Source organism: Miniopterus natalensis, chromosome 8 (genome assembly GCF_054644295.1).
Source record: "Miniopterus natalensis isolate mMinNat1 chromosome 8, mMinNat1.hap1, whole genome shotgun sequence".
Classification (NCBI taxonomy): Eukaryota; Metazoa; Chordata; class Mammalia; order Chiroptera; family Miniopteridae; genus Miniopterus; species Miniopterus natalensis.
In genome coordinates, this window is record NC_142088.1 from 749774 (window position 1) to 880803 (window position 131030).

The 131030-nt window shown below is 63.0% G+C and overlaps 5 protein-coding genes across 6 annotated transcripts; 2 read left to right on the forward strand and 3 right to left on the reverse strand.

Annotated features, from left to right (window-relative positions):
- Positions 1 to 1702: 1702 nt before the first annotated feature.
- RNPEPL1 (arginyl aminopeptidase like 1) lies at positions 1703 to 10574 on the reverse strand. Its single transcript, XM_016203617.2, has 11 exons — positions 10047 to 10574; positions 7006 to 7146; positions 6359 to 6510; positions 5774 to 5890; positions 5359 to 5594; positions 4982 to 5095; positions 4639 to 4751; positions 4445 to 4553; positions 3349 to 3579; positions 3134 to 3276; positions 1703 to 2681 (listed from the first exon to the last, which is right to left on the reverse strand). Exons 1-11 carry the CDS (start codon positions 10572 to 10574, stop codon positions 2394 to 2396), a joined length of 2172 nt encoding a protein of 723 aa, XP_016059103.2. The 3' UTR covers positions 1703 to 2393.
- Positions 10575 to 14352: 3778 nt separating this feature from the next.
- On the reverse strand, positions 14353 to 15628 carry DUSP28 (dual specificity phosphatase 28). Of its 2 annotated transcripts, XR_015714907.1 has the most exons (3): positions 15236 to 15628; positions 14866 to 15039; positions 14353 to 14439 (listed from the first exon to the last, which is right to left on the reverse strand). XR_015714907.1 is itself a non-coding variant. In XM_087819472.1 (2 exons), the coding sequence occupies exons 1-2, from the start codon at positions 15626 to 15628 to the stop codon at positions 14920 to 14922; spliced, it is 513 nt and encodes a 170-aa protein (XP_087675598.1). In that variant the 3' UTR covers positions 14839 to 14919. The 2 variants fall into 2 exon arrangements, 1 of the variants encoding a protein (XP_087675598.1); XM_087819472.1 differs by lacking the exon at positions 14353 to 14439 and having other exon boundaries at positions 14839 to 15039.
- A 2678-nt stretch (positions 15629 to 18306) lies between these two features.
- Positions 18307 to 30102, forward strand: ANKMY1 (ankyrin repeat and MYND domain containing 1). The gene is made up of 8 exons (XM_087819470.1): positions 18307 to 18386; positions 18828 to 18975; positions 20168 to 20354; positions 22011 to 22154; positions 25773 to 26245; positions 27816 to 28032; positions 28331 to 28495; positions 29695 to 30102. The coding sequence occupies exons 2-8, from the start codon at positions 18845 to 18847 to the stop codon at positions 30100 to 30102; spliced, it is 1725 nt and encodes a 574-aa protein (XP_087675596.1). The 5' UTR covers positions 18307 to 18386; positions 18828 to 18844.
- Positions 30103 to 30643: 541 nt separating this feature from the next.
- On the forward strand, positions 30644 to 46712 carry LOC107530039 (ankyrin repeat and MYND domain-containing protein 1). Its single transcript, XM_016203636.2, has 10 exons — positions 30644 to 30826; positions 31954 to 32094; positions 32512 to 32652; positions 34078 to 34185; positions 34632 to 34763; positions 35415 to 35528; positions 35828 to 35993; positions 39119 to 39197; positions 39731 to 39891; positions 46248 to 46712. The coding sequence occupies exons 1-10, from the start codon at positions 30728 to 30730 to the stop codon at positions 46370 to 46372; spliced, it is 1266 nt and encodes a 421-aa protein (XP_016059122.2). The 5' UTR covers positions 30644 to 30727; the 3' UTR covers positions 46373 to 46712.
- A 562-nt stretch (positions 46713 to 47274) lies between these two features.
- GPC1 (glypican 1) lies at positions 47275 to 71191 on the reverse strand. Its single transcript, XM_087819471.1, has 9 exons — positions 71011 to 71191; positions 53563 to 53721; positions 52360 to 52751; positions 51433 to 51598; positions 50625 to 50755; positions 50421 to 50540; positions 50190 to 50323; positions 49660 to 49835; positions 47275 to 49311 (listed from the first exon to the last, which is right to left on the reverse strand). The coding sequence occupies exons 1-9, from the start codon at positions 71174 to 71176 to the stop codon at positions 49076 to 49078; spliced, it is 1680 nt and encodes a 559-aa protein (XP_087675597.1). The 5' UTR covers positions 71177 to 71191; the 3' UTR covers positions 47275 to 49075.
- Positions 71192 to 131030: the final 59839 nt, after the last annotated feature.

A 131030-nucleotide genomic window follows, 5' to 3' on the forward strand; every position in this document is an offset into this window, starting at 1 on the left:
AACACAAGTGGTGGGGGTGGCTATATGAGGCCAGTGTGAACAGAGGGGTGCATGGTCCCCACACATCTGATCACCAGTGTGAGCCCCTTGTTTATCTGTGGTAAGGTGCCTGGACTGTTCAAGATGTGCTGTCCTCCCTCAGCATGGCTCCCTGAGGATCCAGTGCCGGGAAACCGCCCCCACCCACCCCCTGCCGCCCCCAGCTGCTGGCCTGCCGTGGACAAGTAGCACGAGAGAGAAATAAAGCTTGTGGTTTGAGATGTCGGTATCTCTGAGTTGTCCGTGGCTGGAGCGTACACACCTTAGCCTACGTGGGATAGGTAGCAACCCCTTGGAGGCCCTGCTACGCTAACAGGACGCGGGATGCGTGCCACTAGCCTGGGGGCTGGCTGGAGCCAGTCACTGCAAGAGGGATGTCAGTAAGCTATTAGCAGCCCTGGAACGTTTGGGAAAACTGGGCTGTGATGACTCACGAGGCCGGTGCCGTCCTAAATAACTTGGTCTGGTGACAAGGTTGGGAAACCTTAGCAGCACGTGCTGGTCATAGGCTGTGTTGGGCAAGACACTTCTAGGAAGAGATGGGCAGGAATGTATTCCAGGTCTGCAAGCTGGGAGGAAAGGGATCGGGAAAAGCCCAGGAATGCAGGGATGCCCGGGCCGAGAGCACCCTGCTGCCCCAGAGGGCAGATCACACCCCAGGACAGACTGTGGCAAGGACAACATCAAGGACGTGGCGTGGTCACCTCTGTTACTGCTGCTCAGAGCTGCTTCTGAGCTCTCCAAGGTCGGTGAAGCCTGGCAGGGTGGCGCTGGGCAGGCAGGGTGGAGACCTTCTCAACAGGCGCTGACCAGGAGGGCTGCGGGCCCATGGAGCCGGAACCTAGCGTGTTGAGATGTCTTTGTGAGAGTTGAACTGCCAAAGACACCCAGAGCCGGGCCTGGACGTTTGGGACTGGAGACTTGCACACAGCCCGGCAGGGAAGAGGCCACCATTTCCGGTCGTGCCGCATCCTGGCTCTCGTGAAGACAGCAGCTCTGTGCCTGGGTCTGGCCAGCGGGCTGAGGAACATGTCACTTTGGACCAGACCATGTAGTCTAGGCACGAGACCTGTCACCAGACGGCACTGCTGCTCTGCTGGCCTGAGCCCAGCCACCGCCGTGGGAACTCAGTGACTGCATCACAGCCACAGCCCACACGTCTCAGGTGACACCTGAGTCCCCGACCTCAATCACTCCTCTGAGCCTCACCTGTACAGTAGCCTCTGCAGGACCTGCGCTAGTGGCAGTCACAGCCCCTCCGTCTCGATCCTCTGAGACCAAACGCCCTGCCACTCACCTCTTCCTTCACTAGTTTGGGTTGGGGGACCACCCTGAGAAAGGCTCAAGGGGTGGTGACAAGTGGCCTCCTTTGCTTTGGTATCTGAGGAACCAACGGGGGCCCCAGAGGCCTGGCCGAAGAGCTGGGAAGGGAGGGGTCAGCCTGCTGCTGGTCCTCAGACCCTGGAGGCTTCGGGGCAGAGCCGGGATGGCCAGGAGTGGCGGAGCACTGAGGAAGACCGTTGGCCCCGTCCAGCACACACCTGCCTCTGGCCAGGGGCCTGTGTGTCTGAAGATGGGCTGTGACCAGCTGCTGGCCCCACCTCCGAGCAGCCAGGCGGGTGTGGAGGTCAAAGGTCAGGATGAACGTGCTAGGAGGCAGGTCGTTTTCAGAGTGGAGGTTTAATGGACAACCATGGTGACCCCGTCACAGCGGTCTCCTGGACGGCCCAGTCTGAGCGTGGGGTCCCCAGGCCTCTCCCAGCATGGTGGGCCTAAGAAGAGCACCGGCACCACCCGCTACCTTCCCCTCGGGCCTGGCTGCACCAGCACAGCAGCCACAGGACAGATGTCCTGTCCCGCGTCCCCCGGGGCCCGGGACCTGTGTTCCCTGAGGGGCTAAGGCTGTCCAGGGGCCCTTCCCCAGGGATGTCTGTTCTCTCCTCGGTGTCCCCTGCCCCCACGAGGGCACGTCGGCATCCTCTCCCTCTGCCAGGGGCCAACCGAGGCTGCTCACCCCAGGGGCGGGGCGCTGGGCTCTGCGGGAGGCACATTGTGGGGACAGCACAGACCAGGCCTCCGGGCAGACGTAAGGCACGGTGTGGCAGTTACCCCAGGGGCAGTGCCCGGAGGTCAGTGTTGAGACAGGAGGACGTGGCACGCTGGCCGCTCTGGGGCCTACAGTGCAAGAGAGGTGGGGGACCAGGTCCACGGGCCTCGGGTGGCCATGAGGAGGTCCCCGGGAGCGGCCACAGGAGGGTGTGTGGGCCCAGGCAGAGCTCGTAGCCGGAGCTGACGCGCAGTCATGGCAGGCCTGGGCCACAGAAGGCACAATCGTGGTGTCTGGGAGGTCAGAGCTAGGCGGACACGTTGACGTCCCTGAGAGAGATGGCGCTGCCTGGGGCCTCGTCCCCGAGCAGCAGGGCGGGCGTGTCTGTGTCCACCTCAGAGTCTGCTCCGGCACCGCCCTGCTCCATGCTGGGCTCCGTGCCGGGGCCCAGGCCCTGGGTCAGAATCTGCTGAATGGTCCTGCGCAAGTTGGGGTGCAGCCGGCCCTGCGTCTGGTAGAAGACCTCCAGGGCAAAAGACTTGAGGGCGCCAGTGCAGAGGTCCTCATACAGCGGGATGGTGTACATGCGGGACATCTGGGGGAGCACGAGGGTCACACTGGCTGCTCTGCCCCTCCCACCAGCCCACTCTCAGGGGCAAAGGCCGCTGCAGGCCTTCTGCAGAGGCCCCATCTCCAGGGCACCAGGCTGAGAGCACTGATGGGACAGGGTGGAGAGGCCCCTGTAGGCCTGGAACCTTTAGGCCTCTGAGAAGCTCAGATGTCCCTGGTGCCCAGGCCATGACCCCGAATGCCCACAGGCCAGGGCCAAGTGGGCTGAGACCTCCAGACTCTGCTCCCAGCTCCTCCCCTGTGGACATGGCCTCCAGAGGATGGGTGGGGCCTGGGCTCCTCCCACATGGTTCCTGCCTCCACTGCCAACCCAGAGGCCAATTTCCCTCACCCCATTGTCTGGGATGCCCAGCCTAACTAGAGGGTCAGGTGAGGAGGTGGGGGTGGGAAGGGCGGGCCCCGTGCAGGTGACCACACCTGGCTCTCGAGGAAGCGCCGGACCCGGTGGAGGTCGGGGTAGTAGTCATTTCGGACCACAATCTGCAGCCAGCGGATGCGGATCTCGGCATTCATGGAGTCCAGCAGGGAGGAGTAGCACTTGGACAGGCTGGTCACCACCTCTGTGGGGCCAAGGACAGGTTAAGGCCAGCCGGCACATCCCTCCCAGCCACCCTGGCAGCCACGGGACCCACCCTGGGGCAGTGGGGACCCATCCAGAAGCCGGTCCAGGAAGAGTGCCGTCTGGAAGGTCCTCCACTTGGAGATGTCGATGGCGCTGGCCGAGGCGGCTGCCTGGTCCAGGGGCTCCGCGGTCCACAGCTGGAAGAGGGCCTCCACGGGCCGGGTCAGGCTGGATCCCTGAGACAGGTCCGGCTCGGCCAGGGGCGGGCCAGTGGCATTGAGCCAGCGCTCGAACTCCAGCCCTGCAGGAAGGTGCGATCCAGGGATCCCCACTGGGCTGGGAAAGGCTGCCCGAGGCTTGCCCAGGAGACTTCAGACCACGAGGGTATCCCTGGGCATGACTATCCCAGGGCAGGGATAGTTCAGGGAGGTTAGGGTCAGCTCTAGCACCTGCCATTTCAAGCCACTGAGTGGCTTCTGTCAGGGGAACAGGGAGGCCAGAGGCTCAAGTTGATGAGTGAGGGAGCCCCAGCCCCCCCACTTCTCCTGGGTACAAGACAATCAGGCACTTAAAACCCAACTCCGGCGCTGAGGGGCAGGGGTCTGCACCACACCGGTACAGGGACATTCCTGCTCTGAAGCCCTAGAGCTGGCAGCTGAGGAGGAGACTCTACCCAACCCCCACCTCCAAAACCCTTGGTGCACTTAACAAACTTTCCAAAACAGGGTTACCACTCCCAGTCTCTCCTTTAGCCCCTAAGCCCTCAGGCCCCCAGGGTGTCGCACAAGCAGGCCAGCGGACTTCAGCCAGCTGTGAGGCAAACCTTCCCCCACCCTGCCAACCCTGCCCCAGGCCCTTTGCACACACAGTTTCCATGATCCCCTTCCTGAGGCTGCCTAAATAGGTCAGTTTGGCCCAAGTGCCACCTCTTCCTGGAAGCCCCCTGGGCCCCACCAGGCTGAGAAGCACACCCTCCCCTATGTTTTCATGGCCTCCCGGCCTGAGGCTCACACTGTCCAGCAAGGATGTCTGAAGGAAGGACGGATGAACCTGTGGGACTTCCTCCGGGCAGAGGTGGCATCCTGTGCAGGTAAGGCCCTCCATCCCCCCCCCCCATCCCAGTGCTACCCTGGTGGGCTGACCCGGGCATGCAGCAGGTGACTGACCTGCCCGGCAGTCCACACTCTGCTCCTTCAGCTCAGGGAAGAAACTCAGAAAGGAGTCCAGCAGATCCTGGGCCACCACGCTGGTGAACTTGTACTTCTCCACGTAGGCCTGTGAGAGCGGGATGGAGCTCAGCAGGCCTGGGGGCTGGGCAGGGACAGGAGGGGCAGGGTCTGTCCAGGGTGGGGCTGCTCACTCGAAGGAAGTCGTCGAAGCGCTGGGGGTCCCCACAGAGCTGGGACAGGTAGTAGACGAAGCAGTAGCCCTTCTCATAGGTGAACAGGTTCATCAGGTGGCTCGGGTTCACCCCTGAAACAACATTGGCTCTGGGTGGTGACCCCCTGCCTGAGGAGCCTGGGGGAGACTGAGGCCCACCCACCGCGGTCACGGTGCTCAGGAAGCCTTCCTGGGGCTGGGGGCACCTGGCCCGGCCTTTGCAGGGATGCAGCCATGGCGGAGGTGGAGGACTCACGGGGCGGGCGAGGAGGTCGTGGGGCGACATCTGCAAGCCGGGAGCAGGGCTTGGGGGGAGTGGATACCTGGCTCCAACTTGACCTGCAGCTTGCTGACTGGGCTGTCCTCTCCGAGGAGCTTCATCTGCCTGTGCAGGGCATCCAGGCGGAAGGCCGTCTCCAGGCAGGTGAAGGCAGCACCTGGACGGTCGCGGAGGAGAGGGGACAGGCCTGAGCACCAGGGCAGGAACCAGGCTGTCCCTGCCCTGAGCCCATGAAACTCACCCAGGACACCTCCCTGGACCCACCACGGCAGGGGGCCTGCGCCCTGGAGGTGGGCTGGCCGTCAGCCCCTCCCCAGTGCCCGGGTTGGCCCTCGTGGTGCCAGCTGGCGGAGTCTAGAGCAGCGCCCGCCTCCTGTCCCCTGCCCCCTGCCCCCTGCCCCAGGCCATCACAGGCAGTACCGTAGGTCTCCGTGGTGATGCGGCGCTGGGCATACGTGGCCAGGCCTTCGCTCAGCCACATCTCCTCCCACGTGGCATTGGTGACGGCGTTGCCAAACCAGCTGTGGGCCACTTCGTGGATGACATCGATGACCAGGAACTCGTCACACTCCAGGATGGAGGAGATGACGAAGGTGAGGCAGGGGTTCTCCATGGCCACGATGGGGAAGGAGGGGGGAAGGAAGACGATGTCGTACCTGCTCCGGGGGGAGAGCGGGCCAGTGACCACGAGACGGCCGGGGGCCTGGGTGGGGAGCGTCACTTCCTCCCCAGAGGTCGGACAAGGCCCTCCCCCTGCCCCGTTTCTCCTCAGATGGGGACTTGCCCTCTGGCCCCTCTGCGGCCTGCCAGGGCTCCCGGGTGCTCCAGGACATACCTGCCCCACATGTATGGCCCGTACAGCCGCTCGGCCGCGCTCAGCCACTGCTCCACAGCGCCCGACAGCTTGCTGGTGGCCATGGGCAGGAGGCACGGCTCGGCCCACACTCGGCTCCTGCCACAGTGCGGAGAGGGTGGGCCGAGGCTCACCCTGCCCTGTTCACCCCACCAGGCCCTCCCTCTGCTTCGGGGCTCAAGTACCACCCAGGCCTTGTCCAGCCTGGCTGAAGGCCAGCCGGCCCTGCCCCTGCCCTCACTCAATGGCCACCAGCCACCACGCAGGCCTTCTGTGGCAGCGCCAAGCGCAATGCTGAGGGGCCACTTGGTTCCTTTGTCTCTGAGGAAAAGGAGCTTCTGTGGGCTTAAGTGGGGTGCTGAGTGGTCAGGAGCCAGGGCTGCCAGGTCTGGGGGCATGTGGGGAGAGAGGATCCTGGCAGGGATGGTCCCAGGTCATGGCCATGAGGTGGGGGCCACAGTGTGGTGTCTGATGGAGGCACACCCAGCCCGTGGCAGCATCGCCCCAAGGCCAGGGCCCTGGGTAGCAGCAGCGGCAGATGCAGGAAGCAAGACGCGGAGGCTCTACCTGGGCCCGATGTCCGCTGGCTGCAGGTCCCCGGCCACCAAGGCCACAAGGTAGGCGGGCACGGGGTGCTCCATGTGGAAGTGGTAGACCCCCTCCTCCTCCACGTAGGTGCTCTGGGTGGCACTCATCAGCACCTGTACCCCCGATGGGGCCTGCACATGGGAGGCCCCACCCATCAGGGCACATCGGGCACCCCAAGTCCCCAATGGAAAACCTTACAACCCGGGTCTGAAAAACCCATATTCATGTAGGAACCCCACATTCCCCAAACAAGGCACCCCACAACTGAGGTTAGGGAGCCCTGTGTCCTTGATGGAGAACCCCATGCCCCGTCAGGGCACCACAAACTGGGCCAGGGTGTCAGGAAGGCTGTCACCCCCATCAGAGAACCCCCACGCTAAGCTCCCCGTCTGCAAATCTCTTGCCCCCTGGGCAGGGGCTGTGACCCTCAGGCTAAGAGTCCTGGCCCCACCATGGGACAGGCAACTCCATCCGAGCCCCCTTCTCACCCGGGGACCAGGACCCCGACTGTCAAGCAGCCCTCCCCCTGCAGGGCAGCCCTTCCCCTCGGTGAGGAGGGTGGGCTCCTGGGACAACGATCCCGCCCGGGCTGGGGGAGTGAGGAGAGCTAGGTGGGTGGCGCTGACCTTGACCACGGCTGAGTAGGTGCACTTGACAGCAGGTGTGTCGAAGCAGGGGAAGAAGGAGCGGTTGCAGACGGAGTGGCCCTGGGTGAAGACGAAGGGCTTGGTGCTGCCATAGGTCAGCTCAGGGTCCAGCCACCAGATCTGCAGGCAGACGGCAGGCGGGTCATCAGCAGACACCCCCCCTCTGCCACAGCAGGCAGAGCCTTTCATGGGGGCAGCTGCTGGTTGGCTCCCTTCCCCAGTGAGGTCAGGGCACCCCGAGGGGGCCTGTGGGGACACCAGGACACGCCTGAGCTGGACAAGTCTCCTTGAGAAGGCAAGGCCTTGGGAAATGGGCCCGGACTGCTGTCCTGCTCAGGCTTCTAGGCCCAGAGCTCCTGGGGGCCTGCAGCTAGAGAGGGAGGACAGGGGACCGGGAGGCGGTGGCCTTACCAGGCTCACCGAGGGCCAGCAGCCACTCCTGGTCACCGCCGCTGACCCAGAGGGTGGCCTGCACTACGTCACCTGCGCCAGCCCTCCCTCCAGGCAGTGGGACTTGCATCCTGGAGCCAGCCTCCAAAGGGAAACCGAGGCACAATCAGAACACCTGAGTCCAAATTCTCACAGGCCGACCAGCAACAAATCTGGTCTCGGCCTGGAAAGGGAGTCAGGGATGCGGAAACGTGGGGAACCAGAGATTCCTGATGACCCCCACATGAGCGAGCGCCCTGAGCTGGGGGTCACCTCTGGGAATGGAGCCAGCCTCACCAGGAGGGACCCCACGGGAAGATGGGCTCCAGATAGGGGGACAGTGGGCAGTGAGCCAAGGACAGGCTGTCGAAGAGGATGGGCTGGACAGAAGTGGCCATGGGAGGGTCACTGGTGCTATGCCTGGAGCACTGTGGACAGACCCCACAGCGGCCACCAGCATCCAGTTGTCCACCCCTGTGAGGGGCTGTTTCCCCTGCAGACCTGGCCAGACCCCTGCCAGTGCTCGCAGACATCTTCAAAGCTCACGCTAGCTGCTGCGTCTCTGTCCCCTCACCACGGGGAGCCTGCAGCAGTGTCTGGCTGACCCCCCATGGCTGCCCCACAGGTTCAGGGGGCCTCTCTTGGGAACCTATTAAAAAATGCACACTCCTGGGCCCAGCCCCAGAAGATCCCCAGCTGCGACCCCGGAGTTTGCCTTAAGGAGATGCCCTGCAGTGGGCCATGCTGCAGGCAGCCCTCTGCTCACCCTGGAGACAGGCCCCCAGGGCCCCCCAAACTCTCTTCAACCCCACCACCACAGCCTCTCACAGACCCTCCACTCCCCTGTGGCCCTCCTCAGGCTCTACCCAGCTCAGGCCTCCTGTTCCCACTGCCCACATCCACCCCTTAGCCCAGCCGGTGCTGCTCACTCCTCAGGCTCACAGAGACCAATGGGGTCCACAGTCCTCCCTGACAGTCAGGGGCTGGGGCAGACCCCCAGGCAGCAGGACCCCACCCCAGAGGGGGCCACAAACTCCTAGGGTGCCCAGAGCCAGGGAGCTGACGGGCTGGAGAAGAAGAGCGCCCAAGGGCTCCACACACCACAGGGCAGGAAGAGAGCTGCTCTTGGTGGTGGGTGGGGTTCAGGAACGGGTGTAACAGGCATGGACCCCAGAGTCTGCAGCGCCCCAAACTGCCTCCCAGGGAGCTGCATCGTGTCACAGGGACAAGCTTAGGGATTCAGGCCCTGAGCCCGTGGCATTCACACGTGATGGTGGGCACTGAGGACAGACACCAACACTCCGCCCCGGCAAGTAGACCAGCTCGTGGGCCAGGTGTCCTGTGCTCCAGCCCACAGCCCCAGAGGTGCACAGACTGTGGGGACCATGCTGTCCCTGCGGGCCCGAGCACCCAAGGGCCCCACAGCAAGCCATAGAAAGCCCAGGGACAACAGTCACCCTTGCTGGCCTGGCCCCATCCCCAACGGGCTGTAGAGGGCCCTGGTCCCACCACTCAGCCGGCCACCGTCTGGGTGAATCAGACACATGGGCTCTAAGTTCACACGTCAAGGCCAGGGAGGAGCACGGCCCTCCAGGTCTCACTGCTGTGCTGGGAGGCACGTCTGTCTGAGTCCCAGGCTACCTGAGCAGACAGCAGGGCCGTCTGCCACCCGTGGCCAGCATCCCTGACGGAGCTCAGAGAAGAGGCGGCAGGGCCTACTAAGTGCTCCTGGGAATCATGCAGGAAGCCCAAAGGTATGTGTCTGGTCCAGGCCCTTCCTGTCCAGATGTCACCGTGGTGGCTGCTGGCCTGATGCCTCGACACCACCTGTCCCTCACCGTGTCCGTCTGCAGATCATGGGCAGCGATAGACGGGACCTCCTGGGGCCTTCCAGAGCTGTGTGCATGGTGTGTGCGTGTATGCGTGTAGGGGGGTGGTATCACATGTGTGCTGTCCACATGGGAGCCCGGGGCCATGTAGCTTTTCTGGCAGAGCCTCTGGGGCAGTGGGAGCTCCGTGCCCAAAGTCCTGCAGAGCTTCCGTGTGTCTGCTGGGGACACAGGGCTGCTCAGCCACAGTGTCCCGACAGGCCTTGCCCAGGAAGCCCAACGCCTTAGAGCCAACCTGGCTCTCAGCCTCCTGCTCCATCGGGTCTGCCCCTCATGCCACCTCCAAAGAACAGACCTTGGAAAGCCCGGGTCACACGGAGGCCCTCCCACGTCTGCCACCCCTGGTCGGCTCCTCAGTGCCAGGCTCAGCAGATTCCTGGCTGGGCAAGTACCTACCAGAAGCTGCCCTGTACCTAGGCAGGGCCTGTCCCCACACACCTGAAAGGAGAGGCCTCCCTTCCGGGCACGCTGTTCCCTGTCCCCACCACCCACCGGGCCAGTACGCGGGCTCTCACTCTGTCCAAGGCTTCCGAGGGCTCCCCAGGCACCAGCTGGGGATCAGTGGGGCACCTGGTGAGGGAGCACCAGGTGAGAGGCCAGTGCGGCCCGGCCTCACGTCGGTTCCCTGCCCTGGCAGAGCGCGAGCCGCCGCCCGAGACCACCCGCGACCAGCCCCCGCCCGGGCGCGCCCCGCGGACTCACGGCAGGGGCGTCGGTGGAGGTGTAGCGCAGGACGACCTGGAAGGGCTGGTGCGCCGGCAGCTCGGGCGGCAGCGTGACGGTCAGCGAGGAGCCGTAGTCGGTGAACGGGTCCACCCTGAAGGCCAGCGGGCAGCAGGCGGGCTCGGCGCCGGGCGCCGCGGGGAAGGCGGGCAGCGGGGGCGGGGCCGGGGGCGCGGGCGCGGGCGCGGGGGCGGCGAAGGCGAAGGCGCAGGGCGGCTCGGCGGCGGGGGCGCGGCGGAAGGCGGCCGAGTGCAGGCGCAGGGCCGGGTGCGCGTCGAGCACGAGCGCGCGGGGCGCGGGCCGCAGCGCGCACAGCTCGAGCACCAGGCAGCCGGCCAGCTCGCGCGCCTCGGGCCGCAGCTCCAGGCCCAGCTGCAGGTGGCGGAGGCGGAAGAGCTGCGCGCTGGAGGCCGAGGCCACGTCCAGGGCGGGCGGCGGCGCGGGCGGCGGGCGGGCGGGCGCGGCCTCGGCGCCGGGCGCCTTGCGGCAGCAGCACTGCGCCGCCATGCCGCCGCGCTAGGTGAAATCCATGGGCGCCTCCGCCCGGGCCGCGGGGAGCCGGCGAGGGTGCCGGGCGGCGGCGGGGCGCGGGCACAACAGGAAGTCGCGCCGGGAGCCGCCCGGCCCGGCCCCGCGCCGTGCGCCGCCCCGCTCCGGCTCCGCTCGGCCGCCGCCGGGGGCGCTGTGCGCGGGGCCCGGGGGCCGGGGCGCGGTGCGCGGGGAACCTGGGGCCGGGGGCGCTGTGCGCGGGGGCCGGGGGCGCTGTGCGCGGGGAACCTGGGGCCGGGGGCGCTGTGCGCGGGGGCCGGGGGCGCTGTGCGCGGGGAACCTGGGGCCGGGGGCGCTGTGCGCGGGGGACCTGGGGGCCGGGCGCTGTGCGCGGGGGTCCGGGGGCCGGGGGATCTGTGCGCGGGGAACCTGGGGCCGGGGCGCTGTGCGCGGGGAACCTGGGGCCGGGGGATCTGTGCGCGGGGAACCTGGGGTCGGGGGATCTGTGCGCGGGGCCCGGGGGCCGGGGCGCTGTGCGCGGGGAACCTGGGGGCCGGGGCGCGGGGCCCGGGGGCCGGGGGCGCTGTGCGCGGGGCCCCGGGGCCGGGGGATCTGTGCGCGGGGAACCTGGGGCCGGGGGCGCTGTGCGCTGGGCCCGGGGGCCGGGGGCTCTGAGTAGAGGACCGGTGGTCCGGGGCGCTGTGCGCGGGGGACCAGGTGGCCGGGGCGCAGAGCGGTGGACCGGGAGGCCGGGGCGCTGTGGGGAGGGACGAGACGTGGACCTGGGAGTGGGAGGCGCTGTGCACAGGTGGCCGTGGGCGCTGTGCGCGGAGCTGGTGCGCTGTGCCCGGGGCTGAACGGGGCGTGCGGGGCCGTGCGTGGGGCCAGGGCTCTGTACGCAGATGCCCGGCGCTGTGCACGGGGTTGGGGGTGGAATAGCGAGCCGGGAGCTGGGGACCTGGGGGCACTGTCGCCAGGGTGTGGCAGGCAGCGAGGTGGCCTCCGGGCCCTGTGCGCCTCCTACCTGGCCCACTCCCGGGAGACCCCAGGAGGCGCCGCGCCCTCGGGGACTTTGCCGGCCAGGTTCCTGGGGCAGGGTTGCCTCTGTGAAGCTAAGTGTAGCGTCTGGAACTCAACGTTACGCGTCCTTTGGTGGTAACACTGATCTGAGGCAGTGTTCTTATATTCCCCCGACCCGCTCCCGGGTGAGACTAGTGGCCCTGCGTGGGCCATGTGGGGTAGGGTGGAGCTCAGGAGCCTTGAGGCTGTGCTGCCCTTCAGGTGGCCACTAGCCTTGTAAGTTCAGCGCCTCAGTGGCCCCGGCTGTTCCCGGGCTCCGCGTGTGTGCAGCGTGGCTAGAGGAACCACACTGGAGCGGGTGTTCCATCATGGGGAAAGCTCTGCTGCTCATAGTCCCCAGGGCCCTGGAGGCCGGACTGTGTAGGAGGCGAGTGCTGGGGCTGTAAGGGGACCTGGCCTGCCGGCCCCCACCCCACCTGCCCAGTCCTGCGCAGGGACCTGGGCTCAGACCAGGCAGGACGCCCAATGAGAGGGTGTCAGGTGGACCTCGAAGCCATGGAATGAAAGGGACCACCAAGATGTTACCGTCAGCCCTGCGCACAAACTCAGGGCCTTAGGGAGAAGGGGCTTTTTGGCCTGGAGAGCACCAAGGAACCCTGCACACCTCTCTCTCCTGCTCGATGGCCCTGTGGCAAGGTGTGGGGCTGGGCTAAGACACTGCCCTTGACCTCAGTGTCATCCCTGAATAGTGTTGAATCTTCTGGACTCAGTTTCCCCACCGGTAACCGTGCAATCCTGCCTGCCCTCCTCCCCAGTGGGCGGGAAGGACAGCTGAGGGAAGATGTGTGTTCACTGATGCAGAGCACATACACTGAGGTGGGTCCCCGTGTGCCATCTTATCTGGGGGTCACAGCTTCTCTCTTGGGGCCCCCACCCCAAACTGACTAGGAGCTCATTATTCCTGCAGTCATCTGGAGGAGGGGTCAGTCCTGAGCCAAAGACTCAGTAGGGAGAGGACTGGGGTTTGATCAGTCCTTGCTGCCCACTATGGGCCAGCGCCTGCCTAGGTGACAGTGGTCCCGTGGTACCAGGGCAGTGTCTTAGATGGCACTCCAGTTGACCAGCTTCTCTGAGCTTCACACCCAGGTCAGTGAGGCTGGGGCAAGATCATCGGGACTGCACCTGGGCACATGCACTAGTCTGTCCAATCACCCTCAGGCAGGTCTGTCAGCTACCTGAGCCTTGAGGGTAAGTTAGCATCAGGGACTTCTTGCCCTCCTGGTCCCCTGAACTTGGGGGGGACGGGGCTGGGTCTCATCCCTTCTCTCCTGGCGGGCCCTGGACATATCCCTGCAACCAGTTCTGCACATAGGAGAGGTGGAGTGGAGGCAGCCTTACTGGTCCAGAGACACTGTTACCTCCTCTGCCCTCGGGGGGCGGGGGTGTGTGCCTTTCACCCCACATTTATGTAAGGGGCCAACACAAGCCAGTCTTGAAGGAGCAAAGAGACCTATTTTTAAATATTAACACCAGTCCACCAAAGCACCTTGTGAACTGTGAAGCCCACAGGAGTTGTCTCCACTCTACCCTGTCCCTGTCCTGCTGACAAAGGTCTGGGGTGGCTGCAATGTAATTCCCTCCCCCTCTCCAACCTAACCAGGGGAGGCATCAGGAGTGTCCTGTGCCACAGCATGCTCCTCTGATCCCCACTGAGCAGCAGCACAACCCCACTGCACCCTGAAAGTCAGGATCAGTCACCACCCAGCAGAGCAACCCTGATTTGCCTGATGCCTCTGATGTGAGGCCAACATCCAGGAGAGCATGGGATGCCCCCAGGTGTAAGCATCCTACCTGGGAATGAAGACCTCTAACCCAGCAGAGCCCAAAGCTGTGGGAACGGGACGCTCACTTTGTGAGGCACGAGGGGTCATTAAAGAGGCCTCCCCCTCCCCAACCCTCTTGCTCTTGAACCTGACTGGAGCAGTGCCGTCCTTTGGTCCCTGGCTCAGATCCAGCTCCACTCGATGTCACCAGTCAGTAGCCCCCATCCCTGAGAGGTGCAGCTGCAGTCATAGCCCGACTCCTACCACCTTAGCAGTGCGCTTGGGAAACAGCGGAGGTGGGCAGCTCAGTGCAGGCCTCTCCATGAAGTGCAGTGTGCATGAGAGGCCCCTGTGTAGAAATGACTACCAGGCACTTTTTCTTAAAGTTTGAGCCCAATTAGTACCTTCTAAAATTTGAGCTCTTAGTATCTTCTTTCTCAGGGCTTACAATGTGAATATCAGGTACTATAGTTCCTGGTTAATATATAGAAACATATAATAACAGTAACAAGTAAAATAACCATAGTTGGTGTAATTTCCTTTTACTACTACTCATTTCGCGTCCCGTCCCGTCCCGTCCCGTCCCGTCCCCCCCCCCCCCCCCCCCCCCGCCCCGCCCCGCCCTCAGCCGGCTCCTCCCTGGTACTGGTCTCTCCGGGTGGGGTGGCCTGAGCCTTCATCCTGCAGGCACCCCCAGTGGCCCGGCCTGCATTTTCATGTGGTGTCGCAATGGAGCTGTTTTGCACTGAATAGCTTCCTTCTTCACCACACCCGAAATTGGGGGTTCCTGTTGGCACTGAATTGGCACCGATTACTGCTTGACAACATGTATTACTCAACTTTTCCTTTTCTCTTCCCCACCATCTCATTTAAGAAGGGTTGATGGGGATAAATTTCCGAGTATTGTCCTCAGGCCTCAGGATGTCCAGGTGAGGTGCAAGTGAAGCAGGAGAGGAATGTGCACCCAGATGCGCACGTGTCTGGTGCACCGTTGGTGTGAAGGTGGCTGCAGGAGGTCAGGCCGCGGCTCCGGGCTGTTGCTGAAACGGGGAGGTAAGCAAGGAAAGGTGGGTAAGCTGGGCGGCTGGTCACAGCTTTGCACCCTCACCTGCACTGCGCAGCAGCTACAAGTCTGGAAACCATGGGCCCACCCCCGTGGATTCCGTGCTGTGTTCAGAGAGCGGAGATGCGATCAGTGTGAGGCTGGGGAAAAGCCACTATGGCTTGAGCCCCGGGCAGGCACCGGAGTTTGCCAACGGCCCCAGGCGTCCTCTCAGAGTGGCCCATGTCACACTGGCCAGCAGCCGGCATCAGGGTGGCGGTGTCTGTGACCCCCAAACCTCCCCATCTTCCGACCTTGGCTCCTGGCCTTGATTTCCCTAGAATGTCTTTCTGCCTAAAGTTCAAATGGTTCCGATCTTCCCGACGAAGCCCTGTCGAGTAAACTGGGGCTGCGGATGGAGTACCTCCTCCCAGGCAACGCCGCGCCCAGTTTGGGGGCTGGGCTGACCAACCGGGGCTCACAGTCCGGAGGGCTCCGGGGTCAGGCAGGACCTGGACTGCAAGGCCTCCTCGTACTTCTGGAGCTGAGACCAGAAGCCAGGGTTGGGCTCGGCCACGGGGCGGGCGCTCTTCACGGTCTGCAAACGTGGGGATTCGGTTTCACGGGCGCAGCGCTCGCGCCGAAGTCCCCAACTGCCCACCCCCGGGAGCGCCCGGGCCCCGCCCCGCCCGGCCCCGGCCACCCCGAGCGCCCCGCCCCTGGCAAGGCCCCGCCCCCGGAAGACCCGCCTCCGAGAGCGGCCCCGCCCCGCGCCGCCGGAAGGGCCGCCCCACCTGGAAGGCCTGCGCCAGGCTGAGGCCGCGGTGCCGCATGAGGTAGGCGGTGCACACGGCGGCCGAGCGGCTGCGGCCGTTCTTGCAGAAGACGAGGCAGGCGCCGCCGGCGCGCACCGCGGCCTCCATGGCGGCGCAGGTGGGCTCCAGGTGCGCCAGCAGGTCCTCGGCCGGGTCGTCGAGCACGGGCACGCGCAGCTCGGCCACGCCGGGCGCGCGCGGGCCGGGCTGCTGGCGCGAGACGTTCACGCAGAGGGTGACGCCCGCGCGCGCCAGCAGCTCCGACGCCGCCGCGGCGCGCGCGCTCCCGAGGAAGAGCGCGGGGGCCACGTGCGCGAACGGCGGCGGGGCGGCCTCGGCGCCCCCGGGGCGTCCGGCTCGTCCCGAGTCCATGGCCGGCGCTCGGGCGCCCCGCCCCGCGGTCTATTTCGGGAGGTCTGGCGGCCGGCCGGGCTCGCGGCGTCCCGGAGGCCGCCGGGCCGTGGGCAGCATCTTGGCTGTGCCCGCGCGGGGCCCGCCCACACGCCCCAGGCCGCCGCCTCATTGGTCAGGCCCTGCGGGACCCCTCCTCTGATTGGCTACAGGTGAGGCGGTGGCTGTTAGTGGGCGGGGCCTGGCGGCCGACCTGCGAGGCGGGGCTGCTGGCGCCGCAGATGTTGGTCCCTGCGACCCGCGGAGTTTACTGGACGCGGACGGCGGCGCGGGGCGGGGGGCTCAGCGGGGCTCGGGGAGGGGCGCCCCGAGCTGGCTGCCGTGTAAAGCAGCTTGGCGCCCTGTCCAGTAGCCTCGATATCGTCCTGTTGGTAAACCGCCTGGTCTCGTGCGTTCTTAGTAGCTCCTGCCTGTAGCTGCACTGCCAGCCGAGGCGCCCTTTCGTTTAACTTTATGCCTATTCTGTTACCTGCCTAATAAACTGCCCCTTGTCATTTCTGCATTTTATTTTTCTCTCGTTGTAAAACGCGGTTTACACAAATAAAGCTACTTACCATTAACTTTTCATCATTTTCTTTCCAGGCCAGTATTTTTGTTTTTATTTCCCTTAGTAATTTTTGGGACACCCGTGTAACTTTAAACAGTGGATGTCATGTAGTGCGCGCACAGACGCCTCTGCAGTGGGGTTATCTGGTGACCAGTGCCTTTCATGGACCGGTGTCGTGGAAAGGAACGGCCGTGCAGCCTTGCATAGTATGTTTGTTTAGTTGCAAATCCAGTTTTATTCGACTAGTAATAAATTTTTCTGATTCATCTCCATTGTTTACCTAAGATTTGCAACCCATTCTACCAGAGATTATTCTCCTGTGCCTCCCACCCCCCCACACACATCTCCAACCCCCCCACCCCCCTCCCCCCACCCCGTCATCCCTCCACCTCCACACCTAGTACTGGGTGAGTCTGACAAAAGGAGCCTGTACAGTTTCTCCGGGTGATCTTGACTCTCTCGGTTCAGCTGCAGCCACCAGGCATTGGTAACGCAGGTCTGTGCTCTAACCTGGGCTCCCTCATGAGCTAAGGACTCAAATACCGGTTTGCAGCCAGGTCCTGACATCTACCAAGTTCCTTCCAAAATCCATTTCCTTCTGCCCTAAGGACAGACTGACTTTCTTGGGATGGAGAGGCAATGAAATTCCAATTTTCTCAAGTTCTTTAGGATCCAACCCAATAGATTTGCTGTCCCCCAGCTCCAGAAGTGGGCTGGTGACCCCCAGCCCATCAGGGAAGCTGATCTCCCAGCACTGCTGCAGCAAAGGGCCTGGGCTCTCCGGAAGCAAGGAGAGGAGGGGAGAGGTCTCCGTTCCCTCCTTAGCCCCTAGGGGAAGGCCGCCTGGGGTGAAAGCCACAGGAGAAACTGTCCTTGGTGACATTGTTCAGCCACTGAGTCACCCCAAACCTGCAGACCTTCCTGTTCTGGGCTGTGGTCTCCTGAGCCAGCAAACCCCCCTGTTGTTGGGGAGTTTTCTGACCCAGGGCCTCCTGCCTGAACTTCCCACTCCTTCCCCCCACTGGGCTGATGCTGGGGTGACCAGTCTCCCTCTCAGCCCACCTCTCACCCTGAAGGCTGCCTTGGGTGTGGGTGGCCCCTCCTGGGCCTGGCTCCCTCCAGCTGCAGTTTGGGAAGCTGGGCAGAGGCAAAACGAGCTGCCTGTGAAACTGGTTTGTGAAAAGGGAAAGTCAACTAAAACTTGAAAATATCCTACGAACCTGTTGGCCATCTCACTTGCGGGTTGAGTGGCAAAGTCCTCACCCCTGGTGCCTGCTGGTGACCTTGCTTGGAAACGGGGCCTTTGCAGATGCAGGGAAGTCACCCTGGATGTGACCAAGGGACCAGCGTCCTCACAGGAGGGGACCTGGAGACCCAGACACGGAGGAAAGAACACCTGGCGCTGGTCCGCGCCGCCCAGTGTGGGCTCTGTTACAGCAGCTTTAGGGACTGACATCGCCGGGCAGACACTAAACAGTCGTTGAAAAGACCCCAAAAACTACCTCTGGCAAATCTGACAATTTGGTGAGCCTGGGAAACAATTCCAAATACCGAAGTGGGGCCCGAAAAGAAGAGGCTTTCTGGGGCCTCTGGCCCATCCGTCCAGGCGGCTGCCCCTCTCCCGGTGGCCGAGCCGCCGCCCGTTCCCCGACCGCGCCGCGCGCCCCGCAGGCTCCCGTTCCCGCGGGGGAGCCTCAGGCTCCTGGGGCTCCCGTCCCGCGGGCGCTGGGAGCCTTTCGCGCCGTCTCCCCGGGGTGCCCGAGGCGCGGAGGCTGACCGCCGTCCTCTGCCGCGCGTGCGGACCGGTGTCGCGGTGGAGGCCGCCCGCCGGGTCCCGCGCGCTCGGGGGCTCAGCCGGGAGGTGCGGGGGCGCCGGGGCGGGGCACCAGGCGGGGACAGGGCGGAGCGCGGGGGCGCGGCTGGGGGGTCCCCGGAGGTCACAGAGGGGGGCCCCGCCCTGGAGTCCGGGGCGTGTCCGGGGCGTGTCCTGGCGAGGCCGGCGCGGGATTGGCCGGGGCCGCCGTCTCCAGGGAAACCCGACGCGCAGGCGCCGGCGCGGGGTCCGCGGAGACCGGCGAGCGGGGTGCGCTGCGGCTGAACCGCGGTCGCTGCGAGCTCTCGGAGCCTGAGCCTCGGGGCGCCGTCGGGGTCCCGGGGAAGCCGCGAGTCGCGGTGAGCCGAAGCGTGCGTTGGGGGGCCTGCGAGCTCCACGGAGGCGGCGGGGGGGGCCTGTGCGTGGGTCCCACGCCCCTTGGGGTGGAGCGGAGAGATTAGGGACCCGACGTGGGTGATGGGCTGAGTGAAGGGCTGGGTGGGGGCCGTGCCCGCGAGGAGCCCCGGGAATGGGGGAGCCCTGACTGCGCCCCCCTCGGGCAATTAGCCGGAGCTGGACTGACCCGGCCACCTGGCTCTAGCCTCTGGTCGTGGGAGGGTGGCCCCGACGGCACTCCCGGTGGTTCACACCCGCGGAGCTCTGGCGAAGGCTTCCCCGGGCTCCAGCAGGAGCGGGGAGGCCCCGGTCTGGGTCTGGGGGGGGGGCTCCCGGCCGCGGGGCTGTGGCCCGCGGGGCCCCCCCGGCCCTGAGCTAACGCGCGTCTCCGGCTCTGCCTGCAGGTCCCAGGACGCTAGACATGGAGGGCGGGGGCTCCTCAGACTTACCTGTCCGAGTCCCAGACGACGACCAGCCGGAGGGGCGGGGCAGCGAGCCGGCGGCCTCCGAGGACCCAGGGACCCTGGAGAGCTCCACGCTGCTCCCCAAAAGGTGCGGGGCCTCCCGCGGGGGTCTGACTCTGACCCCGACCGCCGGGCTTAGCTGGGATCCAGCCTTGGGACAGGCGTTAAGACATCGCTAGAAGGTATATTATCCCTGGAAACACTAGTTCCTGGAGAGAGAAACCTCAACATTGTATCAACAGCCCCGAGGGAAGTTGCCACAATGGGTGACTGAGCCCGGCCTGGTCACCTTGGATTAGGGTCCACATAGAGTCATATTGTAAGGTTCTGGAGGGGTAGGACCCCAACATACGAATTTTGGGGCATGGGGGCCCAATTCAACCCAAAACCACAAGTAAGCAAAAAAAAAAATATATATATATATATATATATACACAAAGCATATCTGAGGCCCAGATTTCATCACTGTTGCATGTGGGTGTCTGTCCTTGACTCCTTCCTACGGACGTGCAACAATATGGAACAGAGACCCTCGAGTCTGTAGCAGTTGGGACCCTCTTTGTTGGGCAGGGGATTTAGGCCTCTGTGGCTCACTCGCGGCTGGCATTTGAGGGCCATCTGATGGCGGGGGCCCGGAGTCTGAGTGTTCACACGCTGTGTGCCCAGGTGCAGCGTTCCCTGGAGAGGCCTTGAGAGGGGGAGGGGCGAGGCTGTGTGTGCTGGGCAAGGCTGGGCCCACGTTTGAGTCAGGACTGAACTTTTAGATGGCGGGAGCAGGAAACAGGCGAGCCCACCCCAGCACACGTCCTCTGCCCCTGCCAGGCGTCCACCCACCCCTGCGTCCCTCCTTCCTCCTACGCGTCCCTTACTGCCCTTCCAGCTGCTCTCGGGTCATCTCTCCCCCCGAAGCTCCCCCTCCTTGTTTAGCCTGGTCACCGACCGCGAGTGTCTGCCCAGCTCTGGGTGGGCGCTGCTGCTCCCGAGGGAAGACCCTGCAGGGGGCACTCAGCCGGGTGGTGGAGAGAAGGCTCATCCAACGGACAGCTGGTGCAGGGCAGCTGTCAGCCCGCTGCCCCTGGGGCACCCCCTTTACCTTGCTGGACAGCCCTGCTGCGCTTCCCACTGCCTGTTTCCCTTTCTGGACCACGAGGACATGGACGGCCTCTGCCCCGGGGCTGTTGGGAGGGGCGGTGCTGTGCGGTGGGGTTCTTGGCACTTGGTCACTCTTGAGAGCTCCGGCCAGCTTGGTTCTTTCCTCTCGCTGCCCTTCACACCCCCAGGAAGGGTCTGGAGGCCCCTGAGGAGGAGGAGGAGTCCCAGGGCCCCCTGAGGGAGCAGGACCTGAAGGAGGCCTACATCCAGCTGGTCCATGGCGTGCAGGAGTGGCAGGACGGCTGCGTCTACCAGGGGCATTTCGGGCTGGACATGAAGCTGGGGTATGGAGAATTCTCGTGGCCTACGGGCGAGGTAACTGGCTCCCGGTGCTTCCTCCCCTCCTCCCCCGGGGCTCGGCCACCAGGGCCCATCTCTCTCCTGAGGGGGGTGCGACGTGAACTCGCAGGTCCAGCAACGGGAGGGTGGCCAGGCTAACGTCCTTCCTGCCTGAGAGATGCCTGGAACGTGCCCCGAGCTCTGCGGAGCCTCCAGACCTGTGACCAGGACGGAGGCAGGCGGGCAGGGAACTGAACCGGTGCTGAGCTTCTGCCCAGGCGTGGGGTCCCCAGGACGTTCCTGGCTGGAGCGCTGACTCTTGTCAGATTTGTTTCTTAGCCCTCGGCTGGTTTTTCTTTTACCTGACATCATGGTGCCCGGGGAGGGACTGCGGCCTCGCGGTGATCGCAGGCTTGGGTGCATCCACCTGTCCTCCCACGGCCAGGTTCCGCCTGTGAAGGGACAGCAGGGGCCTGGTCTGGCTTGGGGACTGGTCCTGTGGCCAAACCCAAACCAAGGCGGGGGCTGGGGATCAGGAGTCCTCTGGCTGGTCAGGCATGGTCACATGTGCGGGGCCGGGGGTAGGGTCAGTCCAGGGAAAACAGGTGGGGAGCCATCTCAATTGCCAGAGGAAAGAGAAGGCACAGGAGTGTCCCCTCCATGTGGAGCACGGACAGGCGACCGGGTGCTGTCCAGACGCCTCTGGTGCCGAAGGCGGCACCTGACACACCGGGCGGCCCAGCCTGGCCATCGGACATCGCCTTCTCCCTTCCTCCCAGGGCCCCGGGGAGGCGCAGTCTCCGACAGCCCCACCCCTAACAGACCGGGGCCCACAGCCAGGGCCTCAATATCGGGGAGTTTTTTGGTTAATTCTCACTTGAGGATGTTTTTTCCATTGCTTTTCAGAGAGAGTGGAAGGGAGGGGAGGGAGAGGTAGAGAGACACACCGGTTGGCTCCAAAGAAAAAGCACCTTGCAAAGTACCAGCTCTTTTTTTTTTTTTTAATTGATTTTTAAAGAGAGAGGGAGGGAGAGCGATAGTGAGACAGAAACATCAACGAGAGAGAAACGCCCCCCACTGGGGGTCAAGCCCGAAACCTGGGCAGGTGCCCTGACTGGGAGTCTAACCGGTGACCTCGTGGTTCCTGCTCGAGGTGTTTTAAATCAGAGCCACACCCGTGTTCCTAGCCAGAGCCCACAGCCCTCCCCCCAGGGCCACACAGGTGACCTGGAGGCTGGCAGCGCCCCCCATGCCCTGGGCCAGCCTGCTGTCCGTGAACCTGAGTGGGGGTGGGACAGGATAAGAGCGGAGCCCAGGCCAGAGCTGCGGAGGGGGACAGGTTCTGCCCAAACCCAGGGTGGGCGCTGACCCCATTGTGGCCTTTCCCTTCCTGACTCAGGGTGTCCGGGCAGTTCCAAGACCTCCCCCAACGCCCCCACCTGAGACAGGCAGGAGGGAGGGTGGCCCTAGGGGGTGTCTGACCGCTTGGCACCCCCTCTGCATGATTTGGGTGCCGAGCTCTGTCACGTTGGCCACCCAGACTCGAAGGGGACCCTGTGGCCAGGCACCCCACGAGTGGTCAGCCCTGACGGTGCCCATTCATGGTGGCTCAGCCCAGAGGGGCCCTGTGAGGTTCTGGGCGGTGGGGGGCAGCGTCTCAGACACGCCCGTCACAGAGCTCTCTGCCCACAGTCCTACCACGGGCAGTTTTATCGGGACCACCGCCACGGCTTCGGCACCTACCAGTGGCCCGATGGCTCCCGTTTCACGGGCATGTTTTATCTCAGCTTCCGAGAAGGCTACGGCACCCTGTATATGAAGACAAAGCTCTTCCAGGTGAGGGGGGGGCCCCGTGGGTGCCGGTGAAGGGGGGGCTCCCGTTCAGGTTTCAGAATAATGAATTGATTTCCTAACACCCTCCCGTGGCGGCCGACCATGGTTCATTTTTTTTTTTAGTATCTTTGTAAACTCATGGGTTTTAACACAGTTGATGTATTTCATGTCTTGCCGCTGTTATTGCTACCTGACACTCAGGTTGTCCTGCCTTCGGTCAGGTAGAGCCTCTGCGGTTTAGCTCTTTTGATTTTGAAACAGCTCTAGCAGGTTCCGGCCATTCTCTCGTCTTCCAGGCCCCTTCATGCGCCCGCCCTGACCAGAATCCGCTGTCTGCCTGGGGAGCCTGGTCTCTAGTGGGACAGTGTTTAAGCACCGGGCTGGGTGCTCGTTGCTGCCTTGTTGGGTGGTTGTTATTTTTAGGGCTTTTCAGTAGCAGATCTAGAAATACATTTCTTTTTTTAAAATATGTTCTTATTGATTTTAGGGAGAGAGAGAGAGAAACATCGATGGGCTGCCTCCCGCAGGCCCCCCGCTGGGGATCGAGCCCGCAACCCGGGCGTGCGCCCTGACCAGGAATCAAACGCGCGACCTCTTGGTGCGCAGGACTCTCAACTCGCTGAGCCGCACCGGCTGGGCTGGAAATACATCCCTTGATAAGCAAAGACGTCACCTGTTCCTCTGATTTCTCTCTCCAGCCCCGGTGCGGGAGGGCAGGGCTTCCACTCACAGCGATACCTCTGTGTCCGCCTACTTTTCTCTTAGTCCTAACGATCTCGGTTTCTGTTAACGAAATTACTCATTTGCTTTGTCTCATACTTTATGTGTAATAGTTTCACAATAGCAACTCAGCATCGTTACCACCATCATGGTTTCCGAACACAGTTCAGGACTCCCTGGCCAACCGTCCCGTCCCACCAGGGATCTGGGGTCAAATCACAGGAAACGGCTCCTCTCTCGGGCCAACTGGATATAGAGCCACAGCCCCTTGTGCAATTTTTCTTTCATGGTTTAAGAGTCTATCCATAAAATCTAGCTCTCATTTAGTTTTCTACTTATGTACAAATTGGATATTTTCCTAGTCAAGTGTAGGATCCACCCAGAGGAGTCCCCTTCCACCCGTTTCTCTAACATCCTGAGCCCTCCCTTGTCATTGCTGATGTCTTATAGTTTTATCTTCGCATCTACAGACGTTGAGCAGATGTGCACACACATTCCTCCCACCTCCCTGGGGCAGCGCACTCTCCTTCATTCCCTGCGGTCTCTGGGGACGGAGGCGGCAGGGCCCCCAGACAGCACCGCGGCCGCGGCCTGCGCTCAGGCCCTGCCGTGTTTGCCGGGAAGCTTTCCTAGGACTGAAGTTGTTTGCTCAAAAGCGAATACTGTGGACCCTGAGAAAGAAGATACCTATTAAGAAGGGCTCCTGGTAGCTAACTGGGCTCGAATAAAAAACAAACAAACAAACAAAAACCCCACACGAACAAATAAACAAAAACGAGGCTTAGCAGCCGTTTCTGCACAGGGGCCTCTCACGCAAACCGCTTCAGGGGAAGTCCTGCGCCGAACCACCTGCCTGCGCTGCTGCTGCCCCCGGAGCGGCCTGGTACCCGAGCTCCTGGAGCCCGTGTCAGCCAGCGGCGTCCAGGCTCCCCCATCGACCCCTCAGCCTCTTCACCAAGCAGCCAGAGCAGCCCCGTTCTGACCACTCAAGAAAGTGCCTCTGGACCGATCAACCTGCAAGGATCTGGAGTCCTCACTGCGGGAGGTCAGGCCCGGCGGGGAGGGGCGGGGACTTCGGTCTGTGCCATCGGCTGCCCTCTGGCTCCGGCGGCACACTTTCCCTTCCCGCCTAAGCGAGCGTCTCCCTGGCTGGGCCGAAACAGGGAAGGGGGAGAAATCTCGCTGGCGCAGAGCCCGCAGCTGGGCTGAATCACACTTGAGCTGCTCTGCACGGAATAAAGCTTCCTTTCTCACCGCACCCCAAATTGAAGATTTCTGTTGGCCCCGAACTGGTGCCAGTGACCATCGGTTGACAACACACACCCCAAAAACTGAAAATTAAAATCCTTCAGCAGGTTGCATCTGCGGACACACCTCTTAATTTAACCGTCGGGTGATTAGCGGCATTGTGAGCTGTGCGGCCACATTTGTGACTATAGCTCTGATGACAGGTTATTTCTTCATAAAAACCCCCAGACCTGGAGCCCCTGGATCAGGGGTGCTGCGCCTCGGACTCTGCGTGGATCTGCAGCCACTGCCCCCCTCGCCCCCTTTCCTTGCCCTGCGTCCAGTCTTTCCTCCGAGGGCATCGCTCTTGCGGAGACACCTGCACAGTGACCCTCCAGGTCCCCTGCTGCGCCAGCCGCCTCACCTGCCTCCGCACCCCGTCTTCCCTCCCGCCCCCCCTGGCCCCTTTCACAGACTCCAGCTCGGACTGTGTCCCGGTGCCACGGATGCTTCTAGAAACGCCCTGGCCCCTGCCCCAACCCCTGTGTGTGAAGAAGTCACCCTCAGACTGTGTGGTCCTTCCTGCCATTCCTGCCACCTGTTGTAGACTGGGGTCACCTTATGGGCAGGCCGGGCGTCACGCAGCCTTATATCTGGGGCGCCCAGCCCCGGGCCTGCCGTCGGAGCTGCTCAGATGGGCCTGAACAGGTGGAGATCTGACACAGGAGCCACGGATTATCCCGGATGAGGGCACCCTCGGAGTGACACGTGTGTCCCACTGTTCAGGCCCAGGTGGCTTCCTCTGCCCTCCGACGACCTCCAGGCGTCCTTCAGCGCCATCGCAGGAAAGAGCAGGTCCCTGGGGGCTGGGCCTTTCTTTGTGCTCCCTGCAGGGAGCTCTGGCCTCAGGTTCCCTTGTCCGGGGGCTTCGTTGTCCCTCTTTGTTTCTCTTTGGTTCCTCCTGGCTCTTCCGTCTCCGCACCTGGTGGGAGCATCCAGAAGGGCCCTGGAATTGCCGCGGTTTCCCAGGTTCAGGGGCGGCACCGATCGGCTCCTCCACAGTCACACCTGCTGGTCCGTCTGACCCGGGGCCTGGCGCCTCTGCCCACGTACTGCTGGGGAACCCAGCTGGGTCCCCGGTGTTAGCGCTGCAGGGGGTTCCCTGAAATGAGCCCCTCTTGGTACCCCACACACTCTTCCACCTTGAGACCCCGGGTCGCGTCTGCACCTTCTCGGGAAGGCCACCCCTGCCCCCCTGGTCCTCCAGGGAAGGGTCCGTGTCTACATGTTCGCTTTGGTCCCTGTACCTGGGACATACGAAGCCTCAATTAATATGTGCTGAGGGAACAAGGACATTTCTTCTTTGGATGTTAAGCAACTGGTGGCAGCCCGGCCGGCATGGCTCAGCGCTTGAGCACTGACCTAGGATCCAGGAGATGGCAGTTCGGTTCCCGGTCAGGGCACATGCCCGGGCTGCGGGCTCAATACCAAGTCAGGGGGTTGCAGGAGGCAGCCGGTCAATGACGACTCTCTCATCACTGATGGTTCCCTCTCCCTCTCCTTCTCCGTTCTTCTCTCTGAAATCAATAAAGATATATTTTTAAAAAAGAAAAAAGACACTGGTGGCAGAGCCCAAAGCCCTGCTGAGTCCCCTGCCCCGGTCTTGTTTCACAGGGGCTGTACAAAGCCGACGAGCGGTTCGGGCCGGGCGTTGAGACCTACCCCGACGGCTGCCAGGACGTGGGGCTGTGGTTCCGGGAGCACCTGGTCAAGCTGTGCACAGAGATACCCAGCGGCTTCTCCATGCGCAGCTACCCGGAGTTCGCGGGCTTCCTCAGGCACTGCCCCGCCCGAGTCAGCCTCTCCGAGGAGGAGACCATGCAGTGGGACCTGCAGGAGGAGCGGGACCCGTTTTTCTATGACTACAAGCGCTTCCTGCTGAACGACGACCTGATTCTGCCTCCGGACCTGTACATCTACTCCACCGACAACACCCACATGCCCATCACCCGCTCTTTCCGCAGGGACCTGGACTCCCGGCTCTTCCTGCACGACATCCCTCCATTTGTTGAGGACGGAGAACCCTGGTTCATCAAAAACGAGACCCCTTTGATGGTCAAAATCCAGAAGCAAGCTTACAAGTTCAGGTAATCGGGACCGCTGTTCTCCCCTGATGGCTGGGAGCCCCGCTCCTGCTGCCCCGGTGGCCCTGGCACCCGGGGTATTTGCCAGGTTGATGGAGGGAGAGCTGGTGCCAGGGCTCGTGGGCTGGGACACGCCCGCGTGTGGGAGAGCTGTGGGGGCCTGGGGACCTGCCGGCCTGCTCCGGGGAAGGAGTGGTCAGGAGGCTGCTTGGTGAGAGTGGAGCCAGGGCCTGGAACGGGGTATGGAATAGGGTAAACTGAGCCCACTGAGCTGAGCCCCATCCTGGCGCTGGGACCTTGAGTGAGTTTCCTCTGTGTAGGTCGGAGCCAGTGCCCCAGACCTGTGCAGGGTCCTGTCTGTGATTAGAGGTCAAGACCCTGTGCAAGGTCCACAGAAAGAGAAGGGACTGTTGTTACCATGATGTCTTCACATGGATCTAGCCAGAGAGCCAAGGGTGGGGGAGCAGGGGAGAGTGGGCTGGGGGCTGGCCAGGCCTCTGGCTTCTCCAGCTATGGCCAGGAGAAGACGGAGCTGCTCTGCTGGTCTCCCGAAACACCTGCACCCCACAGTCCTGGAATAGTTAGCAGGACCGAAGGGAAACTGATTTCTTAAGTAAAAAATTTAAGAATATTTTAATCTCTTTCTTAAACTTTGTCTTCAGATATCTCTAACTTTTTTAGAATGCGTGTTTGTGAGCACAAGTGGCTACTTATGCATCCATCCGCTCGTCCATCCACCCACCTACTCATCCATCCACATATCCATCCATGCACTCATCCGTCAATCTGTCCATCCACCCATCCTTCCTTACATCCATCCATCCATCCATTCATCTATCATCCATCCATCCATCATCCATCCATCCATCATCCATCCATCCCTCCATCCATCCATCCATCCATCCATCATCCATCCCTCCATCCATCCATCATCCATCCATCCATCCATCCATCCATCCATCCATCCATCCATCTCCATCCACTTACCCACCCATTGATTCACTGATGCATCCATCCGTCCATCATGCAAACATCAGCTCACCCATTGTCGTTGGTGCCTGTTGGGTACAGAAGCTCCCATAAAATCACAGGTCCTTGACAGGCTTTGGTGTGTGTGTGGTGAATGGGCCATGGGACTTGCATGTTCTCTACTCAGATAGGAAAGTGGAAGAGCAGAGGTGGGATGTGGTTGCTTGGTGCCAAGTGCCAGACCCATGTGTGTGTGCCCGGCCCCTGGCCCGACCGGGGCCCCTGCTGTGAGAGCCCCCCTTCCCCAACGCACCCAGAGGGACCAGATGAATTAGGAGCCCGAGGGGGACTCGCAGACATGGCTGCCCAGGACAGACACTTAGCCCGAGTGTCCTCACCGGCGGGCAGCAAGTTCCACCGCTGTGCCATGTCCACGCTGACCACAGCTGGCCCGTGGTGCAGCCCCAGGGCTGAGGGGGAGGGGAGGAAGGCGGGTTGGGCAGTTTGGAGCAGAGGAAGGAGGAGGGAAAGTGTGCGGGGCCAGGCCCAGGGCGGCCCGCTGGGTGGCAGGTGCTGGGTCCCCTGAAGCTCCCGGCGTTGCCAGGAACAGGAAGGAGCACTCCAGCTGGAACATGGGCGCCATCCTGGAGGGGGACCGGAGCGGCTTCGCCTGCCGTGGGCCCAGGGAGCGGCTTGCCAGGGAGATGATCTTGAAGGCCGAGGAAGGGAACTACGACTGGATTTTCGGGATCCTGAGGGACAACCTTGCTAGTCCCGACGTGGCCGATGCGCGGGGCTACACCGTGCTCGCCGCGGCTGCAGTGAGTGCCCCCCCCGGCTGTGTCTGCTGCAGGGTCTCCTGCAGGAGTCCCCCCAGTCCCTGAAGGGGACGTGTGGAGTCCAGTAGAGAAGGGTGAGGGCCCGCTGACCTTCACGTGCCCTGGTCGCACGTTTGACGTCCCTTTGCCGACCCCGAGAGAGCGCCGGTGTCGCTGTCTCCGAGCTCAGGCCGGCGAGGGCCCTCGCTCCAGGAAGACATGTTCCGCGTGAGCATGGGGTGCCCTTCTCGCCCGGCGGGGGGAGCCTGCTGTCCTCGTGAGACTGGCCTTCTCCCTCCAGGTTCACTGTCACACCAACATCGTCAACCTGCTGCTGGACAACGGGGCCGACGTGAACAAGTGCTCGGACGAGGGCCTGACGCCCCTCAGCATGTGCTTCCTTGTCTACTACTCGACCAGGTCCTTCAAGGCCAACATCGCAGAGAGGACGGTGCTCGAGCCCCAGGTCAGCCCCTGCTCCGCGCCGGGCTCAGTGTCCACCTGCCCCCAGCCCCCCGCCCCCCACCGTCCGTTCCTCCATCTCTCAGCTGCCCACCAGCCTCCCCTCCTCGCAGGGACTAGGCTCAGACCCGGTGAAACGACAGCAGGAGGCAGAGGTGGAGCCGGCCACTCGCTCGGGTGCTCTGGGCTTGCTGCCAGGGCTCCAGGGGACACGTGTCCTCACGGGCCACGGGCCCAGCAGCTGGGGCCCCAGACCCCTCGTGGTGTTCCTGTTGCGAGTGTGCTGCCTGGATGTCCCTGGATAAGCGCTGGTTTAAACCCTGCTTCGTTTTTTACTTTTTTATTTGAATTTATTTTTGTTAATCTTCGCCGAGGATTTTTTTTCCATTGATTTTTTGGAGAGAGTGGAAGGAAAGGCAGGAAGGGGGGAGAGAGAAACATCGAGGTGAGAGAGACACATCGGTTGCCTCCCACGCGCCCGACCGGAGCCGGGGATCAAACCTGTGACCGCTGGGCATGGAGGCCGACGCTCTAACCGCTGAGTCACTGGCCGGGGCCGAGCCCTGCTTCCGGTTGTTGTGGGTGACGGTATCTCCTGGCGGAAGTTGCTCACCGTAATAATGACCAACTCTCAAGGTCAAGGGTGGTCTCGTGGACACAGGTCATTCTTGTTCTCGCACCAGGTCCCCTTCAGTGGCAGCCTCTGGGACGGAGGGGGCTGCTTGGTCCCCAAGCCTCTCCACACCCGGGGGGGCGGCTCAGGGGAGTCAGTGGGGGAAGGAGCCGGGGGGGACGCCCCTGACCCTCAGTGGACACTTCAGTGTGTAGCCAGTGGGGAGACTCCTTATGGTCTTAGTCTGGTGTCTTCCCACTTACGCCTGCCCAGTGCTGGACGGGTCTCGCCCTGAGTGCTGTGACCACGCGTGGCCGTGGCTGCCGCGTGGCTCAGGCCTCCACGGTGCCTCCAAGGTGTTGGCTGCCCCCGTGCAGGTTTTCGGGAAGGCACGTGGGCACGGCTGTGCCAGCGCTGTGAGCCCAGGTCCCGTGAGGGCCGCTCTCAGCCATGGGCACAGATCCTTGCCAATTAAGGTGTTTAATGGGGTTGCCACTGTAATCTTTTTCCTACTAATGACATATATATATATTAAATATATATATATATAAAAATAAAATATATATATATATATATATATATTTTTTTAGTTTTTTTCAAAGGAAGTTCCAAAACTCACAGTCACTCAGAGCCACTCCGCACTCCGCAACGCAGCCTCCACGTACTCTGACCCGTTGGCACCCACGCCAGGCAGCCAGGAGTCCGTTGGCCAGAGGGGCAGCCCCCAGAAGTGGGCGTCCACATCGCCCAGGGGCAGCGTCAGCGAGGTGGACCGGGGGCTGGGTGACACCCTGGAGAGCCTGGACCAGTGCTCGCTGTACACTGCTAGCGAGACCAACTTCGAGTCCAACCTGTGCGTACAGAACTTCCCCTTTGAGCTGTCGCGGGACATGCTGGAGAGGAGCGCCCAGGCCTATAGCATGCTCCAGGTGTCCTCCGGGGACACGGGCTCTGACAAAGGGACCATGAGGCAGATGGCGCTGTCCATGATCGAGTAGGTGGCCGGCGTGAGGGGCTGGGCCAGGGTCACGTTCAGGGCGGGCCGCAGGCTCAACGTCCCTTCCCTGCTCCCCTGGGAGGGGTATTTCTCGCGCCTGTGCCTTATCTTTAAGGGGTCTCAAGGGGACCTCCTCCGGTGGCTTGGTGCTGGGGGACACGCAGGAGAGAGTCCACAGGAGTGTGTCCCAGACTGGCACACGGGCGGTGGGCACCATGCAGGGGCCCCCACACGTGGACACACCCACACAGGCCCACACGCACCCACTCAGTCTGGACGAGTGGTTCTCGAATTGCGTCCTCCGGGGTGTCTCAGACCCTGCCGGGGAATCTGCGAGGTTGAAGTGATTCTCCTGATAACCCTAAATCGCACGTGGTAGTCGTGTGACTTGCGCAACAGTCCTGTGACGGTCACGTCACATTGCTTCACCTGCACCCTGCGCACGAGAGGACGCCAGCCTCCCGGGAGCTGCACTCGCTGACACCGTGGCAGGGACTGGTTATTGCGTCCTGCGCCTCCTCCAGCCTGTGACACGTCACGCTGATCCTTCCAGACACAGAAACAGGTGGCTGACCATCCACCGCCTGCTGCACCGAGGCGCTGACCCCAACCTGTGCCGCGTGCCCATGCAGGTCCTGTTCTTCCCTGTGAAGGCCGGGGACGTGGACGGGGTGAAGCTGCTGCTCGAGAACGGTGCCAGGACAGACATCCAGTTCCCCCCCGAGGTAGGGCCCAAAAGGTAGGACGCCCGAGGTAGGGCCCTGAGGTCGGCCCCCCGAGTAGGGCCCCGAGCCAGAGCCACGGGTGTGGGGAGCAAGGCAGGGGGCAGACTGCAGCCGGCCACTCGGTGTGAGGTCAGAGCGCTGGGTTTTGACCCTCACTGGTACCCCGTTTTCCTGCTCTGGCTGCGCGGGCACCCTGCCCGCCTGCAGTCACTCAGGCCCTTATTTGTGTTTAGAGTGTAGATGGTACAGACAGGCTGGTGTTACTCAGCCGTTACTCTCAGGGGCAGGTGGGTCTCACCTTATGGGCCCCCTGGCCAGGCCGTTTCTTTCCTTCTCTCCTGAGAGTAAGGTAAAGTGATCAGGAGAACAGAGTCCACATGGGGCCCAGGACAGTTCGTCATAATTTTTTAAGTTCACTAATTGGATTCCACCTTTGAAACTGGCTAAGGTTGCAGCCTTTAAACTTGGCACAGACATACTCATTCATCCACCCACCCACCCACCATCCACCCACCTATCCATCCACCCACCCACCCATCCATCTATCCACCCATCCACCCACCCACCATCCACCCATCCACCCACCTGTCCATCCATCAACCCACCTATCCACCCATCCATCCACCCACCCATCTACCCACTCACCCAGTCACCCATCCATCCATCCATCCATCCGTCTACCCACCCATCCATCCCCAATCAAGAATTGGATATTTACATTCATCTTTCAAATGGAAGTTTTGCTTCATTAAAACACTTGAGTAGGCAGTATTACTGGCACCTGGAAGAGTAAGGACTGGCATCAGGAGCTACAGGCACCTGAAAAAGGGCCTGCCAGGGAGGACAGGCTTTTCCTGGAGGGAGGCAGGGACAGTCAGTCTAAAATGAAACCGGCACCAGGGCCTGCACCCTTGTCTGTGGCCCGGGCAGATGGAGCATTTTATGAATTGGAATGGACATGTCCGCGGTCCCTTGTTGTCCTGAGTGTCACACGGGGCTGGTGAGAAAGCACTGCTGTGCATGGGACTTTGGGACCGGCATGGGCTCCCGCCCTGGACAGGCCCCAGCACCGAGGGGAGTCTCTCACCCGGGAGCAGTGCCTCACCCCTCCTGCGTTTCCTCCGCAGCTGGGGGCCCTGACCCCCCTCCACATTGCAGCTGCCCTTCCCGGGGAGGAGGGAGTCAAGATCACGGAGCTGTTGCTCCACGCGATCACAGACGTGGACGCCAGGGCGACCGACCAGGACGATGTCTACAAAGCGAGCAAGGTGGGCTGCCTGCCACCCAGGAGGGGGGCGGTGGGGCCCAGGGCCCTCTGCTGACAGTGCTGTCCATTTAGTTCCAAATTTCACTTTCATTTCACTTGTCCTGACAAGATTGGTGGATGCTCTGTGGTCCCCAAACCAGCCTGGCTCTGCAGCAGTGTGCACACCGCTCACCCGAGTGACAGCGCCAGGGGAGGGCTTGGGGTGCACGTGCAGGATGCGTTGGAGAGGGTTTCTCGGGGTGCTGCCTCAGACCTGCAGTCCAGAGAGGTGGGCAGCCGGCTCCTCTGAGTGAGCATCTGTGTGTGAGCTCGCACCTGCAGAGGGCTCGTAGCCCCGCCTGGTCGGGCAGGTGGCAGGTCTCTGGGCACTTAGGGGAAAGGCTCAGGGCCAGGGCCTGAGCCCTCTGTCTGCCCACAGCTGGACCTGCTGCCTTCAAGCATGAAGCTCAACAACGAGACAGGCCCGCCGAGCATCTACTACAGCACATGCACGTCCGTCCCTGATGAGGGAGGCAGGACCCCTCTGCATGTGGCCTGTGAGCGGGAGGACAACCACAGGGTGAGCGGGGCCTTTGCGGGGCAGGTGGGAGCTGTGTGCATGTGTGTGTGCACACGTGTGTGCCCTGGGTGTGCACATGTGCATGTGTTTACATGAATGTGCACATGCATGTTCTGTGCTTGTGTACATGCACCTGCATGCACATAAGCATGTCTGTGTGAGTTGTACTATATGTGTCACAATGTGTGTACATGTGTGCACGTGTGTGCAAGTGCGTGGGTGTGTGCTTGGGAGGTGCATGTGCGAGTGTGTGTCTGTGTGTGTTGGGCAGGGCAGTGAGCCAGCAGCGATGGTGGGGGACGAGCTGCACTGAGGGGATCGACCTTGGGACGGCCCCCGGCCACCCTGCCTGAGCGGTTTTCAGAACGGGGTGGGTCACATCCACAGTGAGATGGGATACACTAGGTCAAAGCACAGCAGAGTGTCAGCAGGCCCTGCCCGTGACTTGTGTGTTGAAGCGCTGTGTGAGAGCACGTTTAAGGGACACGCGTCCACGCACACGCCTGCACACACGTGGGTCACGGTGTGGCTTCGCTTTCCCTGTGTGGGGCCTGCTCAAACATGTGGGCGTGGCCGGCCTGGGACGCCTGGGCTGGAACTGGCCTGTATACCTCAGTCGCCCTCTGACTCAGTTCCCCGGCGGGCTTGGGTCCTGCAGAGCCCAGGTGGTGGCCCCTCTGGCCCTGCAGCACCGCCTCCCGTGGGCCGTGGGATTAATTCCTCAGAAGAGGAAACCAAGTGGCAGAGGTGGGCCTGGGGGACCTGGGGGGCCAGGCCCGGGCTTTGCACACAGTGCTTTTCAACCCACACACCTGTGTCCTCTGTGCTGACTTGGGGTTTGGAAACGCTTTGGGGAAGCAAAATTAGGGGACAATAGAGGCAACATCATCATTAGGTCGAGGTCAGGCGGCTGGGGCAAAATACCAGGCCTGAGAGGCGGGGGCTGCAGCAGTCCAGCCATCACGTCTGCGTTCCAGTGGGGAGGAGGAGGGAGATTGGGGTTCCCCAGGGGGAAGGGCAGGAGGGTGCAATGACTCTCCCCATGCAAAACGTCTCCTTTCAGCGCTGGGCTCCTCCCCCCCGCTGTGTCCTGGTAGACCCTGAGCCCCAGCTACACCTGCTCCCGCCTGCTGTGACGGCCTTAGGGTCCTGACTCTCTCCTTCCTTGGAAAACAAGTTCTAAATCAATTCACCCATCACTCGTCCTTCCTGTTTTTCATTGGAAATAACAGATGGTTAGAAAACATCTTTGTTTGAGGATCCACCCACCCACCAGTCACCTGCCTAGAATTCAGACTCTGAGCTGGGCAAGGTGCTGGGTGGAGGAAACAGTTGGTTTCGGGACGTCTGGGTTAAGGATCCGAGCCAGGTCCTTCCGGGCCCGGGGCCTCTTTCACCTGCTGGCCTCTGCCTTTCCCCACCCAGTGCGCCAGGGACATCGTCCAGCTCCTCCTGTCCCACAGGGCGAACACCAGCCTGCTGTGGAGCGGCCACTCCCCGCTCTCCCTGTCCATCGCCAGCGGGAATGACCTGGTGAGCACGTTCTTACTCCTGGCTTTCCGGGTGGCACCTGAGCTGGCAGCTGGGGACACTACAGGGAACAATGGACCTGTGGCCCACTCCTGTCTGACCAGGCGGTCAGAGAGGCCCAGGTGCCCCAGGCAGAGGCAGACTGGTCCCAGGGGTGAGGGGCTGACAGGCCGAGCACTGGCCCATGTGGCCCAGCAGTGCCCCTGGGATGGCCAACAAGACTGGACAGTGTGCCAACAGAGTGCTGGCGGGGTGCCCGGGTGGAAGGAATGGCAGCCACCCCTCAAGGAGCCACCCTGTGCCCACCCCCAGCTGGCCCTGGAGCCTATGGGTGGGAGCCGTGGAGAGCGCCCGGGGTGGCCTCAGTGAGTCTAGCTGTGGCCTCGCTCCCAGACTCCCTGCAGCGGAGGGAGGGGCCTGGTGGTGCTGACAGGCCTGTCTGTGTCCAGGTTGTAAAGGAGCTGCTGTCCCATGGCGCTGACCCCAACCTGCTCCTGACCAAGGGCTTGGGCAGTGCCCTGTGTGTGGCCTGTGACATCTTCTACGAGCACTGGAGGAGCATGGACAGGAGGCTGGCCCTGGTGAGGCAGTGGGCGTGGGGGGTGGGCACACTGTCCAGTGGCACGGGGTCCTGAGCCTGAACGTGTGGGACCCCGGGTCTGGCCTCCTTCCCGGCAGGCGGGGCCTCACGGGGTCGTGCTCTGTGCCCTCCAAGCCTCGGTGCTCTAACGACTTGAGGATGGATGAGAGATTCTTGCCCTTGAAGGTTATAGATCTAAACTATGTGCAGAAGGCCCCTGGATTTCCTCGGGAAAGCTGTGGGCCGTGGTTTTGGTCTGGCTGCGGGATTCTAGATTTTTCTGTGTTGAGTGGGCATCAGCCAAGGATCCTAATCAAGGGAGTCAGGAGTGGCCTGGCCTGACTCCCCACAACAGCTGATGCAGTGACACCCCAACTTCTTGTCCGTGAGGTGGCGCATCTATCTTGTTGGTTTCTCTCTGTGCCCCTGGGAAAGGGGCCTCCCTGGGGAACGTAGGTGGCAGCCTGTCTGGGCAGTGCCTGCTCCCCTGCTGGGAGCCACAACCCTGGGCTGTCCTCCTGCCGGCCAGTGAGGTTGGCCAAAGGGCCTGGAAGCCGTGGGTGCCATTGGGGGCCTGGACACCCCAGTTCCAGATCCTGCCTCCTGGTGGCTGGAGGTCTACAAGCGCGTGACGGAGCCCCGTTCTCCGCAGATCGACCAGCTCATCAATTACGGGGCTGACATGCTGGCCCCAGTGACGCTCACGCAGGGGGACAAGGTGGCCGTGGGCACCGTCGTAGACTACGGGTATTTCAAGTTCTACCAGGTACGGCTTTGAGTCTCCTGCCGGTGACGGGGTGGAGCTGGGGCCTTTCGGGTCTCTTGGGCAAAGCTGGGCCAAAGGTCCCTCATGCCCCCCACCAAAGCGAGTCCCGGCCTTCGGGAAGAGAAGGCCCGGCCCCCGGGCGTGTCGTGGGCGCGTCACGGGCGCGGCTGCCTGGGCCTGGCTGTTGGGGTGCTCTCCCCGTTCATCCTCACAATGAGCGCCGAGGGCGGAGGTGTGCCCCCCCCGTGTGTGTCACCCCGGGGGGGCCGGTGCCCACGGTGACTGGCGCTGTGCCGCAGGACCGGAAGATCGCCCACTGCCCCTTCCACACGCTGATGCCGGCGGAGCGGGAGATCTTCCTGGCCCGGAAGCGGCTCCTGGAATACGTGGGCTTCCAGCTGCGCCGCGCCGTCCTGGCCAAGGAGGGCCAGTGGGACCCGAAGCTGCTGTACCTGAGCAAGAGAGGTGGGTGGCCGCGGGCACAGCCGGGGGAAGGGCTGGGCCAGGACGGGCCATGAGGGAGGCCTGTCCCGCCGCCGCCAGGGTTTTAACGGGTGAGGACAGCCGTCTTTCAGCAGCTGGTGCTGGGACAGCCCGTTATCCAAACACAAAGGAATGGAGTTTACCCCTCACGTCGCCTGTAAAAATTAGTTCAGTATGGATGAGCTTAAAGTATAAAACTCTTAGGAGAAAACTTCAGGGGTAAGTCTTCACATCCTAGGATTTGGCGATGGCTTCCTAGATGCGACACCAAAAATGAAAGAAAAAATAGATAAACTGGACGTCATTGAAATTAACACCTTTTTTTGCTTCAAGGACACTGCCAGGAAAATGAAAAAACAGCCTATGGGAGAATGTATAGGGTGCCCAAAAAATGTGCGCACAGTGTAGGCACAGTAATGATAAAGGCGGTGTTTATTAAGATACGTTTCACTTTCAAGGCTGAGCTATCAGTGTGCATACATTTTTCAGGGACACCCTGTAGTTGTCAATCCTACATTGCATAAGGAACTTGTATGTAGAATAACCTGTTACAATTCGATAATTGAATTCAATAATTGAATTAAAAAGCGGACAGAAAATGTGAATAGAAATTTGTCTGAGGGTGGAGAGAGGGTCCAGCGACCCCCAGATCGAGACTGAACAACAAGGCCAGCAGCTGCGTGGAATGCAAGTATCCTGGAGGGTCGAGTCCCTTCCAGGGACGGGATCGAGCCGAGGGGACGCCACAGTCCGCAGGCTGACCTCCGCGGCCGACAGCTGTCACAGTCAGTGCGGCCACACAGCTAAGGTGCTCATCGCTGAGCAGACGTGGGGACGGGCCCGAGATGCAGCTGCTTCCAGCTGACGCCAGCACCTCCGTGGACGTTTTCCCGGCGGCTGCGCTGCTCCAGGCGACGCTGACGGAAACCTCCGTGGCTGCGCAGTGCAAGCGCCCGGAGCACAGCTCCTCCGTGACCGCGAGGCCGCGCAGCGCTGGCTGAGCGTTAGGTCGGAGTTCACAGCAGGAAGACGCAGACAGAAAAGAAACCAGGCACAGAGATGGAGTTAGTCTTACTTACACCGGCCTCTACCTGGCTGTCTCTGAAGAGGCGTATAAATGGCCAACGAGCCCGTGGAAAGAGGCGCATGATTGGTCGTCAGGGAAGAACCAGTGAGGTGTCACCTCAGTGTGACGCTGTGATCAAAATGCAACAAGTGGCCCGGCCGGCGTGGCTCAGCGGTTGACATCGCCCCAGGTACCAGGAGATCGGGGTTCGATTCCCGGTCAGGGCACGTGCCCGGGTTGCGGGCTGGATCCCCAGTGGGGGGCCCGCAGGAGGCAGCCGATCAATGACTCTCATCACTGATGTTTCTCTCTCTCCCTCTCCCTTCCTCTCTCTGAAATCAATGAAAATAGTATGAAAATGTAACAAGTATAGAAGCAGGCGGAGAAGGCAGAGCCTCCCGCCCGCTGCTGGGGAGGGATGGCAGCCGTCGGCGGTTCCTCACATGCCAACCAGGGTCGCCACGTGATCCGGCAATTCCGCTCCCGTCCGCGTGCCCAAGAGAAATGACATGTCCCCCCAGCACCGTACACGGATGTCTGCGGCAGAGGCAAGTCGTGGCCGATGCGCACACGGAGTATTTCCACCCTCAGAGAGGAGTGAAGCCCTGACACTCACCACAGCGTGGATGGACCGTGAAACCCTGACGCTCAGAGAAAGCCGGTCACAGGGACCACGTATCTATGAAACGTCCAGAACGGGCAAAGCTGCAGACCAAGTGGAGAGGGGTCACCGGGGGCTGGGGGCCAGGGGTCAGGGGGTGGCGGCTGTCAGGACGGGGTGTCAGGACGTGGCGACTGTCAGGCCGGGGGTCAGGGCGTGGCGGCTGTCAGGGCCGGGGGTGACGGGGTGGCGGCTGTAAGGGCCGGGGGTCAGGACGTGGCGACTGTCAGGCTGGGGGTCAGAGCATGGTGGCTGTTGAGTTGGTCCGTTTTGGGGGGTGGGGATGCTCTGGAATTGATTGTGATGACGGTCGACACCCGCAAATGCACTAAAAGCCGCTGGACCGTGCACTTTATAGGGACTTAGGTGGGGGGTGAGCCACAGCTTCAGGACCCCTTGTATGTTCTTTTATTTTTAAATCCTCACCTGAGGATATTTTTTCATTGATTTTTCAACAGAGTGGGAGGGGGAGACGGGGCGGGGACATCGATTCGAGAGAGACACATCGATTGGTTGCCACCCAACTGGGGCTGGGGATCGAACCCCCAACCCTTCAGTCCCTGAGCCACACTGTACAGGGCCCTTGCGCGTTCTCTACGGTCACCTGTCCCAGAAGCATCCCTGGTGCCACACGGCCGTCCCAACGTTGCCCGGACGACAGGTGCCCTGTCAGCTGGCTTCCCGGGCCCGGGTCCTCCTCGCCACAGCGGCTCGAGCGGCGGCCTGTGTGCTGGTGGGGGGGGGGCGGGGGGGGCGGAAGGAGGGCTCCCACCTTCCTGCTCTCCTGGCCAGCAGGTGTTTCCTTGTGGGGTTCCTGTGTCTGAAGGGGTGGCGGGGAAGCAGGGGTTAGGTGGCCTTTCTGGGGGGATAAGGTGTGTCTAAGGCGAGGACAGTGAAGGGACACGGTGGACACTGTGGGTACTGTGGGGGACTCACTGCCCTCTGGTCACCCAGCCCACGTTGCACCCTCCCACAGTGGCTGGAGAGCAGAGCTGGGGTCCCCCTTCCAGAGGGGGCTTCACGCTGGGTGAGGCCAGAGAAACCTGGTGCTGCCCCAGAGCCTTTGATTGGCGTGACGAGGGGGCCACTGCGCTGGTGGACGGTGTAGGGGAACGGTGCCCTGGGGGCTGCAGAAGGCTGGGCAGGATGCAGGAGCAGAGGGAAGCCCCCCGGGGGCCATGGGCGGCCTGACCCCTCCAGGCCAGGCCCCACTCTGCCTCCTGGGACCCATCGCGGGATGTCAAGGGCCTGGGGTCCCCACCTGCCTCCCTGGAGTTCCAGGGTGGGCTCCCTGCAGGCAGCCCGGTGCGCCCTCCGCCCGTGGACACCCCAGCGCCACCAGGAGGGCGCACGGAGTCTGACGCGGGTCTCTGGGAACAGCACAGCTGATGCCCTGCCACAGGCTGAAGCAGAAGGGCCCCAGCCCATTCCGGGTGCAGCACTTGGAGGAGCTGGAGCAGTAAGTAGCTGGCAGGGCCCCACTTGCCGTGGGCACGGGCCAGGATGGGAGTGGCAGTGGGGGCTTCGGGGCACATTCGAGGAGCCGGGTGCTCTGTGTCTGGAGGGCAGCTGGGTGGTAGGCATGTGGCAGGTAGGTCGGCGGGGCTGCCCACCTGGTGGACAGTCGGGTTGATGAGGGGCAGGCGGGGCTGCCCACCTGGGTTCACTTTCCTGTTGAGGCAGAGGGGGAAGGTGTGTGCCCGCCGGGAGCTGCTCTTCCCACAAGACACAGAAACCCTCCCTGCCCGTGAGGTGGGTGGCACATGAGGGTCCCACTGGTCCCACTGCCCAGCCTTGTTAGAGCCCCCGGGGGGCGCCCTGGACACGGTGTTTATTTTCTGTTCTGACCGGCCTGGGCTGGACATCCCTGGATGGGACTTCAGGTCTCCATCCACACGCAGAAGACACAGGGAAGGTCGAGGAGCCCGGGTCGGCGGCACCGGGTGGGGGGGGAGGGCAGGCACTGCCTGATGGCCACGTGGCCCCTGGCAGGATTCCCTTCTTCAAGTTCTGCTCCCAGTGTGGCCGCTCGGTCGGGGTGCGCCTGCTGCCCTGCAGCCGCTGCTACGGGATCCTGACCTGCAGCAAGAGCTGCAAGACCAGAGCCTGGATGGACTTCCACGGCAGGGACTGCAGCACCCTGATGGCCCTCGGTGAGTCCCAGTGCCGCCGGCTGCTTCCAGAGCACAGGCCCTGGCCCGCGGGGTGGCCGGTGAGGGTCCCCAGCATCCCTGAGATCTCTGCAGGCAAAGCTAGTCTCCAGAGTCCCCAGACGGGCCTGTGCGCAGACAGGGAGGCTCTGAGCCAGCCTGGCCTTTCCCCGCTCACGGCGGATGCCATCCATGCCCGTGTGCCCAGGGCTGCGAGGCTCCCGCTTTGAAGAGCAATCAGCCGTGTATGTCACGTGTGAGCACAGAGCACAGCGGTGCCTGGGTCCGCACCCCAGGGCGCTCAGCCCAGGGCTGCTGTGGGGGAGCCGGCACCCGGAGCTGAAGCGCCGTTCCAGGTGGCGAGGCCAGGAGGGGGTGTGGGCTCGGGCGGGGCCTGCGCTCCTGCACCTGCCTGCGCCCCGCCTCCTTGGGGGTGCCCAGGCCCCTCACGGTCCTCCTCTCTGCCAGTTTCCAATCCAGGGACCCACCTGGAAGAGAGCCCGAGGGTGGAAGGATCTCAGTAGAGGAGTGTTCTCCGTGCCAGAGCCGGAGTCTCACCTGCGGGCACCTGCACCCGGGGCCACCTGGGCTGCCTGCGGCCCTAATGCGGGAAGTCTGCACCCGAGCGAGGGCTGTGGTGGCGTCTCCCTCCTGACCTCACAATAAAGTGGTCCCCGGGGCGTGTTTTTAACCCTGTCTGTGCTGCTCAGCCGTACACAGGCCAGCCCAGGGCTCCCGAGGGCGTCACCCGTCTCACCTCCGCGCGGACCTGGCGGCCTTCAGGCAGATGCGGGTCGGTGGGGCACAGGCTGGTGCTGGCAGGTGCTCCCCGGAGCCCGCGCCTCCGCGCTCCATCCCGGGCGGGTGTCTCCTGTTCCTCCCCAAGGCACCCGGGCATTGTCCGCGTGTGCCAGGCGTGTTAGGGGGTGACAGTGGGAGTGAAATCACCATGACCGAGGTGGAGCAGGGACGGGATGTGCCTGTGTGAGCCAGGATCATGGCATGAGGAGGGTGGGCCGTGGTTGGCGGGCTTGCTTTTGTGGGCGGGCGGGCGAGAGAGGGCAGCGGGAGTGAGGGCGGCCTGCCAGGGGCGGCAGGGGCCTTGCGGCTGAGAGCAGAGTGGTGGGGGCAGGTGGGACGGCTGGGCAAGGGGCAAAGGAGCCTGTGTGGGGACCCCGCCAGGCCGACCCCTTGCTGGTCCCAGCTGTCCTGCCTGCAGCTGTGGTTTTGCCTGGTTCCCTGGGTCTCTTGTCAAAGTCGGGGCTCCCCGTTGGGAACTTTGCTGGGGGCTGCTGGTGATGCTCCGGTAAGGGGGTGAGGAAGCCTCCTGGGAGAGGGGACAAGGCCCTGTAATGTGACCTTGGGCAGCCCCGTAATGTGACCTTGGGCAGCCCCGTAATGTGACCTTGGGCAGCCCTGTAATGTGACCGTGGCTGAGTGGCTCCTGGCTGGGGAGGGCCTTCCTGGTGAGGGGCTGGGTGAGCTCCAAGAAGGGGTGGGTGGCTCCCGCTACGTCCGCCAGCTCGTGAATTCTCGTTGTGCTAGTGAGCAGAGGCTGCTGCCGGAAGGCGCTCCCGTGTCCTGGGGCTGTTTGGGGGCGTCCCAGGAGCCCACGCCTTTGCCCTCCGCCCCAGGCTCCATCCCATGCAGGAGGAAGGAAAGATAAATGGCATTTACCCCGATACCTGGAACTTCCCACGGCTGACGCTGCTGTGTGTCCGCACAGACGCGCACATGCACCCACCCACGCTTGTGCGCACAGATACACGAGCACGCACACGTGTGCACCTGAAGGTGGAAGCGTAGTCTGTAGGCTTTAAGCCAGGGGTGGGGAACGTCCAGCCCGCGGGCTCTGTGTGGCTGCGAAATCACTGGGTCCGGCCCTGCCACGGCAAGCGCAGGCGGGCCTCGAAATTCAGTAAACCTCAGAGCTGCTCTCACAGCTAATCTTTAAGTTGATATTTTCCTGTGGCTCGCGAGTGATTTTATAAATATCCAAATGGCCCTTGGCAGAAACAAGGTCCCCCACCCCTGCTCCAAACTAAGCCTTGGGCACCTTTCTTTGCTATTAACTTTCCTGCAACGTGACTGTCCCTGGGGGCAATTTAGTTTTTGTGCAGCAGGGAGTGGTTGTCACCCTTTAAAAAGACAGTGTGACGACAGTGACAACCACCCTGACCCCCACGCAAGGACATGTGTCCCGAGCGTGTTCCTTCAGGGTCTCATCCCACGCACACGCACACACACGCATGCACGCACACACACGCACGCACACACACACATGCACGCGCACACGCGCACACACACCCATGCACACCCATGCACACTCACATGCACACGCACTCGCACACACGCACACATGCACACGCACACACACGCATGCACACACACACACGCAGTTCCTCAGCCCCGTGTGCACGCAGGTTTCTCGCCCCCACTTTCAATTAGAACAGTGGCCATTCTGTGGCCCCGACCTGCCCTCCCCACGCCGCCCACCTTCGGTCGCCTCACGTGCTTCTGCCCAGCGTTGCCAACGGTGTTTCCGTCGTGTTCATTCACCCGCGTGCCACGCTCGCCTTGGCCTGGGTTCCCCTTTGGCAGAGGTTAAACGCTCAGGTTTCAGGGGTCCCCCCCCCCATTTCACGGGCTCTCTGGGGGGGTCAGAGAACAAGGACATTTTCTGGGCCCCTGAGGGACCGGTGGACGCGTGCGGGCCCTCCCCCCACGCGGACTGAGTCAGTTTCCCGAGCCCGTGGGTCCGCGCCGCGTGGCTCTTCCTGACTCGCTGAGCCCCCGAAGCCCAGCACCCTCCCCAGTCCTCAGGCCTGGCACCTTCTCCCCCTCTGCTTGTTGCCTGAGGCTCTCTGATCCGTCCTGACCTCTGGGGCCTGGCTTGCTGGGAGCTGACCGCGGAAGCCGCCCCCACACGAGACCACCCGGGATGCACGCCTGGGGTTTCCGGTGTTCCCGCTTGGCCTGTGCTTGTGGAAGCGGCCTGGGGTTAACGTTTGTGTGAGGTGTGGGCACCGCCCAGCCGGGGCTGCTCTCAAGGTCCGGGTGGCGCAGGCCGCGCTCCTCTGGTTAACCGGCACCCGTGGGACCCATCTCCATAGCCTGTCCCCGTGAAGCGCACCTGCTGCCGTCCACAGTCGGACGGACGGTGCCTCGTCGGACCCGCCCCTCGTTCGTTTGGTTAGGGGACACGAGTTTCTAGTGGTGTTTCCCGGGTCGCGGTGCAGCGTCGCGCTGGGGTCCGGCGGTTTCCCTCCTGGAGGTTCGCTGTCCGCTGCTCTTGCCTCCCCACCTCACATCCGGTCCCTCGGGGAGTCCGCGCGGCCCCTCGTAAACCGGCCACTTCCAGAGCCCCTGCCGCCCCCTCCCCACCCTCCACTCTGTCCTGCGGCCACCCGGGCGCAGGGCTGCAGAGCCCAGCCCGCATTCCCCGTGTCCACCTGCAGACGTCCCGTCCAGGTCCTTGCTGCGCCCGCCCGCCTCCCCCACCCGTCACTCGATGCCCCTTGTGCCCGTACCTGCCTGGCGTGGAGGCTCCCTCCTCCCGCGCCCAGACGGAGGCCCCCGCTTGCTCTCCCCTCTGGGCACCCTTGTGCAGATGGGGTGTCCCAGCCCCTACGTTCGTGGCTCTTCCTTCGTCCCGCCGTGGCGCACTGGCTGGCGCTGTGCGGAGTCAGGTGACCACGACAGCAGGCTACCTTGTGGCTTTTGGGGAACGCTCGCCGCGACCCCCCTCTCAGAGGACACGGGGCACCCCGCCTTCCGATCGTTCCGGTGAAGTCACTCATCGGGCGTAAACCTTTAGCTTCCTCGCCCGGACTGTGCTCTGTCCTGTTCTCCTGTCTGCTCCGTCGGCGGGGAGGCTCCGTGTGTTTTCGCTCAAGGGGTGGCGCCCACACCTGTCTGGCCCACGGCCTCGTGCCCCTGGAAGGCTGGCTGGGCACAGGCCACACCCCCGCGCCATCCTCACCGCCGCTCTCCCCCAAACTTCCTGCTCCTCGAGGAACTGGGTCGCCCGTCTCCAGCATGTGTGGGAACTGACCGCTTGTCTCCACGCCCTCGGTGGTTCCCGTGGCGCCTTGTGGGCCTGCTCTGTGCCACGCTCTGGGCCAGCTGGCCCAGCCCCTCGAGGCCTGCACGGAAGAGTGGGGTGGGGTGGGGTGGGGTGGGTGGAAGGCAGGACTGCGGAGGTGTAGGGTTTTGCAGGGGGTCAGGCAGTGACTTCAGTGGAAGCTGGGGCTGCGGGGCTCAGGTGAGATGGGAGGCGGGTGGGGAGGGCAGGGTGGGAGATGGAGGGATCAGTCTGGAGGCCGCCCCTCCCTGCATCCCATGCTTGAGGGGTGGCCAGGTGAGGTCAGGGGGGAGCCTTGGGCAGAGAGGCCCAGGAAGCTGGGAGGGGAGGGAGAGGGTCAGCCGGGAGGAGGCCTGGGGAGCGGGAGAGGGCGTCGGTGTTGGGCTGGAATGTTGGTGATGGAGACAAATGGCCTGGAATTTGCCCGTATCAGGGTTCCGCCCAGAAGCCAGAGTTCTGTGCTCTCTGGAGGGCCGGGTGGTGAGGGTGGCCAGTTGGGTCCCAGGAAGTAGGCAGAAACCGTGGGGCAGGAGCTGAGGGTCTCCTTCCACGGAGCCGTGGGAGCCGAGCACCTGCCACCCGCCCCCTGCCCCGCCATGCTTCCGCTGGCCACGCTGTAGGCCGGCTGCGAGCCAGGCCCCCACCTCCGCAGGCCGAGGCCCTGGCTTAGCTTCCCCTTGTTTTGGGGGGGACAGCCAACACACAGGCTTCAGGCTCTACAAAACCAGGGTCCCATCTGGGGCAATACGGAAATTATAAAAACCAGCAAAATAACAGGACGACCCCTGAGCTCTCACCACCCTGGTGGACAGATGTCCACACCAACTGTCCGGCCTGGTGCTGGACAGACACAGTGGAACCACCCCCATCTCTCCCGTGGTTTTGCTCAGCTCGTCGGTGGTTCTGTTTCCCGCTGGACGGCCCCACACCCAACGTCCGAGTCTCCCATTTCCTTGGTGACAGGCGAGGCCGAGCGCTTCTCATCCGCTCCTCAGCCGCTGGCAGGCTCCTGTCTGTGACTCACCTGTGCGTGTGGCGTCTGCCCGTTTTTTCTATTGAACTTTTGGTCAACAGTAAGAGCTGCTTGTGTGTGGTGTGGCCGGCCAGGTCTCTGGTCTTCCTCAGGCTTGAATGCCAAGGTGCCGTGGTGACCCGTCGTGGTCACGTCCTTGTGGCCTGTGGCTCTGTGTCCCGAGGAAGTGGCTCCATCTGCCCATCACAGGTGCTCCGTCTTCCCCACGTTTTGAAGCGTCAGTTTCCACGTTTCGGTCCGTCTTTCATTGGAAGTGTGTTTTTAGTTGTAGTGTGCGGTAGGGACCCCGTTTCCTCCTTTCCCATGCGGATTGCCAGCAGCCTGGCCCCGTGTGAGTGCTCTCTCCCCCGCCCCAGGCCCTGGAGACGCCATTTCCACCGTGTCAGCCAGCGCGGCCCTGTCACCTGGGGTAGGGTTCAGGCTGCCACCCTGTCCTCTCCGGCCGGGGAGGGCTCAGTCCCACCTCCAGGTTCTGGCTGTCCCTGCGTATTCTGAGATCTTACTGGCTCGTTTCTCTGCCTCCCCAGGTCGGGTATGGAAATGGGTTTATGCTGGAAGCCAGGGGAGGGGAGGGTTGCTGTTCCTAGTTTCAGGCCACACAGAGGAGGTGGGGATGTTTAGCTTCTCCGAGGTTTCGCTTTGGGCCTGGGCCTGGGGGAGGGGACGAGGGCTGATGGGTCTCTGGGGACCTCATCCTGCGTTGCCCATCACCTGCCCTGGGCCCCACCTCCATCTCTGGTGGTCTTGACATGCCACCTGCCATCTGTCTTGGGTTCCCAACAGACAGACCGACCCCTGTTCTTGCCCTCCCATTACTCACAGGGACGGAGGATTGGGGGAATCGGCCCTCCGTCCCGGACAAGAGCTAGCGCTCTGACTGTAACATCAGTGCTGGACAGAGGCTGTCTCCAGGAGGAGGGATGTGGTCGCCTGGAGGAGCGGAGCATGCGTTGCTATGTGTGTGTGCATGTCTGTGTGCACCCACGGGTGCGTCTGGGTGTGTGCACAACTGCACAAGCACCGGCCCGTGCTGGCTGCTGCTGCTGGCTGCCCGCCCGTGTGGGTCGTCAGTACCTCTGTGGCCTCCCGGACTCCTGGGAGGAATGATGGGGACTGACGGGGGCAGGGCCTGGGAGCTCAGGGATGGTCCAGGACCTGGCCCGGTGGACAGGACCGAGACCTCCAAGGTGGGCTGTCCTGTGCCAAACACCCGCCTCACCTGTGCCCTCCCTTCCCCAACAGGGCGTCTGTATCTGCCCATGTTCAAGCAGCAGCCCCAGAAGCCCCCGAAGTCCGTGGACAAGTGCCAGAAGCCTAGGTGTCCGCGGTACCAGAAGAAAATGTGCTCCAGCTACAGCCAGGAATGAGCAGTGACCGCCAGCTGCCCGAGGCTGAGTGGGCCCCAGGCTGCCCCAGTGCCCAGGGAGGGAAGGAGCTGGGCACCAGGCACCCTGGGCTCTAAAAGGGGTGAGGCAGGCCGGAGGTGACTGCTCTGCAAGTATCCAGAGGCCCCACTGCACCCAGGCCAGCAGGAGCTGCAGTGCCTGGGGGACCCGTCTGTCCTGCGGGGGGCCCTGCCCCTCACACCCAGGGGGCCCGGCTCTTGGCTGGGCCCTCGGCACTCCAGGCCCCGAGAAGAGGCTTTGCTGAGTGTCTACCAGGCTGCTGGTGTGGGCCGTGGTGCCCAAATAAAGGGATCCCACAGCGGTTCCTGCGTCTGTGTCAGCTTCCAGCCTCCGGCCAAGGGGCCAGGCCTTGCATACAGCAGCACCCAAGGGGATGGGGGGTGAGGACAGGGCTGGCAGCTTTGTCCCAAGACCGTGCAGGACTCCGCTTGGAGTGGCAGGGTGGCTGGGGCAGGGGTCTCTCTGGTGAGAGATATGAAACATAGTGGGGCTCCAGGGCTGGACTGGACCATCAGAACATGCCACCAGGCCTGGCCTCAAGACAACACTGGTCCCCCAGCTCCGGCCTCCTGGGCATCTGAGGCTCCTTGGCAGGAACTGGAACCTTCCCAGGCATGTGGGAGGGCGTGTGGGTCCAGAGCAGGGGGGCCCAGCCTTTTCCTTCTCCAGGGCACTGAGTCCTCCTGAGGTGGGACAAGCACATGCAGACCCTGCCCCCTGCAGCCTTGGGGCCCCAGTGCTGGGTGCAGTCCCCCTGCCCCCACCCAACACCTCCCAGCAGCCCCTGAGCTGCGCCCTGCTGTGCACAGCCCACGGGACAGGCTCGCTGCCCGGCTGTGCAGGGACGGATCACAGCAGCCACACGAGGTCTCCAGCCTTTTATTCATACAAGGACACAAGAACACACATCACCTGCTGACACCTTCCAGAGACCCACGTGGGGTGGGGATGGAACACAGACCCCGTTGGGCCATCCCCAGGCAGCACAAGTGCGCTGTCCCGGCTCGCTGGTCGCCACCCAAGACCTCAAGTCCAGCTGGCCCTCGCCCACAGGGAAGGAGGCCCCAGGCCCAGCCCCCATCCGACACTCAGGGTTAACATGGGGTGGGCGTGCCTGTGGGACTGGGCTGCCTGGTGGACCACAGGCTGGGGGCCTGGACCCAACACACGAGGACAGTGCCAGGGGTCCTGACCAGCAGCCAGAGGCCTCCCCAACCCCGAGGGAAAGCAAAGCGATGCTAAGCAGCTTGTTTGGGGCCCCAGTGCTGCCTAGGACGGCCGTCCCTGCCCACACTGGCTCCACATCCCCCGGACCCTCCGGCCTCCCTTCTCCTTGCTTGAGCCCCTCCCTGGCACAGTGCCAGCCCCCTCCCCAGGGCTGGCAGCAGCCAGGGCCCAGGAAGGAGGGCCCCCAGGCCCGCATGAGCAGGGGTGCACCCAGATCCTCGGCCCACAGGTTGTCCTTCAAAAGCTATTTGTGAGGAGCTGAGAAAGCAGCTCCCAGTGAATGATGGATGCATCTGTACATGTCTGCACATCTGGAAAAGCCCTTTACTGTCACAGCTCCCCAGGCTCCCTGCAGCTGGTGGGGTCCAGGCAGGGACCCGGGTGTCCCCCCACCTGCAGTGCCAGGACTCGCTGGCCCTGAGCTGAAGTTTCACCTGTCACTCAGCATCCCTGTGGCCAGGTGACGACCATGGGTCGCCTCTAGCCCTGGCCCATCTCCCCCTGAGCTGGCACCTGGCCCTGGGTCTGGATGGGGACAGGAGGGAGGACGGTGGCCAGGCTGCTCCTCCCCACACCTGGAAGTCCTTGTGCAGGCCATGCACCGGCCTGGGCATGAAGGGGATGCCCACCTTTGCAGAGGGCCTAGGCCTGCTCTCCTGGGATTGGCCAGGTACAGCAAGCCCACCCCACAGACAACTGAGAGCAGAGCCCAGGACCCGAGACCGTGCCGGCTGCCGCTCGTGGCACATCGGAGGCCCTGCAGCTGGTCTTTGGCGAGGACGAGGTCCGCAGGGACTGACAGACGGGCTCTCACCTGACTCGGGTCCTGGGGGGGCTGCTGCGTCACAGGGTGGGGCCTGGCTGCATATGAAGGGGTCGTGCATAGTCTCAAAGGCCCATCGAGGTCTCAGATGGCGGAAACCCTGAGGGCCTCTCGGGGACTCCCGGGGCGCCGAGAGGTGGGCCCTGCTCTCTGACACCTGAAGCCCCTAGTTGTCGTGGGAGGAGGCAGAAGAGGAAGGCACAGGCTCAGGGCGCCTCCCCGTAGGCCCAGTACTGGTCGGCGATGGTGCAGGAGGTTGGGGGAGAGGCGGATGGGCAGGCAGGAGGTGGGGTTCAGGAGGGAGGCCCCCAGGCCTGCGTGAGCAGGGGGCACTCTGACCCTGGGCCCAGGGAAGGTCCCTGAAATACATGGCTTTTGGGGACATTGTTCCTGGCTGACCTGAGGACCTCACACAAAATTAAAAGCCAGGGTGACGGCAAAGCCAGGTCTGGGGGGCCAGTGCCACTCGCCCCGCCCCCATGCGTCACAGACAGCAGCCCCCGCTGTCTCTCCCTGTCCCGCTCTGGGGCCTCTAGGACGAGGGGAATTAAATATCGTCTGTTCGTGTTTTGGCAAAGTCAGTCCTTGGCCTCGGTCCCCAGGGCCCAGAGCAGTTACCGCCACCGGGGCCCGGCCGCTGAGAGGAGCAGGGTGAGGAGGAACATCAGGAGGGCCGGGCAGGGCCGGGGACAGCCCGCGGCCGAGGCCTTCGGGCCCTCCCGCTCCGACAGGCCCGGGAGGGCGTGGGTCAGGGTCGTCCGCGAGCTGGAGGTCTTCCTGTTGACCCTCCGTCCGCAGGCGTCGTCCAGGCAGCCGTCCCCACTGCCTGAGCTGCTGCTGCCTTCGTCACCTGGGGAGAGGCGAGGCTCAGACAGGCCCCCCGCCCTGGGACGCCCTGGGACCCCGAGCGAAGCCTCCCTCCAGGGGGGCCTCCCATGCCGGGTGGCACCGACTCGGGGCAGCTGGCACTGCCAGGGTTTGTCGAGGCTGGAGGGACGTCCCAGCCAGTTCTCAGCTGTGCTTGGGGACACCTGGGGGCTGGGCTGCAGCAGCCCCCTCAGAGCCAGTGGAGCAGGGGTGGGAGGACCCTTCCCCTACACCCTTCCCCAGTGGGATGGGGCTCCGTGGCACCCCGGCTCCAGCCCCGTGGCCCTCAGCCCCCGGCACCGTCCCCCCCCAGCCTGCGCCTGGCCCTCACTGGCATCCTGGAAGTCGGCGTCCTCGCCGTTGTAGGCGCTGCGCAGCCGGTTGGTCATGATCTTCAGCTGCATGATCTGCTGGCGGATGGTCATGTCAGGCTTGGTGATGTCCACCTCCACCTCCGGGTTGTTGATCTGGTTGGCCAGGCCGTCGCCCATCACCTCAGGGAGATACCTGGGGCCAGGAGGGCAGCCCTGGGTGACCTCCTGGTCCCTGCAAAGCGGCGTCTCCCAAGCACACCCCTCCTCCTGCCCAGGGTGGCAGGTCTGAGGCCCCACTGGCCTTCAGGTGCCTATAGGAGCCCATGCCGGCCCCACAGCAGCGGGGTGTGGGCACACTGGGCAGGGTATATGCAGTGAGGAGTTGGATCAGGGCAAGAATTTGGCCCCCACCCAGCTTTCTGTATCCTGCTGTGTCCCATGTCAGGCATGGCCACATGCAGCACAAGGCACCTGGTGCCTCCAGCCAGACAATGGGCCTACTGAGACCTCAAAGGAGAGACACTGTCGTCGGCCAGGCGGCACCCACCGGCCCTTGGCCATCCCGTTCCAGCAGCGGTCGTCACTCGCGGCGCTCATGGCCAACTTCTCGCTGCACAGGGTCCCGGGGAGGCTGATCCAGAAGTCCTGGGCATCGCGGAGCTGGGCTTTAGCCTCGGAGACCTGCGGGGCAACAGTCAGGCCACCGGGCGGGTGCCCCAGCCCAGCCTGCCCACCTCTCCCCGACCCCCCGGGCCTGGCTGGCTGAGGGGCTGCTCACCAGCTTCTCCAAAGTGCCCGAGGGCGGCTTTTCCTGCAGCGCTAGCTTCCCCCGCGGCCGCTTCTCCTCAGACCCAGGGCTGTGAGGATTCACCTTGGGGCTCCCGCAGCCCTGGATGACCTAGGGGGGAGACCGCAAGCGTCCTGTAGGGCACGAGGCGGAGTCTGGGACACCCCCCCACCCGCCACACCCCCCCATCCGCACCTTGGCCGTGAGAGTGTCTCTCTTGTCCTGGAGGGCACTGATGGCCTCTGCCAGCCGCAGGTGCACACTGCTGATGGCGTTCTCCGCGCCCGCCGGGCCCCAGAACTTGTCCGTGATGAGCACCATGGAGTCTGGCACAGGCATGGGCACACACAGGCAGTCTGTCTGTCTGCATGCCACCCACCTATGTCGGCACATGCAAGCTCACACGCACCGACAGGTACACACCGCACTGGCCCAAATGTCAGTTCAGAGACAGGTACACGTCGGCTCACACGTGTTGATATGGATGTGTGCTGGCCCCCTCACGTCAGCACATGTGTACACGCCAGTACATGCATGTCATGTGTGCTTGTGGACGCACGCCAGCATGTGCACATCAGCATGTACGTATGGTCCCACTGTGTGTCAGCATGTGTACATGCCAGCTGACCTATGTCAGCAACATACATGTGAGCTCATGCATGTGTTGGCCCACCATGTCACACACATGTTGGCAGGTGGGCGTGCTGGTCCATTACGTGTCACATACCTGTTGGTGTGTGTGCTGGGCCACATGTGGGCACATATCCGTGTTAATTCATGCACACGTTGGCCCACCATGTCACACACACGTTGGCATGTGTGCATGTTGGGCCCTCACCCGGCGGGGAAGGACAGGAACTATGACCCCACGGGGCCCCTCCCAGGCAGCTGCCCGTGTCATGCTCCCCCCGGAACATTCAGAAGGAACCCTGTCCCTCGACCACAGGGACCATCTGCCTCCCAGGGCCCGGCCAAGCTGGCGGCGGTGGCAGGGAGGGCTCACCCAGGAGGTTCCTCCACTCGGCATCCAGGTCGGCCTGGTTGGCCAGGCAGCCCTTGAGCACGTTGCGGCAGTAGTCGGGGCAGGGCCGGGCACCGGGGACCCCCAGGCAGTGCGCGCAGTACAGCAGCTTCATGACGGCCCGCGAGCACTCGGGGCCCAGCGGCACCTGGGGAGCCAAGGCAGCCTGAGCACCTCGTGGCGTGTGCCCGGCCCCCCAAGAAGCCCCAGGGCGAGGGCTCTGGGCAGTTCTGCTCCAACCACAATGGGACGTGCCTGGCCCTTCTCAGGGGTCCCGGCTCTTCTCAAAGGGCCCAGTGGGTGCTGGCCATGGGGGCGCTCGCCCTGATCACCACTCCCTGTCCCACTGTGTCACCCTCCCAGGGACGCTCTCCTGTAAATACAACTGCTGCACAGGTGAGGGGGCCAAGCTCAGGGCTGAAGGGTGACTCGCTAAAGACCCCAGCTGGAGGGAGAGAGGGCTCACACCCAGGGCGGTGGGCAGTGTGGGTTTGAGGCTAATGCTCTCCCACACTTGTCACCAGGTGGGTTCGGCATGGGCGGCTCAATGGGACGAGGCACCAGCCTGCATGGATGGCCTCAGGCCCTAGCCCACTCCAGCCTCCAAGCACACATCGCTCTCTCCTGTCCACCTGACCCCTGGGGCTGGCTCAGCAACCAGCCTCAGGCCCTCTCTCTTCCCTTTCTGCCTGGGACCCAGTCTGGTCAAGGATGGGACTGGACAGTGGGTGGGCTGCCCAGAGTGGAGCTCACATCCTCTGATGTGCTGTCCAAAGGTCCCCAGGGTCAGCAACCAAGGGTCAGGAGGTGGCACAAAGGCCCAGGAGCCCAGGAGGCTGAGATGCAAAGTATTGGGGCAGGGCATGGGTCCCTGAGGGGCTTCTGAGAGCCCTGGGCATCTGGGCGCACCTGGGCCACCTTCCGGACCACGTCGCCAGCCACGCCCAGGCCCTGCACAAAGGAACGTGTAGCCACAAAGGCGCGGGTGGCCCGCAGGCGCAGCTCGCGTGGGGCGTCCCCGAAGGGCCGCAGGGGCTCAGCCTGCTTGCCCAGGCAGTCCAGGTAGTCATCAGGCAGCAGCAGCTGGGGGTGCAGCTGCCGGAAGAGGCGCTCAAGCAGGCGGGCCCAGAACTCGGCCAGCGTCTCCTCTAGGTGCAGGTTGGCCCCGCGGTAGTAGAGGCGCAGCTCCGCGTACAGGTCACGGAAGGCCTTGGCGTTCTGTGTGTACAGGTCCCCGAAGGCGCCGGGGAAGGAGTCCTGCAGCGCCCGCTCCGAGTCGTTCAGCAGGTGCTGGAAGTGATCTGGGCATGGGAGGTGGCCGTGAGGTCCCCACACACAGGACAGACCCGAGTGCTGGGTGCTCCGTCCATGTCCCACTTGCCCCTCCCTAGGTGGCCGGGGAAGATTTGCTCCAAGGCTCATCGTCAGAGGAAAGGATAGTGTGGACGGCCCAGCAGGGACAGGCAGGGCCTAATGAGCTGAGGCCAGTTCAAGCTGGCTGGGCCCAGCACTCATGGGGAAGTGACCTCGGGGTTCCTGGCCCCCTGGGAGCCTGTGAGGTCAGCTGTGTGGACAGAAGGCCGGGAGCCGAGATCCACAGGTCTTGGACGAAAGCCACGTGGGCCCCCTGATCTCTCAGGCTCATTGCCCCATCTCACCAGCACCGCCAGGAGCCTTCTCCCTCCATGGAGACCTCGGTTTAGAGGTCACTTCCTGAGGACCCCCCCCCAACTGCACCCATTTAGGCATCATGATGTCGTCCCAACATTCACTGTACAGAGCCCCCTGCTCTCTCTCCACAAGAACTAGGAATGAATGCCAACAACGGCAGCTACCCTAGAGGTATGACCGTCACACCGGGGGCCAAAACTCTTCCTGCCCCCACCCCAGGACAGGCCCAGCACTCTGCGGCCAGGCCAGGCCCTATCTCAGCCCTCACACTGAGGTCCCTGCTCCAGGCCACCTGGTGGCCAGCACAAGGCTGGTCTCAGGAGAGCTCCACCTGTGAGAGGAGCCACCCTGAGGGCAGAGGCCCCCCCAGGTGAGGTCCCGCGTGCCCAGCTGCCCACTCTTGGGGTGTCCTGCGGTCCCCGAGCCCTGGGGCCCACTCACCATCAAAGCTGCGCAGCTGGGAGGCCAGTGTGGCCTGCAAGGCACGGCTGCTGTCCAGGAGCGCCGTCTCCAGTTCCACGCGGCTGCGGTTGGCCAGGTTCTCCTCCATCTCGCTGGTACAGCAGGTGTATCCCTGGGGGCAGATCCGCAGATGCTCACCTGGGGGGGGGAACAGTGTGAGACAGAGGAGGGGTGGGAGGCTGGGGGTGCATGGACCCAGGCTGAGGCAGTCATGGGACCAGAGCTGGCCACAGACTGGCAAGGGTCTCCTGGGCAATGGGTGTGAACGGCAGGCCCCAGAGTGGGCACAGCTCAGGTGTAGGTGCCTGGATGAAGGCAGAGGAGGTCAGGGTGGGGCCTGGAGAGGCCTGTGCGGCCCCCTGCTCTTCACCTCCAGGCCCTCCTGGGCAAGCCTGGTGGGGTGGGGGTGGGCACAAAGCAGGGTGCAGAAGGCTGAGCCCAGGGCAGGACGTTGGGCCTCACCCCCACCCTGTTGCCACCATGCACTGAGGAGGGAAGGACACCCAGGGGCTGAGGCAGCTCAGGTCACATCTTCCCCCAGCACAGAGCAGCTTTGGGGTCCTGTGTGTGTGTGTTGGGGGGTATGGGCTGCCAGACTCAAAGCTCACTGGAGGAGGCTTCCGACCTGCTTGGTGCCCCTCGGCTGCCCTGGCCCAGGCTGCGGATGGATGAAAGGACCACGAGGGGCAGGCAGGGCAGCCTCAGCCTCCTCCCAACACCCCCCGGGGCTCAAGGTCCCACCGAAACACAGGTCCAGGTGGACCCGACCTATGATGGGGGTGCCAGGTGACAGGCAGTTCTGGGCTGGCCAGAGGCACTGGACCCAAAGGGCGCAGACCACCCTGGGAAGGGGGGACAGGGACCTCCAGGCAGGAAGGGATGGAACATGAGAACATCCCTGGCTACCGTCCTTCCCTCTCAGCTGCTGTCGCTGACTGACGTGAGGCCCTGGACCCGGGCCAGCAGGGGCAGGATACCGAGCAGGACCAGGGCCCTCTCCCCGGAGGTCCCAGCCTGCTGAGCAGATGCCAGTCTCCCAGAGGGTGGAGTACAGCAGTGGAATGAGGCCATATGCACCCAACCAGGAGGAGCCGGACCCCTCCATGCTGACCAGAGGCCACCCACCCTGCCAGCCTCCCCCTCCAACAACAGGGACCAGGAGAGCACCCTTGGTAAGGACCCTCGCCTGATGCTTGGGGGTGGGGGGGAGGGGGTGAGCTCAGGGCATGCCTTGGGGGAGGAGGAGGGGCAGGTGCCAGCCTAGGCTCAGCTGTGATGGGTACTTAGGCCGCCAGGCTGGCTGGATCCTGGGCAGCAGGGGGCTGGCAACACAGCTCTTCAGAGGGGCTGCAACAGCGTGTCCACTCGCAGGCCAAAGGGGCAGCAGCATCCTGGGCTGACTGATCGCCTTCCAGAACCCTCCTGGTCCCCTAGTGGACCACCCTCCCCCGTCCTGAAACCTGCCATTTATACAGACAGCAGAGACACAGGCCGAACACAGAGAGGCGAGTACAAAACACCAGACACTGGGAGCTCCTGCGGAAGGCGCCGAGGGCTCCTTGGCACCGTCAGCCCACCCGCTTCTCACAGCTGTGAGCTGGCCCCACCCCAGCAGCCTCCCTTCAGCCCCACTGGGCCCCGCCTGGCCACCTCGCCCAGCCGCCCGGTGACCTGCGCTGTTCCGGCAGCCCCAGCACAGCCCCCGTCCCTCCCTCCCTCCTTGGACACACACGGGAGTGAAGACACGGAGCCAGAGCTCGGACACCGGCCTGAGGCCCCGGGCAGGCTGGACCAAGGCGGCCCCCCAAGCCCGCTGCAGGGCAGACACGGTGGCTGGAGGTCAAGGTGCAGAGGCTTTGCGCTTCCCCTCTGCCCAGCCCTGGCACCGCTCAGCCTGGGGATAGGTTATCCGTTGGTCCTGGACATCAGAGGTGGGCTCTCCAGGGCACCCCCTTACAATGCAAGCCTGCCCCTCCTGGTCAAAGCCAAAGAGTGCTGGGGGCAGGGGTCTGCCAGAAGAAGGGATAAGCTCCCTGACCCTGGAGGCGTGCAAGTCAGACCGAGGGATTGCCATTTCAAACCCTTCCACCCCAAACCCCTATGTCTTCTCTCAGCTCAATACCTGGAAAAGGGTGCGGACCAGGTCAGGGGTCCGGTCCTGCTCCCCCCACCCCATCCACTCTAAAGCGGCAAGTCCAGTCCTCTCCCCCACCCCACTCCACTCCCCACCACTTGGCCTTTCCCCTCCCCACTGACCCCTCCGGGCAGAGACTGTGCCCCAGCTGGCCAGCGAGGGACAGCCTCCCTCCTTTCCGCCGGGTCCCTTGCTGGGTTCTGCACAGCTGCCCACATCCTTCCAGAGCTCTCCCTTCCTGAGTCTTCCGGATGCTTCCTCCTCCGAGGTTCCCGGTTTTTTGAGGGGAGAGGAGAGGGCTGTTTCAGGCCCCCAACTCTGAGACGGGCGCTCCTGCTCCTTAGTCAAAGTACCTGCGCCTGCTTCCCTGGCTGGGGTTCAGACCTCCTGGGGCCACCCCAGACTCCTGCGGCTCCTCACTACCCCTCCCCGAGTCTGTGTGGCTCGCACCCTCCTGCCACCTGCTGACACGGCCCCCGGCCCTCCTGTCTTACCGAACAGGCCGCCTCCCAAAGGCGTCCCCATTCAGCAGCCACCCCACCAGCAGGGTCACCCCAGCGCTTTAGCCCAAGACCCCATCCCAACACTGGTCATCATCTCTGATGCTGGACACATCTCATTTGTCCAGGCCCAGCCCAGCAGCCCAGCGGCTGGTGGCCGTAGAGCCCTCCCAAGGAGACGGCAGGGGGAAGATGGCGTGGTGCCCAGCCCCTCTCTCCAGAAGCTTCCGCGGCTCCCAGGGCTGTGCACACTGCCAGCTCAACCACCGTTAAAGCCACCCCCAGGGGCTCTGCACCCACTGACCCAGCCACCCCCTCTAATTCAGTGGCCTCCCTGGACCGTGCTGGAACAGGGGACATCGACACTCCCAGACACCGGAGCCCCCGACACCCCGAGGGAGGGCGCAGGTCTGGAGAGGCTCCGTCCGGCACCCCCTCCTCAGCCTGGATCCCACAGCAGGCTTGGCCGGCTGACTGCAGGCCGGGGGTGCAGGGAGCCTCCCCAAGCAAGAGCCCCTTCTCGGGGCAACTGCCCCGCGCCCACCCTGCTCCTGGACCCACCCAGCTCCAGGGTGGCAGGATCCTCCGGACATACCCGCCAGCTTGCCGGGCAGGGCACTGGGCGGATGGTGGGAGGTTCCCTGGGCACTGCCCACTGTCCGGCTCTGCCCGCCACCCCCAGCCTTCCCCCCGCCAGTCCCTGTTGCACTGACAGTCCCCCCATGAAGGCGGCTTCAGACACCCCCCCAGGGCGAGGACATTCCGAACCCCTCCCGGGCACCGACACAGCAGCTGCGAGGCCCCCTGCTCCCCGCGCCTTCCCGGCCCCCCACCCTCCCCGAGCCCCTCCACCCTTCCAGCCCAATGCCCGTCACCGAGGCGCCCCTCTGCCGCCGACCGGAGCCTGGGCCGCACCGGGACGGGAGCCGGGGCAGGGCTGCAGCCGCGGGGCGGGGGCGCGGGGCGGGGGCGCGGGGGCCCCTGCTGCCCGCGGGCCTAACAAAGGCCGGGCGTCCGGGCCGGACCCTTGTCGCCGCCGCCGCGGAGGTTCCGGGCGCCCAGGGCGCCGGTCACTAGCCGCCCGCCGGCGGGTGCGGACCGCCCTCTGCGGAGCCAGAGCCTGGCGCGGGGGCCCGGATGCGGCGCTCCCGGCGCGGGGGGCGGGGGCCGCGCAGTGGGCGCGGCGGGGCGCGGGGGCTGCGGGGGGCGGGGGGCGGGCTGCGGGCGAGGCGGCGATTGGCGGGAAGGGGCCTGTCGCAGTGGGCGCGGCGGGCGCGGGAGGCGGCGGGAGGCCCGGCGCAGGGCAGGGGGATGGGTTTGGGGAAGCGGAAGGGGGGCCGGCCGCAGTCGGGGGGGGGGGCTGCGGCAGGCTAGTGGGGGGCGGGGGGCTGGACGCTGCGGAGATGCGGGCGCGGAGGGGCGCGGGGCTGGGGGGCTGGGGCTGGGGCGCGGTGAGGATGGAGAGACGGGGGCGGGGCGTCATGCCGGGAGCCGGGGCCGAGAAGGAGGGTGGTGCAGGGGCGACGGGCTCGGCGGGGCGGGGCGGGGCGGGGCGGGGGGCCGGGGCCCGTGGGGGGCCGGTGGGACGGGGCAGTGAAGGCGGCGGCGCCCTGCGGGTGGGGACGCGCCGGGACGGGAGACGGAGGCGGCCATGCGGCGGATGGTGGGCTGGGCCCGGGGGGGGGGGGTCCCCCGGCTTGGATCTCAGCTCCGGGGACGCCACCCCGGCCTTGGCCCAAAACCCTTCCCGGCGGCGGCGGCTCGGGCGACGGCCCGGGAAGCGCGCGCGACTCCGGGGTACGCGGGGGTCCGGGGTCCGGCAGGGAGGCGGGGAGCAGGCGCGGGGCCACGAGCGCTCGGGGGACAGGCCAGGCGCCGGAGCGGTCAGCGCGGAGGCCGCGGGCGGGGCTCAGGCCGCCGCCGGGCGCACCGAGGGCCAGGGCGGCTCCCCGCGGGCACGCGCCGCCCCGCAACCCGCCCCCCGCCGCCCGCAGCCCGCCGCCCGCCGCCCGCCCCGCATCCGCCTACAACCCCTGGCTTCCCTCGGCCTGGTGGCGACCAGGTGCCCACTGCGGCAGGTGCCCACTGCGGGCGGCAGGACCCCCCCCCCCCCGCAGCGCCGCTGGCTGCGCCGGGCATCCCGGGCTCAGAGGACCCCGGGCCCACCCAGGGACGGTGATGAGGCTGGGAGGTGGGTGATGCCAAGTTTCCCTCCTGGATGGAGACTGGCACCTGGCCACCCGGGAATCCCCTCTCCCACTGACAACGACCAGATCCCCAGTGCTGCGGGGCACTCTAGGTCACCATCACCCACCTGGCGTTCTTGGCCTGCCCCCGCAGTCCACCGGTCTCTCACCTCCATTCCAAGGTCCTGATTGCTTCCCCTGGGAAACGCTAGACCCCACTTGCCCACAGCCTGCCCTGGCTCACCCCCGCCTCCTAGGTCACCCTCTCACACCTGGGCCCCTCCTGGGACATCCCGATGGCTCCCACCAATACCCTACATTCCCCGTAGCTCCAGCCCTACCTCTGCCTTCACTATGCCTGCCCGCCCATGGGAGAAAACCTGCTCGCCCACTGAACCACCCCGCCCTCAGTGCAGCAGTCCCATTTGTTCCCCTTTGGCTAGTCTGCACATGGGGACAAGGAGAGATTTGCTAGACAGGTCACTCTTGAGCAAAGTGCCATCGCCAAGGCAGGACACAACCCCTAAGAGCCTGGAAGAAGGGGCTTCACCAGGTAACTCCCAGGCTGCTCTATGCAGCCTGGCTCCTGCTCAGGGACCCCTGGGCAGGCCACCATGCCAGTGGGCACCAGGCTTGTGGGAGCCTGGGTCAGGCAGTGGGCCCCATCAAATATGGGCCTGGTCACAGCTCTGGCCCCCTCCGCTTACCTCTCGAAGGCTGCTTCAGGGTTCAGGAGTCATGCTGTGGCCTCAGGACAAGTAACGGACAAAGGGGACCTTGGGTTTGCATCTGCTGCACCCATGACCCTGAGTCTTCGCTGCAGTGCAGGGAGCTCTCTCTAGGGTCCTGGGCCTGATATGCCCCTTAGAAGCCTCACTCTCCAGGCCAAGCTCATCCTTGCCCAAGTCATGCAGTGGGGGGCACCCCCCTGGGACAGGTCTACACACCCATCAGGCACAGCTCTCCCACCTAGCCTGCTAGAGCCTGGGGGCAGCCGAGGATGCCTTGGAATGGACTGGTGCTGCCCCTCTGCCATGTCCACAGGGGACATCCTGAACTAGCAGAGAGGCATGCTGAAGCTCAATCCTCTCAGCCACAGTCCCCACAAAGACGCAGTGCAGGCCCATCCATCCACCCCAAGAATACCAAACAGGCAGAGCTGGCGCACTCTCAGCTGGGCCAGAACACAGAGAAGAGCCTCTGGTGCCACCAAGGGAGCCTGCCAGGGCAGGCCGAGCCTGGCCCACACCCAGCACAGGCTCCATAAACCCTGGGGGACTGCTTGCCCGACCCAGCCACCTCCCACGAAGCCTGGCAGCCCTCCTCAAGGTCATGGACGCCTCCAGCCTGGCACACCAGCCCCTGCAGTCACCCCCACCCAGCTGGCGACTTGCTGTTTCCAATAACACCTCCAACTCACAGGCCTTTATCCCTAGCCCCACCCTCTTTCAAGGCCCACTCATTCTCCCCTCCTCCAGGAAGCCTTCCCAGGACCCTAGGGCACAAAGCACCTGTCCTCCCCCTGACCCCCCTGAGTCCTGATGGGAGGTGGCTGTGTGCCTGCTGTGGAACCTCCCCTTCCCTTCTCTGGACTCTGCCCAGCCCCCAGCCCCCAGGCCAGACCCCATGCAGCATAAATAAATGTGTAAGGAAACTGTACAGAACCTGTGCCCAGTGCTGGCATTAAGGAAACAATGGAACACCATCACAGACCCAGAGCCACAGTCTCGACCTCTCCCTGGAAACTGGCCCCTCCCTGACCTGTGAACGCTCCTCAGTGTCAGCAGGACAACCAGCGGTGTGTGGGTGTGAGGGGAACCTATAGGGTGAGTTCCTGCCCCATGAGGGGTCTCTCATTGTCATGGAGGCCTGGCCACCTCCCCACTGAGATGCAGGGCTCCCTACATGCTGTGCAAGGGTCTCAGCATCTCCAGGTTTCAGAATCATTTAATCTTCACAGCAACTCCTCTTTCCTCTTCAACACGACAGAGCCGACCCAGGCAGCTAGAGTGACTTCAGTGTCACTCAGCTTGGAGTAGCAGGGGACAGGCCCAGCACAGATGAGCAATCCCAGCCTCCCACCTTCCCACAGATTCCAGTCCCAGGGGAATTCCTGCGCAGGAGGGCAGACACCTCCGCCAGCAAGCTGCAGATGGCCTCCTGGAGAGGCGGGCTCTTGGCAGGACGGATCCTGCCACTGACTCAGCCTGGCCGCCCAGGCAGCAGGCCCAGCTAGCAGGTGTGTGGGTGCCCAGCAGGGGGCCCAGCCCTGCAGGCACCAGAGGAGAGGGGCAGGTGGGCACTGCATGTACAAGATGGGACTCAGTTATAACGTGAATTTCAGAAAAGTGATGCATTACTTTTTAGTGTAAAAGTGGTCCCAAAGAGGTGAAAGCGGGGACTTGAACAGAATCATGTACACTCCTGTTCACACAGAACTAAAACGTGGCAGGTCCACATAGTGGGAATTATTCAACAACTGAAGCGCCAACTCTTCAGCCTGATAAACCTCCGACACACCAGGCCCACTCCCAGGGACAATGAACACTGTGAATTCTGCTTACTTGAGGTCCTTCCTGCAAGCGGTCAAATCCACAGAGACAGAAAGTGGAGGGGTGGGAGCCAGGGCTGGGGCAGGAGAGGGGGTGAGTGTTTAATGGGGACAGGGTCCTTTTGGGCAGGTGAGAAAGTTCTGGGGATGACAATGGTGACAGCTGCATTGCCATGTGAATATGCTTAATGCCACTGAGCTGTGCACCTACAGGTGGTTAAGAGGGTAAGTTTTGTTATGCATATTTTACCCCAAAAAACAACCTCTCCCCAAAATATATGGGATATGGTTATACTAAATATGTGAGGCATCCTTATGCTAAAAATGAATTAGTTCATTTGAAATTAAATTCAGGACACACACTACAGAACTACTGTCTGTCTGGAATTCCAGTTTCACCGTGTCCTGTCATCTCATCTGCTAAACCTGGCCGCCTGTGTGGAGTTTGGGGAGAGCCCCGGCTGAAGTCACACGGGCTCCTGCCGTCACTCGTGGGCACGCACATGCGCATGCGTCCCGGTGGAGTCGCTCTCGGGGCCTGCCTGCGTGCCTGGCTCCCCGGAAGTGAGGCCGACCCGTTGTGGGGTCCTAGAGGCAGGAGGGAATGTGGAGACTGTCTAATTCCCTGACTTCCCAGCTCCTCTCCTGGGGATGGTCACACTGGAGCACCATTGGGTGGGGCCAGGTCACTAAGGACGTAGGGGTCTGCTCCCCAGAGGCGATGTCTTGGTCCCCACCCTGCCCAGCCACTCCCAGCAGGTAGAGGGGCACCGGGACCCCATGCAGACAGCTCTGGGCAGCCAGACCTACATCAGACAGCAGAGGGGATGGAGACAGCCTCATCCTCAGAGAGAAGCCAAGGGAAAATGACCAGGCCTCCCATGACCTCGGCGAGGAGACGCCCCTCTGGCAGGCTGCCAGACCCCCAGGTTTGGCCACAAACTGACCACGTGTGGGGTCCCCCTGGCAATGTCTCCCGTCCCCCGCCCACAGGCCCTGCAGCGTCTTCTGGAGCCTTTGCCCAAAGCTCCCTTCTGACAACCAGCTGCCACCCTCCCAGGCCACCCGAGAGCCCCTCCTGACTGGCTACAGGGCCCCGTGCTGGGGACAGTGCCCCCTCACTCTGGGCGGCCCCTCCAGGAAGGGCCCCGGCCAACCTTTCCAGAAATTCCTAACTTCCCAGGGCTAGGGCCAGTCAGACAGGAACACAGACACCATGGATGGCTACACCCAGGAAGCAGCAGCAGGGGCCGAAGGGCAGTCCTCCCCTCCAGCCTGGACCTCCCTGAGTCCTCGCACCCACAGCGTGGCTCCTCGGCCTGGCCAGGTGCAGGCTGGCCCCTCCCCACCGGTGGGCACCCTTCCCCACAGCCACCTCTGGAAGACGGACCACGGACTGGGAGAGAGGGTGGCCTGGGTCTCCACCAGCTGCTCCCGACACGACACCCACTCTGTGTGGCATGAGCTCTGGGCCTGGCTCCGCAAGGAATAGCCCACCCCACTGCCACCCTCACTTCACAGAAAAGGACATCAAGGCACAGGGTTCAGTGATCGGCCCAAGGTCACACAGCCAGTGAGTGGGGGTGGGGGTGCGCCGGACCCTCTGCAGGCCGGCCAGCCCAGCAGGGTCCCCAGCATCTTTTCTAATACGACTGCCAGCGAGAACCACGGTCCTGGGCCAGAGGCACGGCCTGCCCGTTAGCCCAGCAGGTGGTCTCCCTCAGAGCCCCTCCCTCCTTCCTTTGGCTCTGATGCCACCTCCTCAGAGCAGCCCTCCAGCCTTCCCTACTTTTCTGTGGATATCAAGTGCCCACCAAGGACAGGACAATCAGTCCACGGCTCACAGCAAGGGCGGCTGAGCCACACCTGGGGCCCGGGCCCTTCCCAGGCGGGGAGGGGTCTCAGCTCTACAGCCCGCGGTGAGGGGGGGAGGAGCGTGACTGCGAACCCCACGCACTTGTCTTAACTCACGTTATTTCTCCTTTAACTAACAAACGTCACACGTGGTCACTAGTCACTGTGGCCAGCAAAGCCACACAGCTCCTGAGACCTCAGATTCTTGTCCCTGTGCTGACAGCATTGTTTGTGGCTGCGATTCAGCACCAAGAACAGCACCCGGCACACAGTAGGAGCTCGAGCAGAACCTACTGAGTGCTTCAGAGACAGGATCTTTCCTCACCCCCATCGCTCCACCTGCAGGCCGCTGGCCAGGCTCCTGCTGGGCCCCAGGTGCCTGAGGCCCTCCCCGCTCCTGCCCTGTCCCCAGGCTCCCTGGGTGTAGACGTCGGGGTTCCACCAGCCACCCCCTTAGCCCAAGCCCTCAGGCCCCTTCTCAGAATACTGTGCTGAAGTGAAAGATTGTGCAGAGGGTCAGAGGAAGCCAGGAGGTGCAGCAGTTGTCAGAGTATTGACATAAACGGAACGTGGGCCAGAGCGCTCCCGCAGCAGGTCTCCCGCTGGGAATCCCGGAGCTGCGGCGAGTGGAGGTGGTATTTCCCGCTACAAAGGTGAAGGGAAGGGGAGTCTGGGTGCTTCCGACTGGTAAACACGTCCCTGACACCGACATGCCTCTGTGCCTCATTCACGGTAACAGGAAATGTAACTTCCACTTAGAGGTTAGAAAAAATGGAGCTGTAACACCCCCATCTGGGGGTTAGGTCACCCCAAGGGAGGACATCAACACACCTGGAATGTCCCATGGGCGGCCCCCGCCAGGCCGGGGGAAGGGACCAGGGACGTGGGGCTCAATCATTTAAGTCTTGTCCCTTTAAATACCTCTGCCGGTCCAGTGTGTCCCACACTCCATGACAACTGGAAACACCAGTGAGCGCCTGAGCCAACCCTGGCAGCCAGTGGCATCATCTTCCCCAGAGCCTGGAGGTGGTCACAGGAGGGTGGGTGTACTCCTGCAGCCCCCAGAGCCAGGGTGGGCACTCAGGGCCCCAGACGTACTCGGACGTCACACACAGCTCACCCCAGGGTCCCTGACGGCTACAGGTGGCCCTGGGCGTTGAGGATGGGTCTTGACACAGGGTGGGCCTGGACAACCACCCACAGGCTCTGACAAAGGTTCTCAGTGCTGGGGCTGTTGTCTGCAGGTACACACAGGCCACACCTGCACAGGCTGAGGCACTGATTGACGGAGAGCCCAGGACATGTGGCCCCAAGGTAAACTTCAGGACAGGGCCATGTGGATGTCCCTCCAGTGCCCCAACAGGGCAGGCTTGCATGGCCTAGTCCCCATGAGCTCCTCTCTGGGGCACCTCTCTCAGCAGCTGGCACCATCACCTGGTGTCCGCCACCCCGGCTGGGCTCCAACAGAGGGAACCAGACTGTTCTAAAACTGACCCGAGGACGCGAGCGGAGGGCGGGAGGCAGGCAGAATGCCAGGGAGCAGCACTGTGGGGCTGGAGCTGGGTGAAGACCACACAGCCGCACCTCCAGGCAGGCCTCCATCGGCATGGGGATCTGGGTGCAGGTGGGCCCCAGGGCCCAGCCAGCAGACAGGGAAGTTACAGCAGGGCCTGGGGCCAAAGACAGGACCAGGCCAGAGCTGGCCGGCAAGGGGAAGTCCTTCAGGCGCCCCACTCTGGGCCCTCTCCGTCTCCACCCCTCCTTCCCACCTGCCAGGCGTCCCCCGGAGCTGGCCAGGGCCTCAGGCCCAGGATCTGCCTCCTTCAGCCACACCCGGGATGTCTGTGGGCACACTGAGTATTGTCTGGTCTGAGCACTCAGTGTGCAGGTGGGGAAACAGACCCAGAAGGGGGTCCCCAGGGCTCCAAGCACTGTCCATAAGTGGCTTCTCCTCAATCACTTCACTGCCCCCCTGCCACCTGCTTGCTGAGGGAGTCACTCTTGCCCTGGCCCAGGTTTTCCCCAGGTGTTTGGTGTGGACTCTGGGCCTCTGGGGGCTCAGCTCAGGGCGGGTGGTGAGGGAGCAGGCTTGATGGAGCCCTCCGGGGCTGCCCTGTCACCCAGCCAAGCCCCAGAATCCAGGGAGCACTCAGCACAAAAGAGCAGTAAGTTTCCTGAGCTGGGACCCAAGCCGCAGACTCCCTGCTCTCTTCCTCTCTACACCCCACCCCGGCCCCAAGTCCCCCAGCCCCTGCCTGCCCCGAAGTCCACCTGGGGCCCAACACCTGCGCCACACACTGTGTCCTCTGCTTGGAGGCCTTCCCTCTTGCAGGTGGGCACCCTGAGCCTGTCCACGGCACACTGGAGCCACCGTCGCAACTCCCAGCCAGGGGCCACCTGATACCCACGAGTGTCTAAGGCTGGCCCCTCATTGCCCACCCTGGTTCCCTGACACCCCACAAGAAGTGGGTGGGCAGGGCAGCCGTTACCAGGCTCCAAGGACCAACCGGCAGCACAAAGCCTGAAGCTGAGGCCGCCCAAGCCAGGGCTGTGCCCAGAAGCCTTCGAGGGGCCCAGGGGGTGGTCTGAACACTGTGCTATCCGTCACCAGGGCTGAGCCCCTGGGCCTGCGGCAGACTCAGGGAGGCATGGCCCTGTCTTAAGGACTCACTGTCATGAAATAGAGACCACAGTCTCCACCCCCTCCCATAGGAAGTGCCCCCCCATTCATATACTAGCGTCACGGGCCCCACGACCTCAGAAGGCGACCTCACTTGATCTGGGGGTCTTTGCAGATGTAACTGGTTAAGACGAGGACCTACAGGAGCTGGGTGGGCCCCTACACTAGGATTGGTGTCCTTATTTTCACACAGAGACCTGGAGGCAGACACAGAGTGAACCCCACGTGAGGGTGAAGCAAGGGAGGGACGCTAGGACGGCACAGCCTCTGGACACCTTGATCCTGGGCCCCCAGCATATGTGCTGTGAGACGACACCGGTGTTGTGCAAACGCCTGGCCTGTGGCGTCTGCTCCCGCAGCCTGGGGGAGCTGCCCCACTCCTGACCCTGGCACCCAGCCAGGCCTGGCACAGGGAGACGCTCAGAACACCTACTGCCCAGACTCGGGGAGCACCCCGGGAAACAGGTAGAGCCCGCAGGGTGCCTGGGGAAGCTGGGCAGCAGGGCCAAGCCCCGAGGGAGGAGACAGAAAGGAGGAACCGCCTGGCGAAAGGGGGTGCATGTGCCAGGAAGGTGGGCCAACCAGGAGCCGGCCCCCCAGACCCACCTAGGGTTCCAGAATTCCTGCCCGGAGAGCGCAGGTGTGCACCCCTCACTCCCAGAGTTTCCCTTCGGCCATGGCCTGGCCTGACGGGACTGGCAGCCTGAGCCCTGCCCCCCAGCCCAGCAGCCACCAAGGGGGAGGACAGACCAGCCTACATCTCGCCCTTGGCTGCCATATGCTCCCACCTGGGAAGGGGGTGAGGCCTAGGGGAAGGAGGAGGAGACTGTGGCATCCCCCCCACTGTGCCGCCCCCGCCCCCAGGAGATGTCTGGCAGCTCGGGGCACCTGCCCAGGCCTGTTCCCAGACACACACGGGCAGGAATGGCTGCCAGCTGGCATGTCGGCAAGGAGCTGGGAGCCGGGGTGGGTGGCCCTGGGCTGGAGCCCTCACCTTCTCAAGCCTATGGGCAGCAGCCGGACCCCACAGACCCCACAGGGCTATGTTGGCAGTTAGACATGATAGGGTCTGGCACCTGGTACGGGGCACAGGGGTGTTACATGGGCAGGGGCTGGGAGTGGGCACCAGCCCGGCGCCCTCCAAGCCCTGACAAAGGTCTCAAGTCCTGGTCTGAAATCCTCCTGAACCAAGTCAGGCCCGGGGAAGAGGGTCTGGCTTCCAGGAGGAGGCACATTCACAACCAGGCAGGGCAGACACTGGCTCCGGGTGCCCTTGGCAAGCCCCTCTCCCAGGCTGACACCGGTGCCAATGCATGCAGGTGACCAACTGAAGGCGTGAGGATGCCCACACACCCATGGTGCTCTCCTCCTGGCTCTGAAACCCAGCCAGCGTGTCCCCGGCCCCTCTCCGGGAGGCCTCCTCCGCCCGCAGGCCTGCCAACCACGGCTGGCACTGTTTCTAATTAGTGCAGCCAGTGTACCAACCAAACGACCACCATCTCCTAGGCTCGCCTGCCCCTGCAGAGGACGTATCCACGGTTCCTTGAGGACTTGGCCCAGCCTGGGGCTGGAGACACACGGGGGCTTCTCCTCAGGTGGCCACCAGCACATAGCCAGGCCATCCTTCATGTAAGCCCAGGGCTACCTGACTCATGTCCCTGGTGCCCAGGAATAACCCTCCTTAGCAAGGCTGGAGCGTCAGGTCCCAAGGCCACCAAAGAGCTGGCCTTCACCAGCCGGGCAGTGGGGAAGGCAGAGGGCAGTGAGCCCAGCTGGGCATCAGGCTCAATCGGGGCAGGTCTGGGCCAGGGAGGCCAGGGCTGGGGCTGGAAGGAGTACCAGGGGAGAGTTTAGACTATTCTAACAGTCTAAACACTGGGGGCCAACAAGAGAAGGGCCTGACCTCAAGCCCCCATTTCAGGCCTCAGAGCTGGGACTGGACAGCGTTGATGCCACAGGCTTTAGGTCAGCAGACTGGGCTCCAGACCTCAGAGCTCCACGTGGACCATGAAGGGAGACACGTGGCTCCTCTGGGCCTCAGTTTACCTATCTGTAAAACAGGTGATGCTCTAAGACCCTCACCCGACATACGGACTAGATGCTGATCCCCCGAGTCTGGCTCATAGTAAGGGCTGGTCTCAAGGGCTAGGCGCCGTCCCCTGGGGGTCTGAGTGGCCTGTGCAGACCCTAGGGCAGGAGCAAAGGGGAGGACGTGGCCTGGGGTGCCCAAGCAGTGCCCAGGCAGCATGCTCCCTCCCCCCCCAACCTTCAGGGATGGTCGAGACTATTGCCATTGTCACAGGTACAGAAATAGGCACAGAGAGGCCGACTAGGGTGGGAACCGATGCCCAGGGGACCCCCGCCTCTCACAGGAGCAGGCGATGTGTCCAGTAAAGGCTGCAGCAAGGGGCCCAGACCATTGCATCATGCAAGTGGCCCTGTCAGATCCTGGCTCCCCTGGGCCCCCATGCACCCCTATAGGCCCTGCCCCTACGTGAGGGATGATGAAATCTTAGCTCCCTGAATGGTGGAAAGACAGCTCGAGGCAGAGCCAGATGCACGGACCACCCTGGGGACCCATGCCAGGCACATGGTGGGCTTCTGCCTTCTGAACAGGACACGGACACAGACCCTCCTGGTGGGGGACTCACAGGAGCCCTGATGATCACGGCTGAGGGACAGGCCCTGCGTGGGCTCTAGGAAGTGTAAGGGACACGGAGGGCTTCTGGGTACCCCTCTTCAGAATCAGTGCCCACCACCCATGTGCTCAGAGCGGACGCAGAGAAGCAAAGATTTCTGATGAGGCGCCTGTTGGTGCCCACCCTCGCTGGCAAGCAGTCCTAACCCTGAGGCAAAATAGTGGCAAGGTCTTGTGTGGCATTGACAGTCCCCTGGCCCCTCTCCTCTGCCCAGGTACTGCCCACTTGGCAGAGCCTGGCACATGGCAGGACATGCATGAGTCCCCAGTGGAAGTTGACCCAGAACTTCACTGGTGCCAGGAGCCAGGCCAGGTTCTGTGGCTACAACAGGGAAGTGTGCAGACAGGTGCTCCCTAACCCCAGGACCCCAGTGAAGGGTCAGAGAGACACAAGACAAATCGTGCCAAGTGGTGGGAGGCCAGGCAGGTGCTCAGGAAACATCTGGGACCAGAGGCAAAGGCTGCCACTGTGCTGGGTGATTCAGCACCTCGGAGGGATCCAGCCTGGCTCTGCTCGGGCCCCGGCTCCTGTGCAGCTCGGGCCTGCGGGAGGGCCACCTGGGCCGTGTGCCCCATCTCCTCCCCCTCCGCGGGGCCTGCCTCCTCACCTGTAAAATGCGGTGACAGCTGTGGTCACCACCGCTGGGCCGGGCAGTCCCCAAACCCACAGTCTCCTCTCGGAGCCCACCACCATGTCTGTTCCCCTGGGAAGAGGCTGACAGGCCACCCCAGACCCCAGGCTGCCCCCCTCCCGTCGCCACCCACCCCACCTGGCCAGCTGAGCGGGTCTCCTGCTAGAGAAGTCCGGCTGTCGCCCTGCCAGGGAGAGGCCATACGTGCAGCAGGGCTCCCCAAGAGCAGTGTGCTGCTGCAGGGCCACCAGAGGGCACCCGGCCCACGGACGCTCGGCTGAGTCACACAGAGCAGGAGGGGACAGGGCTGGTGGCCGCTGCCCTGGGAGGTCACCCTGTTTCTTTCGCCCCATGTGGCGCTGGCACTCGACTTGGTGCCTGAGCCCTCTAGGGCACTGAGGAGGGCACCTTAAAGTTGTGGAGCTTGTGGGAGATTATGGGGGTCTGGTAGGGAGGCTCTGCTGATGGAGGAGCCACGGGGCACTGGCAGGGAGGGCGCAGTCCCCGGCATTCCAGAGCCGGAGGAGGGTGGCGCCTGGAGCCTTGGCCGGGGCGATGCTTGGACAGCTGCTGGGTGGCCACACTCCCCCGTCTTGATGGACAGCACCCCGCCCCCACCCATCACAGTCTGCTCACCCTTGGCCCCTAATTCACAGCCTCCTACAGTCCAAGGGGGACAAGGCCCAACCCCCGCCCCGGCCTCGGCCTCCCCAGTGTCAGAGTTGTCTCCTGGCCCCTGGCAGCCACTCAAACTCTGCCACTCTGTCTCTTGGCCTCACTGGGATGGAGGCCTCTGGAGGCAAGCAAGTTTGGGGTGGCCCCCAAGGATACGGGGGCTGAGAGGGGGTGGACGTGGAGCAGGGCCGGAGGGAAGGCTTCCGTCCGAAATCTGGGGCTGGGTGGGTGCAGAGACCCTGGGGGCCAACGGGAAGACCAGGGACATCCAGGCAAAAGTTCCTCTGTGTGTGGGAGGGGTCGGGGGTGGAGCATGAACCAAACTGTGCAGAGGGCCTGTGCGGGCGGCACCGGGCGGGAGGCAGCCCCTGACAACCACAGGCCGCCCGCAGTCAGCAAAGGGAGGCACAGGGGGGCCTGTCCAGGCACCCGAGAAGAGACCTCTCTGGAACCCGGGGCATGTGTGTGGAGGGGGGGTGGCCCTCTCAAGGCCGCCTCCTGTGACCGGCCCCTCCTGGGAGCCGGGTCCAGAGCCCGGCTGCCCCCACCCCAGTAAAGCAGGGCCGTGGACCCAACCCTCACACGGATGTACTTTCCCTCTCGCTCAGCCGTCCTGTGGCCCTGGCCATTCCACGTCCCTCACGTCGGGTTTGCGCCCGGCCCTCCCCTGCCCCCTCCCTAGTCTGCAAGAAGCACCCAGGCCAGGAACCTGGTCCGCGGTGCCCCAGCACCCGGCACAGACCCAGAGTGGCAGCGAACACAGCCACAGGCGGAGGTAGAGGTGGGGGGTCTGGGGGGTCCTTAGGGCGCGGCTGCACCTCCCACGCTCAAAGGCACTGCTGTCCCCAAAACTCCTGAGGGCAGCGAGGGGCAGGGCTGCGGGCAGCGTGGCTGAGGCCACCTGGGAGGGTCGGTGCTTTCGCAGAGGAATGACGGCCCCTGGGTGGGATCCAAAACGCTGACCACCTGCAGCTGGACTCCCGGGGAGTGGCCCAGAGCGCCGGGCAGGTGGGCATGCCAGGCGGGCACAAGTTCCAGGCAAGAACCCCTGCGGGCGGCGTCCCGCCCGCGGCTGCACCCCCACCCCGGCGCCCTAGGCTGCGGTGCCGGGAACCACGCGGGAATCCCCGGCCCACCCGCGGCGCCTCGGGAGAGGCCCGCACAGGCGAGCGGGAGGGAGGTCCCAGCCCGCAGCCACCGCAGCTGCGCCCCGACGGCCGCCCGGGGCGAGGGCCCCCCGCTTGGTCCCGCACCGCCGCCGCGCGGGCCGGGCGGGTGGCCACGGCCCTGGAGGGGGCATCGAGCCGGAGCCGCCCGTCGCGGCCCAGAGAGGGCAGCTCCGCGGGAAGGGGCCGGTGCGCCTGTCGGGGGGCCGGCGGCGCGGGAGCGGAGCGGGGAGACCGCGCGGGGAGGCGGGAGGGCGGCGCGGGGGCCCCAGGAGCGCGGGGCGAGCGGCGGCGCGGGGCGGGCGGGCGCAGGGAACGCGGGCGGCCAGGGCCGGGCGCAGCCTCACTCACCCGAGATCTCCGCCTGCGGCACGTCGCTCAGGCTGAAGCCCTTGGCGCCGTAGACCTGGCGGACCTCGCCGCAGCTCCGGCTCCGGCCGGCCGGGTCCCCGCGCGCGCAGACCAGCAGCGCGGCCGCCGCGCTCAGCAGCCACCAGCGCCCCGCGCGCAGCTCCATGGCGGGGCCGGCACCGCCGCCGCGCTCCCGGCCCGGAGGGCAGCGCAGGCCCGCGCGCTCGGGCGCAGACGGCGGCGCAGACAAAGCCGGCGGCGCGGGCGCGGGGCTCGGGCGGCTGCTGCGCGGCCCAGGGCGCAGCGGGCGAGCGCAGCCCCGCTCGGCGCCTCCCCCGGCCCGGCCCGGCCCCTCGGCCGCGGGGGGCGGGGGCCGTCCAGGGGCGGGGCGGCGGGCGGGGCGCGGCCGGCCCCCCCTCGCCCCCTCCCCTCCCCTCCGGAGGATGGCCCAGCGGGCCGGGACCTTCCGCTGCCTGCGGGCGCGGGGCGGGGAGCGCGGCGGCCGAGCCCGGGTCCCCGAGGGCGCGCCCCGGCCCAGCGCCCCGTCGGCGGTCCCACCTGTGGGGGCGGGGCGGGGCGCCGAGGCAGGGCTTCCCCCGCCGGACGTGACGTCACGCCTCCCGCGCGCCTATCAGGGGCCTCCCCGCCCCCAGCCCGACTCAGCATCCCTCCAATCCTCGGGGCCCCGCGCCCCGCACCCGCGGCGCGCCCCGCCGCCCGCTCCCGCAGCGCCCCGGCCCCTTTGTCCGCCGCCCGCGCCCGGCCCCCCGCCCCGCCCCCGCCCGCACCCCTTTCCCAGCCTCGCCCCGCGCGAGCTCAGCGCCTCCCCGCTGCTCGCCGCACCTGGCGTTTTGGGGGGACGGCGGGGGCTGCGCGCGGGAAACGAGCCCGGAGGCCCCGCCCCGCCCGGGGCCGAGCCCCCGAGGTCTCCGCGCGTCTCGGTCCCTCCACGTGGTTCTTTGGACGCTCGAGAAACAAAAGCGGCGGCCGGCGACCTTTGGAGAAGGGACGGCGTTGGGTCAACAGCGGTCAGGTGGCTGGTGAACGACGGTGCGGGAGCGACGGGGCAGGACCGCGGGGCCGAGGCCGCCTGGGCTCCGTGGGGTGGGGACGGGGTCTGGGGGCGCTTCCCCCCTGCCCCAGGCCCCCCCCTCACCGCTCGCCCCAAATGGTTCAGCGACCGCCAGCCTTGGCCCAGGCCGGACACCCAGGTGCCTGCCTGATGGGCAGAAGTGGGGGGGGCAAGTGAGCTGGCGCCCTTGGCCCAGGACCCCAAGATCACCCTGTGGCCGTAAGGGTGCAGGAGCCTCGGGGGCTGTGGCTTCACCTCAGGGCAGGGACGGCGGGCCCAGGGGTGCTGCCTCCCCACGCCACGCCCTGGGGCCTGTCTGCTCCGGGCCCAGCCCTGCCTCCCAGACGAGGCTGCTCCCTGCACCCCGGGACACAGCCTCGCGTGAGAGGCAGGCTGTGGGGACCCGGCCGAGGGTGCAGGCCTCCTGCCCCTCCCCGCACACCTGCTGCCTCATCGCTGGGTGACTCAGGCGCCCCAGCAGCGCGGGCGAGGGCCTGCTCCTTCTTGCCTGGGCCTGGACACCTCCCAGTGCCTGCCTGGCTCAGGCCACCCGGGGGGTTAGGGACACCTGCCCACCCCCCATAGGAGCTCACTTCCAGCCCCGTGCGTCTGGGTCAGGCAGGAGCCAGACCGGCTTAAACCCCACCTGAGGCTCTGTTACCCACTCTCTCTGTCATCACTGTTACGGGCATCACTGTGACCCCCTCTTAGTCCAGCCAGACTGTGAGGTTCCTATGGGCAGGGCCAGTGTCCAGTGCATTTCCCAGCCCCCAGACAGCAGAGTAACCACGCTCACATGGCAGGTTTCCAGGACGTGGTGGGCGCGGGCATGACTCCTCGGGCACCTCTCAGGTGTGTGTGGTGATGGCTCTAGCCCCTAGGGCAGGGGTGGGAAACCTTTTTTCTGCCGAGGGCCATCTGGATATTTATAACATCCTTCTTGGACCATACAGAATTATCAACTTAAAAATTAGCCTGCTATATTTGGTCAAACATTTAATTAACTCACCCTTAATGTGATGGCTGGAACTGCTTCTCTGGTGAGGCCTTGGCAGGGCCAGCCCAAATGATTTCACAGGCTGCGTATGGCCTGCGGACTGGTTGTTCCCCACCCCTGCCCTAGGGCATCCTTGGCACTACCTCAAGGTCACTATCATTCCCACTTCATAGATCTCGTGCAGCCAGGCCCCTCCCCCTAGAGAGGACACCATCCCCAGCCAGGCTCTGAGCTCTCCTTGCAGAGGTCCGGGGATGCCAGGTAAGAACGTAGGCAGCGACCTGTGCCGTGAGGAAGACTGTGGCATTGGCACATGGAGGCAGCCTGTAGCCTCCCACTGGCTCTAGGGCCCTAGGGCTCTGGCCTCCTCCTGTTTGGTGGCTTTGTGGGTGCTCAGCTTCCAGTGCACCTGAGGTTCAGGCTGGGCTCGAGGGAGATGCCCAGGTGGGAAGGGCCTGAGGGCATCCCAGGGGGCCTTTGCCTCTCCACAGAGTGCATCCTTTGTCCACTTCGCCCTCAGGACACTTCATCGAAAGCAAGAGAAAGCCAACCTGAGGGGAGGTGCAGGTAGAGAGCAAATGGGTGGTTTCTATAGCTGGCTGCTCACTGGGCCTGTTCCCGAGCAGAGGACATGGAGACCCGAGTTCAAATTGAGACCCCACCGTGTGCCAGCCTGTGATTTGGGATGCGACGCTCAGCTTAGTTTCTGTATCAATCCAGAGGAGGAGCTGAGAGAGAGGACCCAGTGTGGAGCCAGCTCGGGGGTCAGGGAGAAGGGCTGTGGCAAAGGGCCACGCCGCAGGGTTGGCCCATGGCCTCGAGGGGTGGCAGGTGGGATAGTCCTCTGCTGGCTCGCCCTGCTTACTGGCATGGCCTGGCCATCCAGCTCAGGAGGAGGGACACCGTTGGCCAGGCCCGGGCACGGCGTGGCACCGGCAGACTGGGTGTCAGGAGACAGGGCCCTGTGAGTCTTTCGGGCCGAAGTTTCTCCTGTCCTCCCCACCACAATGCCACGCACCCTCCATCAGCTGGCTGGTCAGGGGCAGCCCTGGTGGTTGGCGATGTGGGGGTCTCCGTGGGAGCTCCGGGGGTGAGGGGCATGGCTGACAGAGGCTTCCCTCCCACTGAGATGGCTGCTGTGGCTGCCACCAAGACCACACGCTGCTGTGGGACCTGGACCTGTCGTGGGCCTTGAGGCAGGAATGAGGGAGTGAGCTGTTGACTCCCATTGCCTGGGGGCGGGTGACGGGCTGGAGCTGCCCTTCTCCTGACACCAAGTGACAGCTGAGAAGAAAGGGCCATTTAGAGCAGCCTCAGGAAGGGGTGTGTGGGCGCACCCACTTTTCCATCTCCTTAAGGAGTGGCCCCAAGTCTTGAGGGCAGCGCCCACCCCCACTTCCTGCCTGTGACCCTGGGAGGGTGGGGGTTGCTGGGCCCTGATGGCTCAGAGGACACGGAGCGAGCCGGTCACAGGTCGCGGACGGAGGGGCGTAGGCCTTCACTTCCTCAGAAACGACTCTGCCTCTGCTCTCTGGGGAGTCCTGCGGGTCGGTGCTCCCCTCCCCAGCTGTTGGGGACCCACAGGGTTTGTTGTCTGTTGGGCATCTTTTGGATCCCCCAGTTTCCATCCACACATGCTGCTCGGACTGTCACTGCCAGCGGCGTCCCCCGAGGGCCATCAGGTGCTGGGGGACAGAGTGCACTGGGCAGGGTGGGCACGGGGTTTGCAGGATGCGGAGCACATGGGCACCACTGTCCTGCAAGGGTGGTCCAGCCTGCACTAACCTCCACCTCCCTGCAAACCCTGTGGGGCCCACAGACTTCAGGGCGGGCGCCTTGGCGGCCTGCTCGGTCTCCATCAGCCTGGGCAGCCTCTCTCATCCACACCCAGTGGAGGGGACGCCGATCAGAGTGGCTCAGGGTGGTGGGGTGGCCCTTTCAAGAGCTGGTGCCTGTTTCTCTTGCCCTTGTGCCCGGCTGGGTGACGGGGCTCCAGGCGCCCAGCTCTGGCCCCTCCTGGCCTGGGCTTCCCTGTGCAGTCTTCCTGCCCCACTGGCTCCTTGGCTCATCTCAGGAGGAAGGGGGAAACCCAGACACGGGCACCCAGGCACCGGTGACATGTTGGGACAAAGCTCTCCATACACCCAGCACACAGATCGAGGACTGGCACGGCCCACTGAGGAGGGTGAGCCCTCGGGAGCCAGGGACGAGCTGGGGAAGGAGGGCCGAGCAGCTGACGGCGCTATTCTCAGGCAGGACCACTTTGTGTGACCAACAAGCAGAATTTAAAGCTTTCTAAAAACTTAAAAACAACCGTGAGTGATGCATGCGCATGTGATTATTAAAATTTCAAATTCAGAAGCATTCACACCCCAGTCACACCTCCTCCACCCAGAGTGACGGAGGCTCGCCCTGCAGGCATGTTCTGGAACTTTCCCTGGGTTCTCCTGGGGGCCCCTGAGGTCTGTCAGGCACACGCTGGGGCAGCTTTTCCTGTTTTATCCAAACCCAAGACCACACATGGACCTGCAGAGCCCTTCTGAAAAGTGTCTGCGTTTCCCCTCTGACCCTGCCTCTGCTGGAGGGCTTGTTACTTCAGACAAAGCGGCATTAAAACTGCACCCCAGCCCTGGCCGGTGTGGCTCGGTGGTTAGAGCGTCGGCCCTGGGACTGAAGGGTCAGGGTCATGGGTTTCATTTCCCGATCAAGGGCACGTGCCTAGGTTGCAGGTTTGATCCCCAGCCCCGGTCGGGGTCCATGTGGGAGGCAACGAATCCATGTGTCTCACATCGATGTTTCTCTCTCTCTCTCTCTCCCTCCTACTCTCTCTAAAAATCAGTGGAAAAAATATCCTCGGGTAAGAATTAACAACAGATGCACCTGTGGCTGTCTGAGCACGTGGGACTTTCCACGAGCAGATCAGAAGCACATGTGTCGAGCGATGGGCGTGCGGGAGAGGGCCGTTCACAGACACGGCCGAACGTCCCACGTGTCCGCTACATAGACGCTCGTCGCTTGCCGACTGGGGGTCTCTCCTGAGCGTCCCCGCCTGCACCCCCTGAGCCTGGGGCGTCGGACCCTTTCCCACAAACTCAGCGGCGCCTGCCTGTTTTCCTAGGGCCCTCTCCTCCGGCCCGTTGCCAGTTTCCCCTTCGTCACTGGGCTTTTTCGTATTGATTTCCGAGGAGCACTTTACGGATTGACGATCTTTGCCTGGAATCTGGGCTGCAGACCCCTCCCCGCTCCCCCCACCCCCAGACGTGAAATGCCGGGAAGGGAGCGTCCCCCACGCCCAGGTCTGTTTCTGTTGCTTCTCACTTTGATCTCCCCGCACATTCCCGGCTGGGCCTAGACCACCCTGCTGTGAGGGCTTTTATAGGACACGTATTTCTTATGTTCACAGGTTCTTGGCTATTCTCTCAAATGTTCTTCGTAAGAATGCTGGACTCAGCTGGTCAAATCCCATAAATAATGGGTGGGACTTGCCCCAATTTATAGATTAGTTCTGGGAGAACTCAGTTTTTTCTCAAAATTGAGCACTTTATGTATTTCAAATTTCTCCCCATACTCATGGGGGGGGGGGGTTGCTGTTTTTTCCTTTGCTTTTCAGAAAAGTTTTATCATCTGAGTCTTGTGCGTTTTTGGATTTATTTGTAGATTTTCTTGGCTGTGGCAAGTGGTAGTGTTGACACATGTTCATTGGTCATTACTGTGCCCAGGGAAGTTACTGACCACTGGATGCTAATGTTTTTACCTCCCAACTCTGCAAAATTACTGACTGGTTCTAATGGCTTTTTTCTTTTTTAAAATATGTTTTTATTGATTTCAGAGAGAGAAAGGGAGAGGGAGAGAGAGAGAGAAAGAAACATCAATGATGAGAGAGTCACCGATCAGCTGCCTCCTGCCTGCCCCCGACTGGGGATCGAGCCTGCAGCCCGGGCCTGTGCCCTGACCGGGAATCAGTGAGTTCCTGGATCCTAGGTTGATGCTCAACCTCTGAGCCACACCAGCCGGGCAGTTTAATGGCTTTCCAGTGGACCACCTTCTGATGTCTTGGCAGCACCTACAACTTCAAGGGCACTGGAAGCTGAGCACCCACAAAACCACTGAGCATGGAGGAGGCCAGAGCCCCGGCCCCGGAGCTGGAGGGAGGCTGTGGGCTGCTTTCACCCCGCCTGGTGCCTACACGTGCCAATGCCACGGTCTTCCTCATGGCGCAGGACTTACCTGGCACCCTGGAGTTGGCTCATATATGACCCAGCCTTGTCTCTGCCTAATTGTCTGAAGTGACAGGCAGCCTGGACCCACCACGTCCAGTTTCTACTGTGTCGTTCCCACTTCACGGATCCCTCGCAGCCAGGGCCCTTCCCCTAGAGAGGCCACTGTCCCCGTCGGATTCTGAGTTAATTGTTGACTGTTAACTATCCTGCACCCACCTAAGTAAAAGAAGTGTCTATCATTTTACTTCCTATCCAATCCCAGAGGTTTCCCGGCCTTGCTTCCTCCCGCCTCCCTCACCTGTCGCCGATGGATTTCATGTAGCTCTGACTCTAATGCATAAAACCGGGTGCAGAGCTGCCATGGTCTGGAGCATTCTCTCAGTCCGTTGAGATTCTGCTTCCCGGAAATTGTCGACAGTTTGGCTCAAATAAACTCACAAAAATTCTTCACAGGTTTGACTGTTTCTTAAATGAACAGAACCCGGGAGCCCCTTCAGGCTGCCCCCCCGACTCCGCCCGGCAGTTGGGTCTGGCAGCCACAGGGAGGGGCAGGCCTCACCTGGCCACCGGCACCTGGCCAACTCCTGACTCCCCAGAGACGCCTCATTGACAGGTTAAAATAAATAAAATAATAAAATAAAATAAAATAATAAAATAAAATAATAAAATAAAATAAAATTGCAAAGCCCGGGGAAAGCTCCGGAGGCTCTCTGGACGCCGAGCGGGTTCTCCACCCCAAGATTTTGATGACAGCGGCAGAATCGGCGGCACATGGACCAAGTTTCCTGCAAATGCACTGTGGTTTTGCTTTTTGGGTTTTTCTTTAAATTACAGGAGGAAGGAGCACTTGGCGAAGTACAGTATGGGACTTGCCAAGCCCAAACTATTTGAAAAAAAAAAAAATCACAAGAATTTTTTGTCCAAACTCTGAAAAAACTTTTGATTCTACTTGAATTTTGAGGTCAGTTCAGATGGCCCTGAGGAGAACCTGGCCCCTGGGCGGAGGTGGAGCCTGGGGCGGGGCCCCCAATGTGACCGCAGGGTGGCCCTGGGAGGTGGCCAAGGTAGGAATTCACCCCAACGCCCTCCCCACCGGGCCTTTCTCCAGCTACGGACACTGAGGCCTGGGGGGCTCATGGAGGTGTTTACAGATGCCCCCATCTCCACCCCACCCAAGGAGCAAGTGGGTGGTCTCCAGCCTTCAAGCTCTGGACAGTGGGACAAGTCACCCCTCAGCAGCTCTGGGAGGTGTGGCTCAGGGTGGGGCCTTGCCTGGGATTCACCTGGACAAGTTGGAGGGAACAGTCCGGACAAGGCCACCTTCACCTGGACACCAGTGTGTGGTCCCCGAGACCACCCTCAGGTGCTGCCATTCACTGGAAGCACTCAGAGCTTACGGAAGCCGCTACGCTTGCTCGGGGCCACGGTTTCTCCCCAGGAAAGCCGGCAGGTTCAGGTCAGCACACAGGCCGAGCCTGTAAACATGACACAGAGCTCCGTGGTCCTCTCCTTGGGTCAGGAGAGCAGGACCTCCGGGCACCGGCGTGACCTTACCCACAGAGCACTGCCAACCAGGGCAGAGCGAGCCCCGGTCCAGAGCTTACAAGGGGCCTGCACAGCAAAAGCCCATTGATTGATTGACTGATTGATTGATTGCTCAAGTAGCTTCCCTCAGTCTGCAGCCCTTCCTGAGGTCAACTGGCCCACGTGACCCAGAGACCCCACCCTAAACACGTGGTCACTATTTGGCGTGGCCAGAGGCTCCTCCACCAGGCGGACCTTCCAAGAGCCCCGAGTTCACCTCCCAGCAGCTTATACTACATAGGCCTGCCCTGGGGTGTGCAGGGAGGGGGGCCCCGTGCCCCTGACCACAGGTCTCAGGGTCCCCCCACCATCTTTATTTCCCTGTTCTGAAGCCTGTCCTCCTCCGGGTTCCCCGCATCGGGGTGCGGGAAGCAGAGGCCCCTTGGGACCTGTGTGCTGGGAACCCAGATGGCCCTCAGGTGTCGCCTGGGGTGGACTCAGCCTGTGGTCCAGGGCTGGCCCTACGCCCCCAGGACCACTGCAGCCAGCCCTCCTCCCAGGCAGAGCAACTGGGGACAACAGTGGGTGCTCAGCCCCAGGAAAATGAGCTGGAGCCCCACCCCAGGTCCCGGCAGGTAGGAGTAAGATGAGGCCACCAGCTCCCTGACGCCAGCCCCCTTCTTGAGAAAGAAAGCAGGGGAAGCAGGTCATTCCAGAATCTTCTCTGTCCACCCTGGGTGATTGATGAGCGAGCTGGGCCGCCTGCCAGGGATCGATGCCGGAGGAGCGGCTGCGCTGCCTGGCGAGGCTGCAGAGGCTCCCTGCCCGGCCCTCTCCCCCGGCCTGCGGCACGGGCCAGCTCACCCGGTCAAAGTGGATGGACGGGGGCCGGGGGGGGGGCAGCTGGGCTTCCCCTGCCTTGCCCCTCCCGTGCCTCTTCCTCCTCTGGGCATCAGTGATGTTTGACTCCATCAGTGATGTGAAAACTTCATTTTTAGCAGAAAATGCATAATTAAAAGAACACCTTGCAGACCCCAACCTCAGTCTATAAAATGGACAAGCCCAAAGCTCTTGGGCTGTTTCCGTAGGGGGCCCCACGCCCCGCCCTCCTGGCCCACTGTGTCGGGCTGGGCTTGACGGGAGAGATGGGGTCATTGGAGACTTCATACACTTACAGGAGGCTTGGGGGCTGGTGGACAAGTCCACGGTCCGGTCCATCGATCCATAAAGCAGATCAGCAGGCTGAACAGTCCCGGGCATGAGCTATGTGCGGTCCAGGGCAGAATCCTCTCTCCAGGAAACCTCAGTTTTGCTCCTAAGGCTTTCTCCCACCCTGTGGTGGAGGGCCATCCTCTCTACCGAGCCGACTGACTGTAGACGCTGACCCCATCCACAAACACCTTCACAGCAGGGCCCAGACTGGTGTCCTATTGAATCACCGGGGACTATATTTTAGCTAACTGGACACACAAACTGAGCATTGCTCCCCAGGGCCACCCAGGAGTGGACCCTTGCCCCCACTCCATGGAAACTCAGCCGTCACACAGAGAGCAGGCACCCCAATGATCAGGGCAGAGAAGGAAAGGGGGTCCCCGCTGTCTCAGGACGTGTCTTGAGAACCTGTCCCTGGCGCACTGCACCATCCGGGGCTCACCCTGCACTGGACCCAAAGGCCCACGGCCTCCAGAGGCTCTGAGCCTGGAAACCCGCCCATGGCAGCTACCCAGAGGCAGAGGCGAGATGCAGCCGCAGAGGCCTGTGCTCCCGTCCACAGGAGGCCACTGCCCAGCCGCATAGCTGGTCGGGAGAGGGCAGAGCCAGAGCCCGGCGTCCTGACTTGACCCGAAATCTTCTCACCACCATCCTGCCAGCGGCTCATGGGAGCCGAGCTCGGTGTGCCCACTCTCACTCCCAAGGCCACAGGACTGGCTTTGGACTTGGCGGGCAGTGCCCATCCCCAGCCAGGGTGGTCTGTCTCCTTGTGACGCTCCAGTCCCTCCTCCGAAGCCACTATCAGCTGCTCTAGGTCCAAGGGGGGGGCCTGTCCAGTCTGTTTTTTCTTCCCCCCTCAGAGCAGCTGCAAGAAGCCTTCCAAGCCTGGCCCGGCCCCTCCTTATCCGGGCTCCTCTCAATCAAACCCAGGGCCTGGGAGACAGAGCATCAGGCAGGATCCGAGGCCCAGGCGGGCTTCCCTTGGTTCACATGCTCCCTCACACCTGGCTGGCTGGTGTCCCCGGCTGCAGAGCCCTCTCCCAAGCCCCCGGTGCAGTCCCCAGTCCTCGGCAGGGCCTGGGTCAAGCGTGACCCCCGAACATGTGTTCCCTTCTGTCTGGACTCCAGGGCCTCCAAACCGCCAGCCTCACCGGGCGCTTCCGTGTGCATCGGAATGTCGGTCGTTCTGTGCTCAGAGGGGAAACGGTACCTGGCGTCTGTCCCCGGGGGTATCAGCACCAGATTTCAGCTCAGCGTGTCCTCCCACCTCAGCTCCCCCTGGATCCGAGATGATGCCTCTGAGGCCTTGTTCTCGTCAAGGAGGGGCTGACGCTCTGTGACTTCTCCCATCTGAACAGAAGCAGAGCCCCCGAGGCAGCTGATGTGAACCTGACGTTTGACGGCTTCCAGGTTTTGTCAGGTGTGGGAGGCCTTCCTTCACCCTAAGAATGGAATTACATTCTCTCCGCAGTTGCCGTGAGCACCACCTGTATTCCCGCCTTTGATGTTTTGGTGTCACAGGTGAGAGCCCTCCCGTTGTCCTAGCAACAGTCCCCAGCAGCTCCCAGGCGTCCCGTGTTCCGGACGGCCTTGTCCAGCCGTCCAGCCGTTTACACCGGTGAGTATGTTTCACGTTTTAATTTGAACTTCTGCTATCCTGTTTAGCACATTTTACTGGCATTCTTGCTGGAATTGCATTAATGTTTTAGATTCTCTACAGATGGCTTACGTCTGTGTGACGTGAATCTATCCACACGAAGGCCTAGTCGGCCTGTGGATTTGTTCAAAATACAACTGTGCTTTGGGTGGTGGGCACACGGTGCAATACACAGAGGATGTATCATAGAATTGTATGCCTGAGACCTATATAATTATATTAACCAATGTCACCCTAATAAATTTAATTTAAAAATATATAGCTTTGTCTCATGGATTTTTAAGAATATATATCTTTATTGATTTTAGATAGAGGAAGGGAAAGGGAGAGGGAGAGGGAGAGAGAAACATCAATGATGAGAGTCATTGGTCGGCTGCCTCCTGCACGCCCCCGACTGGGGATTGAGCTCGCAACCCAGGCATGTCCCCTGACCGGGAATCGAACCCCGATCTCCTGGATCCCACGCCCAGCCGGGCTCATGGATGCATTTTTAAATTTCCTTCACATAGAATTTCTAGGTGTCTTGCTAAGTTCCTGGGGATTTTATCAGTTTGTTTGCTATTTCAATGGACCTCCTCTTGCATTTTATCTTCTGCGATTTCTTGTTACTTGTGTTGATGAAGGCCACAGGTTCCAGCATATCATTCCTGAACTTAGTCACCATGCGAAATGCTCCTTCGGCTGTGACAAGCTGGGCTGGTTTCCTTCGATGCCCCTCCAGGTGTGCAGTCCTGTTAGCTGAGAACAGTGCTGATGTTACCCATCTCTTGCTCACGTCGACCCCCTGGCTCCTTTCCTCTCCTCACCGCTCTGGCCAGGGCCTCGGCAGCAGGGAGAGCGGCCGATGGTGGTCTCTCCGGTCTTAGGGACAAAAGTGGATGTGTCCCCATCAAGTGTGCCTCCGCCGTGGCAGAGGTGGGTGTCTGTATCGTGAGAGGGAGGTTTCCATCCATTTCTACGTCGTTGCCTTTTTAAACTCCCCGTGAGTTTCCTCGGCGCCATGAACTGTGCCGGGACCTGCCCTGAGTGAGCCCACTTCTCGAGGGTGTGAGACGCTGAATCTCCAGGAGAGCACGCCCCTGGCCTCGCCTGGCCTCACCTGGCCTCTGGGGGCGCCTCACGCGGCCCGTGGCCCCTCACCCCACCCCTGCTTCCACCCTCTAGTCTCCTGCTCGGACCCCCACCTCCCGCTGATGAGGACCCATCTGATGACACTGGGCCCGTGGGTGGCCCCCAAGAACCTCCCACCTCAGGACCTTCCACTTGATCCACCTGCAAAGTCCCTGTCTCATTTGAGGGGACAGTCAGGTTCTGGGGCAGAGGATGGGATGTCTCGGGGCATTTTTCTGTTTGCCTCGGGGGCTGTCACCAGTAGGACCCCTGAGGACGTTCTTGGCTGTTTGTGGGAGACACGTGCTCTCCCGTCTGCAGGGACGCCCTGGGGTGGGATTGCTGGGTGTAAGGGGTGTTCAGCTGCCCAGCCTGGGCCTCCAGGGCTTGGAGCCTGGACCATGCCCGGGCCCTGCCTGGGGCGCTCGGGTGCCTCGCAGGGGCAAGGACACCCTCCTGGGCAAGGACACCCTCCTCGCCAGGAGCCGGCTCTCACCTGCGGCAGGTGAGCACTTTGGGAGCAGCACGGCCTTCGTGCCCCGGCCTGTCCCCTGTGCCAGCAGCCTGGCTCCTTTGATGCCTGCGTCCCCCGTCCTGGCCGGGCCGGGCCGGGCCCTGTCTGGGCAGGCATGACAGCCCCACATTCCAGGCCATGGGTCGCCCAGGGCAGGGGTGTGGGTGCAGCAGCTGTGGGCACCAGGGCTGGGCCACCTGCCCATCCCTGGCCTCGGGCTCCGCCCTGTCCCAAGTCAGATCCTTCTGTCCTTTGATCTCAGGCTCCTCTGCCCGCTGCCCTCAATTCTCAGGTGGAGAAACTGAGGCCAGAGAAGGAAAGTCACCGTGGAAAGCGGGCAGAAGGTCTCCGGCTGCTGGTCTGGCACCTTCTGGCCTGGTCCTTCCCTTTGTTCCATCTCCCTTTCCCTGGTCCCAGAGGCCAGCTATCCCAGGGACGGCTTGGCCCAGGCAGCTTCCACTAGGGTCCGGGCATCTCATGCAGCTGTGGGGCCTCCTGAGCCCGGTGCCGGGTTCTGGAGACAGAGGCCACAGTGTCGGTGCCCTGGCAAGGATTCGGGTCTGAGGAAAGCTGGAAAAGAGGCTTACTCCTGACCTGGAGCAGCTGGTGGGCCCCAAGTGTCGTTGTCCAAGCTGGCCGGTAACCCCTTGTCTTCCAGATCGGGTTTCTGGGGACAGAGGCTGTTCCCACAAAGGGAATGTCCCTGTGAAAGGACAGGGGGGCAGGGCAGTGGGTCGTAGCCCTGGGTCCCACACGGCTGATTTGTGCCCTGCGGCTGTGAGCTGGGCAGGGACCCCTATCCCCCCCACCCCACCCCCACATACGCCCGGCAGGCACTTGGCCAAGAGTGGGGTTTGCAGTCCGCAGACCTGGGCTGGCTCCTGGCCGCTCCTCCTGCCTGGCTGTGGCTCTCGGGCACGTGGCCAGCCCTCTTTGAACTTCACTTTCCTCATCGGGAAAAGAGGTTGGTAATAGCCACTTTCTCGGGCAATAGGATGACATGCACATATGAGAAGTGAGCGCAGGGCCTGGTGCTGGGTCATGGAGCAGCAGGGCCTCCCGGCCAACAAACCCATTAGAAGCTGCATATGCCTGCTCGTAATGGCGCTGGGATGGCAGCGACTCAAGACACTGGAGGCTGATTCTCTCCAGCAGGCGTTCGGGGGCCATGTGGTGGCTCTATGATGTCATCGGGGCCCAGGCTCCCCCCGTCTTGCTGCTCTGCCATCCCCAGAGTTTCCATGCTTGTGGCTACCTCAAGGTTAAAAAATGGTTGCTGGGGTTCCCTCCCTCACATCTGCTTTCCAGGTAGGTGGAAGGAGACAGACCCGGGACAAGGGGGACTCTCAGAGCTGAGCTGGCCCCCCCTTGGGAGCTCTCCTGGAAGCCCCATGGCATGCCGCCTTCCTCTTGCTGGTTTCCTTGCACTGCGGAGAGGCTGGGAAATGTCTCTGCCCCATAAAACCAGAGTTCTGTACTGAGGGCGGAGGGAGGGGATGTTGGGGGCCAGTGAGAGGTGTCTGCCACTGCTGCTGTTACCACGGAGAAGTGCCCCCCCACATCCCTGGGCGTGGATGGAGTGGGTGCACCTGCTTGGGAAGGTGGCTTCCTGGAGCCAAGGGTGGGAGGCCCAGGTGGAGGCTGAGGGCAGGACTTTGCACACAGTGGCTCCTTCAGTCTCCACAAGACCCCAAAAGCTGCCATTATCACCAACTCCATCCCCCAGATGGGGTTCAGAGGGGTTGAGCCGCTGGCCTGGGTGACTCAGCTGGATGTGATGGGCTGACCTTACCCAGCAGCCTGACTCCAAGCCCAGCGCTCGCCTCGGCCCTGCCCGATCCCTGCAGCCACACGTGACCATGGCTTTGTGGGGGCCACTAGGCCAAGCACCAGTCTCCCCCAAGCCTCCTCCTGGTGTACAGCCTCCAGGCCACGGTTCTGTGCTCCCGTCTGTTATAAACGTGGTTCACATGTGGCTACGAAACATCTGGAAAAGAGAACAGCAGCCCGACGGGGGGTTGGCATTTTGGGGGTGCTTGCTTCTGGTCCTTCGCCCCAATGAGGCCTTCCTTCTACCTTGTTCGTGCAGGTGCAGCTCCCGGCCTCCCTCCTGAGCGTGGGACAGACAGAGCCGGTCAGCCCTTGTTTTTAGAGGGTCCTCGGAGCTGGGGCTCAGGGCGGGACTGTGGGCGACCGGGCCGGGCTCTCCAAGTGGTTCAAGATGTGAGAGGGTGAGAGAGGGACGTGGGCCAGGCCGGCGTTTCCTGTGCTCGCTTTGAAGAAGTGACAACAAAGGCCGGCCGTGGGCGGAGGGGCTGGGGAGCTGGCCTGGCCACTGCCAACAAGATGGGCAGGCAGGCGGGGGCCTGCGGTGGGGATGGCTGCCCGCAGGGCCTGCGTGTGTGGGGAGCCCCGAACTGGACCATGCTCTGTTCTGGCCGCTGCAAGGGGACAGCCACTCCCAGGGACCCTCCCTGGGCCATGAGGGAGGAGTGGGGGTGCACCCCTGGAGCTCAGAGAACGGGGCCCCACCTGCCAGCTGCACGGGGTCTGGGGTGGGGAGGGGGGAGGGTCCTCCGTCCTGGGGACAGAGAGGGCAGGTCTGAGGACCCCATGCCCGAGCTGGCCGTGTTGGTGCTGACATCCAGGGCAGGAGGTTAGGGCTAGGGTTAGGCTTGTCTCTCACCAGCTCTGTAACCTAAACTTGACCTCGTCGGACCCCATTCGGGATCCCCCAGGGCCTCTGTTGCATCAGGATGAAATCCAAACTTCTCTCCTGCAAGCCCCTCACTTCTGTGAACTCACCCTAAACCCTCTCTGTGGAGTCACAGCCCTCCTGTCCTGCCCAGGGCTCTGTCCTGCCCAGCCTATGTCTGCTCGTCCATCCATCCGCCCATCCGTCCATCCATGAGGGGCCAGCCTCTGCAAGTGCCTGTTGTGAGAACAGAAACCCAGTCCGGAGGAGCTCAGCAAATGGAGAATTTACGGTCACGTGTGGCACTGAGCGGCCTGCCTTGTGAGTGTGCTCCCCTGAGGGGGTGGGGGGGACGACCAGCAGTGAGAAGACCCCTCCCAAAGCCTGCAGCAGAGGGAGGCCCAGCCACGCCCTCACCGGGAATCCTGGCCGCACAGCTCAGGGCTCCAGGCTCTGGCATTGGAATCTGAGGTCAGCGTCTGGGTGTGGGAGCCACACTGTGAGGCCCGGAGCAGGGGAGGGCCTGGGCCGGGTGAGGGGCTCGGCCCTCCTGAGGCGCAGCGGGGCGGGAGTGGCCAGGTTTGCAGCTGGGAAGTTTCCATGTAGACGCCGGTGAAAGGGGCCACCCTGGCCTCTGGGCGAACAGGGGCAGGTGTAGGTGCTGCCCCCACCGCCTTGAGGCCAGCTGCCTGAGTCCTTTCCTGGCCACGCCCGGGGAACACCCAGCAGGGCCACCCGCACCTCTGGCCACCTCGCTCAGGGCTGAGCAGGCCTGCAGGACACTTGCTTCCTGGTCACAGCTCCGAACCCTCTGGGGGTCTGGGTGTGTGACCCCTGCATTGGACTCTTGCCCCTCGTTCTGTTAGGGGCGATCGGTGCTGACAGGGCTGGCGAGCTGGGAAGGGCCTGGGAGGCCTGCAGGACTGGCCACCTTGGGTCACAGCTCCCTTCCTGGGGACGGCCCGCCTGTGGGCCGGGTGAGCAAGTGTGAAGGGAGGTCGGCCAGCAGTGGCCAGAAGCCCTGGCTGGGAGGGACCCTTGTCCCACAAGCAGGAAAGACAGTTGCCTCCCCCATCCTTCCCTAAGCCTGAGAAAGACCCTACTGTGTGTTCGAAATGGGCACTGTGCCCAGGGCCCTGGCGGCTGCAGAGGAGTCTGAATGACTTTTTTTTTAAAAATGTCTTTTATATCTTTACTGATTTCAGAGAGAGGAAGAGAAACATCAATGATGAGAGAGTCATTGATCCACTGCCTCCTGCACGCCCCCAACTGGGGATGGAGCCCACAACCCGGGCATGTGCCCTGACGGGAAATTGAACCGTGACCCCCTTGATCCTAGGTCTAAGCTCAACCTCTGAGCCACGCCCAGATGGGCGAGTCTGGATGGCTTTCATCAGAGGTGTCCCTCGGGGTTCCCCCTCCAGGTGGGCCCACCTCTCCCCCACTGCCTCCCCTGAACAGGCCCCAGCCCACAGGCCCGAGGCCCCTGGACAAGCTTCCTCCATGGAGAAGGCTTCTGGGACCTGGGAGGCCACCAGTAATAGAGGTGATGCAGGAACTGTGGGATTTATAATCCAGCCACGGAGACCACAGGACTCAGCTGTTTCAAAGTCCAGCAAGGCACCAGTCTCACAGCGCAGGGGTCTCAGTGCTGGAAGTGACATATTCGTGTTTGAACGGTCGTGTGTGTGTCTCTGTTTGTTTTAGGATGAAGAAGAGTAGTTCAGCGATTAGGAACCAAGAGAATTTTAGGGTAAAACACAAGAGATGCACATAAAGAAGCTCATGAAGAGTGGGCCCCATTCGGCCTGAACTGTGTCCGGATGAACTCATTCATTGTTTCCCTCAAGCATGTGTGTTTCCCAGCTGGCCCCACAGAGAGGCTGGAGCCCAACTGCTGGCAACAGAGACAGGGGCTCACAGGGGTCTGGACAGCAGCCTGGAGAAGGGCCCCGGGTCTCCGGGATGTGGCTGGGCCCAGCCTGGGCAGGGGGAGTGTCTGGAACTCTGGGCGGTTGTTTTAAATACCGGCTTTATTGAGACAAACTTCACATACCATGCGGTTCACTCACATATGTGTGCAGTTCAGGGGCCCTTACGTGTATCTACAGAGCTGTGCAGCCTCCCCCGATCCCAGGAGGTTTTCACCCCCCAGAGTGACCTGCCCAGGAGAGGGGGGCTCCCAGCCGTCCCCAGCCCTGGCAGGGCCTGGCCCCAGCTGCCCCAGCCTGCTTGTGTCTCTGCACGTGGCCCTGCTCGGCAGGTTCTCACCAGTGCAACCAATGGTGCGACATGTGGCCTCCGAGTCCTGCTCCCCCCGAGCACATGGAACAGGCGTACTGATCAAAGCTCTCCCTGTCCTCCCAGGAGCTCCTGTGCCATCTCTCCTTACAGGCCCGGGGTCTATTTCCTGCCCCCTTCACGCTGCCCTCCCCAGCATACCCTTCAGGTGAACACCAAGGCCCTGTGGTTCTTGGGTCCTCTTCAGGCCCCACTGGCATCTGCTCTGCAGTCCCAACAAGCCCTCAGAGCCGGAGGAGGGAGGGCGCCCACAAGAGGTCTCCTCCAGGCTGGCCTGAACCATTGGGCTTGTCTAGCCGATGAGCTTGGGCAGAGTAAACAGGCATGTGGTCCCCACCCAGCCCAGCCCAGGCCCAGACTTCTCCTGAGCAGGATGTGCTCTCTGGGTTGGAGCCTGTGGTATGCACAGAGCACACGTGGGGGATCCAGGCAGAGCCCAGAGATCATGTAGGCTCTGCAGCTGAGGATCTGATATAGGAGCAGCTGCAGAAGCCCCAGGGTGGAGGGCGTGACTTGGGTGTCTCAGGTGCCACCTGTCATGCCAGTGACACCAGCAGCTCCCTACAGTGGGGCCAGGTGCTGGATCGAGGCCAGGGCTAGGGTGCTGATGCACCGCCCATATCAGCATGTGTCCTGCAGTGGTGCTGGGGGCTAGCTTGGCTGGAGGGCTTCCACTGTGCATCTGCTCCCACCTTTTCGATCAGTGATCTGAAGACAGTCATTTAAATTGGCAGAATTTACACCATGGTAATGGTCATATACCACACATCAGCCTATCCCCTTCTGAGAGCTGACTGTTGGCGACTGACCAGCACACCACTGATATAACGGACTTACTAAAATATTAGGGTGGATTCAGTGTCCCCCAGAACAATACCTGCTCCACTTCTTTCAAACCACAGGTCGTGAGTGGGAGGGGAGGGATTGCCTTCCAGTTGGGGGCTGGGTGGTATGCCTACTGCAAGCTGGGTCCTGGACCCTGCGCAAGGGCCTCCCCCCCACACACTTCTCAGCCCCTCTCATCTGGCCCACACTGCCTGTCCAGACTCAGACTTGGACCTGGACTTGCCACTGTCCCAAGCGGTCACAGCACATGTCTCAGAGGCCTGGCTGCGGGTTGTGTAGAAAACTCATTGATCTTCAGTGGAAATACACCTTCATGCTGGTCTTGGTTTTTAAAATTCACAGTTTATGTCCCCCGTAAAGGGAGAGATTGAAAGCATGCTCTGCCTCCAAGGACAAATCCGTCTTTGGCTCCATGCTGGATCAACTGGACGTGAATTCTGCTCATGATCAACTGAGAATAAACGTCGGGCCAAGGACCACGTGTTTGTTTAAACAAACAGACTGGGAAAGTACTCACAACATGGCAAACAAACCTGTGAAAAACATGCTCAACATCATTAGTTACCATGGAAATGCAAATTTGAAACCACAGTGATCACCAGAATGGCCAGATTATAAGGACAGACCAAATCACGGGCACCGGCCCCTGCACAGCAAGGGTCCTCGCAGGCTTTTGGTGACTGTGTAAACAGTACCCAAACTTTAGAAAACTGTCTGGCAGTGTCTCCCAAAGTTGGAAGCACACAAATCTGATGACCCATCCCTAGAAATGCTCACCCCAGTTTACCCTGAGAAGCAGGCCTGAAGGCAGGGCCACATGATTCATCAAAGCCCTAAACTACACACACGATTGTCCACTGACGATGCTGAAAAAACTCCCAGACAAGTACAAGGCCATACAGGTGAATGCAGTCATGACAAAGGAATGAATTCTGCCCACAGTAACCCAGACAAGTCTCACGAGTGTAACCTGAACCAAAGAAGCCAGACACAAGGGAGTCCGCACCGTGAGAGTCCATTCCCGCGAAGCTCACGGGCGGCGAGGGGGTCAGGATAGCCGCTCCCTCTGCGGGTCACGGGGGCGGCCACCGGGGCCCTGAAAACGCTCAGTGTCTTGGTCAGGATGGTGGTTTCATGGGTGTGTTCACTTTTTTAAATGCATCGAGCTGCATGTTTATGATTCGGGAACTTTTCTGTATGTAAATTACTCTTTGGTGGATAGGCCACTAAAGAGACACCAAGCCCTTGGAAACGGGTGTGCAGTCTCCAGAGCTCAGGGAGGACCCCTCACTGCCGGCTCCACAGCAGTGATGGTGACACTGGAACCAAAAATGATTTGTTTCCTCTCCTGGGACTCGCCCCCTCTGGGACCTGTGGGGCCTGCGGCTGGCCTGGCCCTGTGAGTGGAGGGTGGATCTGTACCCCAACTGTGGGCTCCGCAGTGACAGCCTGTGGTAACCAGGCCGCTGTCTCACTCCTCAGGAATGTGACAGCCTGGCTGCCTGGCTGGCACCAGAGGACCCTCGGGCCAGGTCCCCTCCCCTCATCCTGGTCCTGGGGGAGGGCAGGAGAGGACTCTCTTGAACAAAAGGTGGAGCACAGGGTCCCTGGGCCATAAGGTCCCTGAGCTGTGGGGTTCCTGGGCTGTGGGGTCCCTGAGTCGTGAGGTCCTTGGGTTGCGAGGAGCAGCTTCCATGTGGCATCACTCAGGGCCTGGTCATCCCTGAACACCAGCTGGACAGTGAAGTGTGATGGCCTCGCTGTCACCTCCACTCTCAGCCAGGAGCCAGGGCCCAGAGTCACATCTGTGACTAGGAGGAGGGCAGGGTCCAGTGGCCAGCATGGCCAGGCTCGCCCAGACACCAAGTCCCACCCGGGTCCAGGGCTGAGGAGGGGCCACTGTGTCTGCAGCCTGGAGGCTTGGCCTTGCTGACCCCCCCCCATCACCCCCGTGGGGCCCCATGGGGATGTGAAGTAGGGGCAGAGCTGGAGTGGGGGACCCCAGCCTGGGCCAGTCTGGGGGGTGGGGGCCAAGAAAGGCTGTCACAGGGCAAGGGCGGTGAGTGCCCACTCCAGGACGCCACCCCCATCTGACGGCCCACACTGGGCACAGTGTGAGTGTGCACACCCGTGTGTGCCTGTGTGTACGCGTGTGTGTAACTGAGCGTGGGTGCAGGGGGCATGAGAGAGGTGAGGGTCCGGTGTCCACGGCCACCCCCTCCCCAGGAGGGCTTGGGAGCCTGGTAAAAGCACAAATGTAATTTTCCTCCATCCAAGTACAAAGACCTCCAGGAATTCACTTGCTGCCCCTGGTGGAATCTCCTGCTTTAAAGATAGTTTCTGTTGCATTTCTCAGGACGGTGACAGGTATTCTTTGTGTTGTTAAAAGGTAACATATAGTTACATGAATTCTCTTGTCCAAAAGATACAGTTAACGCTCAGTTATAAATACAACTACTAGATTATTTTGGCCCTTGGTGACTTCACACTGGGATGAGGCGGGATATTTTCCAGGCCCTGGGCACACGCGGCCTCACACTTTCCGGGGGGATGTGGGTGACAGTCTGCACTCCGGGGCTGGGCAGGGACCCCCTGGGCTGGTGGGAGGCCCTCCCTGCACCTCGACTCCAGGCCTTAGACAGCTGTGTGTTTTGTCTTCACGGTGCATCCAGATGTGGCCGCTCCTTGGCAGCAGGTTCACCACCAGCATGAGATGCAAAGCCCCCCCGGACCCCTCATGTCGCCTGGCCCTAAGTCTCCCAACCCCACCCTCACTCTCAGCCTGGCTTTCTCAGCCATGCCCATGCTGCCCCCTTGCTGTCCTGGAACCTCCCACACCCAACCCCGGGGCCTTTGCACGTGCTGCCCATCTGTCAGGACTGCCTTCCCTTGCACTCCGTCTCCCCCTTTCCCCCTTTCTGGTCTCTGCTCAGGTGTTACCTCCGCAGAGAGCCCCTCCCTGATCTGAACAGTGTTCCTCAGTCACCACACCCACATTCTATGAGACCCAGGGGCCTGTCTGTCTGCCAACCGCAGAGACTGAGAGCAGTTCTGTGTCTGTCCTGTTCATGGTGCGGGTCCCAGAAGCTGATCCTATCCCTGCTCAGACTCCCTGCTCCAGGGCCTGGCTGGGGCTGAAGTGAGGGACGCCTGGGTTCTGTGGACTCCAGATGGCCCTGCGACCACCCTCAGCATGGACATTGCTACAAGACACCCCAAAGGAAGCCACGAGACCCAGGAAGCCTGGCATAGGACACCTGCTTCCCGGCCCTTCTCCCCAGAGCCCTCCCTCATAGGCCCCGGACTGGGTGTCAGTCGGGGGTACAGGTGTCCCCAGAGCTACAGCAGGTCTATGTGGGAGCAGAGGGACTGGGGCCTCAGGTGTCCTTGGAGGCTCAGAGCATTTGTGGAGAAAACATGACTCACAGGGATGAAGTGAAAACTCATCCCTCATTTTATTGAGTTAGGTTATCGAATCTCTCCTGAGCCCACAGAGACCCCCTGGGGGAAACAAGAGACTCCACCTGGGTGGGGCCACACTCCCCCCACCCCCAGGCCTCCTCAAGGGGCGACAGTCCCTCTCCTGCACCTCTGCGCCCACGGCTCCTCCGCTCACTGACAGATCCAGGCCCAGTGAGGGGCAGGGCGGGCCCAAGGTCAGTGAAGGACAGGCAAGGTGGGGAACAGCGAGCCCTTTCTGCGACCCAGGCCCCAAACGGTGGGTGGCCCAGCAACGTCCTTGCCCCTCTGCTGAGACCATGTTCTGGCTCTGAGCCCAGCAGGTGTGGCCGCCAGACAGCTGGGGCTTCCAGGGGTGCTTTCGGCCTGAAGTCAGCTGCCCTTCCCTCCGCTGGCCACACCCTGGGCTATTTTGGGAGGTTGAGCTCAGAGCCCGGCCCTGCTGCTCTCACCCCAGAGCTCCTGGAAGTCTGGTCAGGAGTGTGGATGGTTCCTCTTTTGTCAGGCATTCGTCCCGTCCCCAGAGCCCCTCCGGGCACAGCCATCCCTGCGGGGTGGGGTGGGTGCTAGAGCCAACATCCCCGACCAGCTGCTGCTCCCGGCCCCTGGAGCCACCCCCCCTCCTCCGGAGCAAGGCCCTTGCCCTCTGGCAAGGAGGGCTCTGGAAGTTTCCTTCACACCCCAGTCTGTCCCCAGCGGAGGTGGTCAGGGGCGGCAGGGCCGTGCTGCTCTGAGAAGCCTGTCCTGCCTCGGTCCCCTGCTGGCTACACACGGGTCCTCATAAAGGACCTCACGAGAACAGCGGTTACTGATCCCTTCATTACATAGAAATTACACCCTTGCACTCAGTCATTGACCTCACAGCCACTGAGGACCCTTGGAGTGTGGCCCTGGCCTGGGAGCCCCAAGATCATGCTGTGCTCCGGCCCCGGGTGACAAGGGGCTTTCCCCATCAGGGACCAAGGAGGAGCCAGTGTCCTGGGCCCACCTGGGCATGTGGCCCTGGGGAAGTCAGTGGGAACAGGCCCCAACGCCTGGCCCTCCCGTGCTCACGTGCCATGCGCTGTGGGTGTCCCTGAGCCCACCCCGTCTCCTCCAATTTCCAATCCTGACCATCAACCACCGAGGTCCAGCTCTGGAGGGGGCTCTGGGAGCTGACGGTGGTCATGGAGGGCAGAGGCCCGATTCCACCCAGGCCCAGCAGGTTGTGGGCGTGTCTGGAGGTGAAGCTGCACCCACGTTCCTGGGAAGGTTCCCGGCACGCAGCTCCTCAGCCTTGGCCTGGGTGCGTGTCTGTCCCTGCAGGACCCCCTGGTGGGCATGGAGACAGGTGTTTCGGGGTCTGGGTGGTGGGAGGCAGTGGAAGTCCCCTCGCAGGCCCTCTGCTGGAATGAACCCTGATGCCCTCAGGAGGGTCCCAGACCCAGGGCACCCTCTGTGGCAGCCCCAGCCTGGGGGGCAGTGGTCGGACTCCTCTGACACCCATCTGCACACAAGGTGGGGGCCTGGTGGGCCAGTGGGTGGGAGCTTCTAGCAGGACCTGCGGTGTCTGGAGGGGTGCGCACAGGCCCCAGCACCCACAGCCTTGGGGAGGTGGTGGAGGAACCAGCCCCCCCTCCAGGGAGACACGAGGACAGTCTCACCACGACTGCCTGGCCCCCAAGGCCAGGCCGCAGGACGTGCCTCCCCTCCTGAGGCCCAGGGTGGGGCTGTCTGGGTTGGGTTCCTCCTAGCGAGCCGGGGGATGGGCTCTGACTCTCTGTGGGGCCCAGGATCTCTGGAGCCTCCTGTTTCCTGCTGTGAGAGCCCCAAGTGCAGACAGAAGGGCCCCGCGTGTCCTTCCAGGACCACAGCCGCCAAGGGGGCCGGGTTTGCCTGCCTGGTGTGCTGGGGGCGGCTGCCCTTCCCCTGGCCACTGTCTGGACCTCTTTGGGGCCTGTGTGGAGGGTCCAGAGTCCGGCTGGGTGGCCAGCTCAGGGCGAGGCGGGTTCTAGAGTCCCAGTGGCAGCAGCAGTGGGGGGGGGGGCAATGAGCTCAGATGGGAGTGAGGTCAGCTTTTGGCCCCTGCGTGGGGGTGGTCCCAGAGCCCGCAGGCGAGTCCCTGAGCCAGGGTCAGTTGCTGGGTCTCAGGCAGGGTGGCGTCTTGACGGACAGGGTCCTCGTTCAGGCTCAAGCACACCCAAAGGGAAGTCACCTTCCAAGAGCCCCAGGAGCACAGTGCCGGCTCCCAAGGCTCAGCCGCAGGACAGTGAGGGCCCAGCAGGGAAGGCCCTTCTCTGGGGAGGCCCGGGGGCCCCAGGCTCTGCGGTGAGGAGGGGAGCCTGAGAAGGCTGCCCCGAAGCCGTGCGGTCCCGAGCCGGCCAAGCCACAGGGCGGGGAGGAGAAAGCAGCCGGGGCCAGAGCACAGCCAAGAAAGAACGCCTCTGTGCCTCGGCCAAGACCAGCCCGCAGGCTCGAAATAACCAAGTGAAGCTGAGACTTGTGCCCAGGGTGGCAGGCATGGCCCAGAGACGCCACTGTGCTGGGCGCCTCAGCTACCAGGGGCCTCCCTGAAGTCCCCGCGCCGCCCAGAGCGGGGCGTGTAGTCGCGGAGGCGGGGAGACCCCCTCCCCCAGGAAGCTGCGTCTTGATCGCCACACGGGGGGGGGAGGCCAGGTGGAGCAGGGTGGGCCCGTGCTAGAGGCCACCCTGGCCCTCGGTCCCCATGGGCAGGAGCCTCGGGATGTGGCCACCTCGGGAGGCCAGCTCCTCTTTCCCTGTTTTTTCTAATAGACTGTGTCCAGTGTCCAGGGGATTGGAGGCGAGGGCGGGTGAGGGCCGGCAGCCTCAGTGGCTATGGTGGCCGGGCTGCAAAGGGCCGGCTGGGTTTCTCGTGGGTTCCTGCGAGGGACGGCACGGCCCCTGCCCTCAGCAGCAGCAGGGCCCCCGCCTCTGGCTCTGCTGGAACAGGGGACTCGCACTCATTCCTCAGCCTCCCTGAGAGCCCGTCCTATCCAATGCCAGGCTGCCGAGCGAGCCCTGGGACAGCTGCCCGGGCCCCCCGTTCCCACCGCAGGCGGCTCGCTGGGCTCCTGGCTCTGCTCTACAGGATGCGTGGAAGGGCCCAAGGGGCAGCCGGGCGGCACAGGCCAGCTCCAGGGAGTGAAGTTCACCCTGTCCTCTGGGCCCTTGAGCAGTGTCCCCTCATCCTGGCCGCACACCCTGCCTGGTCGCCGTGAGCACCGAGCACAGGAGAGGGGACACGTACCCCTGGGGAGCTGAGTGGCTTGGGGACGCGGAGGCTGGGCCGGTGTGACCAGGAATAGCAGTGGCTGGAGACTCAAGTTCAGCCAAGGTCACCAGTGAGGCCTCTGGGAGCAGGTGGACCGGGGCAGGAGACCGCTCCCCCGCCTACCAGCTGTGCAGACCTGGGACGGTCTTTCGGCCCCTCTGAGCCCACTTCTGGTTTGCAAAGGGGGTGTATTTCCACCTTGGGGGTGCTGGGAGGTTGCCATGAGCTGGCCGGGTGAGCTCAGTCTCACGTCCTGCGCATAGATGCTTCCCTGTGTCTCAGCCAGGCCAGGGAAGGGCGACCAGAGGCGCCAGGCGGAAGGGCCGGGCCACCAGGTGCATCTGGGGAGCAGCGAGTGTTGTGCTTGGCGCGAGAGGCAGTGGCCCAACAAGAAGACGTGTCACCCACAGGTGCTGGGCATTACCTGATTCCCGCTAAATGACTAAGGTCTGTTTTTTGTTTTTTTAAAAATATATCTTTATTGATTTCAGAGAGAGGAAGGGAGAGGGAGAGAGAGAGATAGAAACATCAATGATGAGAGAGTCATTGATCGAGCCCACAACCCGGGCATGTGCCCCGACCGGGAATCGAACCCCGATCGCCTGGATCCTAGGTCGACGCTCAACCACTGAGCCACGCCCGGCCGGGCTAAAGTCTGTTTTTTGAAAGCAGCAGGTGTCAGCCAGGAGGGCACTCCAAGGTTACCATTCAGGGGGGACACGGGCCAGCAAGGACACACTGTCCAGCCCTCGGCCAGGGCCCAGGGTGGGGGAGGTCAGGAGGGGGACTAGCTGAGGAGACCCAGCTATATCCTGAAGTTAGACCCCTGAAATTTCAGGACCACAAAGTAAAAGAAAATCAATTTTTAATTACTTGTAAGCCCCAAGGTTACACAGAGAGATAAGCGCAGAGCAGCGTCTCAGACCCTGCAGGCCCGTCCTCCGGCACTGCCCCCTCGTTTCCGTGACCTCGGTCAAGGCCACGATTTCCTCTCCGCCAGGGCCGGGTGCTAGGCCTGCGGCGGGGAGCCTGCTGCAGGCGGCAGAGCCTGCGGGTCCAGCCCCCATGCCCAGCCAAGGCCAGCGCGCAGCCGGCCTGTGTCCCTCCCTGTAAAGCGGGGTGTGGGGTGAACCAGTCTCTGAAGCCCCCAACTCCAGACGCAAAGGAAAGGTTCCCGTTCTTTGGAGATGGTGCAAAGAGAGGCACCCGGATCCGCCCCACCTGGTGGGGCCTTCGGGGTGGGGGCTTCTCCGTGGCCATCGCCACATGGGGGCGGGAAGGAGGCCCTGGGTGGACGGGCCGGTCAGGACCCTGGTCGAGGGCTCTCTCTGCGTATCCGGGTCCTGCCCTCCCTCCAGCTGGCATCCCTACACGAGGCCCGGGGTATGGGCGGCTCCGCTGTGGGCAATGCGGCTGGTACTGAACCTAAGGAGCCACCGAGGGTGACTCAGTGCTGCTGTTGCTGCCGCCCAGCAGAGCCACCTGGAACCCAGCTCCCGGCAGTTTGCGTGGCTCCTTAAAGGCCTCGGGAGGAGGGGCGTCCTCGGGAGATGAAACACCCTGTTCTGAAGAGCCCGGGGTGCCGGGCCTGTCACCCGTGACGCCGTCTTCCGAACGTAGCCGTCACGGAACCACGCGACGAGTGAAGACAGCAGCGACGTCTCCTTAGACCACACGTTGACGTGACTCTTCCTCTCGCCACGTCACCCGGACACTCACCTTGGAGGAACAGGGCTCCCCTCGCTCTCCCCTGTTCACCACCCCAGACCCCAGGGGAGACTCGGGCGCCCTGGGGGGAGGCTCAGCCTCGGCTTCCTGCCCCACGGCGGTGGGCTCAGCCCACAGAGGAGCAGCCACGGAAGGCCTGTGGACAGAAGGAGCAGCCACGGAAGGCCTGTGGACAGAAGGAGCAGCCACGGAAGGCCCGTGGACAGAAGGAGCAGCCACGGAAGGCCTGTGGACAGAAGGAGCAGCCACGGAAGGCCTGTGGACAGAAGGAGCAGCCGTGGAAGGCCTGCGGACAGGAGCAGATTTCAGCAGAGAGACAGCGACGGACACGAAACAGACACGGCCAGTCTCCGTCAAGGGCTTTGCCAGAGGAAATCAGAACCAGGACTGGATGCTGACAACATGCACACAGTTCGCTCAGACCATCCATGACAGGCCCTCGCGGTGACGTCCCGCAAATGGTGGCATGCGATGACAAGGCCTGTCTGCGCTCGGCCGACGGGGCTCCGCCAGCCTTCGCCGCTGCAATTCATTTTTTCCAGAGCGGCTGCGTTGACTGAAATGATCTCAGTTGTAAGCTACTATTAACATGTCACAGCCCCCACATTTTTTTTTTTTACAAACATAATTCAAAACAAATGTGTCCGCCCTGGGAGCGGTGAGAATGTTTGCACGTCCTGATGGGGAACCGCGGGGAAGGCCCCGGCGCCATCCAGCTCTGAGGTAACGCCGCCAACTCCAGCAGCTGCCCCGACACTCACAGGTGCCCCCCTCACCTGGGGCCGCCCACGCGGAGGGCGTGTGGGGAAGGAGGCCTCCAAGGCTGCGTGGCCGCCGGCCGTCGAAGGGGCAACACCGGGCCCTGCGTCTGGGCCGTATGTTCGCTCTCCCTGGACTGGAGGTGTGCGGGGCCGGTTTGGTCAAGCACTTTGGGGCAGCTGGGAGGTCCGGACAAGGGTAGGACAGACCAGACCTGAGACCCAGGGCGATGGGGTGGTGCTGGGGTGGGGACAGGAGTCAGGACAGGCGGAGGAGAGCATCCTGCCCTGCTGTGCCCAGGGCTCCATGCTAGTGGGAGGTTGGGGTGGGGCCCAAGGCTTTGCCCCCCCTTCCAGGCTGGCTCATAAAGAGGGGCTCACCCGACCCTTGAGAGCAGAGCCAACAGTGGGCATGAGGACATTTGCCTGGGGCCCCCGGGCCAGGTCTGCCTCCCGGGCCCCACCCGCCTGTGCCCAGAACACTGACCCACTGTCACCCCGGCTCTGGTCTCACTCTGGGGACAGGCCTCCGCCCTGGGGTCAGACAGCTTTGAAAGGTCGCGTTTGCCTTTGAGCCTGGGAAGGGGACGGAGGCCTCCGCTGGGTCCCCGCCCTGCACACAGAGCCCCATTCATCCTGGCGGGGCTCCCACGGCAGGGCCAGCGCCCTCCAGGAAGGGCCCCTCCCCACACCCCCAGCGAGGGGAGACCCTGAACCCGAGGCCTGTCTCACTGCCCGTCAGGCCCGGCTGCCTAACTTCACGTGGGTGTTTCAGTTCCAGAACACCCACCGGTTCTGCAGGAACACGCTCCAGTTCTTTGGTAAAAGTCTCCACCTTGTCATCAATTTTCTTGATTTAATTTAAAATAACGGTGCTGTGGCTGTGCCTTCGGTTGTTTTCTCAGCAGAGCCTCCGAGGCCCCTGAATCACAGGAACATCCCCGTGTTGTTTTCCTTCCTCGCTCGTCTTTAATTCGTCTAAAATCGACTCTCGGCCTGGAGTGGGGAGGGCACTGCCCTAACACAAAGCAGAAAGATTTGGGGGGAGACCCCCGGCCCCCCTGCCCCGGGCGTCTCTCCCCTGAGCCGTTAGGTTCCTGCTGTTTCCTAATTCTTTTGTTTCAAACATGCAAATTCACATACACACTCTTCTCTGGATTGAAGTGGGGGTTTTCTTCCTGGCTTTTAGACGAGACAATTTATACAGCCCTGGTCACCCTGACCCCTCACCTGTGCTCAGCCCCAGCCCCTTTGCTGGCCTTGTGGGGAGGGAGCAGGCTGGGGGGGCGGACAGGGAGGGGGTGGGGCGAACAGGGAGGGGTGAGGGTGGACAGGGAGGGGGTGGGGCAGACAGGGAGGGGTGGGGCGGACAGGGAGGGGGTGGGGGCGAGCAGGGAGGGGTGGGGGCGAGCAGGGAGGGGTGGGGGCAAACAGGGAGGGGGTGGGGGCGAACAGGGAGGGGTGGGGGCGAACAGGGAGGGCTGAGGGGCGCCAGGGCACCTACAGCTAGTCTGGGCCGACCCGTCTCCTACATGAGGGCGGAACTGGCCTCACCTGAGCTGGTCCAGGGGCTTCTAACTGGTGGAACAAGGCCAGTGAGATGGCCGGAGCCGCGTCCTCGGTTAAAACAAGCCCTCGGGGTATTTCCAGGCCGGCATTTGCAGCCCGGGCGGGCGCTGTGACAATGACACTCGGCCTTTGTCTGCCCGAGGGGTTTTGGTGGCGGAGTTTCTGGGTCAAAGGGCACGGCACCGGATTGGGGCAGCGGCCAAACTGTCGGAGTGGCTCTTGGAGGCCCCATCCCCCCACTCACTGGCCGGAGCACCCCACCCCGAGGGCCAGGCTGCTCCGGCGCCTCAGGGCCCCTCTCGTCCCACCGTCCACTCTGCCAGGGGCAGTCACGGGGTCGTCCCCCGAGTCACGTCTCTAATTCTCCTAAAGCTGAACACTTTCTTCCCATTTACTGTCTCCGGGCAGAATTTCAATTCCCCCTTTTTTTTCTTTCCAGACTGAGAGAGCCTCCCTCTGGGGCAGGACAATTTAATTAAGTTAATTGCAGCGCCCAAGGACGGGCTTTCTGGGACCCGGGCTGTGGGGCAGGCCAGTGGCAGGATCCTCCCGGGTGCTCGTGAAACCCCGGGGGAGGCTCCGCTATCCGTCTATCCGGGATGAAGGTCGTGGGGGTCAAGGGCCAGCACCTGACACTCCTGCCCTGACCTCCAGCCAGTGCCCTCTGCTTCTCTGGGGAGCAGAACCCCCCCGTCAGTCCCCTCAACCCCCCCTCCCCGTGGACCGGCCTGCAGGCTGCCCCCAAGCCCACGGAGCCTGCCTTCCTGGCTGTCACCGCAGGGTCCCCTGCTTCCCACTCGGGGACAAGGGACCCAACAGAACACAGTCTTGGGCCTCCTGGGCTGCGGCCGGAGGCGGGAGGTGCTGTGAGCGAGCTCGCGGGCCTCCAGGTGTGACGCGTCCGAGCTCCTGTAAAGGTGGAGAAGCCACCAGGAGGAGGGGAAGTCAGCCCTGTCCCCGAGGAGGGACCAGGCTGGGAAAGGAAGCGGCTGGGCTGAAGGGGGCGCCCACTTGGGGCCATGTGGTCATGTCCGGGCAAGGAGGGGTGCAGGGGGCACATGGGGACATGCCTTACCTCCAGCCTCAGCGCGTCCCCACAGTCCACTTGCTGTCCCGCAGGGGAGGGGCAAGTTCCCTTTGGGCCAAGGCCTCCTCTGTTTGAAATCACCCAGGGGCTGGCCTGGGGACAGGAGGAAGGTGGGGTGGGAGGTGGGGGGATACAGGGAGCCCTGGGCTCTGTCCCCGGCACTGGGCACCACGGGCACCCACGGGTGGTTCTAGGAAGCTGGGAACACACCGTGCACTGACCCGAGGGGGGAGGGGCCGTGAGACCCTGACCAGAGCTCTGGGGACTTGGCCTTCACACAGGCCACCCAAGGCCCGCCTGCTCCCCTGACAGGGCCGCCCCCCCAACAAGAACAGCCCTGCGAGCAGAAGCAGCCGGGGCCCCCTCATGAATATGTATCAGGGCGGCCTCCTGGCCCCCATTCTCACCACCCCTCCCCAGGGACACTGATCTGTGCTGGTGAATGGGGTGCTATTGTGGGCAAGACTGCAGAATTTTAATGACCTGCAAAATATAGTTAATTATGTAAAAAGACATCTTCTGCACTTTTTCATGTAAATGAGACAAATTAATTGGTGTTGGGTAGCTGTGAGAAGGCTCTGTCCCGGAGGGGTGGGGCGGGAGTCCCTGCCGGTCTGGAGTAGGTAGGTGCTCGCCAGAGAGCCCGTGAAAGGAGACGCAGAGAAGGGCGGTTTCTGATCCGTCCAATTAATCCTGTCTCCGGGCCGCTCAGGGTTGTAACCCAAACCGTGAGAAAGCCCTGCCCGTGGGTTCTCGCCGCGGCCCTGTCACCGAGAAGCCAGGGAACCTGGGGTGGGGGCAGGGGAAGCTGCTGTGGGGCGATCGCCCCCCTCACCCGCTGGTCCTTAGCCAAGCTCCCAGAAGGTGGCCCTGAGGGTTGGTGACAGCCTGGCCTCTGGGGGGGATGGGCAGGGCCCATGCTGGCTCCAGGTCAATCAGGACATTTGTGTCAAAAAAATCTGGCCCTTCAGCCCTGGCGGGTCTGGCAACGAGGTTAGAGCGTTGGCCCTCAGACCGAAGGGTTGCGGGTTCGATTCCGGTCAAGGGCACGTGTTTGGGTTGCAGGTTCGATCCCCAGCCCTAGTTGGGGCCTCTGCAGGAGGCAACTAATCGACGTCTCTCCCTCTCACATCGATGTTTCTCTCTCTCTCTCCCTCCCTCCTCCCCACCTCCCTCCCTCCCGCTGTCTCTAAAAATCAATGGAAAAAGTTTCCCCGGATGAAGATTAACAAAAAAGGTGACACTTCCAAGGATGGGAACAGGCACTTCTCCAAAGATACAGGAATGGCCCACGAGCCCGTGAGGTGCTCAGCATCACTGACCATCAGGGACACGCCACTCGGACCACAACGAGATGGCACCGCACCCGACCGCAAGGGTTAGAGTCAAGAAAACGGGGGGCAGCCAGCGCCGGGGGTGTGGAGAAGCTGGACCCCCCTCCTCATGCTGACGGGAGGCGTCTGCACGTCGGTGTTCACAGTGCGTCACTCACGATAGCTGACGGGTGGAGCAGGACGGACAGACGGACGGACGCATGACCGTGTGCGGCCCCCCCACAGCGAGTGCTCTTCCGTCACCCGCTACACCGGAGGGACCCTGAGACCTTATCAAAGGGAAGTGAGCCACACGCAGGACAGACATTAGGTGATTCCATTCTATTCGGGACCTGGCCAGGTGGGTAGAGAGGGAAGGCAGATTGGGGGGCTAGTGTTTGAGGGGACAGTCTCTGCTGGGGAAAGTGAAAGGCTTTAGGTGTAGAAAGTGGCGATGGCCGCACCGCTCTGTAAATGTATTTGACGCCACTGAACTGCACGCCTGGGAAGGCCACAATTATTTTTTAAAAACCTGACCCCCTGTCCAGGCCGTGCAGGAGGGGGCGAGAGCAGGAAGGGAGGACCCCGTGGGCCTCCGGGCCTGGTTTCCCCGGGGACAGTGTCAGGGCAGCTGGGCTCGTGGGGGCCCCTCCGCGCACAGCGGGGCCTTGCCTTCAGCCCCTCCTCCTGACTCTGCTTCCAGAAGCCACCAAGGGTCACTTATCACATCCCCAGCCCCGAATCAAACCAGATCTGCCCCACTGGGCTCATCTTTCTGGAGCCCCCTCGGCTCTCCCGGCCCAGCTGGGGGTGCCCGGGCCCCCAGAGGCCTCCGCCGTCCCTGGGAACCACCCGCCAACAATGGGCTTCTGTCTCCAGGGAGAAATCGGACCCGGCTGGGCTCAGCATCCAGCAGCACCACATTCTTATCGGCCTGGCCGCCCAGCCAGTTCCACTTAGGAGGAAACCCGACCTGCCCACGGCTGTCGCGGAGTCTCCCCAGCTTGAAAATGAGAACCGGGGAACGGCACCGACCCCTCACAGCCTGACAGGCAGCAGGGCTCCCTGGATCTTTCCCAAAAGCTCCCTGGAGCCCCTGGGGATTGACAGGCTGGTACTTGGAGAGGATGCCATCTCGAGCACCCTGAGCACACCGCACCTGCTGCAGTCTTAAATTTCCAGCCAGGTGCTGGGAGACAGGGTGTGTTTCCAGGCAGTGGGCCTCACTGTCACCCAAACTCACACACCCGGGCCCTGGACAGAAGCCACAGCCTTAGTGAGGCCACCAGTGGAGGGTACAACGCCAATGTCACCTCCCAGAGCCATTGCGTGTGCACCACCCTGTACTAGAAGCACGTCCCTGACCACGGCCCAGGCAGCCGGACACGGGGCCCACCCCCGGGGATGGGCTGCTTCCCCAGCACTCGCCTCCCAGCATGGGACCCAGAACTGACCACTGGACACTGAGCCAGACCTGCTGAGGACAGTCTGGCTCCAGCTCCACAGCTCAGGCCACCTGAGGACAGCTCTGAGCAGGGCATCCCTGGACACAGCCCCACTGTTCCAGGCCACCGTGTCCATCCCATCTGCCCCAGTCCTTTCCAGGCAGAGCCAGTGTCCCTGGGTGTGGCCCCTGCCTCCCTGGGCAGTGGCTATGCTGAGAAGCAATTGGAGGGGGTGACCCCCACTGGACACAGCTGGCTTTGGGGATGCAGCCTTGGAGGCCACAGCTGTCCCCCAGCACAGCCTGCCCAGCAGAGCAGGACGGACCCCAGCCGCACACCTAGCTCTGCAGGGCCGGCCTCCTCAGCTGTGCAGGCCGAAGGGCCACCAGGTGGAGTCGCCCACCCAGACCGAGGTCCCCACATGGAGGGGTTACAAGTCTAGAAAGTCAGAGGCCATAGTTGCACTAATTTCCTTTTGTGTGATGCTCCCAGACATGAATCTGCCTCCAAACGCTCCCCCCCCCCCCCAGCTTTATTTCCCCAGCTCCCTTCAGGTGTGACGGGCCGTTAAACATCATATATATTCAAGGTGTGCAACTCGACGATCGGACATAAGTACACAATACGGAAGAGTTGCCACAGCGCGCTAATTAACACCCACCACGCGCCCCCCCCCCCTTCCTTTGTGGCGAGAACACGGGCGATCACCTCTCAGCAAATTTCAAGGACACGACGCAGCGTTAACTACAATCCTACACTGTACGTTACACCCCAGAAGCCTTCGTCCTGCGCGACCGAGACTCTGTCCCCTGGCCGAGCACCCCCGCTTCCCCTCCTCCGGGCCCTGGCGCCACCGTGGACCAGGCCCGCGCACATGGGTGTCGGGGTGGTTGGGCGCTCTCTCTCCAGCCCGGCAATCCCTGGGCCCCTCCGAGTGTGACCCTGCGTTAACCTAAGGAAGGGACACTTTCTAAAGTGTGTCCCCTGAAGTTCGAGGGGGCAGGGACCCCGCAAGGCCGCCGGGGACGCGACCAGAGAGCTGCGGCCGCCGGCCTGAGTCCGGCGCTGAGATTAGATTCCTTCCTCCCGAATGGCACAGCAGGCCGGCTTCTCCGTCACTGCCGAGCGCAAATCGCATTTCACGGAGGTTTTCAATAATGACACTGTCAGCACCAACCCGCCCCGGACATCAGCCAGCGGGAGCCCTGCCAGGGAGGCTCCCGGGGCCTGGAGGAGCGGAGCGGGTGCAGGAGGCAGGGGCCGCCCGGGCACACCCTGGCCCCCACCCACTGCCTGGCGCAGGGGATGGGCCCACATGCAAGCTGGGAGCCGTGGGCATCCGGCGGGCACTCGCCCGGAGCCTTCTCTTCGTCGGCGACTGAGGGCCCGTGGCATCCGCAGGGACACCATGCAGGCTGTGTGTCCCCTCCCCGCGCCCCTCCCCCAGGGCACCCTCACCACTAAAGTCACCAGCGAACGCCGCACCCGACAGGGACAGTCCCACCTTCGCCTCCGGAGGGACCCACCTGGTCACCCCCTCGGGGAACGCCGCTCAGCCCCGCGGCTGGATTAAGGGCCGGGACGCGGTGTTCGCTCGGGGCGCGGGCGAACCTTCCGTTCTGGGCTCCGCCAGCGGGCGACTGGCAGGGCCACTGCGGCTGCTTCGGGTCCACAGGAATCGGCCCCTTTTTCAGAGGGGAGGTCGGGAGAGCCCTTCCCTGGTTGGGGTATAAATCCACGGCTTTTAAATTGTTGGTCAGCTTTCGAGCTTTCTGGAGCAGATCCCGCATCCGGGGGAGCACAGACGCACGCTCGAGCTCAGCGGGTGCTCACAGAGCGCGCCCCCGGCCGGCGCCCGGGGAGAGACCGGGGCGTTCCCGGCGTTGGGGAAGGTTCCCTCGCACCGCCATTCCGCGAGGCGTCTCGCTGGCTCAGGCCTCTCACACGGGGGATAGCGTGGGACACGCCGTCTCGTGTGTGGCGTTTACCGTGCCCCGCGGCGTGGCTGAGACGCGCTCGCTCTGTGGAGCCGCGGGCGCCCGTGTTCGCTGCCGCATAATATTCCACCGCGCCAACAGGCGGGCCCGGGCAGCGACGGCCTCTGCGTCTCCGCGGCTCGGGCCGTGAGAACGCCCGCTGCTCGCACACTGTCCGCAGGCCCCTCGGTGGCGACACGGGCGCCGTGCTGGGAATGCGGCCCCGTGGGCACGAGCGTAACTGAGTCACAGGACGTGCAGACCCACAGCTTTTCGTAGGTGCCGTCGGACCGCTTTCCAGCGCAGCCGCGACAGGCCCGCTCGGCCAGCACCATGCGGGGACCCCGTCCCTCGGCTCCGGGCGGGCCTGGGCTTCTGCGTCCGTCCAGCCTCCGCCGGCCGGCCCAGCTCGCGGCTTGAACTTGCCGTTCCAGGGCTCCCGGGCCCTCTGAGCATCGCTGTTCTCAAACCGTGCCTTCCGCCCACTGGCCCCCTCGCCCTGCGCCTGCAGATCGCGGGTCCTCCTCACGGTCAGGAAGCCAGGCGTTTGCAGATTCCTTCCATCTTCTCCACTCTGCTTTTCACCCTTAATGGTATCTTTCGAAAGAAACCACAGTAGCTAAATCACTGAGGAATTTCTTCAGAATCTTGGAAAGTCCGGGATTCCTGGGACGCGCGGGGGAGGGGGAGAGGTTCTGAGGCAGACGTGGCTCTGCCCTGGGGCCTGTGGTGGGTCCGCGGGGTCCAGGCAGCACCCCCACCCCGCCCCCGGCTGTGAGCAGACAGGGAAAGTGGGGGCGGTGCAGTCACCCTGGCCAGTCCCGGGGACAAGCGGAGGAGACCCCATCCCTGGGCGCCCCCTGCAGCCCTGGAGGGAAAGCAAAGGGCCAGACCCCGAGGGAGGAGTCACGTGCCCTTGGCTAAGTCCCCTCTCTCCAAGCCTCAGTTTCCCCACCTGTACAGCCAAGGCGTTGACCTAGATCTCGCGTGCCTTGGTTGCACCCTGTCCCGCCCGGGCCTCTGTGTGCGGAGGGCGGCCTGTGTGGAAGGCTGGGCCGCAGCGTCCTTGGTGGGCTCACCCGGTCCTGTCTGATTTCCGTCTCCTGTGACAGCAGGGGCCTGGGTTTTCTCGTTGGGCCCCTGTGACAGCTGGGTGCCCCGTGACAGCTGGGTGCCCCTGTGACAGCTGGGTGCCCCTGTGACAGCTGGGTGCCCCGTGACAGCTGGGTGCCCCTGTGACAGCTGGGTGCCCCGTGACAGCTGGGTGCCCCTGTGACAGCTGGGTGCCCCTGTGACAGCTGGGTGCCCCGTGACAGCTGGGTGCCCCTGTGATAGCTGGGTGCCCCGTGATAGCTGGGTGCCCCTGTGACAGCTGGGTGCCCCGTGATAGCTGGGTGCCCCTGTGATAGCTGGGTGCCCCGTGATAGCTGGGTGCCCCTGTGATAGCTGGGTGCCCCGTGACAGCTGGGTGCCCCGTGATAGCTGGGTGCCCCATGATAGCTGGGTGCCCCGTGACAGCTGGGTGCCCCGTGATAGCTGGGTGCCCCTGTGATAGCTGGGTGCCCCGTGATAGCTGGGTGCCCCATGATAGCTGGGTGCCCCTGTGACAGCTGGGTGCCCCGTGATAGCTGGGTGCCCCGTGATAGCTGGGTGCCCCTGTGATAGCTGGGTGCCCCGTGATAGCTGGGTGCCCCTGTGATAGCTGGGTGCCCCGTGACAGCTGGGTGCCCCGTGATAGCTGGGTGCCCCATGATAGCTGGGTGCCCCTGTGACAGCTGGGTGCCCCGTGACAGCTGGGTGCCCCGTGATAGCTGGGTGCCCCTGTGATAGCTGGGTGCCCCGTGATAGCTGGGTGCCCCATGATAGCTGGGTGCCCCTGTGACAGCTGGGTGCCCCGTGATAGCTGGGTGCCCCGTGATAGCTGGGTGCCCCTGTGATAGCTGGGTGCCCCCGTGATAGCTGGGTGCCCCCGTGACAGCTGGGTGCCCCGTGACAGCTGGGTGCCCCGTGATAGCTGGGTGCCCCCGTGATAGCTGGGTGCCCCCGTGATAGCTGGGTGCCCCGTGACAGCTGGGTGCCCCGTGATAGCTGGGTGCCCCTGTGATAGCTGGGTGCCCCGTGACAGCTGGGTGCCCCGTGATAGCTGGGTGCCCCTGTGATAGCTGGGTGCACCTGTGACAGCTGGGTGCCCCGTGACAGCTGGGTGCCCCTGTGACAGCTGGGTGCCCCATGACAGCTGGGTGCCCCTGTGACAGCTGGGTGCCCCGTGATAGCTGGGTGCCCCTGTGACAGCTGGGTGCCCCTGTGACAGCTGGGTGCCCCTGTGACAGCTGGGTGCCCCGTGATAGCTGGGTGCCCCTGTGACAGCTGGGTGCCCCTGTGACAGCTGGGTGCCCCGTGACAGCTGGGTGCCCCGTGATAGCTGGGTGCCCCGTGACAGCTGGGTGCCCCCTCGGGCTCACTGTGATTGTGTTCTGTTGTCTTCTTCCACCATCCTTGGCACGTTTCTCCTGGTGTCACATTTCCGTGTGTGCTGTTACTTTGTTTCTCTCGTGACACTGCTCAGGGTTGCAGTGTTTACACTTTGTCTTTACTTGAGAAGGAAACATTTTCTTCTCCCAGCAGCTACCTTGCATCTGAAACGTGTTACCCTGTTTCTCTGCGGCAGGGATCCTGATCAGCACCTGTTTCGCCCCCTGGGTGGGCGGCTCGAGCGCCCTCGGGTTTCTCCTTTCCGCGTCCAGTCCTCACATTGTGTTTGAATCCCGTCGGCTTCCCGAGCTTTCATCTGTGGGTGTTGTATGCGTTACGTGTTTTTGCAAGTTATTTGGGCATTTACACTCTATTCGGTCAACGTTTGCATTCTCTAAACGTCACTGTATGACTTACTGGTTTGAGAAACCACCCTCACGTTTTTGTACCTTTTTCCCGGCCATTTCTCGTTCGCCCGGCCCTCCAGCCTGAGCGCTAGTGTCCAGTGCGCTCTCGGCGCCCTGGGGCTGCGGACACGCCTCCGGCTGCCTCCTGGGGAACCGCTGGAGAGGAAGGAGCCCCCGGGTCATGCACGGCTCTCGGCGCCTCACAGTCCGGACTGCGACTCGGTTCTCAGGTTGGGCCGGGCCCTGCACAGAACGGGGAGCTGACATTTCCTTCTGCCGTTAACCAGGAGGTTTCCCCGCAGCCTGGATGCCTGCGGACATCTGACCTTGAGAAGGGAGCTACTTGAGGTTACCCCTCCTGGAACTTGACCGGCCCCAGCGTCCGTCCGAAGAAATCTCACCAGAGAAAGGGAAACTAGAGAAAGAACCAAATTGGTATCTTAACACTGAAATGTAAAATATATGAAATGAAAACTTCACCGTAAGTAAAGATTGGAGATGGCTGAATAAACACTGTCAGCCCCAGATTCTCTACCCATCAGATGAGGTGACGTAAAGATTCCTTCAGCCCCGGCTGGTGTTGCTCAGTGGTTGGATCGTTGGCCCTCGGACCAAAGGGTTGAGGGTTCACGTCCCAGTCAAGGGCATGTACCTCAGCTGCAAGTTCCATCCCCGGCCCCAGACGGGATGTATGTGGGAGGCAACCAGTCGATGTGTCTTTCTCACATCAATGTTTCTCTCTATCTCACCCGCCTCCCTCCCTTCCACTCTCTTCAAAAAGGTCAATGGAGCCCGGCCGGGCGTGGCTCAGCGGTTAAGCATCGACCTAGGATCCAGGCGATCAGGGTTCGATTCCCGGTCAGGGCACATGCCCGGGTTGCGGGCTGCAGCCGATCAATGACTCTCTCATCATGGATATTTCTAGCTCTCTCTCTCCCTCTCCTTCCCTCTCTCTGAAATCAATAAAGATATATTAAAAAAAAAAAAAAATCAATGGAAAAAATACATTAAAAAAATAATCAAACAAAGCAATCCTCTCTGCTAAGAGCCATAAACGCTGCTGAGGGGACTGGAGATGTGAAGAAATGCCGACCCACCCTGCGGGCTGTGAGAGGCGGTATTTGCAGACATAACCTGGGGTTCAAAGAGCAAAAAGCTCCCCGGTACCCTCGACGGGGTTGCTGGGACGCGTCGGTGCTGTGCCACACGGTGGAATATTACATGGTGACGGAAAGGGACACGCAACACACAGACGACACTCACACGTCATCAAGGGAAAGGAGCCAGATGCAATAATGCCCAGTTCGTGTGCGTGGCCTCTGAGAGGCACGACCAGTGGGCGGCACAGAAATGAAAGCAGGTTGCCGTGGAGGTGGGGGGGCCTGGCCGAGCGAGGAGATGCTCCCTGTCTGGACAGTGGTGGCAGCTGCGAGGTGGCTCAGTTATCAGGACGCATCCGAATGTGCACAAACACGTGTGCATAGCGCCCTTTCCGGGAAGCGGTGGCAATGAGGTCACCTGAGTATATTTAGCGCCTGTAATGGGACATGGCCTCAGCGATGTGCTCAGCACACCGACCGTGCCAGCCCCTGGCAAGGAAACCTACCCCTGGCATCGGCCGGTGAGCGCTCCAGTGTCTGGGCCTGCTGTGCTTTATGTCACCAGCCCCAAGGAAATTTTGGTGGCTGAGAGAAAGCTGCCTCTTCCGAGAAGCCCTCCTGCCTCTCCACGTCTGTGTCCGTGGTGGTGGAAAATAATGCAGACCACTTGGCCGTCTGTTTACAGAAATCTGAAATGGGCACCCGCGGTGAAGGGGCCCCCTCCTGCCTGCGGCCCCATCTACTAACTTGTTGGTGGAAGTTGCAGACCACCAGGGGTTGGTCCCCTCACCATAAACATGAGGAGGAGAATCTGGAGACAAGCCCAGGACTGGCTTTGATGGACGCGCAGAGGGAGCCCTTGGCACAGAGCCCCTCCGCGGAACAGCTCCAGCCGGCCCAGTCCCCACTGCCCAGACGTGGCCCATGTCATCCGCCAGTGGGGCCTGTGACCCAAGTGTGGGCCCTGGTGGGGTGAGCTCGGTGGCACCCTGTGGGCTCCACCCCTGAGACCAGCCCAGGACACTCCAGGCAGGAAGTGGCAGCCAGGAGCCTGCAGATCAGCCCCTGAGACCTTGGCCGGGGTCATCAGGTCACCCGGGGGCATGGGGCTGCGGTCAGCACCCTTAGCCCCTGGGGGAAAGGTGACAGGGTCATCAAGGAAGGCAGCAGTCGTGACCTGTGGTTGCAGAAGGGCCACACCTGCTACAGGTATCCACGGTGGCCCAGCCACCTCACTGCCCCTGTGACAAGCCCGGCTTGTTGTTTCTGGGTGGCAATTGCTTGTGGAGTTCACTTCTACCTAGTCCTGGGGAGATAACCCGTTTTTACCTAGTCCCGGGGAGATAACCCGTCCTCAGCAGGCGCCCTCTGCGCTGATTCCAGGCCGCCTGACAGCGGGAGGGGTCTCGCGCTTCCGGCGCTTGAGGCTGGATAGGCCGGGGGGGCTGGGAAGTGCTGAAGTGCTGGGGAGACCCCTCACTAACTGTGGAGGTGTTGCCTGAACAAGTGACCCCGCGTGGGCCTGTGACAAACAGTCAGGGGACGCCTGGGCCAGGAGGTCGGCTGGCAGGGTCCCTGGGCTTTCTGGGAGGCGTTGACTCAGGGGCCTTGTCTCATGTTGGGACTCTACGGGGTGGGGGCGCAGGGCCCACGGGCACAAAGCAGCCTCTGTGGCAGCCGAGATAAGTCAGAGTTGCCCTGCTGTGTCGTCAGAGGGCAGAAATAGCCCCGCTCCCTTCCCGGAAGAGCCTGTGTGGGCTGGTCCGGGCGGCCGTCTGCCCCGGTCCTGGAGGCCGGGTGATGAGAGCAGGCGTCACCCCGCCCTCCCGCGCCCAGGAGCCGAGGGGCTGGCCCTGCACGGGGTCTCGGGGTGTGAGGGCTGTGGGCCCCCACCCCACACCCGCCTCCCAAGGCCCCGGAGACGGCTGCCTGTGTGTGCCGGGCTGCAGGCCCAGGGCCCAGCGCCTAGAGCCGGCGGTCAGCGCCGCGGCCTTGGGCGAGGCTCCCAGCGGGTGCTGACCGGTGCTCAGGCCAGGCCCTCGAGGCGACCCTGGGCATGAGCCGGGGCAGGGGTAGCACTTGGCTGCTGGAACGAGGCAGGTGAATAAACGGCCCCTCACGGGAATGCACGGTCGAAGCTGCCACTGCCCCGGCCTTGGCCCCCATCCCTTCTCCCTGGGCCTCGCAGTGCCTGCCGCTGGCCTTCCCACACGCGATTTCTAGGCCATTTGGCTCTCAGGGCAGAGGCTGTGTGGCTGAGCGACACCGGTGCCGGGTGTGCGGTGGGGGGAGCGGGAGAGCCAGGGGTGATAAGGTGGAAGGGTCGCGGGGCTCAGCCCATAGCTGAGGGGGCCTCCAACGTGTTCACACGAAGTGCTGACCTGGGCAAGGCTGGGGGTGACCAGGGAGGGTCCGATTGGCATCCCTGGGGGCCTCTGCCCTGGTCCACAGCTGACCAGACCCACTCTGGCCAGTCCACACACACGACACCTCCGGGGTCCTTCAGGAACCTCCTGATGAAAGTGTCCACTGAGAGCGGCAGCCTCTTTCCAGTTTACAACTTCAGGGCTTCACGGCGTCATTCAGGGGCCAGCGGCGGGCAGAGCGAAGGCCGGCAGCCCTCGGAGCTCCAGGCCCCCTCAGAGGCCGCTTGGGCAGCTGGAGGAGGGGCCCCTCCTCGCAGACGCTCCGTCACTAGGAGACCCTCGAGCCCCCCCCACCCCAAGCCTCACGTCTGTGAGAAGCGATGCTCGGTGGTCGGGCATCGAGGTTTCTCAGAACTTCCTCAGAGAAGCAGGACAACAGATCGGATTAGAGAATTATTACATGCGAGGGGCGGATGAGCTTCAGGCACAGCTGGATCCAGGAGACTGGACAAGGCTGTTAGAACCATGTCTCTCCCTCTCGGTTCTGCTTCCCTCCTGTAGCTTCTCAGGTGGACACTGAGGCCCAGGGAAGCCCCAGGCACAGAGCAGCCCCCCTTTCGATAAACACCTGGATCTCCCACAGAACCGAGGCGGGTGACCTGGGTCCCGCGTCCGCTCTGGCTGATCAGGGCCTTAGGCGCTGGGCGGTGCTGATCAGCTGGCCTGGGCCACGTGTCCACTGCCACGTTCACAGTCCCTCCAGCATCAGTGCACTGGGGAGAGGGGCGTCTTCAGAGGAAACTCGGGAAGGAGGGGTGGTTGCCCACATGGAGCACCCACGTGGCCGTGCAGGGTGGCCAGCGACCGCTCCTATGGAGAGGCGTGTACGCAGGCAAAGCTCTGCCAGGAGGCTTGGGCTCACCTGCCAACCTCCTCGTTTGGAGCAGATCTCATGGCTGCCGGGACCTGCGTCTCAGAAAAGCCCCGCCAACTTCAAAGGGCCTGTCCGCCGCCCACTTTGATCTCGGAGGGGGCTCCCTGGGCATCGTGATCAAAGACCGCCGCGATTCCAGGTATGCGCAGGGCCGTCTGCAGCAGACGCGCTGCGGCTTTCATCCGGCTCTGAGTCGCTGTCTGAGAGACCCGTGTGTCCTCAGAAGCACGGTTCTTTTTATGTTAGAAACACAGCAACAGAAACTTACCTGGAGTCACGGGGATGAAGGAGCCGAGCCCGGCCTCGGAACCAGGCTGAGGTTGGGTGACTCAGGGCGGCGAGGATGGGGCAGCGGGACTTCGGGCTAAGCCGCTGGGTGTCCCCGAGGTCGCTGCCCCTCCCTGGGCTCCGCTTGAGCTTCTATAATGACAACCACCGTGGTCTCCACTCCCAGCCCAGGGGCGCGGTGCCGGGTGACCCCTCAGGTCCTCCCGGCCCATGTTTGATGGTTCCGAGCTCCAGGCACTGAATGGGACACACTCTGTCGTCATTCCTGAGAGGCGGCCTCTCAATTCCAGACCCCAGTCTGGGAGCCGAGCAAACAGTGTTTCTTAAGTGGGTGTAAAGCGGTGGTGAGTCGGGGGGGTCACACGCAGATCGTTCCATACAGGAGCTTGAGGGTGAGGACTGGGGGAGGGCCGGGGCCTGAGGGATGCTGTAGGAAGGGAGACAGGCCCAGGGGGCAGCCTGACCGCCCAGAGCAGCTGGGACCAGGGCAGGGTGTGGACGCAGGGGTGAGGCTGTGACTGGGGCTGAGACACTGGCCCCGGGAGGGAGGACCCCTCTCCGGCCACCTGGGGAGGAGGCGCAGGAGCAGCTGGGCCTCAGTCTCTCAGCGATGGGGAGTCAGGCTGTGCTACGGGCGGAGGGGGCCTGGCCAGGAGGGGCCGTTAGTCTGCAGGGCAGGCGACCTCGGCACCAGGCTCCTGTCGCACCGTCCGAGGTGCACAGGGCAAGGGAGACCGGACAAAGGAGAACAGGACCTGCCACTTCCGGGGCCTGGGCCTGGGAAGGACAGGCGTGTCCCTGGGACTCCGTGACTGGCCAGTGGACTAGGAGCTGAGGACCAGGAGGGGACCCTGTGGGGTGGGGCATCTTGGTGACCCAGGCTGTCTGTCCCCCGTGCTCACCTATGGGTGCTCCCAAAATACACTTCTGATTCCAGGAAGTCTAACTCCTGCAAGTCTAACGGGACCTTCCCAAGATCCTGCGGCCAGTTAATAGCCCAGATCCTGGCCCAGGAACCTCTCAGCTGGTGCATCAAAAGTGGGCCCTGCTCCCAAAACAGGGCCGCTCGCTCCCCGAGGCGGTGCCGGCGTTGGGGACACTCGGCCTCCCTCCCCCTGAAGGACCAACGGTCGCCCACGAGCTCCTGCTGCAGAACTTGCTGTGAGCAGGCCTGGATTTAAGAGTCTGGTTCAGGGGAGTGTCTATCGCTCTGTGAGAAGACAGCAGGTCGGATACGAGAAGTTACATTTCCCTCGGTGACCACAGGCGACTCTGGGCGGTCACCAGGACGGGGGCAGAGCCGACCTCATCGGGAGGAGGCCGCGTGGGGCGGGGGCAGGTCAGGTGCCAGTATCTGACCTGATAGGAGAGCAGTCAGAAGACAGCTCTGCTCCATCTGGTCCCCACGGTGGGAGGAAGCACTGAAAGGGCTTTAGATTAAAATCAATTCCTGTTCAATCTTCGGCTAATTTGGTTTGCGATCTCTCTCGGCTCAGATGGAGGTGCAGTGGAGACAGGGCCTCTTCCACTGAAACCTGTGAGGAGCCTTGGACGTGACCTTGACCTTCCCTCTGCAGGGTGGCAGGTGACGGGTGACGGACAGGTGGCCTCCGCCCAGGGTGGCTCCCGGGGCACTTTGTGCTTCAACGAGCCCCTGGTGACGCTGGCTTTGTGCTCCCATCCAGTCTCAGTCCTAATTCTGCCTCGAGGGCTCAGAACCCAGCAAACGGTGGTGTCCACACATCGGGGTGCCTGCTGGGGACTGGCCACACCCAGGAGTAGGGGCTCCGGGCGTGATTGGCTTTGATGGGCCCCCAGCAGTTCTGGCTGAGACACAGTGAGCCCTGAAGGGTGTGGGGCGTTGCTTGGACCAAGGCCTGCCCTCAAGGTGCCTCCCTGGACTCAAAAGCCCATGTGCCTAGGGCTACACCCGCCCAAGGGCCCACAGCTCACCTGGGGCCCCGAGGCCTGGCCCTGGCTGTGGTCAGTGACTTCCTGTCAGGAGCTGAGCATCTGCCATGTGCCGGGACTGAGGGGACACGGGACACAGGACAGAGCTGAGGTCCAGGAGGGGGTGGGGTGCAGTGAGGCCAGGCCTGGGAGGGAAATCAGGTGGAAAGGTGACCCTGGGGTCTCCGCAAGGAGCCATGTCCTATCCAAGGAACCACGTCCCCTCTAGAAGAGGCCCTTCACGTCCCAGTGGGTCCTCAGGGTGGCCCCCTGTTAGCTCAGGGCTCTTCTGGGCAGGGTGGGGGCTTGGATACCTGTCTGTCTGTCTGCTCCACGTCTGCCAGGATGCGCAGCCCCAGGCCAGCCTCTCCGGGAGTTTCCTGGCGCTCTGTGCAGACGCTTGGACACAAAGCCAACTCCCATTCCACGAGGACAGGACCTGCGACCCTCCTCACGGTGACGGGGGGTCCCTGAGCTCAGAAGCTGGAGCCCCTGCCCAAGTCACCCCTCCAGCAGGGTGGGTGCCCGAACGGACGGAGGGGCCCTGAGCTGGACCCAGCCACACTCAGTCCACAGCTCAGGGCTGTCCTGTTCCTGCCCCTTTAAACCCAGTGTCTCCATGTGACGAATGGCCAGGCCACCCCAACCCATCCCTGTCTGGGAAACCTCCCCACCCCCGCACCACAGCGCCCTGCTCCCAGCCCTCGGGTTCTGGGTTCCTTCGCCCCTGTGGGTGCCCCTACACCCCCAGTATTTTCTGTCTTGACCACCAAGGTCAGTGGCCACTTATACGTGTCCGTGGGTGCCACACCGGGGACATGACACTGCCACAGAGCACGTCCCCACACAGATGTGGGCCAGGACCCTGCATCCTGGGCAGGCCCAGAGTAAAATGAAAATGGGCGTCTTGTCGAAGACTGCCGAGGACGTCCGGTGGTGACGGGGGTGCGTCCCCGACACAGGCGGCCCAGCGGCAGACATGGAGCTTGTGCGCCGAGCTCGGGGGATGGGGTCCCCTTGCCCGCTCTCCCGTCTCAGCTCCACAGCCTCTCAGGCTGTTTCTCCAGCATCTCACAAGGAAGCCGGAGCTACCAGCGCCCGTCACTGACTAGCCCACGGTTGTCGGCGGCTGATTATAATTAAATCTGATGAGCTGTGTTTCCTATCTCCTTAATTAAAGTAATTATGATAGAGGCAGTGGACGGCCCCAAACTCCGCGCATCCCCCGGAAAGTTCTCGGAGCCCAAGCCCAATTCCAGGGTGGGCCAGGCTGAGTGGGCAGCCGGGCGGGGGCCACCAGCCAACGCTTCCCGGTCACCAGAGACCCCGGGACCAGCCACCACCCTGGGCCCTGGATGGTGGGGAGGGGAAGGGACAGAGCCAGAGGCCCTTACTCTGCTCCGCAGCAGTTTCTATTTTAACCAGACGGGTGAGTGGGACGGAGGGGGGCCGGGCAGCGAGGACGGGGAAGATGTCCCCTCGAGCCTGGGATCCTGTGGGCCTGGTTCCAGCTGTCCTGAACGACCAGCGGCCCCACAGCCCCACTTAGCCACAGGGCTGCACAACTTACGAGTGTTCTCCCCCCGGGGTCACTGTGCTCCCTCCGAGCCGGGCACAGCCAGCTCCTTGTCTGAGGGATGGTCAGCGGGGGCGAGGGGTTGCTCAGCCGGCAGTGAGTCAGGCCCAGCGGGAACGCGGCCCCGGCCGCCTGGCTAGCCACCCACTCCACCCCGGGAACAGACGCGCAGGGTGGGAGGCAGAAGGTCAGGCTATTCTGGGACCTGGGACGTGACAAGGACAAGCCGAGCGCCTGCTGGGGCTTTAGTTCTGTTCTGTGCGGGATGGAGGACAGTGGGGATGGCCGAGGGGGCAGGGCCACTGGGCGCAGGAAGCAAAGGTCCCCGTGACCCTCTGGGTCGAAGATCAGCTGTCCCCAGTCTAGAGGCGCCTGGCCAAGGTGGGCTGCTCATGGGCACCACAGCTCACTGGTCCTCGGTGCCTGGGGACAATCTGGGGACCAATCTTGCCACCTGAGCCTCTTCAGTGTGAGCCACTTAGCCTCAAGGGCAAGGAGCTCTCTCCTCGGCCCTCGGACGCTGTGGGCCGGGTGGTGGTGGTGTGTCCACCCACGCTTCCCAAGGACACGGGGGGGGGGAGATGGAGGGCTGTGTGTGGCCAGTGGGGGCCGATGGGTCTGGGCCAAGGTCAGGGCCAGTGGGGTGCTGCTGGAATTGTCTGTCCCACAGTAGAGAGCAGAGGGGGTCAGGAGTGGGGCAGTGTGGCCGGGAGGGCATCAGAAACCAGGCTGGCACCGCGGTGTTCTTCCCCAGGCCCCCTGGGCCCCCACTGACCCCATCGCTGGCCTTCCTCCATCTGCGGCCCCTCTGCTGTGCTGTCGGGACCCTCACCTCTCCCGGCTCCTCCCACCGCGCACCTGCCCCAGCCACTCTGACCCTCACACCCAAGAGCCACGGAGCCAAGGCCTTTCTCCACCCTCAGCATCCCAACAGCGGGGGGCTGGGCACTGGGGGCCTGACCATCACTGCGGAGGCCCCCCTGCCAGCGGCCCCGGCACCCCCATCTCCATCTTTCTCCCTCTGGCTTCCTTCGCCCTCCCTCCGAGAGCTCGTTCATGCCAGGCAGTGGGGCCCGGCTGCCATGGGTCCCCATCCTTACAGGTTCCACAGCCAAGAGACCACAGGGGCTGCCCAGCACCCTCCTCAGTCCCACCCCCAGGTTCACCAGACTAACTTGGTTCCCCACCCTTGGGGGGTCTCTGTGGGTGGGGGAAGGAGGTGGCCTCATCAGATTGGCCAGCCTGGTGGGAGGTAGGTGGGCAGAGGAGTGTGAGTGACAGGTGGCATCACACAGTATATGTGTGTGGAGGGGTCCCAGCCAGAGCACCCCCACCCTGTGCAGCTCCCTGCACCTGGAGAAAGACTCCTCCCCACCCCGAGGTCCCAGAATGGCCACCAGAGAAAACCTGCTCCAGCCACGGTTCACAGCCAGCCCTGGGCCCCTGGAGGGGGGACTGGGCAGCTGGTGAGGGGCTGAACGGAAACAAGAGCCCCTTCTCCTCCCAGCCGCCCTGCTTGGCTCTGTCTCAACTCCAGGACCTAGTGCGAGACAGTAAACGCATTCAGCAGAGGAGGGGTCCCAGCCCTGCCCGAGGTCAGGGGAGCAACGAGGAGGGGAGCGGGGTGTCCTGGGAGGGCCCCCAGGTGAAGCCAGCAGGAGAGGCCCTCTGGGCCAGGTCAGCTGAGCTGGGGCTGGTTGGGCCGGGTGGGGAGCCTCTTACGAGAGGGACCTCCCCAAGATTCAGCAACAGAGGGGGTTTCGGCACCTGGTGACCACAGGGAGGGAGTGCCGCCTGGGTCCTCTCTGCAAACCCAACTTCTTGGCTCAGAAAAGGCGCCATGGCTGTGAAACAGGCCAAGAGCACAGTCGGGGGGGGGGGGGGGACAAGGCAGGGGTCTGGAGAAGGGGGTCTGGGCCACGGGGGAGGTGGTGTCCAGCCATGGTGTGGCAGACAGACCCCAGAGGCCCCTAACCCCACTCCCTGCAAATCTCCTGGTCCTTCCTTTCTCCCCGGAGGCTCCAGCCGAGGCCTCTTTCCAGGCAGCAGACGCAACCCCCAGGCTAGTCACCGGCACAGGCCACCCCCAGCAGCCATGCTGAGGGGCTTCCCACTGCTACGGGGAGCACCTATAGGGGGCTAGGCCTGCCCTGTGGGCACCAAGGTCAATCTCCCCCTTGAAGGACTGTCCAGCTTCTAAAAGGCCTGAGAGGCAGGCCTCAGGGCATCATGCCAAAATCGGCGTCTCCTTCTAAAAGGACAGCAGGTTGGGCAGCCTGGCTGTGGACAGTCCTCAGCCTCCAGGAGGCCCCATCCTAGTGGGGTCCTCCCCCAGCAAAGCTGGGGACACCAACCCACGCTGTGCAGCCCAGCAGTGGAGGCCAGGGCTAGGGACTGACCCAGGGGGCTGGAGCAGCTCCTCGATCTCCCTCAGCCCTCTGTCTGCCTGTCCCGGTTTCCTGAGCCCCTGTCCCCAGCCTCTAGTGGCCCTGTCCCAGGTAGGGTCCCCTCTGCTGTGCTCCAGGACGGTTTCCTCTGGAATCTACAAACACACATCTGCCTTCAGTGCCAACAAATAAGTGAAACCACATGGGATGGTCTGAAACTTCCAGCGGCTTTTACACCACAATAAAAGCAGAGGAGCTGAGCTCCAGGAAGGCCGCAGGCTCAGTCTGCCTCCAGCAGGAAGACAGGGGAGCCACAGTGGTGTCAGGGGGCAGGGGAGCCAGAAATGCTCTTTCCTCAATGCCGACCGTTGAAATCCAGCCCATCCACAAAGGCCAGTTTCCATGCCACTGCTTCCAGGCTGTTCTCCAGGGTTTCATCCCACCTCCTCCTCTTCTGTGCTGATGCCCCTTCATGCGGCAAAAATATACTTAAGACAGTGGAACAAGGAAGGTGCATGGAAGAGGCAATAGGAGAGCCGGGTGGGGCTGCTCTGGCTCCCTGGGAAGTCACAGAAAAGGGGCCCTGGGGACAGGTTCAGGGGGTTAGCCTGGGACAAGCTGCCACTGACCATTGCTCCCCTGGTTGCAAGTCTCGGGGTCCCATAGAGGGAAGAAGGGGGATGGTGATGGTGCTGGCGGCTCCCATGGTTGGGGCGCACACTGGGTGCTTTGTCCTGAGCATATTTATCTCTCTCTTGCAGGTGGGAATCTTGGGGGAGGTCTTGGGAGCATTTCAGCAGAATATCGATCAGCTCTCCAGGTGCTTTTCGGGGTCGTGGTCCCCACTGATTGGTCGGCACCAGGGCAGGGGGTCATTAGTCGGTGCAGCTGGTCCTGAGACAGCCTCGGGGCCACGTGTCTGGTTTTGCTGCTTTTCTGGGCCTGGAGCCGAAATACAACTGAGGCCTAGATGTTATCTTTAGGGAGGAACCGCTCAGAGGTCTAAACTGCATGACCAGCGACATGCTGGGGAGGGAAGGTTGCCCTGGGGCGAGGTTCTTGTTTTCCCAGTTCTGCCCCTTGCTAGGCGCCTGGGGCCTCCTGCCCTGGTGACCTTCTGTATCTGGCTCAGCGTCCTGCTCTGCTCACGTCTGTCTAACTGCCCATGACAGAGGGAAGGAGGGAGGGGGAACCGGGCGGAGACAGCTGAGGGGCAGCACTTCCTGGCAGCCCCCTGCTGTGGGCTCCTTGCTGGCCACATTCCTCTCATTTTCCAGATATGGAAGCAGAGAGGACAGGGTGTGGAATTGACTGGGCCAGGGCTGTGCGGCTAGTGACCCCGAGGGGGGGTGTGGCAGACCTGTGCCCTGGGTACACCACACCCTGTGTTTGCAGACCCCAAAGCCTGGCCCGGACACCAGGGGTCCCCAACTTCAGGGCCAGCTTCAGCCCACCCTGCTGCGTAACAATGGGAACTGCCGGGTCTCCGGGAGCCCCCACCCCTCTGCTCGGGTCTAAGCTGGCAGATTCCGGGCAGGCAGCCCGGGGGGTGGGCTGGGAGGTTTCTCTCAGACACACAGACACGTCCCTCCGCTCAGCACGGAGGGCAGAGACGATGACAGGTGCCATCGCCCGACCGCCTGTCACTGTGAACCAGCTGCCCCCTGTCAGCAGCCCTGAGGCCCCGAGAGCCAGGCCTGTCAGAGCTCCAGCCCCACCGCAGGCCCCACCTCCCGGGCTCACACTCCTGACTCCAGCTGGACCTGGGGGCCTGGGGTGGACCAGATCCTGCTGGGAAGTGGGGTGAAACTGGGGCGTGGGGCCACGGACCTAGGGCCCAGGGAGGCTGGCAGGGAGGGGAGTAGCTGCTGGTGGGGGACATGTGTGGGCTTCCGGGAAGGGACTGATTGTGGTGGGGGGGGGGCAGAGGTGGGGACAGGAGGAGGGTAGGTGTGTCGGGCCAGAGGCCAGGAAAGGCCCATCTGGCTGGAGGCCGAGGGCCAGGCTGGAAGGCAGACCCAGAGCAAGCAATTCCCAGGGAGGTTCTTGGGGGGCCAAGAGGCTGGATGGCACCACCCCCGGCGGTGGGGGTCCCTGAGGGTTCTGGCCCAAAGTGGCCCCACTGGAGCTGGTTCCTGGGTCTGGAGCACTGGGAGGGAGGTTAGGTGGGGTCTCACCCTGATGAACTCAGAAAGAGAGGGGGGCGTTTAAACTCTAACTGGTGATGAGGGCGGAAAGGGACAGCAGCCCATGAGGCCACTGCGTCTGCCTGTCTCGCAGGTGGGCCAGGCCCAGGTCAGCTGGAACTGTTTGGAAGAGTCCCCTCTACGGCCTATCGACAAAGAAGCAGCAGGCCACCCGCACGCACCAGGGGCTTCCGAATATTTGGTAACAATTCCAATGCCCTGTGTTCCCATCTCAACCCTGTGTTTTGTTTTATACACTTAACGTTGCCCTGGGAGGGGGTAGAAGTCATCCAGCTGCCCCAGGGAGCAGTGCAGGGAGGAGCCAGGCCACCCACCCAGGGGAAGCGGCTGACAGTTGATGGGCAGACAGAAGAAACTCCAAGGGGACAGAGTTCAGGTCACAAGGAAGAGCTGGGCTGAGTGCCTGGGACGGAGGCCACTCCTTGGCCACTGCAGAGCCGGCTCCCTGGCTACCCCTGTCCATCAGCAGGGCCTTTTTTAGCCCTGATGGAGGTAGGCCGCAGCCGGGGCCAGGCAGCCACGGTGACCTTGTTAGGGGTCACGTCTCGCTTACAGGGACCACTCAAGGGAGGGCCAGTCTTGGGCTGGGGCTGGCGGGGAGACAGGAGCAGCTGTGGTCTGCCTTAGCCTGGGGGGACCCTCCACCAGCCCTGCCTCCTGCCTGCCCTCTCAGAGCCGGTCCCCAGGGTGCATGCCAGGGCCCGAGGGTGATGATGGCACATTTACTATAGCCACAGGCTGGGGGGCAGGGGCGGAGGGGGAAAGGGTGGTGAGGGGAGTCCAACCTGCCCTCAGCATCCCCTTTCTCCTCTCAGCCTCTGCGGCTTTGTGGCTGGGGGGACCCACAGGTGAGCTCACTGCTCGCGGAGACCGAGAGGTGCAAACTCATCCTAGAAAAACAAACTGAACCAGGAAGCTGGAGCCGGGGGCTCTGGGGCCACAAGTCCCTCTCGTGCAGGGAATTCAAAGGCATTTTGTGTTCGGGGTTCAGCCCAGGGTGAGATTTCTTCCAGGCGCATTTGGCGGCAGCTTCTGGGGTGCAGACGGGCACGCCCAAGCAATGCTCATGGACCTGCTGGGTCAGGGGCGTGTTGGCCTGGCCCCACCCAGAGAGGGCTGTGTCCTGTGAGTGGTTATGTAAGATTGGGCACATTACGTAAGGACCCACGCCCTCCTCGCTGCAGCTCCCAGGTGCCAACTCTTTGCATGTCCATCCTTTCTGTCCACACGGCAGGCTGAGGGCTCAGCACTGCAAGGGGGCCAGCTGAGCCGGCCAGGCATCTGCACCCTCAAGGCCGACACAGCCTCGCTCACCCAGCTGCCTGCCTCAGAAGCCCTGCCTCAGAGGAGAGGGACGGAGGGAGGTCCCCACTCTGCCACCTCTGGGCTGTGTGGCCTTGGGCAGGTCACTGACCTCTCTGGGCTCAGCTTCCTCTCCTGTGAATAGAGGCTCCAGTGTCCTGCATCAGCTGCCACGAGCAATCCGGGGGGGCTGCCCTTCCCCAGACTGCCAGCCAATGGGGCCACAGTCCCTGAAGCTCCACGCCACCCCTTTCCCCTGCCCTCCTGCAGGCACCGCCCTAATGTCACAGGCATCCCACCCCAGGCCAGGATGGGGCCTGAGCTTGCACCGTCCCCCTCAATGCTCCATGAGCTGGGAACAGGGCCCTCAGCACATTTGCTCTGGAGACGGGGCAGGCAAACCCAGGGCCCAGGGTCTGGCCTCCCCTTTACGAAAGACATTTGTTCTTGGAGGCCCCATGGGCGCTTTCTAGAGTTAGAGCGCCCCCTGCTGTGGGAGTCAGTCCCGGAGGAGCTGGGAGGGTCCAGCCTTCCCATTTTCCCAAAGTCTGAGCTCAGAGGCTGCTGGGAGCCCCCCACACAGGAGGGACACTGAGCACCCAGAGGAAGGCCCTGTGGGCCAGAAGGCGGAGATGGAGGGGATACTGGCCCTGCCTGGAGAAGATGCTCCAGGAACCTGGGCCTAAGCCTTCCTCTCACCCCAGCTCCTTCCTAGGAGCCAGAATGTTGGCTTTGGCTCAGAATCGCTCAGCTGCCTTCAGAGGTCTTGGAAGCCACAGGAAGATAAAATCACGTGGGTCCCCAAAAGGGTCAAAGGCCAAGGAACCACACATCGCTGACCTTTCCTGAGTGCTGAGGCCATCACCTCACGTTTTGGGGCCTCCTTGTGAGGACCAGAGGCTGAGCGGCCGTGTGGCGTCCAGGGCAGGAGGCTCCACGTGGGGGGAGCACCCAAGGCCAGGCTCCCAGGTGCCTTTGGGAGCTCAGCCTGCACAGCCCTGTCGGGAGTGAAACACGAGTGAGTGCTGGGAGGGACCGGCGGTTGCTTTCTACCACGCCCAGGACGCGCAGGGTTAATAGAGCTGCCAGCCACCAGGCCAGCCACCCACTGAGCTTGACAGTCTGAGGGGTGGCCTTCCGCTGGGCGCAGGGGCGTTGCTTTGACACTTTCATGGACAGCCACCCGCCGGGCCCCAGAAGGCCCCGCTGTGCAGGGACAGGCGAGAAGACTGGCAGGAGTGCCCTCGGCGTGGGGCGGGGCTGTGTGGGGTCTCGTTGGGCAGCTGTCCTCCCAGCCTGCCAGCGGGCTCGAGGCCACCGAACTCGCTGGAATAACCGGGGAACTGGGGTCGGGGCCCACCCGTCGGTGGAGGCTGTACAAGCCTCGACACCCAGGTCTCCCCTGGACACCGCGGTACATTACTACTTCTTATTACGTGATATTTCCTGATGTTCACGTCAACCTGTGCACATGGTAGCAAAGTGTTATAATTATAGAGACGTGTGGAGCCAGGAAGACCCCCATAACCCAGCCCCGGACGTGACTCTCCCATCTCCACCCAGCCGATGACTCTGGTTGCCCCCCGCCCCCCCCGCACACAGCTCTGCTGCAGGACAAGCCCCCTCGACAGGTGTCAGCTGCTGCCTGAGGAGTCGGCCTCCGGGCAGCGCCATCTGGCCCTGGGGGCGAGGCCACAGCACTGGCCTTGGAGGAGCAACAGCCTCCTCCCGCCCAGCCCCCCGCCCCCTGCAGCCCGGCCACTCACCCCCACCCCCTCCCTCTGCCTGGCGAGGCTGAAGGGTCTGCAGCTGAGTCTGGGAGACCTGGGGGGCTCCTTATTTGGGGGCAGCTCTGGAGACAGGCTCGGACCCCACTTCAGGCCGCAGGAGGAGCCTGCACCCTGGCTGGTCGGCCTGGTCAGTCCTCATCTTACCTGGAGACCCGGTGCCCACGGGGCCGCCCTTAGAAATGTGGGGCCAGGGGTGGAGCAGGCGAGCCCGGGGGGCCAGCACCCCCCATGCTGGGGGCAGGCTTCAGTGAAGTCTCTCCGCCCTGCCCTGTGGTGAGTGCCCGTCGCAGCTGGCTCTCGGGGTCACCCTGTTTCATATCACCAGGCCCCTCGGAACAATCCTTATTGTTCTCTGTGTCTTTATCCAGCTGGACACTTTATCCAGGGGGCAGGTGGACATGGCTTAGAGAAGGGGGGGCTGCGAACACCCAACTCCCTGGGCTGCAGCCCCCTTCCCTGGCCCTCTCTCAGCAAACATCTCTCCCGCTCACTGCTCCTTCTTGCAGCCCTTCCCTGTCTCCCACTTTTCCTAGGGGTGTGCAGCCTGGGCATCGCCGTCTGCATTGGCTCACGCTGGCCTCAGACGGGGTCTGTCCCTCACTAAGCCTCCCTGATAAAGCAGCTCGTCCACTGAGCCCCCAGCCCTCCCACCTGAACCTGCCCCCAGCCCTCACCCCACCTGCCCCCAGCCCTCACCCCACCTGCCCCCAGCCCTCACCCCACCTGCCCCCAGCCCTCACCCCCACTGCAGGCCCTGAGATGAGCCTGCTCCTGGCTGCCCCCTCGAGGGGCTCTGGCGGGAGGCCCGGGTCCAGCAGCCTCTGTCTGGCTGCAGCTCCGTGCCAGGCGTCAGGGAGGAGCGAAGCAGTGGGTCCCCTGTGCTCTCCTGCCCTGCCAGCCGCCCTGGGTCCCGTCCACACCCTCTCAGCTCCAGCGCCCACCGCACCAGCTGTCAGCAGCTCACCCTGGGTGCCCGGCTGCCCAGGGCTCAGAGGTGCTGCTCCTAAGGCGTCTGCTCCTGGCCCACCCAGGTGCTGCTGTGAGGGTCAGGTGTGCGGGCCCCACCGCCCCGCTCCCACCCAGCTCCCTGCGCTGTGGGCCTGGGGGACCAGAGGTGGCACTCAGGGTCAGACCTGCCTTCCAGCCTCACAGTCCCAGGTTGTGTGGCCCCGGACAGCCTGCTTCTGTCGGCTGATGTCCTCCCGAGGTGCTTGTGAAACCTCCCAGGCCTTCATCTGTCCCCCCACCGTAGGCAGCATTTCTGTCCTGCTGTGGCCAGGCCTCCGTCCTTCCCCAGACAGGAAGCTGGGCCACCCCAGAAGCAGGGTCCCGCCAAGCCTGCCATGCTGTCCACCTCCCTGGACCACTGGGCTGCTGGGAGGTGCTGTGTAGGAACTGGGGGCCAAGGACCCAGGCTGGGGGTCAAGGCAGTCGTCAGTTCTCCAGGGCTGGCCTTGGGGTCAGTCCGGATGGTGACCACCACAGGACACCTCCCAGGCCCTCGCCTGGCCCCCATTCAGAGCCGGGCTCTTCGCAGCCCTGCAGAGAGGAGCCCACACCCACTGGTCACCGGTGGTGGGCCCCTGTGCCCGAGGGCCCCGTGCTGCCGAGAATGAGGCAGGAAGCCCAGGACTGGCTGCGAATCCCCTCGGAGCGGCTCAGAGCGAGACCCACCAGGGAAATGCGCGTGGGTCTCATTCACGAGCCAGAGAAAGGTGAGAAAGACGTGCGGTTCCCGCGGGGGAAGAGCAGAGGCGGGAGGATTGCTGGCTTTTCCTCACACTCTCTGTATTATTTTACTTTCTGGAATTTTTAATAAAATCAATGGAATAAGAAAGTAAGGGCAACGAAACACTTGTATGTTCACGAAACAGAAACTAGAAATGCCTGCGATTGGAATCACACGAAGCAGAAGCCATTGCTCACGCGAGTTCTGACACGGAACCCTGTGTTCCGTGTGCGGGCACCGGGGCTGGGGCAGCTGGCCTGGCGCCCAGGGACCCTCCCGCCACCCTCTCAGGGCCACAGCTCTGCCGGGCAGGGTCCTGCTGCCCTCTCAGCCTCAGTCTGGGGCTGAGGTGCCCGCTGTGCCCACGCCTGCTGTGGACACACCCAGAGCAAACGTCTCGCAGCTGTGCCTGGAGCCAGGTGCCCTGGGAGGCGGCGAAGGTCCCTCTGAGCTGGACGGGGGAGGGCTGGGCTCACTCTCCAGGCACTGGGACGGCTGGGAGGAGGGGGGGCTCCTCCCGCAGGGGGCCGGGGTTGAGCTGTGCTTTGAGTATAACAATAAATGCAGCTTTCTTTTGTATTCCTAGGCTGCTGATGCCCGGGACATAAACACACGTGTGTACATGTAAATAATGCTTGTGAATTGCATCTCAGATCAGGTACCCGTCGGTTGTGAGTGGCGCATACACTATTTACATATGAATTATGGACCACATTTATATATAAGTATATAAGGTGTTTTATCCATATTTGTGTTTCATCTATTTATATATTAAGACACTGCTTTTCTGCTTTCTATTTTCACTTAATAATTTATGTTGTAATTCTTTCCCTACAGGAGGCACAGTTCCATCTGAATCCCTGGATGGCTGCAGAGGAGACCACGGTGAGGACGGCCTGGGATTAGCTCATTCGCTCCCCCTTTGATGGGACGGGGGTCCTGCTCGTGCCCGGTTTTCACGGGGGCACGTGGTGCTGCAGACACATGCTCCTCTCCGTTTGCTGCTAATGTGTGAAATCGATCGGTTTCTGAGCATTGAGCCGTCCTTGCATTCTCAGAGGGATACGGCCCTGAGGCGGCCCCGTGTTTTTTTTGTGTGTTTTTTTAAATATATCTTTATTGATTTCAGAGAGAGGAAAAGACAGGGAGAGAGAGAGAGAGAAACATCAATGATGAGAGGGTCATTGATCGGCTGCTTCCTGCACGCCCCCGACTGGGGATCAAGCCCGCAACCCGGGCCTGTGCCCTGACCGGGAATCGAACCCTAATTCCCTGGATCCTAGGTCGACGCTCAACCTCTGAGCCACGCCCGGCTGGGCTGGCCCCGTGTTTTACTATGTACCAGCAAACCCTGCTTCTTAATATTGTATTTAAGATGTTTATACCGAAAGTCTATCATCACCGCTCAGGTGCCCCAGGGGCACAGTTCTGTGCGCTGCTTGGGGGTTGGGGGCGAGGAGGGGGCCACGCCCAGAGGCCGGGAGGGCTTCTGCTCCACTCCGCTGTGGGGCAGGAACCCTCAGCCTTCCACCCAGACCCGAGGCCACGAGTCCTCGGTTGCGGGCACGGGTGAGCCCTGGCCACACCCGAACCCAGACGACTGAAGGCCATCAAACGTACCACGGCCTCGGCTCCAGCTGCTGCTCAATTATTCAGGGCAAGTTCCATTAATGGTCATCAAACGGCCTTCCACCGAGAGGAGGAGCCAACCTGGCACAAGGGCAGCTTCGGCTTGTAAACATCTAACTGAAAAGACAGAGGGAACGAGAACCACTCGGACGCTCGGGGAGGCGAGAGCTCTGAGCTAGGCCCTGCCCTTCCCTCCCCTGCGGGCAACAGGAGGCCCTGGAGCAGGGCGCGGAGTGGGGGGGGGGCAGCCCTGGGGGTCGGGGGCTCCAGATCCCAGCTGCACAGAGAGCGGGCACTTTATGCCAACAGACGCCCCGGGAGACACCTTGGCAGGCGGGAGTCCGCTGGCACGTCGCAGCACAGGGAATTTTCCAGAAGCCACACGTGCCCCAGTGTGCAGGCCAAGTCCCAGGATCCAGCTTCAAACGGCAGGAATTTCCTTTTCCCAGGGGCCATGGCCCCAGCCGTCGCCCAGCAAAGGGCGGCCTCCGTCCGGCTGTCCACAGCTCAGACGTCACCTTTGATGCTCTGGGATTTCTGAGCTTGGCTGGACTGTGAAGAGGCAGGTTTCTGACCTCACTGTTGGGAAAGATGAGCCTGGGGGACCCCAGGGGGCTCAGGTGCAGGGCTGAGCGGGGACAGGAGTGACAAGGACAGGAAGAGCCTGTGCTGACCCAGGCACGGCGGGGCCTCGCGGGAACTGGAAACCGAGTCAGAAAGGTTTCTGCTGAGCGGCTGCCAATTTAATCTTTGTGATTAATAAGCTTCCCGACGCGTTTCCCCCGCGCTCCAGGCCTCTCTCGCCCCTCCCGCCAACGTTCCCTCTCACCTGCCAGTCCTCGTGTCCCCGTGTGACCGCAGCCTTCAGCAGAAGCCGACAGCCGCCCTGGGCCTTCGGCAGCTGGCAGAAGACGTGCCCACGTCTGCCCCGCGTGGAGGTGCCCCCGCTCCAGGCCCCCTCGAGCCCGGGGCAGACGTTTCTCACCCTCAGTGTGTGATACCCACCCGGCCCTCACCCTGTGCAGGCTCCTGTGAAGATCAGGGGCGCTGGTCTCCCTCATCCGCACCCCCACTGGGCCACGTGTGCTGAGGGCAATGGGGGCCCAGACGTCAAGCACCTTGGTGACCTGTGTGAGCAGGAGGCCCCAGGAAACCCTGTCCACCTGCCTCACCCCTGCCTTCCTCAGTCACCTCTCCTCCGGGAAGCCCTCCTGGTCCACGCACAGGCCCATGCCCACGCCACACTCCACAGCCTCTGGGCATGCTCCCTGCACCCTGATGGCCATGCCTGTCCCCCTACCCCCCCCCCCCCCGGTGTCCCGTCATCTAGGTGTGTGCACTGTGCCGGCCTTGGTGTAACGGAAGGAACCAGCCCTTCTTCAGGGGCCTCCGTGAAGGAAATGAGAAGGCCTGGGGCTATGGATGGACACAGGGGCCGTGGATGGACGCAGGGGACGTGGATGGACACAGGGGCCATGGATGGATGCAGGGGCCGTGGATGGACGCAGGGGCTGTGGATGGACGCAGGGGCCGTGGATGGACACAGGGGCCGTGGATGGACGCAGGGGCCGTGGATGGACCCAGGGGCCGTGGATGGACGCAGGGGCCGTGGATGGACGCAGGGGCCGTGGATGGACACAGGGGCCGTGGATGGACACAGGGGCCGTGGATGGACGCAGGGGCTGTGGATGGACACAGGGGCCGTGGATGGACGCAGGGGCTGTGGATGGACTTAGGGGCCGTGGATGGACACAGGGGCCGTGGATGGACACAGGGGCCGTGGATGGACGCAGGGGACGTGGATGGACGCAGGGGCCGTGGATGGACTCAGGGGCCATGGATGGACGCAGGGGCTGTGGATGGACATAGGGGCCGTGGATGGACACAGGGGCTGTGGATGCAGGGGACGTGGATGGATGTGGGGGCCAAGGACCAATGTGGCCGCAGTGAACACTGGTGGCTTGACTTCCATCCTCTGTCCTCAGAACCCCTGAGGGACAGACAGACAGAGGCCAACTCCCCCTGGAGGGCCGGAGACCCAGCCTGGCCGGACGGGCGGCTCCAGGCCCGGCAGCGTCCTCCCGCTGCCTGGACCAACCTTGCCCCTGATGAGAAAACCCTCCACGCTCGGCATCGTCGGTCCCGTCACTCCGGTGTGCGACCAAATAGCTCCTTTGGGAAACAGCTGCGCTGCTTTTATTTAAAAAGAAGTGGTTGCTCTTTGCCGTTTTTTAAAAGTTACAAATTCAGAAAGTGTAAGAACAAAGGAAAAGGAAACCCTGGACTCTCACCGGCCCCCGAGGAGTTCAGCGTATTTCCTTTCAAACCCTTTGCGCCCACCGACCGCGTGGAGGCCACTTTTTCGGGACCAGGATCACACTGTCAGCACTAATATTCACTCGCGTGGACAGAAATTATCTTGGGTAATTCTGCACATTGATAAATACAAACGCAACTCATATTTATGCAATATGTATGTAAAATATATGTTTTGCCCGGCCAGCGGGGCTCAGCGGCTGAGCGTCGACCCAGCATCCAGGAGATCAGGGTTCGATTCCCGGTCAGGGCACGTGCCCGGGTTGCGGGCTCGATCCCGTCGAGGGCGTGTAGGAGGCAGCCCGTCAGTGACTCTCTCCCATCGTTGATGTTTCTATTTCTCTCTCCCTCTCTCTGAAATCAATAAAAACATAGTTTTAAAAATTATTTTAAAACTACGTGTTTATGTAAATATTTTGTGTTTGCGTCCGCACACTGTACGCCGTATGTGCAAACACGCCGCGTCCGTCCGTTAGCTCCACGCGTTTCTAGCTGCGCTCGATTACGGGCGTGCAGCGGCTGATTTCACCAGTTTCATCCTGATGGGCACGGGCTCGGTTCCGCTTACTTAGAGTCGGAAATAAGGCAGCCGTGGGCATCTTTGTGCCCTTGCGTGAGAGCGCGGCATTGGGGGTCACGGCCGCAAGCACAGATCAGCGCCCGTCGCCCCGCCAGCCTCATTTCCATCAGCAGCTGCCGGCAGGGAGGCCTCTCACCTTGTCAGCACCGGCGACACCGTCTCTGTCACTGCGGCCCGGCTGCGAGGTCACTTCCATTCTAGTTCTTAGAATATGGGTGAGATGCAAATGCCTC

Bases quoted from the DNA above. Each gene is read 5' to 3' on its own strand.
- RNPEPL1 (XM_016203617.2), bottom strand. From the start codon at position 10,574: ATGGCGGCGCAGTGCTGCTGCCGCAAGGCGCCCGGCGCCGAGGCCGCG. The intron at 5,891-6,358 runs GTAGAGCCTCCG...GCACTGTGGCAG, and splicing joins CCAGCGGACATCGGGCCCAG to GAGCCGAGTGTGGGCCGAGC. The intron at 4,554-4,638 runs GTGAGCAGCCCC...CCGCTCTCACAG, and splicing joins GCTTCGACGACTTCCTTCGA to GCCTACGTGGAGAAGTACAA.
- LOC107530039 (XM_016203636.2), top strand. From the start codon at position 30,728: ATGCAGGTCCTGTTCTTCCCTGTGAAGGCCGGGGACGTGGACGGGGTG. The intron at 32,095-32,511 runs GTGGGCTGCCTG...GTCTGCCCACAG, and splicing joins ATGTCTACAAAGCGAGCAAG to CTGGACCTGCTGCCTTCAAG. The intron at 35,529-35,827 runs GTACGGCTTTGA...GCTGTGCCGCAG, and splicing joins GGTATTTCAAGTTCTACCAG to GACCGGAAGATCGCCCACTG.
- ANKMY1 (XM_087819470.1), top strand. From the start codon at position 18,845: ATGGAGGGCGGGGGCTCCTCAGACTTACCTGTCCGAGTCCCAGACGAC. The intron at 28,033-28,330 runs GTGAGTGCCCCC...TTCTCCCTCCAG, and splicing joins CCGTGCTCGCCGCGGCTGCA to GTTCACTGTCACACCAACAT. The intron at 28,496-29,694 runs GTCAGCCCCTGC...ATATTTTTTTAG, and splicing joins GGACGGTGCTCGAGCCCCAG to TTTTTTTCAAAGGAAGTTCC.
- DUSP28 (XM_087819472.1), bottom strand. From the start codon at position 15,628: ATGGACTCGGGACGAGCCGGACGCCCCGGGGGCGCCGAGGCCGCCCCG. The intron at 15,040-15,235 runs GTGGGGCGGCCC...CCACGTTTGCAG, and splicing joins GCCTGGCGCAGGCCTTCCAG to ACCGTGAAGAGCGCCCGCCC.
- GPC1 (XM_087819471.1), bottom strand. From the start codon at position 71,176: ATGGAGCTGCGCGCGGGGCGCTGGTGGCTGCTGAGCGCGGCGGCCGCG. The intron at 50,541-50,624 runs GTGCGGATGGGG...TCTCCCCCCTAG, and splicing joins GAGACACTCTCACGGCCAAG to GTCATCCAGGGCTGCGGGAG. The intron at 49,312-49,659 runs GTGAGGGCCAGG...GCCTCTCCCCAG, and splicing joins CGCCGACTTCCAGGATGCCA to GTGACGAAGGCAGCAGCAGC.